Here is a 144179-nt window from a genome sequence, read left to right on the forward strand (position 1 = left end):
TCTGCCACTCATCTTTGAGTTTGTCCCTTATTATAAACGGAACATTTCTAACTTTGTGTACCTTAGGCATTGCATCCTCCTTCAAAATGATACGGTGTTTGAACTTCTTTAAGCATCCTAGTCTTTTGCTAAACAAACCAGGAAATTTGGTAACCCAATCAACATTGTCAGATGATGTCAACAAGACCTGTTGTGGATGATTTGGGTTCAACATAATATCAAGGGCCCTTTGCTCTTTCCAACCCAAAAGAGATCTACCCTTGTGCACAATATACAACTTGGCAGTAGTTTTTCTGTTCAGGAAATGCATTTCTGTTTCCACATACCCCAGAACTCGTAATTTCTCACCGCAATAACCTTCAGGAATGACATCAGTAGGTTGCAAATCATCTAACTTGCCTCCTAAGCTTTCCCAAATGTATTTGTCAATAATAGTGAATGGGGAACAAGAATCCGCCCAGACTTGAACGTCCTTGCCCTTGATTTTGATAACACATTTGAGAGGATGATAACTATCAGGTTTCCCCCCTTCACATTTGAGAACTTGATTAGACTCTATGACCATCACTTCCACGGCATCGTTGTCGTCATCACTGTCACATGAAATTTCTTCGTTTACATGCGGTTCGATCTGGTTTACCAAGTTTACAGACTTAGGAGAGATAGATGATTCAGAGCTTTTACACAATCTCGCAAAATGCCCAAATTTCCTATATTTATAACATCTACTTTTAACAGCAGGACAGTAATTTGTATCTGCAGTGTGTCTTAAACTACCACACCTAAAACAGGATTTGGGCTTGAATTGTTTACTTTCTGGTTTATTTTCAGATTATACTTTTTCATCAACTTTTTTAATACCCTTCTTGATATTGTGAACTGTTTCATCTTGATTCAATTTCTTAGTAACTGTGCTTAATTCTTTTACATATCTGGAGATATTCTCCATTCTTTTAGCCACTGAAAGGGTTTTTTCTAAAGAAGGATCTTTCCTGCCAAGTAACTTTTCCTGAATGTTGAGATTGGACATTCTGTTGATAAGTTGATCTCTAATTATCTCATCTCTCATGTCACCAAATGTACATGTGACAGCAAACATGCTTAAATTGGCCACATATTGCTCAATGGTTTCCCCTGGTGTCTGTGTGCGTGAAAATAATTGATGTCTTTCTACTACTACACTGAGTTTTTTCCCAAAATTTTCTTCCAAAGCCTTCAGAGCAATTTCATACACATCAATATTACAGTCACCTGCCACCTGCGTCTCTCCTTCAGTATTTTCCACAGCATTGATAGCTTCCACCATATGTAAAGTTTTTAAAACATTCCTGCCTTCTAAACCTAAGAACTGTTTAAGAATTGCTAGTTTCCCTTTTGATACATACACATCTCCACCTATGGCTTCTAAATATGTCTCAAATGTCTCCTTCCAGTGTTCCCACGCCATACAAGGTTGACCTGGATTTTGTAAAAAATAAGGTGGCGCTGGAATAACTTGATTTGTCATTGTAATGTGAAATAGAGATTTCTCCTTAAATGACCACAACTTCCCTGATAAATTATGACTTTGTCCAAAATACTGTAACTAGAATGTCTTAGAGAGAAAAAAAATTCAATATCAGGCGTTTTATATTTGAATATGTAGATATAGTACCCTTGAGAAAATGTAAAACATACTGTTTAACACGCTGAATAATATCTGGAGACTGTGCAAAATAACAAAAAGGTGTGCGTGTCACCGATGGCTTTAAAATATCGGATTCCTTTGTTGAATGTGTATTTCTGGAGTTCTGATGTTGAGAAATAAAAGCAAATTCAAAACTAAAATGCTGTTACTGTAAAAATAAATACTGTATGACCTCGACTATGGAAGTTTCTATCTGATTGCACTAAGTAAACCAATCAGGAAACGGTACCAAATGACACGATCCTTCCAAAGGACACGATCCAGTAGATTCTTCACTTACTGGTTGCTCAATGCTGAAAATCCTATGAAATGTCAAAAGGTGTGTGTGTCACCGTCGCAGAACGTTTAGACAAATTCTACAAACACGCTTTAAATGACGAAAATACCATCTATAGGTGTGCGTGTTGCCGGTGCAAAGCCTGTTGTAAATTCCTCAGATACGCTTTAAATACACGAAAAACAACTAGAACAATTGCTTGGCCGGAAAAGAATAGACACAATGCTTTTCCCCGGAAATGATACCCTCAATATGGCGGCACGCTGCAATTGAACATTTGTAAATTCTTGGTGTGCGTGTCACCAAAGATTTAGCCTTCAAGATGGCGGCACGCTTCCTACGTGCGTAACGTGCGTGCTGCGTGAGCGTCAAGACGTCCGCCTGGCAGAACGACTATGGTAGCACGTCAGCAACAGAACTCCCCGCAGCAATTTTCAAAAAGGCAGCAATTCGAGGAGCAAGCGAAGCGCGAGCCTTCCGACGGCTGCTTGTCACAGGTAAGCTTTCCTGTTTTTTAAATAGTCAGAAGATTTGGTACCTGTAATCACGGGCTGGTTGGACAATAGGCGATTCTTCAGTGTCAAGCAAAATCTTCTTGCACCGAGACAAAAGACTTTCCTGGGGTCGTGTATCATCCCACTATGGTTCTAGCAGTAATAAAATATCCTCCTCTGTAGGTCTCCTCTTCTTGTTGAAGGCATCCCCCGCTCGTCGCCAATTTTGAAGAAGCAGGACACTTATAAATGGATTAAAGTGGGTTTTTTCAGATACATGGAGCGACCCCAGAAACCCCGCCACTCTCCACAGCAACTACTGTCTCCTCTGCTGTCTACATTCCAGAACAGCATCAGAGAGGGAGCTAGGGAGCGGACAACATTCCGAAGCAATACATATAAATGCACGGAAAACATGTTAATGAAATACAAGAATACAACACGGTGCCGACACCTGAACCGGTGCTTGGAACTTCCCTGGCGGGAGATGAAACTTCCGGTTCCAACAGGTCTGGTCCCCTCTGTTCCGGCCTCTGGCCAGTCCGGAGTGCAGTGTACAGATGTCAATAGCCCCGCCCCCATGGCACGTCAGCGAGGCCTGGCTCCCCAGCCAAAGGATCTCTGCTAGCACCTCTGCCCCACTGACTGAACTGTGAGGACAGACCCCACGGTATGGCAAAGACGTGTGAGAGGGGAGCTCTGAAATACCGACGAGGACGCGCAACATTCCCAGAGAGAATTACACTGGCCACGAGTGTGTGTGTGTGTATTATAGTGCCTTACTATTCAAGCGCTGTAATTGCGTCTAGGGCTCCAAAAGTGGCTAGAACCCTTTGACTTTCTGCGTGCTTCCTTATTTTTAAAGACACATCTTTCAGAGCTTGGTTTGAAATATAAAATCGTTTTAGAAAGTCGCAGCTTTGATTGGGTGTTAAGTTGTCGTGTGTAAACAGGCGCCATCCTGCTGTTCTGAGTCTAAAACCCTTACACCCCTGGAGCAAGCTCTGCGTGCTACTCTCGGAGAGTCAGTGAGAGCACGTCACTCGTGCCGGTAGAACCCTGTGCCCCCTGGGGCACCAGCGGTAAATGACCGTGCTCACCACACGGACACTGCCAGTAACCACTGCCTGCCCCAGAACTCACAGATAGCATTTCATGGCTGAGGAACAGAAGAGAGACCACTGCCCTGCACAAGCAGCAGGAATGCGCGTATTCCTCCCCCTCTAGCGCCCCGATAGAGGTGGTGTGATGTGTGGGAGCTGCAGGGCTGGGGGTGTCAAGAGCTCTGCACACCCTGGTTTTCACTGGGTAACTCTGACCCACACTGATGCAGTATTCATGTCTTAGGGTGGCTCAGCGAGCTAAGCGCTGTGGGTTGACCACCACCCGCCGGCTAGCCCAGGGCCAGTGTCCCTCGGGAGTAGACATGGGCCCGCACCACCGCGGTGCAGGGCAGAGGGCCGGCCGCACGCAGGGCTGGACACTGGACATAAGCACGCTTCTCTGCAGGCCCTGGGGCAGTCAGGTGTTACTAGGCAGTACCCTTGGTGGGCATCACCGTTCACCCCTGGCGAGGCACAGTCTAGGGTGGTGCTGTACATGCAATGGACAGTCTGTACAGGGAATGGACAGTCTGCACAGGGAATGGACAGTCTGCACAGGGAATGGACAGCCCGTGCTTCTCTAGGACATAATGGACAGTCTGCACTGGGAATGGACAGGCTGCACAGGGAATGGAAAGTCCATGCTTCTCTAGGACATAATGGACAGTCTGCACTGGGAATGGACAGGCTGCACAGGGAATGGGCAGTCCATGCTTCTCTAGGACATAATGGACAGTCTGCACTGGGAATGGACAGGCTGCACAGGGAATGGGCAGTCCATGCTTCTCTAGGACATAATGGGCAGGCTGCACTGGGAATGGACATTCTACACAGGGAATGGACAGTCTGCACAGCCAATGGACAGTCCAGGATTGTCCAGGACATGCTGCAGGTTTGGCTCCAGATGCACGTGACCCAACAGTCAAACAGAAATGTCAGCGTCAGTTTGTGAGAAGGAAAGAGAGGGCAGTAGGAATGAGTGTAACAAGCATTTGCAATGCAAGAGGTCTCGTAGTTGCGAGAGTTTGATCTATTGGCATTGTAAATGACAATACTTTTTATTTATGTGTTTTGAAAACCTGAAAGCGGTGCGTAAATAAACACTTTGTACTTGTAGTCCTTGCTCACGTCAAGCAAGTCTCACAGTAAACGAGGCGCAGTTACTGCCAGCCTTTGTTCTCGTAAGCAACGACTATAAGTAGAAAAGTGCGTGTTTACGACCGCTTGCAAGTTTTTAAAACACTTACATAAAAGGCATTGTCATTTTCAATGCCAATAGCTCAAACTCTCACAAATGCGAGACCTATTGCATTGCAAATGCTTGTTTTTTTTTTTTTTTTTACAAATTAAGCACTGATATCATTCTACAATACCTTTACACATGACTTTTTCAGTGATATGACCCTGAAACGTCTACGTTACTCTCAGTGCACACCCTTTTATGCTGTATTTATTATTTAACTCCAAGTTTCAAGGACAAAGACGGCGCTTTAAATGAATCTTTTTATTGCCGCAGGAGCATGGGAACCGTCACAGGTTGTACATACAATTGTGTGGTTTGTAAACGTGATCCGTCAGAATTGTACCACACACACAAGTGCAGTGTTATACATACATTTAGGAAAAATGCTGCAAAATGCGCCTACGGAACACGTCATGGTAAATAGGTGTGTGCTCTGCGCGCCACGTGTGACCTTGGGCTGCATGCTGCTGCCCTCAGTGAGCGGGGGCATCGTTCTTAAAGAGCCACAGCGCCTAGACGGACAGGCGAGTTAACGGTGGCGCTTTAAGACCCAGGCCGGGTGAACCTATAAATACCAGGGGGGTCATGAACATCTCCTGGTTGCTATGACAGCGGTACGGGGGCCCGGAAGGCCATGTTTTCGCGCCTGGTGATACTCAGTACACATGTGCATCCGGCAGGTCTGGTGACAGCTGCCCCCAGGGAGGGCTCGACGGGCCCGAGCTGTCAGACGAGCCGGGAGAGGACGGTGATGAGAAGTGAGCCCTGGCTGCCCTTGGCAAGGGGGGTACCAGTCAACTAGCGGGCTGTGAGGGGCGGCAAGAGGCTGCAGAGACATCCCACAGCCCTGGGAGGAAAGAGACAGCGCCAGCCCACTCCCTGCCGAGGGAGAGCTATCTCTTCATTACACATTGAACCCGGGAGAGGGGGTCTCCTCACAGGCACCCACTGCTTAATTTGTAACAAAAGAAGTGCCGGGGCCCTGGTCAGGAGGCCACTGCAGCCTGTACCACCCCTTGCCCCTTGCCCCTGCCAGCGCTGCCAGTGACAGCCCCAGCACAGCTACCAACCATCACACCAACAACTGTCCTATATTAGAGTACACCAGGCCCCAGAGCTGTGGGAAAGGCGTGGGCGGCCGGTATTTGTCAGCAGTGTACCAAGGGTGCCAAGGCCTGGGTGCAAAAAAGGAAAATGGCCCTTAGGCAGCGGCTGGGGGAGTAATATACAGCAATTATAAGGGTTCAACGGGCGCCTCAGGGCAACGGGCCATGGTGCACTGCACCTGCTGCACAAGTGGTACCCTCTGGTATTGGTCATTTGTAAGGTATTCTGAATTAATAAATAACTAGCGGTTGTTGTGCTCATCTTTAAATTAGACAAAGAGCACCACCATGTGGCAGACATAAGTCCCAGTGTTGACAATAAAGTGCTGGTGCCGAGCACCGGAAACCACCAGCTCAAATTAAGCACTGCATTCAGCCCAGGGAAACAGGAGCCCTCCTCTCAACCACGCAGGAAGGTGAAACATCCTCATGCTGCACCACAAGGAAATAGCATCTCTCTTCTCTACCACCCCAGGGAGAACAGGGCCCCTCTGCCCCACCCTAGTGAGAGCAGGGCCCCTGTGGCCAACCCTAGGGAGAGCAGGACTCCTCTGCCTCATCCCAGGGAGAGCGGGCCCCTCTGCCTCACCACAGGGAGACCAGGGCCGCTCTGACCCCACCCCAGGGAGAGCAGGGCCCCTCTGCCTCATTCTAGGGAGAGCAGGGCGCCTCTGCTCCCTTTCCCAGGGAGAGAAGCTTCCTCATCACCGCCCTTGGGAGAGCAGGGCCCCTCTGACCCCACCCCTGGGAGAGCAGGGCCCCTCTGACCCCACCCCTGGGAGAGCAGGGCCCCTCTGCCCCATCCCAGGGAGAGCAGGGCCACTCTGCCCCATCCCAGAGAGAGCAGCCCCCCTCTGTCCCATCCCAGGGAGAGCAGGGCCCCTGTGGCCAACCATAGGGAGAGCAGGACCCCTCTGCCTCATCCCAGGGAGAGCGGGCCCCTCTGCCTCACCACAGGGAGACCAGGGCCCCTCTGACCCCATCCCAGGGAGAGCAGGGCCCCTCTGACCCCACCCTAGGGAGAGCAGGGCCCCTCTGACCCCATCCCAGGGAGAGCAGGGCCACTCTGCCCCATCCCAGAGAGAGCAGGTCCCCTCTGTCCCATCCCAGGGAGAACAGGGCCCCTGTGGCCAACCCTAGGGAGAGCAGGACCCCTCTGCCTCATCCCAGGGAGAGCGGGCCCCTCTGCCTCACCACAGGGAGACCAGGGCCCCTCTGACCCCATCCCAGGGAGAGCAGGGCCCCTCTGCCCCACCCCTGGGAGAGTAGGGCCTCTCTGCCCTACATTAGGGGGAGCAGGGCCCCTCGGTCCCACCCTAGGGAGCGCGAGCCCCTCTGCCTCATCCTAGGGAGAGCAGGGCCCCTCTGACCCACCCTAGGGAGAGCAGGGCCCCTCTGCCCACCCCAGGGCGAGCTAGCCCCTCTGCCCCACCCTAGGGAGAGAGAGAGACCCTCTGCCCCACCCTAGGGAGAGCAGGGACCCTCTGCCCCACCCTAGAGAGAGCAGGGCCCCTCTGCCCCACCCTAGAGAGAGCAGGGCCCCTCTGCCCCATCCTAGAGAGGGAAGGGCCCCTCTACCCCACTCTAGAGAGAGCAGGGACCCTCTACCCCACCCTAGGGAGAGCAGGGCCCCTCTGCCCAACCCTAGGGAGTGCGGGGCCACTCTGCCCCCCTTCCTAGGGAGAGAAGCTTCCTCATCACCACCGTAGGAAGAGAAAAAAAAACAGGATTAACAGGGTTCCTCTGTCCCATCCCTGAAAGCCCACGGCTCATCAGTCCCCACCATGGCCCAGTGAATGCAGCACCCCCAAACCCCCACCAGACAGCAAGCTTTTTCTTTAACACCGATGACTAGTAGTTATCCCTGCCCAGTAGAATCAGGCCCGCCCCAGGACAGATCGCCTCTTCTTCAAGAGGGCTGCAAAAAGGAAGCCCTGAACACAATCTATGCACAGACGAGTTCTTGAATAGGGGGTAGCTTCAGGTGTTGTGTTTGGGGTGTGACACCCCCAAAATGAATGCATTCTTGGTTTGGTCGTTGCATCTGGGGGCCCTGAGGTGGACAACTCTCTCTGTGTGGGTTTATCTCCTGCCCTGAGCCAAGAATGAAAGACAAAACAGTGCCTTTTGATGTAAACAAGGGTAGGGAGGGCTCAGGGAGAAGAGAGAGAGAGAGCGAGAGAAAGAGAGGCCGTGAGGTAGATACCCATCTGGTGACTGTCTTTCAGAAGGAGTAAACTGGAATCAATACTGGCTTCCCTGCTTCTCCAAATGGCGTGATCCTAGGCAAATATTTAATTTCACAGAGCCCCTTTTTTCTTTATCATCGCATATGGGTGAATTTCTAAATACTTGAGTTCAGAGATACGCACTTTGAAATACTTGAGTTTAGAATGTGTGTTGTACAGGCACCTACTATGTTAGATTTAATAGACTATCATGTTGCTCCTTATCCTAAAATTATACAAGGACTAAACATGGGTCCTAACGCTCGTACCAAAAACCAATAGAAACATTAAAAAATATATATATATATGTGTGCTGTGGTGCGTTGCATGAAAGGGAGAGGACAGAAAGGCAGCGCATCAACTCATTTGTGGTGCGCTTCTGCTCTATGCCAGCCAATTCTGCACGCCACCCACTGCTGCAGGATACCTTTGCCCGTGCCCTATGATCAGTGGGTGAGGGACGGCGTGAGGGACTGAGTGCGAGAAGGTGCCCCAGTTTGTTGCTTTTAGTGACGCAAAGCTGACTTGTACACAAACGTAAAAGGAAAATGATGAAGTGCTGAATGCAGCGCTTCCCCCGGAGATACGAGCTAATAAGGAGCCACTGTTTGTTGATCCAACGGTGCCTGGGGCTGCCAGGTACAATTTGCGACCCGACTTTGGAATAGTGCACAAAAGGAGAAGTCAGATTAGACAGGGATGGACTGTGCAAGTTAGGGTGTACTTTGCTGTAGTACCAACGGAGTTAGTTTAGGATGAAGTGAGATCTGTGCACGGTTCTTGACATTGGGCAGGATAAGTTGAACGTGCTCCCTTGGAGGTGGGTACCTTATCCTGATCGGCGTGGGATACATCGTGAGCTTAGGATGGAGCAAGCTCCACCGCTGGTGCTCAAGAGCGCCAACGCTTGATGAACAATAGGAGCCTGTACCAGTGAGGATCTGACGGACACAGGGAACACTTGCATTTACTATCATGAGGAGGAACAGCCATTTGCACCACCACGTTCAGTGAGGGGTTGGTCAACAGAGTAGCATAATTTGCATATTAATTGGTGTGATTGCATTAGCAACAATACTTAGAATATCTTGGTTTCTAGAGGAGAAATTTCCTGTACACTCTTTGGTGGGTACTACTACCACACCCCCTGAGCACATTTTTGTTACTCTAGCCCCCACAAAGAAGCACAAAGACGGTCTTATACTGACAATGTATTTATAGAAATGTTGCATCAGGCTCATATGTGTAGGCGAGTAGGATCTGCTTCACATGGGTACCCCCACTTTTTGCTGGTGTTTCACTGTTTTTCGACCTTAGTCTGGCTGTGGCCCTGCTAATCAGGACCACAGCCTAGCTGCTTCCTCTCTAAAATGGTTTCCATGTACATTAGGTACATATCTAGTTGGATTCTGGAGTGCCTTATAAGCCCCTAGTATATGGATTACTATGTACCTAGGGCATAGGTACCTCAGAGGCCTACCAGGGGTTGCAGCATATATTATGCCACCCCTGGGAAGCACTCCAAAATGACACCACAAGTCTGCTACTGCAGCCTGGGTAAGGGTGTGCTTGCACCCCTTACAGTGGTATAGGCTACCTATATCACTACCCTATACAGACACATATAAACCTATAAGCCACTCCTATGGCAGGCCTTGACAATCCTGAAGGCAGAGTGCTTGGTTTTATGTGAGAGGGTGCCCAAGCATGAGCTGAGCCCCTCTGCAGCATTCGGAAATACTTCCTTATGGCTGTTCTGTGATACACAAACACGAGGGAACCATTTTAGGATCCACCAGGCTGCACAGCCATACCATATACTCTTAAGTGCATTATAACCTCATGGTACATGATAACTTTGGGATGGCTGCATCAAAACATGTCGTGTTTGGTGTCTAACGCTTTGGAACACTACCCCCCGCCAATTCTGGCGACGGGGGTAGCATTCCACCCTTCTAGAGGGAGAGACATGGTCACACTGGCTAAACCCGGTACTACTTTCCTGAGCCCTGGCATCACCAAATGGATGCCTCTGCCACAGACACGGGTCTGGCCTCCTGCTGCTGACCGAAACTCCAGCAGGGGAGGCCTGGACAATAGGTTTCCTGTCGAGGGGAGGTGTCCCCACCTCCCCAGACAGGCAGATGTGTATTGGGGCTGGGCAGGAGCACTCTCTGGTGCTTTGAAGTCCTGCACTGGGGGCACATTTGGTGTCCCTGTGCACACTCCAGTTCGAAACCGGTTGCAGGGGCTACCTGCACCTGCTCTGGCGCGAAACTGGACAAAGGAAATGGGTGTAACCATCACTCTTTCCTGCCCACCCATAGGTGGGGCCTTAGAGTTAGTCCATCCCCTAAACTTAGTATAAGTAGAGGAATCCAGTCCTTAGGACTCTAGATTACCCTGGACGAAACTATGCAACGTACATCCTGGACCTTCGACGTTCTATCCTGACTAGAAGACTGAAGAGATCTCCCTTGGGGTCAAGGAGTGACTCCCCTGCTTGGCAGGCACCAAAGAAGAAACTGACCGGTCTGCAATTCTGAAGCTCCTGCCGGATGCCAAAGTCTCTGCATCCCCAGAGGTGGATTTCCCTGAGGCTACACTGAGTCCACAGCAAAGCTGAGGCCCGTGGCTATCGTGGGTGACGTGGAACCCTGACCCCTGGACACCGTGAACTTTTGCAGCAACACTATCTTCCTGGTCCTCCTCGAAGTTGTGCTTTGGGCTCCGAGTAGCCCCAACCTTGAGCACCTTCTGCACCGAAGTTGTTGGCCTCCACTCCACTAGTGACCCGTGGGTCAGCTTCAAGTGCGATCGCTTGAAGCTCCTTCGCGATCAGTAGCCCGTTGGCTAGCAGGTCCCCACGAAGGCGACTCCTTTTCTGATTGGGTGTTCCTGGTTGCTGCAGAAGTGCCCTGACTTACCCTCGCTGGGTGAATCCCTCAGACCTTGCTGGTCTGCACTGCAGTCCTTTCTCTGCATTCCTGTGACTTGCCGTTGCCAAGGCTTGTTTGGTCCATTCTGGTCGCCGACACCGCAGCACTCGACAGACTTTGTGGGACAGCTCGAATCTGGCTCGTGGACTTCATCGACACCTCCTGGACCTCGTGGCTAAAGAGTCAAGACACCCATCAACTCACCTGAAGCACCCGACATCTGTGGGCATTGGTGGATCCTGCCCTAGGTCACTGGCAAGTGACCCAGACTCTGTTCCCTCTGCTTTCAGGTTCCTTACATCCCAGATCCATGCTTGGATCTCTTCGGACACTTCTCCTCTTCACGGCAGCAGCAGTTCTTTGCAGGCTTCCATTGGAATCGACGACGCGACCCGACACCAAAAGTCACCTATGCACCCGGCTTCCCTGGGTGAGGTAACTCGAGTACTCCGGTGCTCTCATGGGTGCTAGCCCTAGAACTTCTTAAGTCCAAAAGGGTTTGGTCCTGACTCAATTAGAAGTGTCCCTAATCTTTAAAATTACAACCGCGACATTGACCATAGAAGATAACAGGGACCCGCAGTTGTGTTTTCACACTGCATACAGCTCCCGTGGCGGTCCCCTGTGTCACTACCTTGGGTGGTTCCTTGGGGTGCCAGCGATTCTAGAGGCAATAGGCCTAGTGCCTATTCCAGTCGTGGTTCTTATACCACTTTTTTGGTATATGGTTTGGTACGCCCCTAGCGCCCAAACGTGTATTTGTGCTTTTACTGATGCTTGCTGACTTGTAAACTAAGTACTTTGAACCCCAGTCTCATAAAGAGACTGGAGGGGTGTGTTTTATCTTAAATACATATATTTTGAATATATACCTGGTGTGGTTGTCTTTTCATTTGATCATTCCTTCAAGACTTAGCATGAAGGTTGCTCTCCATAGCTACCACTAGGATAGCTTTCATATAAGGTTGTCTTTAACCATTCACCATAAGGGGTTGTTTGGACTGATACAAGGTGCCCACTAGAACTAGTGGACAGCATATATCAGGCCACCTTCTCACGTGTGTCCAATACAACTAATTGTTGGGTTTGTGGATTGCTCCCCTCAGTTACTCATAAGAGCGACAATTCGTTGTCCATGCCACTGTCGTATATTGGTAGCTGTGAAGGTTAGTACGAATTGTTTCGACTGGTGTACTTCTAATTTCAACTTTCTACTTTGGGTATGACACCCTCTGATTCTCACACTGCGGTTGAGTATTTATGCTTTTACCAAGGGTTTACCCCCATAGGACCGGCAGGGGCAGGGACCCGAGGTACATTGTCCTCAAAGTCCTGTGTGATCACGTACCGTAAAGTGAAGAACAATGCCTGGTTTCAAATGGAAATGGCTGTTTTCCAAAGGTTTAACACCTCTCATTATTTTCAATCCTTCCAAGCTTGCAATACTACTGAAGATAAACCGATACCGGTGTCAGTGGTTAATACAACAGCTAGTTTTTGTGTTCAGGAGATTGGGAAGATAAAGGTGGGGGAGAGTACAAGTAATTTCACCTACAAGCTGAATATGACTAATAGTCCACCTTTGATCCTGCCCCATAATGTCTATTTTGTTTGTGGTTCTCAAGCACATGTCTGCCTCCCGAGGGGATGGTCAGGTACATGTTATCTCTCTTTCTTCTTCCCCCTGTATATGTTGCCCTATCTAATATCATAAAAATCATCAGCTGCAACGTAGAAGTACCTTCCAAACTCGAGTTAAAAGGGTTGTTGACACAAAGGATATAGATCAAACAGACACTACTGCACAGCAATTTGGGGACGCTATGAATGGCCTACTACCATTTTGGGGCCCCATGGCTAAATGCCTTCAACTTCATCAGTTAACAAGAGTTATTGAGGGACTTATCAATACAACTGCTGGGATAGTGACAAATATCACTGCTGAGCTCCAGGCTACAAGATTAGTCACTTTGCAGAACCGGATGGTGCTAGACGTCATACTTGCAGATAGGGGAGGAGCCTGTCGCATCATTGGCAGCAGCTGTTGGGTTTACATACCTGATAACGCTCCCAATGTGTATGCAGCTATACAAAAATTACATAGACTCTCATCTGACATACACCAGGAAACAGGTACTTGGACACTGTCGGGGTGGTTTTAGAGCACGCTAACATACTGGGGTTGGAAGATCCTCACTTTCTTGGCTGTAGTTACCGGTATCTTCTTTACATGTTGCCTCTGCATACAATGTCTCCCAGCTTGTTGCTCCTATTGTGTCAATATTCTCACTCCCAAACAGAAAATGTCAATTCATGATATTAATGCCACAATTATGATACAAAAGGATATTGATGATTTGATGGAAATTGATGAAGGTATTTTTGAGACTACATCTTTGCTTGCAGCCTCTATTCCTGACACTGAATGTATGGATTGTTCCGAATACTAATGTTCCTTTGTCCATGAACATGTTTTCTCTGATTGTTTCCTGAAAATAGCTAGCTCATGCTAAAAGGAGGGTCTGTTGTAATGAAAATGTTTCTGTTACCTTTGCTTGTGCAATATTCTATTTAAGTTAGCATTCGCGGCACCATTTTATGTTTGGTCGCCATTTTGAACCATGATTGAAACTAATGTCTGTCTCTCTGAAAAACTGTTTCTGGTGAGTTTCATTTCTCCAAAGACTTGTTTTGCTAATGAATACACTGTTCTTATTAGCGCATACCTTTATCACCAGATTGAAGCCTCCTCCCACCAGTCTAGTGGCGGGCACGGACAGAGTGACCTTGGGTAGAAGATAGTGTGTGTCTGGCCTCAGGGTCAAAACCTATCCTACTGTACTTCTTTGTTCAGTTGCATCTGCCTGGAAAATTCCATTACGGGTGTGCCTTTATTGGTTCCTCATTGTACATAATGTATCTCCATCTTTGCTGATGTCAGTCCCTCTGCAGCACTCTTAAGATACTGGGCCGACCGGGCTCCGCTCACGTGTATCTGAATAAACATACATTGTTTTGTATTCTCTACTGTCTGACCGACTCTTCATTTGGAATGGAAGGCTGAGAGGTGGTCGTGAGTGACCCAGGGTAACCCTAAGCAGGCCACTTCTTCAGCAACCTTTCACCAATGTACAAGGCATCCTTTCACCATGGTACAAGGCCCCCTTGCACCTTGGTACAAGGCACCCTTGCACCATGGTACAAGGCTCCCTTGCACCATGATAGAAGGCACCTTTGCACCCTTGCACCATGGTACAAGGCGTCCTTGCACCATGGTACAAGGCTCCCTTGTACCCTTGCACCATGGTACAAGGCACACTTACAGCCTTGCACAACAGTACATGGAACCATTGCACCATGGTACAAGGCACCCTTGCACCATGGTACAAGGCTCCGTTCCAACATGGTACAAGGCTCCCTTGCACCCTTACACCATGGTACAAGGCACCCTTGCACCATGGTACAAGGCACCCTTGCACCATGGTACATGGCACCCTTGCACCATGGTACAAGGCACCCTTTCACCATGGTACAAGGCTCCCTTGCACCATGGTAGAAGGCACCCTGGCACCATGGTACAATGCTCCCTTGCATCCTTGCACCATGGTACATGACTCCCTTCCACCCTTGCACCATGGTACAAGGCTCCCTTGCACCATGGTACAAGGCACATTTCTGCCATGGTACAAGGCTCCCTTGCACCATGGTACAAGGCATCCTTGCACCATGGTATAAGGCTCCCTTCCACCCTTGAACCATGGTGCAAGGCTCCTTTGCACCCTTCCACCATGGTACAAGGCTCACTTGCACTCTTGCACCATGGTACAAGGCCCACTTGCACCCTTGCACCATGGTACAAGGCTCCCGTGCACCATGGTACAAGGCTCCCTTGTACCATGGCACAAGGCACACTTGCACCATAGTACAAGGCACCATTTCACCATGGTACAAGTCTCCCTTGCACCATGGTACAAGGCACCCTTGCACCATGGTCCAAGGCTCCCTTGCACCCTTGCACCATGGTACAAGGCTCCCTTCCACCCTTGCACCATGGTACAAGGCTCCCTTGCACCATGGTACAAGGCACCCTTCTGCCATGGTACAAGGCTCCCTTGCACCATGGTACAAGGCATCCTTGCACCATGGTATAAGGCTCCCTTCCACCCTTGCACCATGGTACAAGGCTCCTGTGCACCCTTGCACCATGGTACAAGGCTCACTTGCACCATGGTACAAGGCACCCTTGCACCATGGTCCAAGGCTCCCTTGCACCCTTGCACCATGGTACAAGGCTCCCTTCCACCATTGCACCATGGTACAAGGCTCCCTTGCACCATGATACAAGGCACCCTTCTGCCATGGTACAAGGCTCCCTTGCACCATGGTACAAGGCTCCCTTGCACCATGGTACAAGGCACCCTTCTGCCATGGTAAAAGGTTCCCTTGCACCATGGTACAAGGCTCCCTTGCACCATGGTACAAGGCATCCTTGCACCATGGTATAAGGCTCCCTTCCACCCTTGCACCATGGTACAAGGCTCCTGTGCACCCTTGCACCATGGTACAAGGCTCACCTTCCACCCTTGCACCATGGTACAAGGCTCCTGTGCACCCTTGCACCATGGTACAAGGCTCACTTGCACCCTTGCACCATGGTACAAGGCCCACTTGCACCCTTGCACCATGGTACAAGGCCCACTTTCACCCTTGCACCATGGTACAAGGCCCACTTGCACCCTTGCACCATGGTACAAGGCTCCCGTGCACCATGGTACAAGGCTCCCTTGTACCATGGTACAAGCACCCTTGCACCATAGTACAAGGCACCCTTTCACCATGGAACAAGTCTCCCTTGCACCATGGTACAAGGCACCCTTGCACCATGGTCCAAGGCTCCCTTGCATCCTTGCACCATGGTACAAGGCTCACTTGCACCCTTGCACCATGGTACAAGGCACCCTTGCACCATGGCACAAGGCTCCCTTGCACCATGGCACAAGGCTCCCTTGCACCATTTGCAAGGATCCCTTGCACCATTGTGCAAGGCACCCTTTCACCATTGTACAAGGCACACTTCCACTGGTACAAGGGACCCTTTCATTATGGTACAAGGCACCCTTTCACCATGGTACAAGGCACCCTTGCACCATGATACAAGGCACCCTTGCACCATGGTACCTGGCTCCCTTGCACCATGGTACAAGGCGCCCTTGCACCATGATACAAGGCACCCTGGCACCATGATGCAAGGCACCCTTGCACCATGGTACAAGGCACCCTTGCACCATGATACAAGGCACCCTTGCACCATGGTACAAGGCACCCTTTCACCATTGTACAAGTGTCCCTTCCATCATCGTACAAGACACCCTTTCACCATGGTACAAGACACCATTGCACCATGGTACAAGGCACTGTTACAGGGTGGATTGTCTTGTGCAGGAATATATATCGACTTTTTGTGGCCCAATAAATGCCTAAATTGATTTTTGGCTTTTACACGCAACCCCAATGCAAAAACGTTGTAAATATGGGCCTCAGGGTTTACATGACTCCTGACTTGCCTCTTAGTTCGCTACTGGCTATCGTTAGCGGGGGGGGGACCGACCTTGCATGTTTCTAAAAACTTTCACTTTTAGCAAGTGTCTATCAATGCAGTGATATAATCTGATGTACTAAGGTGAAATTAAGGTTAAAGAAATACATGGGGCTGTCAGTCACTTGATAAAATGATTTGTAAAAGGCGAGGACTAGAAACACGGAGCCCCGCCCACATGCACCTATTTGACAATTCTACCATCAAGTCTTCTTGTAGCTCAGACACAGGAGGGTGCACTGAAAATACACCCACCTGGGTCGTGAATGCCCCGGACAGATTATTTCCAGGACCCATTGTGCCCCTACAACCTCCCAGATAGTGAATGAGATGGATGCAAGGTGATATACCTGCAGGATTACCTGCTGTGCCGAGGGTCACACTGCGCCCACACCCAACAGCAGGGAGGAAGGAGGTGATGATGATGAGGGAGCAGAAGTAGGAACCTGTGCCGTTCCAAATATGTGTTTTAAAAGTGATCCCTCCCCAGCACTGGTCAGGCTCTCATAGCTCCATCTCACCACCCACCGCTCCTCCGACATTCTGCTCCCAGTCTGGAATCATACACGCGCCACTCACAGACCCACCTAGCACGCACACCAGACCGGGATCATGCACGTGCCACTCACAGACCCAACTGGCACCTGTGAGAAAGTGCCATCTTTCTTGCATGGTATGCCCCCACTTTTTGCTGAATTGCTGAATGTACTTTGACTGAATGTGCCCTGGACTCCTGCCAATCAGGTGCTCTGGGCCTATGTTCCTTCCCTAAAACCTAAAACCCAAATTGGCAAACCCTGGCCACATGTCAGCCACTGGTAAATGGTACCCTAGGTACCCAGGGCCTTGTGACCAGGGAAGGCCTCTAAGGGCTGCAGCACTTATTGTGCCACCCTTAGAGGCCCTGTACCCTAACACAAACACACTGCCCTTGCAGGCTGAGTGTCTGGGTACAAGACAAAACAAAGAGTCGACGTGGCACACATCCCTGTGTGCAATGCCCACAACCTACACTGCCCTGGCATACATCAGCCACCCCTCTAGCTGGGTGCCCTATGCCAGTGGTGTGGGAACAGGAAGATGAGCCCTCTGCCCCTACAGTACCCAGGTCCATTCCTGGGCACTGTAAGTGCAGTGCTGCCATTTAAGAGTTTTTGGTGCTGGGAGCTCGTCAAACACAAACTCCAGAGCACCACAATGGCAACACTGAAGACTGAGAAGTTTGGTATCAAACTTTTCAGCACATTAAACCCACACTGATGCCAGTGTGGGATATAATGTACAAAGCACTACAGAGGGCATCTTAGAGATGCCCCCTGAAACCTAACCTACAATCCACGTCTTGTCTGAGAGGCTGCCTAGGCTGCCACACAGCAGACATGTTGCTGGACCCCTGGATGGAGAGACCCCGCTCTCCTGGGCATGCAACAATGCACATCCTGGGCGAGGTGCTAGGTCTCGTCCCCCAGGATGGGATGAGGGAAGCTTCAAAGGCATGCCGCCTTTGTGAGCTTCTCCAGTCCACTTGCTGTACTCAGCAACTGGCCCCCACCAGTTCTGACCCCCACTCTGGCAAGAAGGGGAGGCAAGGTGAGGCACATCTCCGGGCCCTCGCCATCTTGAAGATGGGAAGCCCTACCCAATCAGGACTAGGCCACTGCACCCCTCCCACAGGAGAGTGGCAGGATAGGAGGTGTACCCACCCCAGGACAGGGACCCAGTGGTCCCTGCCCTTTACCTACCTGTAACGCCCCTACATTTAGTATTTAGGGGCACCCTGAGCCTTCCTTCCTTAGATTCCAGATTCTAAAACAGAAAAGAAGATCAAGAAGAAAGAAGACCTGCTGTGCCGCTGCTAAGAAGAAGAAGACACCAACTGCTTTGGCCCCAGCCCTACCGGCCTGTCAACCCTCCAACCTGCTCCTGCTAAATCCCGGCACCTCCTGTGGCCAGCAACCTTACAAACCCCGGAGGACCAGGCTACCTTGTGACTCTGAGCACCTGGGACTCCCATGAGCAGTGGCTCTGCTCAAAGCAAGTATCTAAGCCCTCTGTGCCCGACTCCTGGGTACCTACCTATCCTCCAACTACCCAACTTACCTCTCGAAGTGGTGGTGGCACCCGAAGAATCTTCGTCCCCGAGCTTGCAGCCTTTGTTCGTCCTTGAGCTTTTCCATAGCAATCCATTGAGCGCCCGAAGGCTCAAAAGCACCCTGCACCCAGCCGCCCGAGTGGCCCTGGCAGTGCAACTTCTACTCCTATCTACTTCCCCATTTGCCCTGAGCAAGTGACCAGGAGCCCAGCTCCCACAGCCGTGTGACTTGCTAGTCAGCAGCCACCAACCAAGGGCCCCCTGCCTTCCATAGGATAACATTGGGCCTAACTCACTCTGCACCCGGCTGCCCCAGTGCCGCTGAGGGTGCAACAACTGTACTTTCACGACCCTGGGAGACCCCTGAGTCTATGCCCAGAACCTTAAATCTGCCAGTCGAGTACTTACACAAAAGCCGATAACTCACTTTTCTTCCATAGGGTAACATTGACTGGTTTCTCTTGAAATTTCTTCTGTGTGGAGTTTCTAAACTTTCAAATATTCACCTAAAATCAACCGAGTAACGAAAACGGAAATACTCACCTGCTATTAGGAGAGATCCCAGTGCTGGATCTTGGTGCCCAGCACTGACCCTGAAAAGTACTTACGACCATACTTACCACTAACTCAATTTTCTTCCATAGGAAACCAATGACTGTTTTTCTGTGAAATTTCTTCTAAGTGTCGATTTTTGCAAACTACAAATATTCTTTAAAAATCGTACCAACTGTGAAAACGTAATTACTTACCTGTTTTAGATGGAGGTTCCAGTACTGAGCCTAGGAGCCAAGCCCTGGATTACAAAAGTAACGAGAACATACTATGCCCGTAACTTGAATTTTCTTCCATAGGAAACCATTGACTGTTTTTCTGCGAAAGTTCTGTCGATTTTGCAAACTTATAAATATTCCTTAAAAATCGCCTGTGTAACTTAAACGCAGTTTCTCAACTGCTTACAGGTGTTACACTAGTGCTGGATCCAGGATCCAACACTGACCTAGAAAAAGTAACCATAACCCCACTTACCTGCTAAGTGAATTTCTTTCCATAGGATAACATTGGTAATTTGATTAGAAAAAGTTTCTGTCAACTTTTAAAATAGCAAAATATTGCTTAAAAATCACAACAGTAACTAAAACGAATGTATTCACTTGTTTCCAAGAACTGTCCCAGGACTGAATCTAGGATCCAGTCCTGGAGTTAGTAAAGTAATCCTGAACGTAATCCATTGCAAATAACTTAAAATTCCCATTGAGCTCAATGTATTATTGTGTTTGAAATTGTGCTGCCTATTGCAACAACCTGTAACTATTACCTCCAAAAGTCAATTGCATATTGCAAAGTATTTAACTAAAGCATCTCATTCTGAGAAAGTATATTTTGATAACTATTGTTGGTTCTAAAATAAAACAACCATATATTTTTTTATACAAACCATTGGCCTAGAGTTCAGTTCTTGAGTGTGTGAGACCATTTGCTGACTGAGTGTGTGCAACAAATGCTTTACACTGTCCTCCGATACTGCCTTACTGCTCGACCAAGCTACCACTTTAGAGAGTAAGGTTATATCTAACTTTAGCCTCTGCCAAACCTCTGGGGACTGTGGACTCTGTGCACACTGTACCTATTTGGGAACAGTATATACAGAGCCACTTTCTTATAGCACTCACCGCAGATCTGAATCACAGCAGACCTGGATCATACATGCTCCAACCACAGACCCATCTGGCACCCACAGTAGACTTGGACCATACACACGCCACTCACAGACCCACCGGGACACACTCCAGACCTGGATCATACATGTGCCACTCACAGACCAACCACGTGCCACTCACAGACCCACCTGGCACCCACAGCAGACTTGGATCATGCACACTCCACTCACAGACCCACCTAGCACCCACAATAGACCTGGACCATACATACGCCACTCACAGACCCACCTGGCACACACACCAGACCTGGATCATGCAAGCGCCACTTACAGACCCACCTGGCATCCACAGCAGACCTGGATTATACACGCACCACTCACAGGCGCACATGTGAATCACAGCAGACATGGTTCTTGCACGTGCCACTCACAGACCAACCACATTCCACTCACAGACCCATCTGGCACACACACCAGACCTGGATCATGTACACCCCACTCACAGACCCACCTGGCACCCACAGCAGACCTGGCTCATACACTCGCCACTCACAGACCCACCTGGCACACACACCAGACCTGGATTATACATGCGCCACTCACAGACCCACCTGGCACCCACAGCAGAAATGGATCATACACGTACCACTCACAGACCAACCACATGCCACTCACAGACCTACCTGGCACAAACACCAGACCTGGATCATACACACGCCACTCACAGACCCACCTGGCACCCACAGCAGAACTGGATCATACATGCGCCACTCACAGACCCACCTGGCACACACACCAGACCTGGATCATACACACGCCACTCACAGACCCACCTGGCACACACACCAGACCTGGATCATACATGCGCCACTCACAGACCCACCTGGCACCCACAGAAGAACTGGATCATACATACACCACTCACTGACCCACCTGCCACACACCCCAGAACTGGACCGTACACACGCCACTCACAGACCCACCTGGCACCCACAGCAGACCTGGATTATACACACGCCACTCACACACCTTCCAGACACCCACAGCCGAACTGGAACTTACATGCGCCGCTCACCGACCCTCCTGGCACCCACAGCAGACCTGGATCAGTTACGCTGGGGGGTGGGGGTCGGGGGTACCTACGCCATGGAGGCCACCCTAAGCTTGAAGGCGTCCCTTGTCCTGGGGAGTCGAGGGGGATCTCATGGGCCTGTGCAGGGTCTGTCTACTCTTCATCCTTCTCATCTGCTGGCAGGGTTGAGGTTGATAAACCTCAGGGTTTGTGTGGGGGCCCAGGGTGGCTTCCGGCTCCTGGCGCTGCTCCCGCTCTGGCCTTGTGTGCTCCTGGTCTCATCTGGCACATTCTGACTCGGCTTCTGTTCTTCGGGCCTGGAGTGACTTGTTTCCTTGCTGTTCATCCAAAGGCTTCTCTGTAGAAACACAAACAGGCGGCTCCTGCCTGCACCTGCGCCCCTCATCCCAACAGCGCCCCCTCCAAACCCTTCTCCCCTGCGGCCCTGAGAACAAGATGACTTTATTTCCGGTTTCATACATGTGAAACATTTGTTTAAATTCATAAACATGTGTATTTTTCATGTGTGTCATCGAACGGTTTTCTGTGGCACTGAGTGTGGCACGTGCAAGCTTGAGTAAAGGTACAGCGCTCAGAATCCTTCACTGCAGGGATGGTTGGACTGACCCCTACATCAATCCTGCTAATGCTGGCTCGGCCGGCTCCATTACTGGCTTCAGGGCCAGCGTCCTGCGGCGGAGGGTAGCCTAACCCCAGGGTTCCCGGTTCTCTTTTGTGCATCTCTAAAGGTGAGCATGTTTCCAACACCGCGCTTTACAGGACAGCTTCTGTGCCCCCGCTTGGGGTCTTGTCAACAAATGCGGGCTCCTCAGATGAACCCCTTCCAGACCCATGGTCACACTGTTGGGGTAGTGAGAGGGACATCTTATCTAAGAAGTTTGAGGCACATGACAGACAGACAGACGCATGCCAGGACACCCCGGTTTGTTACAAGTCTTGTGAGTGTTAACCGCGAAAAGCTGCTCCTAGTGTAGTGACCACTGTGAGGTTTGGGTTGTATTGTGAGTGGGGACATCTCACAAAATGTGACGGACCGGTCTCACACACCACCTGGTGTCATGCTTCATCATCGACCAGTCCTCGCCCTCTAACCCTTGGTTTGATAGAGGGTGGGCATGCACCTGACGACAGGGATGCACTTCTGAACTAAGTGGGGGCCCGTGAGAGAGTGAGTGTGATTAAACATCATTATAGTTATCTTAATTGTGTTTTTTAATATGATAGGTAACTATATGATATTAAAATCAGAAGATGGTATGTGGGGAAGTTATTGTCTCCTAACCGTAATGTGAGAGGTCGACATGTTTCTGCCGTGTTGGCCCAGGTGGGTCCGGGGCATTCATCAGGACCTAAATATAGAAAGGGGGCTCCGTTCTTACCAACTGGTGGCTGTGATCAATGTCACTCTCCACAATTGGATGGCTTCTGAGTTCAAGCCCTAAGTACCAAAGCTGCTTGCCCCATGGGAGGAAGGGAGGGGAACCCCTGTTGTCAAACCTGCCTCAAGGAAAATTTCCCGCGTTGCTCCTAGGTGACTGCTCCCGTTCCTCCCCGACGTCATATACAAGTCTTGTGAGGCCCGCTCCATGGGGTCTGTAGCAGTCAGTGGGCGCTCAGCGGCATCTGTGGCAGTGGAGGGTACTTCAGTGGTGTCTCTCACACGTAATGCAGGGGTGTCTGTGGCAGGTACTGCAGCAGTATCTGTGGAGGGTACAGCAGCAGCGTCTGTCACAGTTAATGCAGTGGTGTCTGTCACAGGTAATGCAGTGGTGTCTGTCACAGGTAATGCAGTGGTGTCTTTCACAGGTAATGCAGCAGTGTCTGTCACAGGTGTTGCAGCGGTGTCTGTGGTATGTACTGTAACAGTATCTGTGGATGGTACTTCAGCGGTGTCTGTCACAGGTACTGCAGCAGTATCTGTGGAGGGTACAGCAGTGGTATCTGTGGAGGGTACAGCAGCGGTGTCTGTTACAGGTAATGCAGCGGTATCTGTGGAAGGTACTGCAGCAGTATCTTTGGAGGAGGCATCAGTGGTGTCTGTGGCATGTACTGTAACAGTATCTGTGGAGGGTACTTCAGCGGTGTCTGTCACAGGTAATGCAGTAGTGTCTGTCACAGGTAATGCAGCCGCGTCTGTCACAGGTAATGCAACAGTGTCTGTGGCGGGTACTGCAGCAGTATCTGTGGAGGGTACAGCAGCGGTGTCTGTCACAGGTAATGCAGCAGTATCTCTGGAGGGAACTTCAGTGGTGTCTGTCACAGGTAACGCAGTAGTGTCTGTCACAGGAAATGCGGCGGTGTCTGTCACAGGTCTGTCACAGGTAATGCAGCGGTGTCTGTCACAGGTAATACCGCGGTGTCTGGGGAAGGTACTGCAGCAGTATCTGTGGAGGGCACTTCAGCGGTGTCTGTCACAGGTAATGCAGCGGTGTCTCTGAAGGGTACAGCAGTGGTGTCTGTAACAGGTAATGCATCGGTGTCTGTGCCAGGTACTGTAACAGTATCTGTGGAGGGTACTTCAGCGGTGTCTGTCACAGGTTATGCAGCGGTGTCTGCCACAGGTAATGCAGAGATATCTGTGGCAGGTACTGCAGCAGTATCTTTGGAGGGTACCGCAGCGGTGTCTGTCACATGTAATGCAGCAGTGTCTGTCACAGGTAATGCAGCGGTGTCTGTGGCAGGTACTGCAGCAGTATCTGTGGAGGGTACCGCAGCGGTGTCCGTCACAGGTAATGCAGCAGTGTCTGTCACAGGTAATGCAGCAGTGTCTATCACAGGGAATGCAGTTGTGTCAGTCACAGGTAATGCAGCTGTGTCTGTGGCAGGTACTGCAGCAGTATCTGTGTAAGGTACAGCAGTGGTGTCTGTGCCAGATACTGTAACAGTATTTGTGGAGTGTACTTCAGCGGTGTCTGTCACAGGTAATGCAGCAGTGTCTGTCACAGGTAATACAGCAGTGTCTGTCACAGGTAATACAGCGGTGTCTGTGGCAGGTACTGCAGCAGTATCTGTGGAGGGTACAGCAGTGGTGTCTGTCACAGGTAATGCAGCGGTGTCTGTTGCGGATAATCCAGCGGTGTCTGTCACAGATAATGCAGCGGTGTCTGTGGAGAGTACAGCAGCGGTGTCTGTGCCAGGTACTGTAACAGTATCTGTGGAGGGTACTTCAACGGTGTCTGTCACAGGTAATGCAGCAGTATCTGTGGAGGGTACTTCAGCGGTGTCTGTCACAGGTAATGCAGCAGTGTCTGTCACAGGTAATGCAGCGGTGTCAGTCACAGGCAATGCAGTGGTATCTGTGGCAGGTACTGCAGCAGTATCTGTGGAGGGTACTTCAACGGTGTCTGTCACAGGTAATGCAGCAGTATCTGTGGAGGGTACTTCAGCGGTGTCTGTCACAGGTAATGCAGCAGTGTCTGTCACAGGTAATGCAGCGGTGTCAGTCACAGGCAATGCAGTGGTATCTGTGGCAGGTACTGCAGCAGTATCTGTGTAGGGTACAGCAACGGTGTCTGTGCCAGGTAATGCAGCAGTGTCTGTCACAGGTAATGCAGCAGTGTCTGTCACAGGTAATGCAGCGGTGTCAGTCACAGGTAATGCAGTGGTATCTGTGGCAGGTACTGCAGCAGTATCTGTGTAGGGTAATGCAGCGGTGTCTGAGCCAGATACTGTAACAGTATCTGTGGAGGGTACTTCAGAGGTGTCTGTCACAGGTAATGCAGCAGTGTCTTTCACAGGTAATGCAGTGGTGTCTGTCACCGGTAATGCAGCGGTGTCTGCCACAAGTACTGCAGCAGTGTCTGTGATGGGTACTGCAGCAGTATCTGTTGCAGGTAGTGCAGCAATCCCTGTGGAGGCAACTGCAGCAGTATCTGTGGAGGGTACAGCAGTGGTGTTTGTCCCAGGTAATGCAGCGGTGTCTGTGATGGTTACTGCAGCAGTATCTCTGGCCAATACTACAGCATTAGCCATAGAGAGTACTGCAGCGGTGTATGTGGCAAGTACTGCAGTGGTGTCTGTTGCTGGTAATGCAGCAGTGTCTGTCGCCTATGCTACAGAACAGTGTGTGGTGGGTATTGAAGCAGTGTTTGTGGTGGGTACTGCAGCAGAGTTTGTGTTGGGTACTGCAGCAGTATCTGTGGAGGGTACTGCAGCAGTGTCTCTGCAGGGTACTACAGTGGTGTCTGTAGTGATTACTGCAGAGTAGTCTGTGGTAAGTACTGCAATGGAGTATGTGGTAAGTACTGCAGCAGTATCTGATGAGGGTACTGCAGCAGTATCTGTGGAGGGTACTACAGAGGTGTCTGTGGTGGGTACTACAGCGGTGTCTGTAGTGGGTACTGCAGAGGTGTCTGTACCGGGTACTGCAGCAGTTTTTGTGTCTGTGGTGGGTGCTGAAGCGGTATCTGTGATAGGTATTGCAGCAGTATCTGATGAGGGTACTGCAGCACTGGCTGTGGTGGGTACTGCAGCAGTCAGTGTCTGTGGTGGGTACTGCAGCGGTGTCTGGCACAGGCTCTGCAGCGGTGTCTGTGGTAGGTACTATAGAGGTTTTCTGTGCCTGACACTACGGTAGGGTCTGTGGTGGCTACTGCAGAAGTGTCTGTTGTGGGTACAGCAGTGGTGTCTGTGACAGGTACTGCAGCAGTGTCTGTGGAGGGTACAGCAGTGGTGTTTGTGGAAGTTTCTGCAGTGGTATCTGTGGTGGGTACTGCGACAGTGTCTGTGGCAGGAACTGGAACAATGTATGTGGCAGGTACTGTAGCACAGTCTATGGCTGGTACTGCAGTGGTGTCTGTGGTTGGCACTGCAGCAGTGCTTCTGGCGGGTATTGCAGCAGTGTCTGTGGTGGGACTGCAGCATTGTCTGTGGTGGGTATTGCAGAGGTTTCTGTGGTGAGGGCTGCAGTGGTGTCTGACGCAGGTACTGCAGAGGTATCTGTGGCAGGTACTGCAGCAGTGTCTGCAGTTGGTCCTGCACCATGTCTGTGGCGGGTGCTGCAGTGGAGCCTGTGGTGGGTGCTGCAGACGTGTCTGAGTTGAGTGCTGCCGATGTGTCTGCAGTGGATATTGTAGCAGTGTCTGTGACGGTACTGCTGCTGTGTCTATGGCGGGAGCTGCAGCAGTGTCTGGGATTGGCACTGCAGAGGTGTGTGTAGCTCGTGCTACTGCTGTGGTGTTGGTTAGTACTGCTGCAGCGTCTGTGGTTATTGCTGCAGCAGTGTCTGTGGTGGGTGCTGCAGCAGTGTCTGTGGTAGATTCTGCAGTGGTGTCTGTGCTGTGTACAATTGCAGAGGTGTATGTAGCTGGTGCTCCTGCAGCAGTGTCTGTGGTTAGTACTGCTGCAGCGTCTGTGGTTGTTGCTGCAGCAGTGTCTGTGGTGGGTGCTGCAGCAGTGTCTGTGGTGGATTCTGCAGTGGTGTCTGTGCTGTGTACAACTGCAGAGGTGTATGTAGCTGGTGCTGCTGCAGCAGTGTCTGTGGTTAGTACTGCTGCAGTGTCTGTGGTTAGTACTGCTGCAGCGTCTGTGGTTGTTGCTGCAGCAGTGTCTGTGGTGGATAATGCAGTGGTGTCATTTGTGTGGTGGGTACCACTGCAGAGGTGTATGTAGCCGGTGCTACTGCAGCAGGGTCTGTCGTGGGCCTCCTGTTAAATAAAAAACAAGTTAATATAGCTGCACATTTCACACTTCAGGGGCAGTGAGGGTCAGCAGTGAAGCTTTCTCCAGGAGGTAGTAAAGGGTTTGGAACTCAGGTAGACATAACACAGGATATTACCTTCAATAAACTCAGGGCCCGATTCACAGAGGTAAACTTGGACCAAACATCTAAGTTTATGACTTTCAGTATTTAGAAATATAAGCTACGAGTAGCATCTTTATATCCACACTCAGGGCGGGGTTTCTGCACTTGGGGTGGAATCATAGCACTCGAGGTAGAATCTCTACACTCTGAGTGGAATCTCTGCACTTGGAGTAGAATCTCCGCGCTTGGGGTGGAATCTCCACACTTGGAGTAGAATCTCCGCACTTAGGGCGCATCCCTGCACTCGGGGTATAATCTCCGCTCTTGGAGTAGAATCTCTGCACTTAGGGTGCATCTCTGCACTCAGGGTGTATTCTCCGCACTTGGAGTAGAATCTCCGCACTTGGGGTGCATCTCTGCGCTCAGGGTGTAATCTTCGCACTTGGAGTGGAATCTCCTCACTTGGAGTGGAATCTCTGCACTCGGGGTAGAATATACGCACTTGGAGTGGAATCTCCACACTTGGGGTGTATATCCGCACTCAGAGTGGAGACTCTGCACTTGGTGAGTAATCTTCCAATTTGGAGTAGAATCGCAACACTTGGGACACATCTCTGAACTGAGAGTGGAATCTCCGTACTTGGGGCGTATCTCCGCATTCGGGGTGGAATCTTCGCACTTGGGGCGGAACCTTCGCATTTGGAGTGGAATCTCCACACTTGGGATGCATCTCTGCACTCGGAGTGGAATCTCCGCACTCGAAGTCCTGGCGAAGAACTAAAGCTCCCACAGATAAAGAAGAATTTAAACTGCTGTTAAAGTGCCATCATAATGCTATCAAAAAGGCTCACAAAAAACTTCATTATAAATAAAATTGATCAAACAGGCAATTTCACAAAAATTCTCTTCAGAAATCTCAATGATTTTATTAAAACCTAGTGCCTGTACGCGTGTGATCCTGGCCTTATGGGAGATATGCAACTCGTTAGCTAATTTCTCTGAAGAAAAGATCAACATTATCTATGTCAATTTTCCCCAACCTGATGTCTTTTGATTTTAATCTGACTTCTCTTATGGCCACTTTCCATCTGGAAAGTTTTGCTCCTTGTTCTTAGGAGCAAATCGAGAGGCTGTTAGAGACTGCCAAATCGGGATTGCCACTGGACCCGTGCCATCCCGGGTCATGGCAAGCCTCTCATACTTGATTGCGCTGCCAACGCACCTCTTTTTAATCTCTCCATGGACTGAGCCTCAGTCCCGGTCATCTGGAAAACTGCATTAGTCCCCCATCTTGGAAAAGCCAAACGCTGACCCTATTATTCCATCTAACGTTCCACCTGTCTCACTGCTTCCTCTCAGCAAACGTTTGGAGAGTATTATAAATAAGCAGCTTCCCACATTTATGGAAGAGCCCAGGCTCCTCGATCCGTCATAGTCAGGTTTTAGAACGTGTTAAAGCACAGAGACGGAGTTCGTTTCCGTCACTGACACTATTAGATCCTCCCTGGATGCGGGGGCTCCAATGATGCTGGTGCTCTTGAATCTAACTGCGGCCTTCGATACGGTCTCTCACGAGATTCTTATTGGAAGGGCTGCATGACATTGGGGTCTATGGCAAAGCTCTTCAATGGTTTGCTGACTTTTTGAAACACTCTTCTCAAACCATTCCTTGAAGCCTTTTCAAGCACGTAGCCTACCAGCTAGGAAAGGGGTACCGCAGGGGTCTACATTAGGTCCCACATTGTTCAATGTCTATGTGGCACCTCTGGCACAAATTGTCAAGGCATTTGGTTTCGAGATAACATCTTATGCTGATGACACACAGCTGGTCATCTCCTTTGATCTCAATGTGGAAGGGGGGAAAGGTCGCTTCGCTGATTGCCTCCTGGATGTCCAGCAACTGTCTGCAATTGAACGGAGAGAAGACCGAGATACTCTTATTCGGGAAGGACCAACATCTATGGAAGTCAGATTGGTATCCATCCAAATTAGAACCTCCTCCGACCACTAAAGAAGTAGTTTAAAATCTTTGCATAAAGCTAGATACTTCTTTGTCTATGAAAGAACATGTTTCAACCCTTTGCAGAACTTGCTTTGCCACCATGCGACTATTGAAGAAAGCATTTCCATAGCTTCCTGGTACCTCTAGGAAAACCCTAATTCAAGCTTTAATTACAAGTCATCTCGATAGTGGAAATGCTGTACTTGCCGGTGCAAATGAGACTTTACTATCTGAATTGCACGTGGTGCAGACTACCGCAGCCAGACTTGTGTGTAATCTTCTGTCCGTCTCTCCCTCTGCCCCAATACTTCACAGTCTACACTGTCTACCTCTAAGGAAAAGACTCCTCTTTAAGATGTGCTGGCCCACCCATAAAACCCTGAACCGTAAGGCTCCAACTTACCTACAAATTAGAATCAGTTATTATCACCCGACTAGAGAGCTGAGATCTGCAGACAAAGCCCTTCTTCAAATTCCACGAATTCGTTTCTCCAGACTTGACAGGAGGTCTTTTTCCTACTTGGCCATTTTCTATTGGAATAAAGTTTCCCAAACAATTCACTTATGCAGAGAGTTGGGAAACTTAAAAAAAACTCCCAAAAACCTGTCTGTTTTAGTCCATTTTCGCTAGTCATATACTTCAGCAGAAGCGCCAAGATATTCCTTCGGGGATGGTTCGTTGCGCTATACCAAGAGAGCATAACCTAACATAATATAGTTCTGAATTATCAGTGAGATATGCACAAAATCCCTGTGGCAAAGTGAGCCAAAAGTAATGGCTGGAGATGTGTGTCTGAGTATGCACTTGCATTCCTTTTCATTCCACCAGAGTGTAGGACTGCTCCAGGGCCGGCGGGTGCTCAGAGTGTGGGCGGAAGCAGAGTGCCAGATGTTGGTGGGCTCGCAGTGACTTGAGTGTGCAGGGGGTGATGCAGGTACACATGCTGGCTGTGCCATGCACTACTGCATAATAACTGGAATGGTGGCGTGGGACAGTGCAGGAAGTTACCTTGCTGTGCGGCCCTGCGTCACAGGGAAAGGGCAGGACTGCACCGTATCTATGCAATACTGTGCATTCCTGCCCTTTACACTTGCGCCGTTTCGGCAGCCTAGTGCCAATGCAAGCACCCTTTCACCATGGTGGAAGGGTGCCCGTGTGACAGGCAGCGTTGTTTTAATGCAGGAAGGTGCACCTTCCTGCACAAAAACAATCCATAGAGGCGTTTTCCTCTTTCTACATAGAAAGAGGAGAAAACGAGAAGAAATGAAAATGTTTCTCCTCGTTACGTCTCTGATGGGGAAACGTAAGATTTTGACAGATTCCCAGGTTTACAATGTCTTGTCAATCTGGGAATGCCTCAAATAAGCATGGCCGCAAGGCTTTGAAGCTTCGGCCGCCGATGCTTTCTGACAGCGTTTAATGGCGTGATTGAGCACACCAACTCCTCCCAAAATACGTCCACACGCCCTCTGAAGTTGTGGAGCACGATTTCTGCGCTGGAGTTTGTGGGGAACGCCGCTGTGCCGGATGAGCGACGCGGCCTGAGCTGCACCAGGGGCCTACCCGGCATTATTGGGTGGGGGAATCTGCGGTCGTGACTGTCCATCAGAGCCCGCGACCTGGCCTCTATGAGGTGCCCCTGCTGAGCCTGCTGTTGCCGATCCTGGTGCCTGGGAGCCTCCTACATCGGCTGCCTGCACATGCCCGGTGAGTGGGGGGGGGAGGAAGCAGAGAGTTGGGCCTACATCGGTGCCCCTTTCTCTGCCTTAGCCCTTTATTTGCTACTGCTTGGAGGTGTTCTGGGTGCCCCCCCCTCCCCCCCTGCCTCCCTCCTGGGCTTTCTCCTTACCGGCTCCTGGCAGTTTTTTGCGCCCCTGCTCCCGGGTGGAGCACTCCTGTATCATCTGCGGTGTCCACGAATGGTGAGGGTGATGGGCCGCGGGGACCCCGGGCAGTGACGCCTCACATTCGACAAGCCGGCCGACTCGGGCCGCTCCTCCCATTCCTTGGACCGCGACATTGCCTCGAGCACAATGGAACGCCAGCTGCTGAGGGATTGGATGTCGGCCATTCTAGCGGAGTTCTGCGTGGGGTTCCGCGGCCACGATGATCGGCTGGACTCCCTTACCTACAGGCTGGATAGGATGGGGAGCGCATTGATGGCCACCACACTCGGCTCGGTGAGGCCGAGCAACGTCTTTCAGATCAGGAGGACCTGCACAAAGATATGGCATGCAGACTGGAGCGCACAGAACGCCTGCTGAAATCCATCGCCATAAAAAATGAAGATTTAGAGGCCCGCTCCCGCCGGAACAACGTTCGCATAGCGGGACTGGCGGAGACCACCAACATTGGTCGGCCGGAGCTCTTTGTAGAAGGCCTAATGAAAGAACTGTTTGGCGCCGAACACTTTTCTGCGACTTCATTGTGGAAAGGGCACATCGGTCCCTGGGCCCCCGTCCACCACCTGGCCACCCTCCTCGTCCCATTGTGACGCGCTTGCTTAACTACAGGGACAGGGACACAGTCCTTCGTCTGGCAGGAGAGGCCTCCCCGGTGAAGTATCAGGGGTCGATCCTCTCCTTCTACCCCGACCATACCCTGGTGGTCCAAGGGGCTCGCAAGAAGGTTATGGAGGCGAAGCGTCAGCTCCGTACCTTTGAGCTAAAATATGCAATGTTGTACCCGGCACGGCTTAGGGTGATGGTGGACTGTAAGCTACGTTTCTTTGACAACGCCCCTGATGTTCTGGCTTTCTGCAGACAGCGTGTGGGAGAGGCTCGTCGCAGTCCTACTTGCTCATCACAACACTCCTCCCCGGACAATCATTTGGCCCCCAGCGCTGAACTATTTACTTCAGACTGAACTCTCTTTCATGACTATAATGGTCGGTTGCTCACTTCTATGATGTCGCCTCTGGTGGTTCCTCCCTGTATTTGATGTTCCTTTAATGTTCTTATCCCCACAGTTCTCTGCACGCTGTGACATGGTTGCTGCATATTGTTATGTTATGCTGTTCCCTTTTTTTGATCAGAATATTTTACCATAGCTGTGGACAAATTGCTCCTAGGATTAGTTATCGGTGGACTCACTGTTCAGCTTATTCTTCAAGACCTTACTGCAAGAGTCGTTGCTGCGGCCTTTGTCGTAACTTATATTGCAGATTATGTTTTTTAATGGTACAGGCATTGACGGTCTGAGGCGTTGCCTCCCCCCTCGGATGACTCAGACTAAGTTTGCAATGGGGTTTGTGGTTGTTTTTGTGTTTTGGGTATTTGAAGGGTGGGATCCAATTCTCTGGGCCTGTGGGCTCAGGTGTGGGTGGGGGGTGGGACTTTGGGAATGGCGGGTTTTGCTCTCATTGTTGTGTGTTTTTTGTATTATTTTCTATTTTGTTGTAGTAGCAAGCGGGTTCCCTACTCTACTTGCCTGTGCGAGGTTGTTGGTATACTGGATATGCGCACATCATATTTATTACTCTAAGAAATGGTGATGGCCCCATCGGTGAAAGTTAATTTGCTAACATAGAACATTAGGGGGCTTAATAGCCCGAGGAAATGTAAATTGGTTTTAGCATATTTGAGATGACATGAGGTGAAAATAGCCTTTTTGCAGGAGACCCACCTCTCCCCGCAGGGTTCACCTCCTTTTGCTTCCTCTTGGGGGTCCAATAGGTTTTTCTCCAGTTTTAGTACTTACTCCCGAGGGGTATGCACGTTAATTCATAGCTCCCTCCGCTTCACCCTCCTAGACAAGGCAGAGGATCCCCGGGGGCGTTACTTGCTAATCAGAAGCACATTCATGGGTCAAACCGTTCTCCTCTCCAATGTCTATGCCCCTAACACGGATGACCCGTTTTGTTTCGGTAACTTGCACGCCCTCCTAAATTGGTCCGACTACGATGTACTCTTTCTGGCTGGGGACCTCAATCTCTGGCTAAACCCTGCTCTCGACTCTTCCAATCCACAAGCGGCAACTAAGGTCCGCTTCCTTGCGGTGTTTCATGACCTATTCAGCTCCTTGGCTCTACAGGACACAAGGCGGAGGATTCACCCATCGACCCCTGGCTACACCTTTCATTCGGCACCTCACTCCACACACACTCGTATTGATTATATCTTTGCCACAGCCGCGGGATGCCGCAAGGTGGCAGATGTGCCAACTCGCTCCCTCTCCGGTCACTCCCCACTCGTCTTACATTTAAACATCCCCCACTCGGCTGGCTGGGAACAGAGGTGGTCTTTTCCGGCCTCGGCTCTCCTAGACGAAGTGTTCCGAGCAGAGTTCAGGAGGCCATTACGGAATACTTAGTCTTAAACACCGGATCGGTGACACATTACTCCACTCTGTGGGATGCCTTTAAGGCGTTCATACGGGGAGTCGTCATCTCCAAACAAGCCGGGGTATTAAGGGCGATACGTGGCTGCCTCGCTAAAGTGGAGGCTGAGTTGGCCTTGCTGGACGAGTCATCTCCTGACCCACAAGTGCAAGCCGAGCATAATACACTTCTATTAGATTTTAATGAACATGCCAACAGGGAGGCCTCGCTGCTCTGCAAATATCAATTGATGCAGTGCTACGGCGAGGGTGAGCGCTCCGGCAGGACACTACTTCATCGGGTGAACCCACCGAAAGGGGCTGGACATATCACGTCTATTGAGCGAGCGCACGGGACCTCTGCCACATCTGACTCGGAAATTGTGGTGGAACTGGTGGCTTACTACCGTTCCCTTTACTCCACCACGCTACCTGAGGCTCACTAAAGGCCAGGCGGAGTTTCTGGCGGACCCTTTTACGGTCGAGGAAATCTCTTTAGCCATAGACGATCTGGGTCCGAGGCACCGGCCTTGATGGCCTCACGGGGGTGTTTTATAAGGCGTACAAGGACAGCCTGGCACCCCAGCTCCTAGAGGTGTTCGCTGAGGCACTGGAGTCGGGTGTTCTTCCCCATACTATGCGCGAAGCAGCCATTTCCCTGCTGCTCAAACCGGGAAAGGATCCTGCACAGTGTTCATCTTATCGTCCCATATCCCTCATTAACTTTGATAATAAAATCCTTGCTAAAACGCTTTCCTCGCGTCTCACTTTATTAATGGATCAAATCTTATCTACAGTGCAATCTGGTTTTATACCTCACCGTTCCACTGCCCTCAATCTCCGCACAGTATTCTCGGTCATCAACCGTATTGAACCTACCACACCAGCTGCGGTTGCGCTTCTAGATTCCGAGAAGGCCTTCGATTCTTTCAAATGGCCCTTCCTTATGGAATCGCTCCATAAGCTCGGCCTCCCCTCCAACTTTATAGCTTTGATTGCCCGGTTATATTCGTCTCCTATGGTCCGCCTTCGGGTCAATGGCTCCCTATCTCCTCCCATCCCTATTACTCGTGGCACATGCCAAGGGTGTCCCTTATCCCCACTCCTATTTATTATAGCGATGGACGCCCTGGTCCGTCATCTCCAGGAAAAACATCTGTTCCACGGCCTGTAATTCCCTGCCGGCCCGCTCTTAATGTCTTTGTACGCAGATGATGTCCTGCTTTTCGTTCACCACCCTCAAACCACTCACCAGCCATTAATCGAGGAAATTGAACGCTTTGGCACTATGTCTGGCCTCAAGATAAATTGGGGGAAGTCTGTGCTTTTCCCCATCACTGACGCGGCGGCGTTGGACGGGGCTGAGTACCCCCTACAGGTGGCTCATGAGACCACGAAGTATCTTGGGGTGCAGCTTCACAGGAAAAAAAAATAAGGTTATACAACTTAATTACGGGCCTGCGATTGACCAGCTTGCTTCACAAATCGAAAGATGGATACAACTGCCCCTCTCTATGGCCGGCTGTATTGCCCTTATAAAAATGAAGGTATTATCCAGATTTCGTTATTTTTTCCGCACCATTCCCATCCCAAATACCAGCGCGTTTTTTACTCAGTTATGGGGTCTGTGAGAAGTTGGCCTGGTATATGATGTTCACAAGTTAAAGTGACGACCTTGTACCATGCCAAGCAACCCTTATGGTGTGGTTGTAAGTCAACCTCTTCGGACTAGCTGCCCTAGTGGTAGCGTAGGCTAAGCAGTCTTTGAGGCTAAACTCTTTAAAGCGTGTTAAGCAGGCTGTTTTACCAAATGTAACCCCCTTTTATACCAATGAAAGGAATCCACACAGATATATATTCAAAATATATATGTATTTATTTCTCAAAGTAACCCCTAGACTCTTTATGAGCACAGGAGCACAAATCGTTAAACAAGACAACGTTATAATATACAGAAGTTGCACTTTATAAGGATGGGCCCTGGTGGCCACTCAAACCATATACTAAAATAGTGGTATAAGTACCACGAACAGGAAAGGGAAAAGTCCTAGGGCCTCTAGAATCACTGGGCCTACAAGGAGCTAACTTCAGTTAGTGACCAGGAGGTCCACGGGTCGCGTGTGCAGTGCGGAAAGTCACACGCGTTCTCCCATAGGTTTTCAATGGGTGCGTAAAAGTTAAAAAGTTACTGCAGAAAGGGTCTTCTGGGTGGACTACGATCTCAAGATTCGAAACACAGACACTAGAGATGATTCTCTACACTTGGGCACCGGAGTGCCAGCTTTACCTCACCCACAGGAAGCGGGTGCATAGGTCTCGAAGTGCGTCGAGTTTCTTCTATCGATTCAATGGAGCCTGATGACAAAGATGCTGCAGGCGGTCGGTCCAGAAGAGCTGCGTTGGATCCAAGGGTGGATCGGAGTTGTAGAAGACCTGAAAGCAGAGGGGACAGTGTTCACAGTCACTAGCCAGTGACCGGCGTGGCACCAGGTAGGTACCAGGCGATGTCGGGTGCAAACAGGTGGTTAGGTGTAGCTTGTCTCCGCAGCCACGTGGTCCCTGAAGGTTGACGACGTCCAGGAGTCGAGTCACGAGCTGTCCCACGCAGGCTCTTGCTGTCGGCGGTATCGGCGACTCGAAAGAAGCAAACAAGCCTTGGCAAAGGCAGGAGTCGTGGAAAGAGATGAAAGCTGATTGTTCTGACCAGCAAGGTCAGAGGGGCTGCTCTTTTGGAGAGCAGCTAGGGCCAGTCTGGAGCAACCAGACCAGCATCGTTGATTTTAAAATAGGTCGCCAAAATGGCCACTAGCCAACGGGCCAGGGACCGGGCAGGCGCGTCGAGATGCAAAGTGCAGAGGGGCCCCACGCAGATCGTGGAGATGCTGGAGGGCTCACCTTTGGTGCAGATGGTGCAGATGCTGCTCGGGTGTTGGGCTTCTCAGGACCCAAAGCACAACTTGGAGGGAGCCTCTGTCGTTGCGCTTGCAGCTTGTCGTCGGTCTTCCAAGATGGCTGGCTCCACGTGTCTCGGTGCCTCCACGGGTTCCTTCTCGGCAGGGACTGTGGATCGGGCGGTGAGAGGTCTGGAGGTCCAGGTCTTGTCGGGCTCTGGGCTCGGGCTCCGGCAGGAGGCGGCGGCAAAGCAGACGTTCAATAGCTGGTTGGTGCTTGCGTTAGCAAGATGGTCACTCCCTGACCATAGGGGAGATTTCCTTCAGTCCTCTGTGCAGCAGAGCGTCGAAGTTCCCGTCTTCTTCTTGTGGTTAAGTTGATTCCAGGATGTCTGAAGTCTTAGGACACAGCTCCTACCTTTAAGCGGATTCTAGGGGCCAGACTACCTGCTAGGTCCCTTCCTAATGGTGGGACCAGGAAGGGGGGTGGTTACACCCCCAATCCTGGTGTGCCCCAGGACCGGTTTGAACTGGCATATGCACCGAGGCTCCTTGTGAGCCTCAGGCATGTCTCATTCCATTCAAGCCCTACCTGACCAATACACAAAATCCTGTCTGGGGTGGTGCTCGCACCTCCCCTGGCAGGAAACCCTTTGTCCACGTCTCCCAAGCTGGAAGGACTCCCAGCAGCAGGAGGGCAGACTTGTGTCTGTGGTGGCAGCATCCATTTTGTGGAGCTGAGGCTATGTCTGATTTTACCCGGGTTTCAGGTACTGTACATGTCGTGTCCCTCTAGAAGGGTGGAATGCTAACCCCGTCGCCAGAATTGGCGAGGGGTTAGTATTCCAATTCGTATGACACCTTACTCGACATGTTTTGATAAAGCCAAACCAAAGATAGCATTTAACCGCGAGGTTCATAATGCACTTAAGAGTATATGGTATGACGATATCTGGAAACGGTAGAAGGAAGTTGTTCCGACCACTGCAGACAGGCTCAGCTCATGCCAGAGCACCATCTCACATGGAACCAAGCACTCTGCCTTCAGGATTGTTAAGGCCTGCCATAGGAGTGACTTATAGGTTAACATGTGTCCCATTTAAGGTTAGGTATAGGTATACTACATCTAAGTAAGAGGTGGTTACACCAACTTACCCCAGCTGAGTGATCAGCCAGTTGTGTCAAATTTGTTAGGCCAAGCCTGGGGTGGCATAATACATGCTTCAGCCCCTGGCAGGCCTTAGATACACCAATGCCCTGGTTACCTAGTGTACACTGGTACAGGAGCTCACAGGGTGATCCACTTCCAATTGGTTATGCACCTAGGGTGCATAGTGTCAATTTAGTTAGAGAGAACAGCAGGCTGGGGGTCTGATTAGCAGGCCCACAGCCTCAATATGTCAAAAACCAGTGAAGCAAAAAGCAAAAATTTGGGGTGACCATAGGATAGCAGACCCTACTCTCCTACACAACTCCCCCCAAACGCAGGGACATTAAACTAGCCTTGACCAGTCTCGTCTTCATGTCCTAAGTGGAAGTACCTGGAGAGACCATCTGCATTCCCATGGTCTGTACCTGGCCGGTGCTCCACTGTAAAGTCCATACCTTGTAGGGAAATGGACCACCTAAGCAGTTTGGGGTTTTCACCCTTCATCTGATTTAGCCACAAGAGGGGCTTATGGTCGGTCTGAATCTTGAAGTGAGTGCCAAACAAGTATGGCCTCAGCTTCTTCAGGGCCCACAGCACAGCAAAGGCCTCCCTCTCAATAGCTGACCAATTCTTACCTCTGGGGGTCAACCTTCTGCTAATAAAAGCAATGGGTTGGTCTTGATCATCTACATTAAGTTGTGACAGCACAGCTCCCACACCCAACTCAGAAGCATCTGTTTGGACAATAAACTCTTTGGAGTAGTCAGGACTTTTCAGGATAGGTGCAGAGCACATGGCCTTCTTCAGGTCATCAAATGCCTTTTGACAGCTTACTGTCCACTGAACCTTTTTGGGCATCTTCTTGGATGTCAGATCATTAAGAGGAGTCACAATGGACCCATAGTTCTTAACAAACTTCCTGTAGTACCCAGTCAAGCCCAAGAAAGCTCGAACTTGAGTCTGGGTGGTTGGAGGGGACCAGTCCTTGATGGATTGTATCTTACTCTCCAGTGGTTGAACTTGGCCTCCACCTACAAGGTGGCCCAAATACACAACCTTACTCTGCCCTATCTGGCACTTAGTAGCCTTGATAGTGAGGCCTGCCTTTTGCAGAGCCTCAAGTACCTTCTTCAGGTGAATCAGGTGATCCTCCCAGGTGGAGCTAAAGACAGCAATGTCATCAAGATATGCTGCACAAAAGTCATCCAACCCAGTAAGGACTTGATTCACCAACCTTTGGAAGGTGGCAGGTGCATTCTTCAGACCAAAGGGCATCACCACAAATTGATAATGCCCACCTGGGGTTAAGAATGCTGTTTTGGCCTTAGACTCCTCAGCTAATCTGATTTGCCAATAGCCAGCTGTCAAGTCAAATGTGCTCAAAAACTTAGCAGAAGCTAGTTTGTCTATGAGCTCATCTGCCCTTGGAATAGGATATGCATCTGTCCTAGTGACAGCATTGAGTCCTCTGTAATCCACACAGAACCTCATCTCTCTCTTGCCATCTTTGGTGTGAGGTTTGGGGACCAGAACCACTGGGCTAGCCCAGGGGCTCTCTGAGGGTTCAATGACACCCAGTTCCAGCATTTTGTGTACCTCAGCCTTTATACAGTCCCTGACGTGGTCAGCTTGTCTGTAAAGTTTGTTCTTTGCAGGCGGACAGTCACCAGTGTCCACCACATGGGTACACCAGTCAGTTTGACTAGGTATCAAGGAAAACATGTGTTGAAATGATTGTAGAACCTGTCTACATTCCATCTGCTGATGATCAGTGAGGTTGCCTCCAAGGGTCACCCCTTCAACTGAACCATCTTCAGGGTTCTGAGACAACAGGTCTGGGAGAGGGTAACTCTCTTCCTCCTGTCCCTCATCTGTAGCCATGAGCAAGCCCATGTCTGCCCTGTCAACATATGCTTTTAACCTGTTAACATGGAGTACCCTTTGGGGACTCCTGGGAGTTCCTAGGTCCACCAAGTAGGTGACCTCTCCCTTCTTTTCCAGGATTGTATGGGGTCCAGACCATTTGTCTTGGAGTGCTGCTGGGGCCACTGGCTCCAACACCCATACCTTCTGTCCTGGCTGAAACTCAACCAAGACAGCCTTTTGGTCATGCCAAGCTTTCTGTAAGGCCTGGCTTGCCTCAAGGTTTTTGGATGCCTTCTCCATATACTCAGCCATCCTGGAGCGGAGACCAAGTACATAGTCCACTATGTCTTGTTTAGGCTTTTTGAGAGGTAACTCCCATCCTTCCTTCACTAAACACAGTGGGCCTCTCACAGGGTGCCCAAACAACAATTCAAAGGGGCTGTAGCCAACTCCTTTTTGTGGGACCTCTCTGTAAGCAAACAGAAGGCAGGGTAGAAGGATGTCCCATCTTCGCCTGAGCTTTTCAGGTAATCCTTTGATCATACCCTTTAGGGTCTTGTTGAATCTCTCAACAAGCCCATTGCATTGCGGGTGATAAGGGGTGGTGAACTTGTAGTTGACACCACATTCCTTCCACATAGCTGTCAAGTATCCTGACATGAAGTTGGTACCTCTGTCAGAAACCACCTCCTTAGGAAACCCCACTCGGGAGAATACTCCCAGCAGGGTCCTGGCCACAACAGGAGCTGTAGTGGTCCTAAGGGGAATTGCCTCTGGATACCTGGTGGCATGATCCACTACCACCAGTATAAATCTGTGCCCAGATGCAGTGGGAGGATCCATGGGACCCATTATATCTATTCCCACTCTTTCAAAGGGGACCCCCACCACAGGTAGTGGTATTAGGGGGGCCTTTGTTGTGCCACCTGATTTGCCACTGGCTTGGCAGTTCACACAGGAGCGACAAAACTCCTTTGTATCTTCATTCAGGTGAGGCCAGTGAAAGTGAGGGACAAGCCTGTCCCAAGTCTTGTTCTGGCCCAAGTGTCCTGCTAGAGGAATATCATGGGCCAAGGTAAGAAGGAAGCCCCTAAATTGCAGAGGTATAACCAACCTCCTGGTTGCACCAGGTTTTGGGTCTCTAGCCTCTGAATAAAGGAGCCCATCGTCCCAATACACTTTATGGGTACCTTGAGCATTCCCAGCAGCCTCAGCAGCAGCCAGCTGTCTGAGGTGTTCAAGAGATGGACAGGTTAACTGAGCCTGCCCCAAGTCAGCCCTGGAAGGTCCCCCTGTCCCCAGAAACTCAACCTGATCAGGTTCAAGCTCTTCAGGGACAGTTCCTTCAGGGTTCTCTAGATCATCTTCCTGAGAAGGCTGATCATCACCTTGAGGCAGGGGGGAAGGCACAGCCTTAACCCTCCTGTTCTTCTTCTTGGTAGGTGCTTGGTCCATTGTTCCAGGATCCAAGACCTGTGGTTCAGTAAGGCACTTTTTGGCCTGTGACCTGGTCACAGCAAGGACATGTGGTGATATACCTAACATCTCTGCATGTGTCCTGTACTCCACTTCTGACCATAGAGAACTCTCTAGGTCATTGCCCAACAAACATTCTACTGGGAGGTCTGCACTAACCACAACCCTTTTGAGGCCAGTTACCCCTCCCCATGAGAAGTTAACAACTGACACACTATGTGAAGTAGTGGCATTGCTGGCATTGGTCACCAGGTAATTCTCACCTGGTATGTACTGTCCAGGATCCACAAAGCCTGGTGTCACCATAGTGACACTGGCACATGTGTCCCTGTAGGCTTGAGCCACTTTTTCATTAATTAAAGGAGTCTGTCTGTACTTGCCCAGGTTACTGGGGCTCACAGTCAGGGACAAATCCATGTCCCCATCACAGATCAAGACTGCCTGTGTCAGGGTTCTGTCTAAGTCAGAATCTCCTTCAGTTCCCATAGTGATTCCCACTACACCCTTTGTTTGGGGACCAACACTGCTAACAGTAGTACTGGGAGCAGGTGCCTTAGGGGCAACAGTGTTGGGGGCTCCACCCTTCTTACAATCACTAGTCCAGTGAGTTGTATTCTTGCAAAATTTGCACCAGGGTTTCTTTGGACCTTCTTTCTTCTTCCCTTTAGGCTGGGACCCACCCTCGTTAGTACTAGTTTAGGGCCCTGTTGAAGACTTCTGGTCTTTAGATTTCTGATCTCCACCCTTTTGGTCTGTTTTCTTCTGATCACTCCCTTGGCCCTGGTTCTGGTTCTTTTGCTTAACCCTGGTTCTGACCCATTTGTCTGCCTTCTTTCCCAATTCTTGGGGAGAGGTCAGATCTGAGTCAACCAAGTGTTGATGCAGTTGCTGGTTCTGACAGTTATTTAAAATCTGTTCTCTCATCATCAAATTGTACAACCCTGTATAATCAGATACCTTACTTCCCAGCAACCAACCCTCCAAAGCCTTAGTGGCACATTCAATGTATTCAGACCAGTCCTGAGTCTGTGTCTTCTGGGTGTCTCTGAACATTAAACTGTACTGTTCAGTGGTTAAGCCTAACCCATCAACTAGGACACTCTTCAGGACTCTGTAATTTCTGACATCCTCCTCTCTAACAGTGAGGAGTCTATCTCTGCCTCTTCCTTCAAAGGAGAGCCATAAGATTGCTGCCCACTGGTCTTCAGGAACCTGCTGCACTTTGCAGGCTCTCTCAAGATCAGTCATCCATTTGTGGATGTCATCCCCACTTTTGTAGGGGGGCACAACCTTGGACAGGTTCCTATTGTCAAAGACCCTATCTTTGTCCTTAGGGACAATGCTGCCAACAGTGGGTATAGACCCATTCTCTTTAGGTTGCCTAGCCTTGTTCAGTTTCTGTTCCATCAGGGCTACCTCTAGCTCCTGCTTCCTGATCCTCAGCTGGGCTTCCTGCATTCTGGCCTCATGCTCCCTCCTCTGAGGGGTGGTCATCCTTCTCCTGGAGTGACCTTGAGAGCCTCTAGAGGCATGAGAAGCATTAGATTCACCTGAGTGATTCCTTTGCCTCCCAAGCCCCTGGTTAAGTCCACTGGGGAGATCCAATGGGATGATCCCATTGTCAGTCCCCAATAGCCTTAGGTTAGCTGGGCCACGTATAACACTTGGCACTGGGCTAGTTCTCCCTTCATCCTCACTACCTTCTGTATCAGTACCCTTCTCACTTTCATCCTCTGTAGTATGATTCTCATCTAAGGGGTGACTATTGGAAAGGGTTACCTCAGTAGCATCTTCAGAAGGGGGGCCTCCTGTTCCAGTCCCTAGGGGGCCTAACTGGGAGGCTTTCTTGAGAGCTTTCTGATTTTCATCAGCCTGTAAAAGCTCTCTGAGTTCAGCAGAAGTAGGGTTCTTGGGCTGTTTAAGGCCCCTGATATTTGCCAACTGCCTGAGCTCATTCTGATTTAGGGTAGCAAAGAGAGTTGGTGCCCTCTGGGGGTCACTCTCGACAGAGATGGGTACCTTGGACCCCTCTGCCCCAGCCATTGCTCTTAAGTGTGGGTGGATGTGTTGCAATCTACCTACACTTGGGTTTACCTACTAAACCTATCTAGTAGTTGTAGTCAGGGTGTGCTACTCCCTTTGCTCTACAACTAAGTTCAGTAGAACTTAAGTATATCTATCTTGTTTTATATGTACCTACAGGTACCTATGTGATCTTTCAATTGGTAACCAAGAGATTACAATGGTAAAACACAGCAAGCTCAAATCCAACCGCTGCTCACCAATGTGAGAAGTTGGCCTGGTATATGATGTTCACTAGTTAAAGTGACCACCTTGTACCATGCCAAGCAACCCTTATGGTGTGGTTGTAAGTCAACCTCTTCGGACTAGCTGCCCTAGTGGTAGCGTAGGCTAAGCAGTCTTTGAGGCTAAACTCGTTAAAGCATGTTAAGCAGGCTGTTTTACCAAATGTAACCCCCTTTTATACCAATGAAAGGACACCACACAGATATATATTCAAAATATATATGTATTTATTTCTCAAAGTAACCCCTAGACTCTTTATGAGCACAGGAGCACAAATCGTTAAACAAGACAACGTTATAATATACAGAAGTTGCACTTTATATGGATGGGCCCTGGTGGCCACTCAAACCATATACTAAAATAGTGGTATAAGTACCACGAACAGGAAAGGGAAAAGGCCTAGGGCCTCTAGAATTGCTGGGCCTACAAGGAGCTAACTTCAGTTAGTGACCAGGAGGTCCACGGGTCGCGTGTGCAGTGCGGAAAGTCACACGCGTGCTCCCATAGGTTTTCAATGGGTGCGTAAAAGTTAAAAAGTTACTGCAGAAAGGGTCTTCTGGGTGGACTACGATCTCAAGATTCGAAACACAGACACTAGAGATGATTCTCTACACTTGGGCACCGGAGTGCCAGCTTTACCTCACCCACAGGAAGCGGGTGCATAGGTCTCGAAGTGCGTCGGGTTTCTTCTATCGATTCAATGGAGCCTGATGACAAAGATGCTGCAGGCAGTCGGTCCAGAAGAGCTGCGTTGGATCCAAGGGTGGATCGAAGTTGTAGAAGACCTGAAAGCAGAGGGGACAGTGTTTACAGTCACTAGCCAGTGACCGGCGTGGCACCAGGTAGGTACCAGGCGATGTCGGGTGCAAACAGGTGGTTAGGTGTAGCTTGTCTCCGCAGCCACGTGGTCCCTGAAGGTCGACGACATCCAGGAGTCAAGTCACGAGCTGTCCCACGCAGGCTCTCGCTGGCGGCGGTGTCGGCCACTCAAAAGAAGTAAACAAGCCTTGGCAAAGGCAGGAGTCGTGTAAAGAGATGAAAGCTGATTGTTCTGACCAGCAAGGTCAGAGGGGCTGCTCTTTTGGAGAGCAGCTAGGGCCAGTCTGGAGCAACCAGCCCAGCATCGTTGATTTTAAAATAGGTCGCCAAAATGGCCACTAGCCAACGGGCCAGGGACCGGGCAGGCGCGTCGAGATGCAAAGTGCAGAGGGGCCCCACGCAGATCGTGGAGATGCTGGAGGGCTCATCTTTGGTGCAGATGCTGCTCGGGTGTTGGGCTTCTCAGGACCCAAAGCACAACTTGGAGGGAGCCTCTGTCGTTGCGCTTGCAGCTTGTCGTTGGTCTTCCAAGATGGCTGGCTCCATGTGTCTCGGTGCCTCCACGGGTTCCTTCTTTGCAGGGACTGTGGATCGGGCGGTGAGAGGTCTAGAGGTCCAGGTCTTGTTGGGCCCTGGGCTCGGGCTCCGGCAGGAGGCGGCGGCAAAACAGACGTTCAATGGCTGGTTGGTGCTTGCGTTAGCAAGATGGTCACTCCCTGACCATAGGGGAGATTTCCTTCAGTCCTCTGTGCAGCAGAGCGTCGAAGTTCCCGTCTTCTTCTTGTGGTTAAGTTGATTCCAGGATGTCTGAAGTCTTAGGACACAGCTCCTACCTTTAAGCGGATTCTAGGGGCCGGACTACCTGCTAGGTCCCTCCCTAAGGGTGGGACCAGGAAGGGGGGTGGTTACACTCCCAATCCTTTGTCCAGCTCGCCCAGGTCCGGGGCTGGTGTGCCCCAGGACCGGTTTGAACTGGCATATGCACCGAGGCTCCTTGTGAGCCTCAGGCATGTCTCATTCCATTCATGCCCTACCTGACCAATACACAAAATCCTGTCTGGGGTGGTGCTCGCACCTCCCCTGGCAGGAAACCCTTTGTCCACGTCTCCCAAGCTGGAAGGACTCCCAGCAGCAGGATGGCAGACTTGTGTCTGTGGTGGCAGCATCCATTTTGTGGAGCTGAGGCTATGTCTGATTTTACCCGGGTTTCAGGTACTGTACATGTCGTGTCCCTCTAGAAGGGTGGAATGCTAACCCCGTCGCCAGAATTGGCGAGGGGTTAGTATTCCAATTCGTATGACACCTTACTCAACATGTTTTGATAAAGCCAAACTAAAGATAGCATTTAACCGTGAGGTTCATAATGCACTTAAGAGTATATGGTATGACGATATCTGGAAACGGTAGAAGGAAGTTGTTCCGACCACTGCAGACAGGCTCAGCTCATGCCAGAGCACCATCTCACATGGAACCAAGCACTCTGCCTTCAGGATTGTTAAGGCCTGCCATAGGAATGACTTATAGGTTAACATGTGTCCCATTTAAGGTTAGGTATAGGTATACTACACCTAAGTAAGAGGTGGTTACACCAACTTACCCCAGCTGAGTGATCAGCCAGTTGTGTCAAATTTGTTAGGCCAAGCCTGGGGTGGCATAATACATGCTTCAGCCCCTGGCAGGCCTTAGATACACCAATGCCCTGGGTACCTAGTGTACACTGGTACAGGGGCTCACAGGTTGATCCACTTCCAATTGGTTATGCACCTAGGGTGTATAGTGTCAATTTAGTTAGAGAGAACAGCAGGCTGGGGGTCTGATTAGCAGGCCCACAGCCTCAATATGTCAAAAACAAGTGAAGCAAAAAGCAAAAATTTGGGGTGACCATAGGATAGCAGACCCTACTCTCCTACAGGGTCTCCTTATTCGACTAATCTGTGCTGGTCGTAGATCTAGGGTCGCTTGGGATACTCTTATTCTCCCATATGCACATGGAGGGTTTGCGGTCCCTGACCCTCAGCTATATTTTCTGGTGGTGCAGGCCCAATTTGATCACCACTGGTTTCATCCCGATGCCCGAATACCCTACACTAAAATGGACAAGGAGTTGCCTGCCCCGACTCCTTTGGCGTCACTGCTTCCGTGGGGGGTCCCCCTTGATGCTTTGGATATCCAACCTTGGGCTACTACATGCTGGGCCTGGCGTAAATTAAATCGGCTATATGCATCCGGTCCCCTTTATTCACCCGCTCTCCCGCTTGCCCATAACCCTTTTTTACCACTCACCACTGACAAAGGGGTTTTGGCCACTCTCTTAAAACTCGGGTTGGGTACTTTCAGTTCCCTATTCCCGGACGGCCAAGCACATAATTATCTGAATTGACACAGCTTTCGGGGCTTACCGACGTAGATTCCCTTAACGTGGCCCGACTGCAGGGGACGCTCCGTGCCACTTTTTCCTCTTTCCCCGCCCCCTTTGCCGACTTCCCCCAACTCACTCTTCTCATTACCGATGACACCGGGTCTCACTTGGTTACCAGCTGAATAAGGCATGTTTGGCGCTCCTGGTGGGGCGGGACGGGGAGATCCGACGCCGCTGGGAGGGCGACATTGGACATCCCTTGACTGACAAGGACTGGGCCTTCTGTCTTGTGCAAACACACAGAGTATCACCTAACCATTGGCATATACTGCTCCATTTTAAATTTCTACATAGGATCTACATAACCCCTAGTCAATTAGCTAAGTTTGACCCCTCTAAACAACCAACTTGCCTCAAGTGTAACCAGGCCTGTTGGGACTGGTCCGGCGTATTAAACTATGTTACCGTCGCTTTGCAGCGATAGCGCTGCTGCTGGCTGAACGTGAAATTGCCGTTCTCTGGGGGGCAAAGGCTCGACCAACCAAATCTGCCTGGCTCCGGAGTCTGGCATACTGTAGCTTGCAATCTGAAATTTATGCTTCACTCCAACCCTCGACCTCCAGGCCCTGGGACATTTGGTGCATTTATTGCACACTCCTACAACACACACTCCTTACATCACAGACCGCTCCTTCACCCCCGGCCTTCACAACTGCCGAATAGATTATAATCAGGCTCCTCTGCCAACCCCTCAAACAGATGCCTCCCCTTTTACATCCCGCTGTTTGCGTTATTGTTATCATTTGTGCCTCTTATTCGCCGCCCATAACCGATGGGTACTTCACTCCACAGCCTCTATGCCAGAGCCCATGTTTCCTTTTTGTATTTTTGTTTTGATGACGTTTTATTCATTATTTATTGTGTAGTATTGATTTTGTGATTTGATGTCGAATTTGCTTTTTTCTCCCCTTTTCACGCCTACTGTTTTATTGAATCACATGATCCCCTGCATATTTTTGGGTGTGAACTCCTGTGGTTCGCCTTTATGTTTCTGATTTATTGTCATTGATGTCTTTTATTGTATTCTCTCTTACTTTCAATAAAAACCTTTAAAAAAAAAAAGAAATTCTACCTGAGCGGCACCTCGCGCTCGTGAAGTTACCGTTCGGGTTAAAAACTCTGATGCACTACACGAAGCGGAGTTTTCCTCCACTCCGCGAGCTCTATGGAGCGCGGAGTGCAGAAAACTCTGAAAACTCCGTGAACAGAGCGGAGTTTAACACCCAGGCCTAGCCTCAAAAACTATGGGAGTTGCGTTGGAACACAAAACCCATGGAACGCCTCCCTTGAGTAAGGCAACGCAGTGATTTGAGTTGTCTTGACTTACTCCATATTTTTTAAGCCATTCAAAGCCACTCAAAGTGGCTCTGCCTGCCTTCATAAATATGACTGAGAGGTTTGAGTCGTACATGTACCACGTTGTATGATGCAAGCATGATGCAAAGCTTTCATAAATATGCCCTTCAGGGTGTAAACAACTAGGTATTCCCAGAATGTGTGCTGTCCACAAGAGTACCTGAGTCTCGGTACCAGGGTGTGAAGCTCAGAGAAGGAAATCCTAAGAATTACCATTGCGTCTTGGGGTGCAAGGGATCCCTTAGGAACCCATGAATAACCCTTGAGGGAGAAACAGGCCTAGTTCCGAGTTGACGAGCCCCACTGCCCCTTATAGGCATGTAAAAATGGGTGCTGAGTACCAATTCTTATATGGTAGGATGTTGGCGAACTGAAGTCTGAAGCAGGATTATGGCCATCTGCTTGGTGTTTTTACCACCCATGCCGGGTGAGGCAGCTTGACTTCCCTCTACTGAGGCCTGGATCTAGACCTTCATTCTTTCCGCAGATCCACAACCGCTGCCGCCTCCTGGAGGAAGCCTTGTCTGCTTGTACACAGCTATCAGTGGAGGCTCCTCCGCTAAGGCGGAGGAGGGTCGCCCCACTGAGCAAGCCCACAAGGAAAAAATTAAATGAGAATAACTCATTGTTATTACAATTTTATTTTCTGTCCTTGCTCAGTTGCGTAGGGGCGGGGCGGGCCGGGGCGGGCGGGGCTGCTCTGCTCACAGAGCAGGGCAGGAGTGGCTTGCCCACTCCACGTGCGCAAGGCGCTTTGGCCGGCCGTCTTGGGTCGGCCAAACCGGCACGCGCACTTTGCATGTTCTGCACTAGGCTGCATTACAGCCTGGGTGCAGAACATGCCCAGCCTCCCATTCCCTAGCTGAGCGCCGAACCATGGTGCTCAGACCAAATAACAACGCTGCAGCATTGTGATTGCCCATGGGGAGCCTGGGAGCTTCCTGGTTCCTGCCCTGGAAGCGGGCAAAGAGGAACGAGAGGCAGTGGAAACAGGTAAGTGTTTTCTTTTTATACTCTCCCCCTCAAGACCCACCCCCCCATTGCCGTTAAATACCAGCCACCACTGACAGCTACCCCTGGACAGTAGCCGTCCCGGATTTGTCCAGACAGCCCCGGTTTCTAAAGGACTGTCCTGGCACCCTGAAACATTTTGTTAAAATAAATACATGTTCCAGTTTTTGAGAGAGGGTCGGGTGAGTGGGCACATTATACACAACGTTGTGCAGTCTCAAGTTTATACCAAACTTTGCATCAAACCAGGGATAGTTCACTTGCTTATAGTCATCTATTGTGCTGCCTCGCCACCTTCACACCGCACAGAAGGATTTGATGAGTGATTAAGTGTCTGGTAAACCTGTCAGCCAAGTCTGGGATCACCAGCAGCTTGCCCCTGGAACTCATCACAACATGTGGGTGGGTTTGTATCATTATTTACTTTTCATCCAGTCAATACATATATATATATTTATTACACATTGGCATTTACCATTGTATATTTATATGTGGGTCAGAGTTTCCATAGGAAGAATGTTTTTTGTTTCGGTAATAACTTTGGTTCTGTTTGATGAATCTTCACAAACCTTTTTAAAAATAAGTTCATACACATCAGCTTCTTCCTGGAAAGTACTGATAAAAAACCAATGAAATTCCCCCGTTATAGTTAGTGCAGGAAACTATAACTCACGCGACCGCAATCCTCTGCTGATGCTAATACTGTATTTAGACACTTATTTGCCCATGTCTTCTTCCATAAATTTTTAGCTATACATATATTACAAATATTTTTTTTTCATAAAGACACATATGTCATCAGCAGAAGATTGCGGTCGCGTGAGTTATAGTTTCCTGCACTAACTATAACAGGGGAATTTCATTGGTTTTTTATCAGTAAAATTTCCGCTAACTATAACATGTGTGAAACCTATGGTTTTTTCAGTGAATTTGCAAGGTTTTTTTAATGCTAATTCCTAACTATAACGTGTGTGAAACCTATGGTTTTTTCAGTGAATTTGTACGGTTTTTTAAATGCTAAGTTACTTTACGCCATTCGTGGCGTGCGAGCCCACTTAACGCAGTTCATTCCGTGCGCGCACAGTGAGAACGCGGTGCGCTTCACGCACCGCGCGCCCACTTTACGCAGTTAGTGCCGTGCACGCACGGTGGTCACGCGGTGCGCTGCGTGCACCGCGTGCCCACGTTAAGCGGGATGGGCCATGTACGCACGATGCGCTTCGCGCACCGTGCGCACATGGGGGACATATTATGCGCATCTTTGTGAAATGTATTCTTTGTAAAATTCATATATGTTAAATGCCATGCACAAATGGTCCACTTGGGCACCATTTGCACACGGGGTGGGGAGAGTGTGGATAAGTTTTTTTTAAAAAAAATTTTTACCGTACGCGTACGGTAAGCGTAAACGGCGATTTTCCGAAAAAAAATAATTTTTTTTTTTGGCCTTGGAGGTGGTTTGGGGACCCCTGTATCAATGCTGGGTGGTTAGGATCTCATGAAACTGCCTCTTTACACATTTTTGGGGTTTGTTTTTGCTGCCCAACTCAGGGAGCGAGAGAGAAAATGGCGGCCGCCGCTTCCTGGTTTCGGTCGATTCGAATGTTTACTAAGATCTATGAGCCAATCAGAATCGCGCTCGCGCACGCCACCGTACGCGTACGGTAAGCGCACCGTAAGCTGGCTCAGATATATATATTGATTTAAAGGCTATTTTCTCAGAATCTACTGAACAGATTTACACCAAACCTACAAAAGGCACTTCCTTGACATGGGGACTACCTCTCTGCCAAATTTCATTAAATTCTGTTCAGCCGTTCGGGCTGTAGCCCTGTCTAAAGGTCCTATGGAAAAATGCATGAGAAAAACGTGTTTTGGGACCCCCCTTTTATCTCAGCCCCCGCTTGACGAATCCCCCCGAGACTTTCAGGGTAGGAGCGGAGCGTAGCGCCCCACCTATTTTGAAAAATTCGCGAGGATTCGTCGACCGGCGCCAAAGTTATTCAAAATAGAATGTTGCGGATTTCCTATGGAAACGTGGTCCTAACTATAACTACCTACTGCCGACCGCCAGTAGGTAATATAAATGTATATATATATATATATTACCTACTGGCGGTCGCCAGTAGGTAGTTATAGTTAGGACCTATTATCTATAGGAAATTCGTAACATTCTTTTCCCAATAACTCTGGTGCCGGATGATGAATCTTCAGGAAATTTTCAAAACTGGTGAGGCGCTCTGGTCAGCTCCTATCCTGAAAGTTTGGGGGTGATTCGTCAAGTGAAGGCCGAGAAAAAAGGAACAAGCTACAGCCCGAACTGCGGAATGGAATTACAGCAAATTTTGCAAAAAGGTAGCCCTCGGCTCAGAAAGAGACCTTTTTTTAAAAAGGTGTAAATCCGTTCAGTAGTTCCTGAGAAAATCAAAAAATTGAGGTCAAAAAATCAATTTCCCATAGGAAAGTTTAGACACGGTTATGGCAAAAACTGCTGAACGGAATTACACCAAATTTGGCAAAAAGTTACTGCTTGGCTCAGAAAGCGACCTTTTTAAAAATGGTGTAAACCCGTTCAGTAGTTTTTGAGAAATTTAGAAATAAAGATAGTGATATCTATGGCCGCGGTGGATCCGCGCACCCTCCCGATCACGAGCTTCATGCTAATTGGCTGTCAACACTCCAAACCAGGAAGTGTTGGCATTCATCTTATGCCTGAGGCCTAAGGCACAAGAAAAAAGAAAAATAAATGCGCAAAACAGGAAAAGTGGGTGTCGTGTTCCCCAGACCCCACAGACCACGCGGGACTCGCCGGAGCTTTCAGGTATCTTTTATTATTTCTTTATCTTCACACTAGTGGGCCCTGACCTCTTGCCCCGAGGTCCTACCTTGCAATGCCCTTTGTTCCCCTTGCCCCCTCCCCTCACCGGAACTGGTGTCCAGTGTCCCCTGCCCTCTGCCCTTGCGTCCCAGGGTCCTAGTGCCCCTGGTCTGGGCATGACATCTCCCCCTTTGTTGCAAACAAACATTTTTTTTTTTTTTTTTAGAGAGAGAGAGAGAGAGAGAGATAGAGAGAGAGATAGAGAGAGATAGAGAGAGAGAGAGAGTCTCCACGGACCCTTGTCTCCTCACATTTCTTCAATTAGTCTTTTTGTTTTCTTGCATTCTCTTCTCGGTCGTTGCGTTCCGCTGTCCGCTTGATCTCTTTCCTCATGTGTCTCTTCCTTCAGTCGTTGCGTTCCGCTGTCCGCTTGATCTCTTTCCTCATGTGTCTCTTCCTTCAGTTCATGTATTGGCAGCTCCTCTCCTTTTGATTTCAATTCTCTGAAATGCGAGCTGAGCTATTGCGCGTGATGTGGTATGGCCCTGCTGAAGCCGTTATTATTGGCCCTTTGACTCCTGTCACTGTCAGTGGGTCCTTTGAGAAAACACTGTCTGACTTTCGCACTTGTCTCTGCCGCACTACCATGGGGTCTCCTTCTTCTATTTTTGTGCTTGCCGCGTGTCTTCTCCGATCAGCATATGCCTTCATCTTTTCCTTCGCTTGGGTGTCTCTCGTTGCTACGTCATGTCGCTCTATGCTTTCCTTTTCTTTCACCTGTGGCAACCTCGTCCTGCTCGACCGTCCCAACACCAGCTCTGCGGGGCATCTTCCTGTGGAGCTGTGCGGGGTGTTTCGATAATCCCTTAGGACCTGGCACAGAGCTTGTCCTATCGAGATCTGCGTCAACTTTGCTCTTTGTATGGCCTTTTTTATTGTTCCCATGAACTGTTCTGCCATTCCGTTTGCTTGTAGCCATAGGGGTGTTATTCGTCGATGATTGATCCCGAGGTATGCCATGAACCTTTTGAATCTTCGCCTGAAAATGGGGGCCCATTGTCCGTCTTCAGTGTCTGTGGTGAGCCCCATGCTGCGAAGATGTCGTCCAAGACGGGCAGTGTTGCGTTCACTGACGTCGAAGCTACCGGCCTCACTATTGGGAACCTGGAGAATTTGTCTATTATTACCAGCAGGTAATTTCCTGTCTCCAGAGGTCCATAGAAGTCAGCCGCCAGTTCCGTCCACACGGCCTTTGGTAGTTTGGACATTTGCAGTGGCTCCGGCTTTGGTGGGGGACCTGTTACCTGGCAGATGTGGCAGTGCATCACGGTCTCTTCCACCATGTTGTCCAGTCCCGGGAACCACACCTTCTCTCGTAGCATATTTTTCGTTGCCACAATCCCTCGATGTGACTCATGTGCTAGTTCTACTGTTCTTCTTCTTAGAGTTTGTGGAATTACAATTCGGGTGCCTCTCATCATTATTCCATTTTCGCTTTCGGAGAGTTCTCCGCTGATCTTTTTGAATGCAAGCAGTTCTTCTTTTCTCACTCCTTCTTCCCAGTTGTTGTTGTTGTTGACGTGCCTCCATCTTTGCTGTTTCGTCACTTTCATTATTGCTTGCATGGTGGGGGTCTTTCCTTGTCTCCTGTTCCAATTCTTCCATTGCTATTGTTGCCGGTGTGTTGAGTTTTAATGCAAAGTTTAGGTATTCCTCCGCCATCGTAGTTGCTTGAGATGCTTGTGGCAGGGGGTGTCTTGACACATAATCCGCCGGATTGTGTTCTTTCCCTGGTTTGTGTATTATTTTGAAATTGTAGTCCATTAGCCGTATCCCCCACCTCTCTATCCTGGGCGGTATTTTTGCATTTGGATTTCCGTATATTGTTATCAGCGCTTGGTGATCTGTTATTATTGTGAATGGTTTTCCGTAGATGAACATGTGGTAGTGTTCACATGCCCATACTACCGCCAGGCTCTCTTTTTCTGGCTGGGAGTATCCTTTTTCGACATCCGATAGGCTTTTGCTTCCATATGCTACTACATTTCTTGGGGAGTCTTTTCCCGGTTGGTGTTGCGCCAGTATTGCCCCTAGCCCCACTGGACTGGCATCTACTGTCAGCTCAGTGCATAGCCTCGGATCAAAGTATGCTAGGTGGTCTACTGCTGTTACAGCGCTTCTGATCTCCTCAAACGCTTTGCTGCACTTTTCAGTCCATGCGAAACTTTGGCCTTGTTTTGTTAGTTCCCTCAGTGGTGCACTTACTGTAGCGAAGTCTTGAATGTACCTTGCACAGTAGCTGGCCAGACCAAGAAATGACCTCACTTCTGCCACGTCACTTGGTTGTTGTGCTCTTTCCAGCGTTTTTACCTTGTTGCGATCTGGTTGCATTCCTTTCTTGGAGAAGATGTGGCCAAAGAATACTAGTTCGTCTCGCTCCAACTCACATTTCTCTTTGTTTAGTGTCAGACCCGCCTGTTCTAAGTGAGAGCACACCTCTCTTAGCGCTCTGTCGTGCTCCTCGTTTGATTTTCCAAATACCAGGATGTCGTCGCTGTAGTTTAGGCTGTTCTTTACCGGCCTTATTACTTGTCGTATTGTCTCTTGAAATATTTCTGCAGCCGACGATACACCGAAACTCAGACGTTTGTATCTGAACAGGCCTAGGTGTGTGGAAAACGTCGTGATGTATCGAGACTGAGGATCTAGTTCTAGCTGGTGGTATCCCTTGCACAGGTCTAGTTTAGAGAATCGCCTCATGCCTGTTAGACAGCTGATCATGTCATCAAGGTGTGGTCCGGGATGTCTCTCGCGTTCGATTGCTTTGTTTGGTATCCTCATGTCGACACAAATTCTTATTTTTGACGTATCTTTCTTTGGTACGGCCACAATCGGAGACACCCATGGTGTTGGTCCTTCTGCTCATTCTATGATGTCTTGCTTTAGTAATGCATCCAATTCCTCTTCTACCTGTGGCTGCAGGTGTATTGGTACCCTCCGATGATGTTGCGCTATCTGCCTTACTGTTTCATCAAAGTGTAGTGTTATTTGCCGCCCCTTTAGCTTCCCTAAACCTTGCAGTAGTTTGGGGTATTCATTCAGGATGCTTCCTTTGTCTAATATATTGTAAGTCATTTCAAGCATCATCTGAGCCGTGATGTTGCTCAAGAGGCATGGCGCTGGGATGTCGCCCTTTAGCACGTGAATTTCTTCTTTCGTCTTTTTGTCTTTGTATGTCAGTTCTTCTGTGAATTTCCCCATGTTTGTTACTGGTGTGCGGGACCCCCAGGTGAAGACTTCAATGCGGGACGGCCTCAAGTTGGGCTTTATTTTCATTTTTTCGTATTCTGACACACACATGATGTTACACGTTGCGCCACTGTCTAAAACGAACTTTGCTTTGTGTGACCCTACACCTATTGTCACCGATTCTGTCTTTTTCATCTTGCTTTTGTCTACCAGACATATGCTTTCTCTGCTTTCGCCCTCCTCATTTTGTTCGGTAGTGACATCCGACATGAGGTATAGTAGTCCCGTCGGTAACTCTTCTTTTTCTTCTTCTCCTTCTGATCCTATTGAGGGGCTCCTTGCTCCTGTCTCGACCTGTCGGACATGCCTGCTGGCTGGTACTCGTGGCCTTTCTGTTCTTCCTCTATAATTCCTGAATTGCATTCCTTGACACACACTGGCATAGTGATTTCTCCCATTGCATTTCCGACAAGTCTGACCAAACGCCGGACACGGCCCTCGATGTGGAAATTCAAGTCCGCACCTGTAGCACGTTCCTTCCGGTCGTTTCTTCACAGTCTGGTCATTTCCGTCTTTTTTCCATCCACTTGTGCGGTTGTTGTTTGTCATTCGGTGCACTTGGTCCACTGACCGTTCCTTTCCTCGTTCCATTTCCTTTGCTTGTGCTGTCGCTCTTGCTTCCGCTCTTGCTAGTGATAGGATGCTTTCTAAAGACGTTGGTTCTTTTAGAATTCTTGCGCGAAATTCCGTGTCACGGCAGCCCTCTATGATGCGCAGTCTGATTGCTTGTTCGTTATCGAATTTGTCAAATTCGCAGTGTGTTACTAGCTTTCGCAGTCTCGTTGCGAAGTCATCCAGCGTTTCGTCTTGTTGTTGGAAAGCGATCGTGAAAGTGTATCGCTCAAAATCAACATTTCTCTGCGGGTCAAATTTGTTTGTCAGGCACGCCTTTAGTTTGTCGTAGGTGGTAGTCTCCTCTTTTGGCAGTGTTACAAGTAGGTCTTCAACCTCATCTCCTGCCAAATTGAGGAATAGGCCTAGTTGTTTCGCTGCTGTCACATCAGTCGCTTCCATGTATCTTTCAAAACGCCTGATCCATTTCTCCCACCGTATTCCTGCTTGTGGCTCTGATGGGTTAAATGGTAGTGGTCTTCGATATTGCGCATTTTGTCTTTCTGCCATCCTTTTCTTTTGTTGCTGCCTCTTTATTTGCCTTTGCCAAGGCTTGTTTTCACTTCTGTTTCTTCTTTACTTGTCTTCACCAATGCTTCTTTAGTTACTTCTTGTCTTTTTTTTTTTGTCTTTGCCAATGCTTGTTTTCTATTTCTGGTGTTTCTGTTATTGTCCTTGCCAATGCTTGTTTCCCACTTATGGTGCCTGTTTATTTGCCTTTGCCAGTGCTTCTTTAATCCATTCTGGTGCTTGTTTGCCGTTGCCAATGCTTGTTTTCTCCTTTTTGCTGTTCTATTTGGCACTTCTTTATCACTGCCTGACCTCAAAATGGCCGCCGTGCTGTTCTATCTTCCTATTGGTCTGTTCGCCTGACCTCAAAATGGCCGCCGGTGGTCTCGCAATACTTTTTCCTCCAATCGGGGGCTCTGCCTGACTTTAAAATGGCCGCCCGCAGCTTCTTAACGCTTGCTGTCCTTATGTCTGCCTGACCTTGCCCTCTTCTCGCGATATTTCGTGCTTCAAACAGCGCGCGTCCACTCGGCTTTCAATCTCCTTACCGGGTGATGTACGACAGTCTTCCTGCGCTCGATTACGGTCGGGGTGGGCTCCCGCACCGTGTCTACTTCGATGGCTGCACACACGAACCAGGGTGGGCTCCTGGTCTCAATTCCAGTGCCTTTCGACGCTTCAGACCGCCGCTCTTCGAATCTTCTGCTGGGCACTTGTGATCACGCACCTTCGTCGCCAGTTGTCGTGTTCCCCAGACCCCACAGACCACGCGGGACTCGCCGGAGCTTTCAGGTATCTTTTATTATTTCTTTATCTTCACACTAGTGGGCCCTGACCTCTTGCCCCGAGGTCCTACCTTGCAATGCCCTTTGTTCCCCTTGCCCCCTCCCCTCACCGGAACTGGTGTCCAGTGTCCCCTGCCCTCTGCCCTTGCGTCCCAGGGTCCTAGTGCCCCTGGTCTGGGCATGACAGCGGGCAGGGTAGAAACACCCTGACCCCCTAGGCCTGCTCAGGGGGTCCCACAAGGACCCAAAGGGCCCAAAAAAAATAATATATATATATTTTTTTTAAATCACGGACTCCCGCGCTTCATTATTAATTAGCCCCTGGGTGGGCCAATTCCCGGGAGCACTGCAAAAAAAGAATTTCGGGGGCCCAGGGGGACCCCTGGAGGCCGGGGGGCACCACCACCCCCTGGGCTTTCTATAAATATTTGCGGGGGGCACACAGCCCCTTGCAGCCCCGGGGACCGCCACCCCCAGGGCTTCTATTTTTAATGTATGGGGGGGTCTCAAAGGCCGCCCCGGGGACAGGCCACCCACGAGGCTTTGATTAATTTGTTGCGGGGGATACACTGCCCCCCCCCCGCAGCCCCAGGGCCCGCCACCCCCGGGGCTTCTTTTTAAAAAACAAATACCTGTGTGGGGGGGCACGAGCCCCCCCACACGCCCCGGGGTCCGCCACCTCCCCGGGGCACTAATATGTAAATTAGGGGGTCCGTTAAGGACCCCCGAACCCAGGGGACCACCACCTACCCAGGGCTGTGTACAGATTGGGAGGGGACCGCACGGCCTCCCTCCTGGAGCCTGTGATGGCCCTGGGAACTGCCACCCCCCAGGGCCAGCTCCTGCAGTGTCCCGGGGTGCCCACCCCTGGGACACTGCTGTTTGCTATGACAGGGCGGGAGCGTCGAAGCTCCCGCCCTGTCATAGCAAACACTGGTTTGGATTTTGGAAGAAAAAGCAGGGAACCTGCTCTCTCTTCCAAAATCCAAACCAGATTGCTTTTCCACACGGGGAGCTGCATGTTAGCAGCTCCCCATGTGGAAAAGCAATGCCGGCTCCCGCAGGACGCGGGGAGCCGGCAGGGACCGTGGGGGCATTGGGGCTCCCCCCATGGTCCCCAACGAGTGGCCAGGCCTCGAGGGATGGGACCCCGGGGCCAGAAGTGGCCAGGGAGGGGGGTCATGGGGCCCCCCTCCCCAAAATAAAAATAAATAAATAAAAAAAATTTTAAAAGGCCGGCCCCGGGGATGGGGTTCCCGGGGCCAATGGAGGCCTCAAGAGAAAATAAACAAAATGTGGCTATGCCCCAGGGGATGGGGTCCCCGGGGCCAGAATTGGCCACGGGAGGGGGGCCCACGCGGCCCCCTTCCCGTTCATTTTCTTTTTTTAAAAGGGGCCAGGCACTGGGGGACGGGCCCACAAAAAGCACCGATACAGATAGTCAGGCAACCAATCAATAACTCATATAGACACTCATGTAGCTATTCACAAACCCATGCAGCCGCTTACACACCAACAGACAGATGGATACAGACATTCACACAGTTTAGTCACTAATCCATGCATTCAGTAAGATACGTTTAATCACTCACTCATAGAGTCAGTCACGCACCTACTAAATAAACCATTCAGACACTTATTCACCCACTCATTCTTCAATACGCCTTTCCCTATATATATTAAACATATTTAAACTTTACAGAAACACACGGTCACTGGATGATGTCATCAGTGATGTCATTTGAGATGTCATCAGTGATGTAATCAGTGATGTCACTGACTATGTCATGAGTGATGTAATATGTGACATCATCAGCAGTGCATTTAGGGGGCGCGAGTTATAGTTAGCTGAACTAACTATAGCGGGGGAATTTCTATGGTTTTGTACGAGTGACATGTCCAACTAACAATAACTTTCCCTAAAACCTATGGTTTTTTCAGTAAATATATATATATCCAAAGAGTTGCCTGCTATGAAGGAGCCCAACCAGGTACGGTTTATCTTGCCATCAATTTTATTGAAGAAAAGCACTTTAAACAGCTCGGTGCATCACCAAAAATCTAGTCCTTCCCGACGCATTTCGTGTCACCAGACACTTAATCATGGGTTCAGGGCTTCTGTGAGTTCTGAAACTGGCGAAGGCAATAATTTTAAACTTGTAAATCCCCTGCCCATGTGGGCGTGGCCACCACCATGGCCTGTTGGTCTTCGTAGTGCCAATATCTTTTCCAGTGAGCTGCCGTTCAGTTCACTTGTTAAAATATATCCCCAGGTGGGTTGGGAATACACTGTTGCTGTATAAAGTGCTGCTTAACTCCTCCAAAAGGCAGCCACCTTGCCCTCAGCCACCGCATCAGTTGGGGCAATAGCGGGACTGCACAAAAGTGCAGTGGGGCTTTCTTCGCGGCTCAGGCTGGGCCGCTCAAATCAATTCAAACAGTTGCCTGCTATGAAGGAGCCCAACCAGGTACGTTTTATCTTTGACTCAATTTTATTGAAGAAAAGCACATTAAACAGCTCGGTGCTTCACCAAAAATCTAGTCCTTCCCGACGCGTTTCGTGTCATCAGACACTTAATCATGGGTTCAGGGCTTCTGTGAGTTCTGAAACTGGCGAAGGTAGTACTTTTAAACTTGTAAATCCTCCGCCCATGTGGGGCAGTTTCTTTACACTGCGGGGCAGAGTCATGGCTGAAGAAAATGAGTGCACTACATCGACCATCAGGCCTCACGGAGGCCACGCCCCCAGGGGTGGTGGTTTGAGAATATAAGTGGTGCCTTGAAACCGCCGTGATTTTGCTCCGTGTCCAGTGTCTTTGAAGAAGTGTTAAAGAACACGAAACGCGTCGGACTTGCTGGACTTGATTTGTGGAACTAAGCGGAGGTTCCTTGATGTTCCCTGCAATAAAGATTGTGGCCATCACCTAACTGCTTGTGGGCTCTCTTCATAACAGGCGACTGTGGTTGAATTGTTTGGCGGCTTGCCTGAGCCGCGTTGAGAGCCCCCTTGCTGTAAGCACCCCAGCGACGACATCAATCGACGACGCCTTATTGGAAACAGGAGCCAGTTGTTGCAGGACATAGCAGCATCAGAAATTAAGCCCAGTTTCACCACCCACTTGGGCTGTATCTCTACAATGTGGGGCAGAGTCATGGCTCTCACTGAAGAAAAAGAGTGCACTACATTGACCATCGGGCCTCGCGGAGGCCACGCCCACAGGGGCGATGGTTTGAGAATATAAGTGGTGCCTTGAAACCGCCGTGATTTTGCTCTGTGTCCAGTGTCTTTGAAGAAGTGTTAAAGAACACGAAATGCGTCTTGCCTGACTGACACCTCCCCGGGGCTTTATAATATATACACGGGGGCATGCAGCCCCCCCTGCAGCCCCCCCTGCAGCCCCAGGCATCACCACCTCCCCGGGGCTGTATTGTAAACTGCGTACTGTCTCGGGGACCACCACCTCCCTGGGGCAATGTTTATTAATGTACGGGGGCATCATGGGCCCCCCGAGCCCCGGGGACCACCACCTCCCCGGGGCTTTAAACTGTGAGGGAGGAGGGCCACGCGGCCACCCTCCAGGAGCCCTTGAAGGACCTGGGACCGCCATCCCCCAGGGACAGGCCCTGCAATGTCCCGGGGTGCCCACCCCCAGGACATTGCCGTTTGCTCCCGCACTATCATATCAAACTCTGGTTTGCTTCATTGAAGCGGGAGCAGGAAACCCTGCTCTTGCTTCAATGAAGTAAAGCAGGATTGCTTTTGAGCAAGGGGAGCTGCATGTTAGCAGCTCCCCTTGCTCAAAAGCAATGCCAGCTCCCGCAGGAGGCGGGGAGCAAGCGGGAACGTGGGGGTATTGGGGCTCTCCCCAGGGTCCCCAACGGAGAGGCCAGACCCTGGGGGATGGGGTCCCTGGGGCCAGAAGTGGCCCAGGAGGGGGGCCACGTGGCCCCCCCACCCAATAATAAAAAAAAAATGTTTAAAAAAGAACACAAAAAGGCCAGCCCTGGGGGATGGGTCATAATTGGCCTGAGGGGGGGCATGCGGCCCTCCTCCATAAAATAAAAAATAAGAAGGCTGGCCATGCCCCGGGGAATGGGGTCTCCGGGGTCATAATTGGCCTCTGGAGGGGGGCCACGCAGCCCCCCTTCTCAAAATATGTTTTGTTTAAAACAAGGCAGCGAGGCCCTGGGGGATGGGGTCCCCGGGGCCAAAAGTGGCCCAGGCAAGGGAGGCCACGCAGCCCCCTCCCATAAAAGAAAAAAAAGAAGAAAAAAAAAGTAACCGCCAAATCGCAGGAGGATCTGCTCCCTCCCTGCACTACTCTGCAAACGCACCCCCTGGCACGTTGTAAGTTGGGGATTTAATTCCCCTTGAATACTTAGGGTCCCTGGGGGCCAACTAGCCCACCAGGTACCTCTAGTAAGTGCCACAGAGCTGGATTGCAGAGATGTCATCAGTGATGTCCCTGACAATGCTATGAGTGATGTAATATGTGACGTCATCAGTAGTGCATTGTGGGGGCGCGAGTTATAGTTAGCTCTTCTAACTATAACCTTCTAATTTCTCTAATTTTGTACGAGTGAAATGTCCAACTAACTATAACGTCCCTGAAACTTATGGTTTTTTCAGTGAGTTTCTAAGATTTTTTAAATGCAAATTTTTTATTATAATGTTCATTGAACCTATAGTTTTTTCATTAATTTTAAATTATCATTCCATTCTCAACCTGGTGGAAACAGCCGATATCGCCAGTTTTCCAGCAATAGCTTCCGCAAAAAAAAATCGCCACAAATGAGAGCAACAACTAACGCTTATAATATGCAGAGTAGGCGTTTCTGTGCAAAAATAACACAAAAACACCACTTCCCGATATTTTCAAATAGCAGCCAAATCTGTGGTGCGATCCAAAAACAGGCAATAAGCTGCGTTAGCAGTAGGAATGTAACATCTGCCTTTTACTGGTGTAAAGTAGGACGACTACCTAAAGTGTGAAAGGTAGCCCAGCCCAGAATCACATCTGGAGACCAACACATGTCTTAGAGCTACTTATCATGTACCTCCGACACCCAAGAAGGCCACAAAACCCACTGCCACCACCCTCAGGAACTTTCCCCAGACCACCGCCCCCCTACTACCTCCGAGGCAGCGCAAAACAGAACAGCGGACCTTCCAAAAACTGCATGGTCCCTCAGCCACACAATAGCTGAATGTTGCGAGATGTGGCAACCAAACATGTGTGAAGGACGCAAGTCATCCACCAATAATAATGCACACAATACCAAGTGTAGCAATGATGTGCTGGACACACCTCACTATGCAGAGCACAAACCTCTCCATGTGTACATATACTGCTGGTGCTTGTAGTGTTGTGGACAGTGGACGCAACCATGTTACCTCAGGCACTGGGGAAGATCTCGGTCATGTACCTGTGTCGTCGTCCCCTGTAAGCGGAAGCACAGTGGGCTGGTCCAACGTACGCCACTCCAGCGTAGAAGTGTGAATAAATAGGCCGGGCCCAGGGCGTGGTTCACTTCTGTGAAGGCCAACGTATCTGCCAGAGCGGGGGCCCTCACCCTGCCATGTGACTGCCGCCATGACCCGCGGGCCTCCTTGACACAGGCCCCCTGCGAACACAGCGGAACAGCACCGCAGAGTTATGTCTGTACATACTACTGCCTTCGATCTACACTGCGGACTTCAGGGCTCACAATTCAGATGGAGTCGCGATTTCAGATCACGCAGTCCAGTAGGCAAGACACATTGCTCCCATTGCGGCCCGCCCGGACCACGCATGATTGCAGGCTGTGTACACGCTGAGCGCCAGAAGTACCACTAACTCAGTGCACCACAAGTAAACGCCACGTGGCCTTATTAAGGCAGAATTCATTAGACAGAAGACATTGCTACCAGTGGGCCTGCCCGGACCACGCATCATCGCAAGGTGCGCACACGCTGAGTGCTTCAGGTGCCACTAACGCAGTGCACCATAAGTCATCGCCACGTACCCTTATTAAGGCAGAAGGCATTAGACAAAAGACATTGTTACCAGTGCGGCTCACCCGGACCACGCATCATCGCAGGCTCCGCACACGCTGAATGCTTCTGATGCCACTAACTGTGCAGCTCAACTCAACGCCACGTGGCTGTAGGCCCTTGCTGTCCGCTGCCTCTGGCCTACACTGCGGTCAGCACGGCTCACAATTAAAATTGAGTCTTGATTCATTAATTACAGAGTCCAGTAGGCAACTAACTACAATGTCCCTAAAACCTACATAATATCCTTTGAGTATCCTTGCTTCAAGACATTTTTTGATATCAATTATAGCTTTAGTACAATGACCAAATTCATCTTGCAAGTCCAAAGGAACACTGAATGGCAGTCTACACTGCGGCCAGCAAAGCTCACTGTTCGAATTCAGTTTTTAAATATTTATTGCAGAGTGAACTGTACTCTATGTCGTTGGATTTTGTCAAGAGGAAGTGGCAAAAAGCATTCTTTGATGTCTGTGCTGACTACTGCCTTCGATCTACACTGCGGCTAGCAGGGCTCACAATTCAGATCGAGATGCGATTGCAGATGACGCAGTCCAGTAGGCAAGACACATTGCTCCCATTGCGGCCCGCCCGGACCACGCATGATCGCAGGCTGTGTACACGCTGAGCGCCAGAAGTACCACTAACTCAGTGCACCACAAGTCAACGCCACGTGGCCTTATTAAGGCAGAATTCATTAGACAGAAGATATTGCTATAATACAATCTTTTGTGTATAATTTCAGATCTTCTGCCCCTACCTCAGAATACCACAAGTCATGGACCCTTTACGATAGAATCTTTTGTGTATTATTTCACATCTGGTACCCCTACCTTAGTGCAGCACAAATCATTGACCCTTTATGATTGAATCTCTGTGTGTGATCCGATGATTACTGTTGTACTTGTTGCCAGCACTAACCATTCCCCGAGGGCTGGCTTACACTCACCCAACACGCACCCAGCACAGACGTCACTGGACATATGACCCTGGTAATTAAAAGGGTCTGAGCGCACGTGCCCTTACCCAGTTCCACTATCTAACTGTGTCCGTGGGTTCATTATGTATGCATGATGCTGCCCCTGGACCCTACCACATTACATTGTGCTGTGGACAGCGTAGGCAACCATGTTACCTCTGGCAGTGTCGTAAACTTCGGTTATTTAACTTTGTCTCGGTCATTGTATAAGTACGTAGGTAGAGACTTGATCTTTAGAGTACTGCAAGGAGAGTGTATAGTGAATTTATAAGTGCTTGGGGATTGGCAGAGTGATTGTATAAGTACATATGTTGGTGCAGCCTAACCCCGAAACGAGATTGGCTCTAATTAGCTGCCCTCCATGTGCTAAAAACTGAAACTTGAACTTTGCATGGCCCTGTATTGCTACAGCTGCAACACTCCACTGAATGTGCAATAAGCATTCCTATCCTCACAGATGTGTCACGTCCACCATCTTTCATGTGTGGAACTATGGGTAAATGTAGGGTCAGTGATTCCCCGTACCTTTGGCCATGTTGTGGGACTTGGCTCACAGAGTGACACATTGGCGCTTGCGACCCGTTTGACGTCAGCACTACAACAGGGACACCTGCATCAGTTGATTCCTCATACAGCCCAGGACGGAACCACGCCCATAGCTCCGGAGTCATTCTTCACAGCCTCACGCAGGACTGGCATACGCCAGGCGAGCCCACTCCACTTACACTTACAGGGAAGGACAACAACGCTACATGGCCCAGATTTTCATTGCAGTGATCTGCTGGTCACAGCCTAGTTGTCAGTATGCCACAGCCACTCCCTCACGGCTGGTATACACCCACACCACACCCATCCAGCACAGGACACGTGACCCTGCCAATAAAAAAGAGTGGGTGCCCGGGCTCTACGCCATTTCAGAGTTGCTTGCACCGGATGCACTGCGGCCGGCACAGGCACATCGGCACATGACGGTGACTTTCGGTCCACTGAGGTACGGGTACCGTAACTGCTGAGCGGGTGTGCAGCCTGCGGTGATGGCCCGTCCCGGCATTCTGGACAACTTAGGTTTTGTGTGCCCTGCTGGACCTCAGTGTAGGCCTTAGCCATCACACAGCGCAGGCTTACAGCCACGTGGCGTCGCCTCGCTTGTCACAGAGATAGTGGCACCGCAAGGGCTGAGTGGGTGTGCAGCCTGCAATGAAAAGCCGGGTGCACTGGTATGTCCTCTGCCATGGCGAAATCAAGACCCAGCACCAAATATGAGAACTGGTGGCCTGCGGAGCGGGGCTTCATGATATGCAGGGTGCCCTGTCTGCGGGCCCCAGGCTTGGGGCTTGCAGCAGCACGTGGTAGGCCCTCTTTTCTACACGCAGGTTGCGAAAGGTGAGCAGAGAGGCTTGTTTCCGCAGCGGCGGGCAGTCACCTCCGGGCAGTGGGAGTGGATGTGGTGCAGCAGCCTGGGTGCACAGCGGCAGGCAGTCACCTCCGGGCATTGGGAGTGGATGTGGTGCAGCAGCCTGGGTGCGCAACGACGGGCAGTCACCTCTGGGCAGTGGGAGTGGATGTGGTGCAGCAGCCTGGGTGTGCAGCAGCGGGCAGTCACCTCCGGGCATTGGGAGTGGATGGGGTGCAGCAGCCTGGGTGCGCAGCAGCAAGCAGACACCTATGGGCAGTGGAAGTGGATGGGGTGCAGCAGCCTGGGTGCGCAGCGGCGGGCAGACACCTTTGGGCAGTGGAAGTGGATGGGGTGCAGCAGCCTGGATGCACAAAGGCGGGACAGCGATTTAGGCGTTGCCAGTTGTATGTACTCTGACATTACTGATTCTGTACTATGTTTCAGATGAGTGAGCTTGAGGGCTCCACTATGTCCCGGCACGTGGTTGGAGACACACCGGTGGTGGAAAGGTGAGCTGTGAGGGTTTTGTCCACAGTGTGGGCACTCACTCTCCCTCTCCATCTCTTCCTTTCTCTCCCTCACACTCTTTCTCTCGCTCCTCCTCTCTCTCACACTGTTTCTCTCTTTCTCTCTCTCTTCCTCTCTCTCTCACTCTTTCTCTCTCTCTTTCTCTCTCTCTCACTCTTCCTCTGTTTCTCTCTTCCTTTCTCACACTGTTTCTCTCTTCCTCTCTCTCACTGTTTCTCTCTCTCTTCCTCTCACTCTTTCTCTCTGTCTTCCTCTCACTATTTATTTATTTTTCTCTCTCTCTCTTCCTCTCTCTCACTCTTTCTCTCTCTCTCTCGCTCCTTTGATAGACGCATGACGCACAATCTTATCTTGCTTTTTGTCTAGCAGGCTGTGATTCACAGATTGACAACCCCCCCCACATGGACCTCCCGCCACGAGGCGATGACTTCAGTTCCACTGAGTTGGTGCCACCGGAGCTGAACACGTGTGCAGCCTGCGATGATGCGTGGCCACCCTGGCAATCAACATCCACTCTGAATTGTGAGCTCGGCTTGACCGCGTGCATGCAACGGCTGAGGAGGTTGCTTTGGCACGTGGTGGACCCTCTTACACACATACCGGTGGTGGAAGGTGAGCAGAGAGGCATGTTTCCGCAGCAGCGGGCAGTCACCTCTGGGCGGTGGGAGTGGATAGTGTGCAGCAGCCTGGGTGCACAAGAGCGGGAAGACCCCTCCGAGCAGTGGGAGTGGATGGGGTGCAGCAGCCTCGGTGCACAGGAGCGGGCAAATACCTCTAGGCAATGGGAGTGGATGGGGTGCAGCAGTCTGGGTGCGCAGGAACGGGCAGACACCCCTGGGCAGCGGGAGTGGATGGGGTGCAGCAGCCTGGGTGCACAGGAGCGGGCAAATACCTCTAGGCAGTGGGAGTGAATGAGGTGCAGCAGTCTGGGTACGAAACAACAGGCAGTCACCTCCGGGCACTGGGAGTGGATGGGGTGCAGCAGTCTGGGTACGAAACAACAGGCAGTCACCTCCGGGCACTGGGAGTGGATGGGGTGCAGCAGTCTGGGTACGAAACAACAGGCAGTCACCTCCGGGCACTGGGAGTGGATGGGGTGCAGCAGTCTGGGTACGAAACAACAGGCAGTCACCTCCGGGCACTGGGAGTGGATGGGGTGCAGCAGCCTGGGTGCACAGCAGCGGGCAGACACCTCTGGGCAGTGGGAGTGGATGGGGTACAGCAGCCTGGGTGCGCAGAGGCGGACAGACACCTCTGGGCGGCAGGAGTCGATGGTGTGCAACAGCCTGAGTGCGCAGGGCACACAGACACCCCTGGGTGGCGGGAGTCGATGGGGTGCAGCAGCCTAGGTGCGCAGAGGCGGAACAGAGAATTATGCGTGTGCAGTTGTATATAATCTGCCATTACTGGGTCTATACCATGTTTCAGATGACTAAACTTGAGGGCTGCACTATGTCACGGCTCGTGATTGGAGACACACCAGTGGCAGAAAGGTGAGCTGTGAGGATTTTCTCCACAGTGTCAACACTCACTCTTCCTCTCCATCTCTTCCTTTCTGTCATTCACGTTCTTTCTCTCTCTCTCACTCTCTATCTCTTCCTTTCTCTCTCTCACACTCTTTCTCTCTTTCTCTGTCTCTTCCTCTCTCTCTCATTCTTTCTCTATCTCTTCCTCACTGTCTCAGTCTTTCTCTCTCTCTCTTCGTCTCTCTCACAATGTTTCTCTCTTTCTCTCTCTCTTCCTTGCATCTCACTCTTTCTCTCTTTCTCTCTCTCTTCCTCTCTCTCTCACTCTTTCTCTCTTTCTCTGTCTTCCTCTCTCTCTCACCCTTTATTTCTTTCTCTCTCTCTTCCTCTCTCTCACTCTTTCTCTCTCTCTCCTTTGATGGACGAATGACGCACAATCTTATCTTTCTTTTTGTCTCGCAGGCTGTGATTCACAAATTGTCGAGGGATCACACGCCATGCATGTACCTACTTTTATTTTTTTTATTTTTTTAAATAAAATGTTTTATATGTAAATCCATAGATGACTGAGATCCTTATTTGTCCAACCTCATATGCATCTTCTTTATTATAATTGTGCGACATCAGTCAATTTGTTACGTTCCAGATTTCCTAAGGTTGCTGTCACATTTGTTTGTGGGGGTGGGGTTGAGGGGCGATGGCAGACAAGGGGCTGGTGGCTGGGGGTGGCGGAGCAGTGTTGGGCGTCCAAGCTGCATGATCGTTGGCTCCATTGCATCTGTTGTCATTCAGGTGTGGCTCTGGGCTGAGCTTCCTTTCATGTTGCAGGTTGTAGTCCGACTTTACACCAGCTCAGAGCAGGTGTAAACTTCCTGCTACTAACACACCTTTTTGCCTGTTTTGTACTCTCTTCGACAATCTTGCTGGTGGTTGAGAAACTTGGGAAGTGATGTGTTCACTGCTTTTTGTACAGGAACGCCTACTCTCCATTTTATTAGCAATATTTTCCGGGGTCACCCGTGACAATGCTTTTTGAGGCTGCTATCACTGGTAAACTGGTGATATGGGCTGTTTGATCCAGCTTCTGAATGGTGTGTTAAATTTATCACCATTTTGGTAGAGATAAAGTTGCGTTAATTCGGCAATGTGTCCTTCAGAATATACCCCTCGGTGTTTGAAAGACTTAAGAAGTACTCGAGTGCCGCGCTGAGAGCCGCGCACCCATCGCTTTCACACGGGGGGCCGCGCTAGAGTCGCAACTCCATTTAAAAAATAAAAATAAAATCCACTTTCACTTATTCACATTCGCCTCGGGGACCCATCCCCGAAGCATGCCAACATGTTCATTATTTAAAAAGAAAAAACAAACCAGAAGAGAGCCGGGTCGGCCCCACTCCCGTGGCCAATTCCGGCCCCGAGGACCCCATCACCCGGGGCCTAGCCTCACCGTTGGGGACCGTGGGGGGAGCCCCAATGCCCCCATGGTCCCACCGGCTCCCCACGTCCTGTGGGAGCCGGCATTGCTTTTACACACAAGGAGCTGCTGACAAAAGGTCGCTTTCTGAACCAAGCACTACCTTTTTGCCAAATTTGGGGTAATTCCGTTCAGCAGTTTCGGCTGTAGCCTTGCCCAATGTTTCCTATGGGAAATTGATTTTTTGACTCTTATTTTTTGAATTTCTCAAAAACTACTGAACGGATTTACACCATTTAAAACAAAAGGTCGCTTTCTGAACCAAGCTCTACCTTTTTGCTAGTAATTCCGTTCAGCAGTTCCTACAGAAATTAACATGGAGAAAACGTGTTTTGGTACCCCCCTTTTTTCTCAGCCCCCGTGTTAGAGTCGGGGATCTCTGGTTGGCGCAAGGTTGCCCTTGTGTCAAGCAGGAACCCTCTCCTCCACGTCAGGGCGCAGGATAACCCCTCGTGAATGACCCTTGCTCACCCTCTAGGTGCGTGGCGTGAGCAGCCAAGGCGATTCCTCAGGCGTTGTTGGTTAAGCACTTACAATCACACACACAGTAAATACATCAATCCCCCCAGAAACAGACACCAGACTTGGACATATATAAAAATACGCTTCTTTATGTAAAAATAGGTATATATATCTCAGCAGACTTATCACAAGACCAATAACGTTTTCGCTAGGCCACCAGGTTGTAAAGCAGGCAAATGTTCTTTGTTCGTAGTCTCAAATGGATATTTGGTAGTCCCTCGCAAATGTTACTTGTGGTTCCAGTACTCACAGAGATCGGCTCCTGCGAATGGGGAAATAAGGCGTTGCGGGCCCCGAGCCCGATACTGGAACTTCTTTCGTGATGTGGAGAGCCGGCACAGGTCGGTGCGACTCTCAGCTTGAGAAGTGGTCTTGGGTCCTCGATCAGCGGGTGTGGGCAGGCAGGCAGGTGCGGCCAGCGACCCTCAGCACGGCGGTGCAGGGGGGTCTCTACAGCGGGGGCGGCGCGGCCTGAGATGTCCGGGGATAGCGAAGCGGGGTCACAGGGCACAGTCAGTGCAGCTGGATGACCCGGCGTCGATCACAGTCGTCGGACGGCTTCCGGCGTGAGGGGTGATAGCGCGTTCAGCGCGCTCCAGTGGCAGGCGGTGACAGGGGTGCAGGCGGCCTAGCCCGGGGACAGAGAGCGGCTCCGGACGGAGCGGGGCTCTCACGGGGTTGCGGCAGGTGAGCTCCTGAGTGTCACGGCCCTAGGAGGGGCGATGAGGGGCGCAGTCTCTTTTCCAGCGGGATGCACACACGGCTCGAATCGGAGGACGAGCAAAAGCACAGAGAACCCACTGGTCCTGGGGTTCAGTTCAGGGGGCAAGCTCAGATCAAGCCCTTGGAGAATGTTTAAAGCACAAAGCAGCAAAGTCTTTTCAGTAGTCTCTTCCTCTCCTTTCTCAGCAAGGCAAGCAGCAGGCCAACTCCTCCAGCGTCTCCTTCTCCTTCTAGTCGGGCAGAGGTTCTTTGTGGTAAAACAGGATTCTGATCTCTCAGGAGCCAGGCTCCTACTTTTATACCGTGATTCTTTTGTTCTTTAGCGCCAGGGGGCTTGGGCCTGGCTCAGTCCAGTTCTGGAGCACTTTGTTATGGTGACTCTGCTCTTTCCTTTCAGCAGCAGGGCAGAGACATCAGCCGCTCCACAGGGGGCGGCGCCGGCTTTGTGGTGGCAGAGCACAGGTCTATTCAAGAGTCAAGGTGTACTCCTCCCACCCATCCTGGTGTCATCTCTCTACCCACCACCTGGCAGCCAACCTGTCTCTGGGGATTCCCCAACCCTGCTCCTTACTGTTACTAGGCAGAACACACACACACAGCAGAGGCGGACTGAAATGGCCAGGTCAGTAAATACTAACTTTCTAAAAGTAGTATTTACAAACCCAGGATATTAAAATAAACTTGACTACAAGAAGTATTTTATTATTCTGAGTTCAGGCATACTAAACTTGACATTCTACCATGCTCTCTGAGTCCACTGGGGTCACAGCGTGTAGTGACTCCAGCAGCCCATTCTGGCCTATGGAGAGCAGGTAGCCTTCAATAGTGAAAAACGAAAATGGCTGTAATTCACTACTAAGACATGCCACACACATCAGGGCATGTCCTACCTTATGCCTACAATGCCCCCTGCCCTTGGGCCTACCAGAGGGGTGGCTAATATGTAGGTAAGGGAAGGTTTAGGGACTGGCAAGTGGGGGCACTTGCGCAGTCAGCGCGACGGTCCCAGACCGCGCACAGGGTCTGCGGTGGCAGACCCTAGACACATTTTACAAGGCCGCTGTCTGTGGGTGGCGCAACCAACGCTGCAAGCCCACCAGCAGCATTGGCATTCACAAGCCCTGGCACCCCTGGTGCACTTTACTGGGGACTGACAGTGAATCCAATAAACCAATCGTGAACATCAATTACAGGCACACTTTACCTAGGGAGCACTTGCACTGCGGCACGGATTAACCAGCAAAACAATCGAGGCACACCATCAAAAAGTGGAAGGGAAACTCATGCCAAGGTGCCAGGTCTAACACGTGTCCCCTCCAGCTGAAATGTGGGGAGAACTACCCTTGCCCAGGGGGTTCCTCGTCACTAAGGCGGAAATACCTGGACAGACCGTCAGCGTTGGCGTGATCTGTACCAGGACGGTGTTCCACCGTAAAGTCCATACCCTGTAGGGAGATGGACCACCTCAACAGCTTCGGGTTCTCACCCCTCATTTGCATCAACCATCTGAGGGGCCTGTGGTCCGTCTGAACCCGGAAGTGAGACCCAAACAAGTAGGGTCTTAGCTTCTTCAGCGCCCAGACCACAGCAAATGCTTCTCGCTCAATTGCACTCCACCTACTTTCCCGTGGAAGTAACCTCCTACTGATGAAGGCTACGGGTTGGTCCCAGCCCTCCTCAGTCATCTGTGAGAGAACAGCCCCTACACCATGCTCTGAAGCGTCTGTCTGCACTAGGAATTCCTTGGAGAAGTCAGGGGCCAAGAGCACGGGCGCCGTGCACATAGCAGTCTTCAGGGTGTCGAAAGCTTTCTGACAGGTGTCAGTCCAAATCACGTTCCTGGGCTGCTTCTTGGAAGTCAGCTCTGTCAAGGGGGCAACAATCGTTCCATAGCCCTTGACAAACCTCCTGTAGTACCCAGTGAGCCCCAGGAAGGCCCTCACTGCGGTCTGCGTCTTGGGGGGTTCCCAAGCCAGGATGGTCTCAATTTTGGGTTGCAAGGGTGCCACCTTGCCACTCCCCACTTGGTGTCCCAAGTACACCACGGAACCCTGCCCGATCTGGCACTTGCTTGCCTTGATCGTGAGGCCTGCTCGGCGCAGAGCCATCAACACTTCCCAGAGGTGGCGCAGGTGTTCGGGCCAGGTGGCACTGAACACTGCGATGTCATCCAGGTAGGCGGCACTGAACGCATCCAGCCCAACCAGTACCTGGTTGACCAACCTCTGAAAGGTGGCAGGGGCATTCTTCATCCCAAATGGCATGACTCGGAACTGGAAGTGCCCATCTGGTGTAGAGAATGCTGACCTCTCTTTGGCCCCATCGGTCAAGGCGATCTGCCAGTACCCAGACGTTAAATCAAACGTGCTGAGGAACCGGGCAGCCCCCAGCCGATCAATGAGCTCATCAGCTCTGGGGATGGGGTGCGCGTCAGTCTTCGTTACTGAATTGAGTCCTCTGTAGTCCACACAGAACCGGAGTTCAGGTGTGGCTCCCGGCGCAGCAGCTTTGGGGACCAAGACCACGGGGCTGGACCAAGGACTGCTGGAGGACTCAACCACCCCTAGCGCAAGCATTTTGGAGACCTCCTCCTTGATGCAAGCTCTGACCCTGTCAGTTACCCTGTAAGCCTTGTGCTTCACGGGTAAGCTGTCTCCTGTGTCCACATCATGGACGCACCAATCTGTGACACCAGGAACCAGGGAGAATCTATCTGAAAACTGCCCCAGCAAGTGGCGGCAATCTTCCTGTTGTTCGGGCGTCAGGGTGGGTGAGAGGTTAACTCCATCCACTGACCCATCTTTCTCAGAGGCCACTAAGAGGTCAGGGAGAGGCTCGGTCTCCTCTTCCATTCCATCATCAGTGGCCAGCAGCATGCCCACTTCGGTCCTCTCTAAGTGGGGCTTAAGGCGGTTAACATGTAGGACCCTCAAAGGGTTCCTGGGAGACTGCATGTCCACCAAGTAGGTGATAGGACTTTTGCGCTCCACAACCTCAAATGGACCTGTCCACTTATCCTGAAGTGCACAAGGCTCCACTGGGGCCAAGACCCACACCTTTTGTCCAGGTTGAAGCTCTACCAGAGTGGCATTCCGGTCGTACCACCGCTTCATCTCCTCCTGGCTGGCTTCCAGATTTGCCTCAGCAAGTTGCCTGAAACGCCGAGTCTGGTTTCGGAAGGCCAGCATGTAACTGTATACATTCTGGGGAGGTTTCCTGGGAGATTGCTCCCAGCCTTCCTTCACCAAACTCAGAGGTCCTCTCACCGGGTGACCATACAGAAGCTCAAAGGGGCTGAATCCTAGAGACTTCTGTGGCACCTCTCGGTAAGCGAAGAGCAGGCATGGCAAGAGGACGTCCCACTTACGCCTCATTGGACCGTCCAGGCCCATGATCATGCCTTTGAGGGTTCGGTTGAATCTCTCAACCAACCCATTTCCTTGGGGGTGGTAAGGAGTGGTGAACTTGTAAGTTACCCCACACTCCTTCCACAGGGATTTCATATATGTGGATATGAAATTGGTCCCCCTGTCGCTCACCACCTCTAGAGGGAATCCCACTCTGGAGAAAATTCCCATCAGTGCTCGTCCCACCACGGGGGCCGTCACTGTCCTCAGAGGGATGGCTTCAGGGTACCGGGTGGCATGGTCCACCAAGACCAGGATGAACCTGTTGCCCAGGGCTGTCTTGGGGTCCAGAGGCCCCACAATATCAATACCCACTCGCTGGAATGGCGTACCGACCACGGGGAAGGGCTGCAGAGGAGCCTTGTGCTTCCCTCCGCTCTTACCACTTGCCTGGCAAGTCTGACAGGTTCTGCAGTAGGAATCTGAATTCTTGTGCATTTGGGGCCAGTAAAAGTGGGTGACAAGCCTGTCATAGGTCTTGTCCATCCCCAAATGTCCTGCTAAAGGCACATCATGAGCCAGCCCCAGTAGGAAGGTTCTGAACTTCTGGGGTACCACCAGCACACGGGCTGACCCAGGTTCAGCAGCCTTAGGCTCGGAATACAGGAGGTCACTCTCCCAGTACACGTAGTGTGTTTTGGCCTGAACACCATTGGCCTGGTCTGCAGCCTGCTGCCGCATACCCACGAGAGAAGGGCATTCTTTCTGCTCCCGGCAGAATTCCTCCCTGGAGGGACCTCCTTCTTGCTGCCAATGGGTCAGCTCAGGCAGGTCTCCCAGTTCGGCAATCTGTTCCCCGGTAGGCTCCAGAGCATCCCCCTCAGGGTCTACTTCCTCCTGGGCCGTGGGAACTTCGGGGGCTGGTTTCCCACGCCTCCTGCGCCTTCTCCCTAAGGCCGGTTCCTGGACCTCTCCCTCAGGCTCCAGGACCCTCTCAACACCCCTACTGGCTGCCATGGACAGGGTGGTCACGCACGCCCAGTCGGGTAGACCCACCATCCTCAGATGCGTGGTCTTCTCCACCTTTTCCCAAGTGGAGCTCTCCAGGTCGTTCCCTAGCAGACAGTCTACAGGCATTTCAGTTCTCACAGCGACTTGTAGAGTACCAGAGACCTCCCCCCACTCAAAGGGAACTTGAGCCATTGGACAACGACTCTCTATGTTGCCAGCATTGACAACCCTACAGTAGGCATTGGGTACAATCTGCTCTTGAGACACCAGGTGTTGCCTCACCGAGGTCACGCTGGCTCCTGTATCTCTAAGAGCCTCAACCTTCTTTCCATTGATGGTCACTACTTGCCCATATTTCTTAGTGTTAGAGGGTAAGTAAGTTTCAGGGACCATCTCACTGTCTCCTAGCGAGACTAGGGTCATCTGCCCGGGACCCCCACCCTCCTGGACTGCTACCTCCTCCCCAAAGTTAACACTAGCTACTTGCCGGGGGCGAGCACCAGTGGGTGCGGTCTTACCAAACAGGCGACACTTAGGATCAGAGGCAATGTGACCCGGGTCACCACACCTATAACAATTGAAGGGCCCCTTTGGAACAGGTCTACCTGTCGGGGCCCCGTTCTGCTGCGGGGGTGGGGGAGGCTGAGAACCCTTCTGCTGGTTCCCTTGGGAATTACTTTGGGGGCCTTTTTGGAACCCCTTCTGTTTACCCCTGTCCCCCCCACTCTTCGGCTGGGGACCCTGCCCACCTTTGGCGGAGTCTCCCACTTGACCCTTGTGGACCCTGGTGCTGAGCCAGCGGTCCGCCTCCTCAGCAAGCTTCCTCGGGTTGGACAGCTTGCTATCAATCAGGTGCTGACGTAGCTCAGGAAAACATTGACTGGACAAGTGCTCCCATGCAATTAAATCAAGCAGCCCTTGATAATCATTCACTTTGCTACCCTTCACCCAACCATCCAGTGCTCTGCAGAAAAAGGTTACATACTCCACATACGTACTCTCAGGGATCTTCTTAGTCTCCCTGAACCGCTGTCTATATAGCTCCGGAGTTAACCCATACCTGTTCATTAAAGCTTCCTTCATATGGGGGTATGAGGCTTGGAGATCTAAGGGTGAATCTAACAGTGTGTCACGCCCTTCAGCAAGGAACCTTCCCCACAACCCCGCTCCCCAGTCTTTCTCAGGGACCCGGTGTGAAGACATGGCCACCTCGTAGGCTCTAAACCACTGCCCTATGTCATCCTTTCTAAAATACTCCTTTACTACATCTTTGGGGATGTACACCTTGGACTCTACCTGCACCGGTGGAGTGCTGCCACCAGAAGGAGCGGTGTCCAAACTTTTCGCCTTCAGCTCCAACTCCTTCAATCTTATATCATGATCCATTTGGCGTTGTTGTGCCTCCAGGGCCAACTTCTGCTTTTCCATTTCCATTTGTCCTGCCAACTTTGCCATCTCCATTGCATGCGCCCTGTCGGCTGCCCTGTCTGCCAGCTCCTCTGGCGACCGGACTCTGCTGGGCTCCTCAAGGTTGTCGGGTGGAACGATGTCCCCCGCATTCCGTGGGTCTCGTGACTCCTTCCAGGCTCTCAACGCCTTGGTGTACTGGTTCCTCCTCTTGAATCCAGCATGGGGGACTCTGAATTTTACACTGTAGCCTTTCAATTGCTCCATCGTGTAGCCTTCCAGTCTCTCCCAATCCACCTCATCTATTCCAGAAATCACAGAGAGTGCTCTCCCAGCGGAGAGTGAGCTAGGCATGATTGCAGTAACGGCAGATGTCTCAACAAAGTTCAACAAATGAAAACCTGTGGCTGCGTTATTTGGTCTGCTCTCACTATCTGGTGATTAATAATTCACTGTATGTAAATTACAAGTGCAAATCCGAAATCCCACCCGCTGCCAACAATGTTAGAGTCGGGGATCTCTGGTTGGCGCAAGGTTGCCCTTGTGTCAAGCAGGAACCCTCTCCTCCACGTCAGGGCGCAGGATAACCCCTCGTGAATGACCCTTGCTCACCCTCTAGGTGCGTGGCGTGAGCAGCCAAGGCGATTCCTCAGGCGTTGTTGGTTAATACATCAATCCCCCCAGAAACGGACACCAGACTTGGATATATATAAAAATACGCTTCTTTATGTAAAAATAGGTATATATATCTCAGCAGACTTATCACAAGACCAATAACGTTTTCGCTAGGCCACCAGGTTGTAAAGCAGGCAAATGTTCTTTGTTCGTAGTCTCAAATGGATATTTGGTAGTCCCTCGCAAATGTTACTTGTGGTTCCAGTACTCACAGAGATCGGCTCCTGCGAACGGGGAAATAAGGCGTTGCGGGCCCCGAGCCCGATACTGGAACTTCTTTCGTGATGTGGAGAGCCGGCACAGGTCGGTGCGACTCTCAGCTTGAGAAGTGGTCTTGGGTCCTCGATCAGCGGGTGTGGGCAGGCAGGCAGGCGCGGCCAGCGACCCTCAGCACGGTGGTGCAGGGGGGTCTCCACAGCGGGGGCGGCGCGGCCTGAGATGTCCGGGGATAACGAAGCGGGGTCACAGGGCACAGTCAGTGCAGCTGGATGACCCGGCGTAGATCACAGTCGTCGGACGGCTTCCGGCGGGAGGGGTGATAGCGCGTTCAGCGCGCTCCAGTGGCAGGCGGTGACAGGGGTGCAGGCAGCCTAGCCCGGGGACAGAGAGCGGCTCCGGACGGAGCGGGGCTCTCACGGGGTTGCGGCAGGCGAGCTCCTGAGTGTCACGGCCCTAGGAGGGGCGATGAGGGGCGCAGTCTCTTTTCCAGCGGGATGCACACACGGCTCGAATTGGAGGACGAGCAAAAGCACAGAGAACCCACTGGTCCTGGGGTTCAGTTCAGGGGGCAAGCTCAGATCAAGCCCTTGGAGAATGTTTAAAGCACAAAGCAGCAAAGTCTTTTCAGTAGTCTCTTCCTCTCCTTTCTCAGCAAGGCAAGCAGCAGGCCAACTCCTCCAGCGTCTCCTTCTCCTTCTAGTCGGGCAGAGGTTCTTTGTGGTAAAACAGGATTCTGATCTCTCAGGAGCCAGGCTCCTACTTTTATACCGTGATTCTTTTGTTCTTTAGCGCCAGGGGGCCTGGGCCTGGCTCAGTCCAGTTCTGGAGCACTTTGTTATGGTGACTCTGCTCTTTCCTTTCAGCAGCAGGGCAGAGACATCAGCCGCTCCACAGGGGGCGGCGCCGGCTTTGTGGTGGCAGAGCACAGGTCTATTCAAGAGTCAAGGTGTACTCCTCCCACCCATCCTGGTGTCATCTCTCTACCCACCACCTGGCAGCCAACCTGTCTCTGGGGATTCCCCAACCCTGCTCCTTACTGTTACTAGGCAGGACACACACACACAGCAGAGGCGGACTGAAATGGCCAGGTCAGTAAATACTAACTTTCTAAAAGTAGTATTTACAAACCCAGGATATTAAAATAAACTTGACTACAAGAAGTATTTTATTATTCTGAGTTCAGGCATACTAAACTTGACATTCTACCATGCTCTCTGAGTCCACTGGGGTCACAGCGTGTAGTGACTCCAGCAGCCCATTCTGGCCTATGGAGAGCAGGTAGCCTTCAATAGTGAAAAACGAAAATGGCTGTAATTCACTACTAAGACATGCCACACACATCAGGGCATGTCCTACCTTATGCCTACAATGCCCCCTGCCCTTGGGCCTACCAGAGGGGTGGCTAATATGTAGGTAAGGGAAGGTTTAGGGACTGGCAAGTGGGGGCACTTGCGCAGTCAGCGCGACGGTCCCAGACCGCGCACAGGGTCTGCGGTGGCAGACCCTAGACACATTTTACAAGGCCGCTGTCTGTGGGGGGCGCAACCAGCGCTGCAAGCCCACCAGCAGCATTGGCATTCACAAGCCCTGGCACCCCTGGTGCACTTTACTGGGGACTGACAGTGAATCCAATAAACCAATCGTGAACATCAATTACAGGCACACTTTACCTAGGGAGCACTTGCACTGCGGCACGGATTAGCCGTGGCGCAGTGCCCTGAGCGGACAACACCAGCAAAACAATCGAGGCACACCATCAAAAAGTGGAAGGGAAACTCACGCCAAGGTGCCAGGTCTAACACCCCGCTTGACGAATCAACCCCTAAACTTTCAGGATAGGAGCTGACCAGGATAGACTTTTTTTTGGCAGAATTTTGTAAAGATTCGTCAAATCAAAAAATGCTTTCTCTTTGGAAACTAGGTTCTAACTATAACTACCTACTGGCAACCGCCAGTAGGTAATATATGTATATATCAGGATCGGTACACTACCAGAAGTTTATTTACCAGTAATGCGTTTCAGCTGTCAAGCAGCCTTTCTCACACACTGGCATGTAGAGACAGACAGCATCAGTTTTGACTACAGAATCATGGAAACAAACATAGGACATCAAGTGTACAAACTCGAAGTGAAAACAAAGCACAAGTCATAATGGCATCTATTTTGAAGTGGTCACAAACGTTGTAACAGTTTATACATATTAGTTGCATATGTTTTTTGGCATTGTTCTGCATCAAACCTCAACCTCTAGTGTGTGTCGAATCTAAGGGAGGGAATTAACCTCATTCCTCCCTATTTTTTTCTTCATATCATGCCTTTGAATTTTAGCATGTATTTTCCGACCCCGTATAGACTACAATTTCCTGTCTATGTGGCTTCGCAGGTTTTGATCCTATTCGCTGTCTGGTTACCCAGTGTCATGTTTCCGATGTTACACCAAATGAAGGTGACTGCATCGGAACGTCTCCCATGTTAATGTGCCGATATACTCTCAATAAAGTTTTACTCTTTGATTGCGCTCAGTGGCTGCATCGGAACGTCTCCAATGTTAATGTGCCGATATACTCTCAATAAAGTTTTACTCTTTGATTGCGCTCAGTGGCTGCATCGGCACGTCTCCCATGTTAATGTGCCGATATACTCTCAATAAAGTTTTACTCTTTGATTGCGCTCAGTGGCTGCATCGGAACGCCTCCCATGTTAATGTGCCGATATACTCTCAATAAAGTTTTACTCTTTGATTGCGCTCAGTGGCTGCATCGGAACGCCTCCCATGTTAATGTGCCGATATACTCTCAATAAAGTTTTACTCTTTGATTGTGCTCAGTGGCTGCATCGGAACGTCTCCCATGTTAATGTGCCGATATAGTCTCAATTAAGTTTTACTCTTTGATTGCGCTCAGTGGCTGCATCGGAACGTCTCCCATGTTAATGTGCCGAGATACTCTCAATAAAGTTTTACTCTTTGATTGCGCTCAGTGGCTGCATCGGAACGTCTCCCATGTTAATGTGCCGATATACTCTCAATAAAGTTTTACTCTTTGATTGCGCTCAGTGGCTGCATCGGAACGTCTCCCATGTTAATGTGCCGATATACTCTCAATAAAGTTTTACTCTTTGATTGCGCTCAGTGGCTGCATCAGAACGTCTCCCATGTTAATGTGCCGATATACTCTCATTAAAGTTTTACTCTTTGATTGCGCTCTAGTGGCTACTGATGTATTAGTCCAATTGCCCTATTTTCTACAACATGGACATTATCCCAATATGGTTGTTCTAAAGTATGGTTAGTTGCCATATCGCCGTGAGAAGCGGGAGATACTGGGCTCATCCTGTGTTATGTAAACAGTTCTAGTGCCAGGATTGAATGGTATTTCACTATTAGTGCTCTAGCGGCTACAAACCACATTTTTATAGGGGAAGGGCAGTGAGAGAGAAACTCTCAATTCAAGCGCCAAAGTGGCGATAGTGTTATTATTTTTCAACGTTGTGAACAATAGTTTCACATCTGTTCCTGTGTCTCTAGCTGTGCTGCCTCTCCCTGAGATTCGACACACACTAGGGATCGAGGCTTGATGCTGAACATTGCCAAAATACATATGCAAATAATATGTATAAACTGTTACAACGTTTGTGACCACTCCAAAATGGATGCCATTATGACTTGTGCTTTGTTTTCACTTTGAGTTTGTACACTTGATTTCCTATGTTGGTTTCCATGATTCTGTATTCAAAACTGACACTGTCTCTACATGCTAGTGTGTGAGCAAGGCTGCTTGACAGCTGAAACGCGTTACTGGTAAATAAACCTCCGGTAGTGTACAGATCCTGAGAGTGCGATTACTTCCTTTATTGAATTTAATTAATCGTCCAGTGGGCTTCTCTGTCATCTCGCATCACCTATTGAAGGGTTGAAGGGGCAGGAAGAAGCAATTTGAGAAATCGAGCCGTTGAATAGATATATACATATATATCTATATATTTATTCAATGTAAATACCCAAGGTTAAGTAATGTTATAGTTAGGTAAATATACAAAAATATAACCAAGGTTTTCATTACTATAGCTAAGTTTAACCTTTGTATTTTTTATTGAAAAAAAAAATATATATATATATATATGTGTGTGTGTGTCTATATTACCTACTGGCGGTCGCCAGTAGGTAGTTATAGTTAGGACCACGATTCCATAGGAAAACCTCAACATTCTATTTTGAATAACTTTGGCGCCGGTCGACAAATCCTCGCAAATTTTTCAAAATAGGTGGGGCGCTACGCTCCGCTCCTACCCTGAAAGTCTCGGGGGGATTCGTCAAGCGGGGGCTGAGATAAAAGGGGGGTCCCAAAACGCGTTTTTCCCATGCATTTTTCCATAGGACCTTTAGACAGGGCTACAGCCCGAACGGCTGAACAGAATTACTAGAAATTTGGCAGAGAGGTAGTCCTCAGGTCAAGGAAGTGCCTTTTGTAGGTTTGGTGTAAATCTGTTCAGTAGATTCTGAGAAAATAGCCTTTATATCAATATATATATCTGAGCCAGCTTACGGTGCGCTTACGGTACGCTTACCGTACGCGTACGGCGGCGTGCGCGAGCGCTATTCTGATTGGCCCTTAGATCTTAGTAAACATTCGAATCGGTCGAAACCAGGAAGCGGCGGCCGCCATTTTCTCTCTCGCACTCTGAGGGGGGAGCTGATAAACAAATGCCAAAAACATATAAAGGGGCTGTTTAGACAGCGCCCATGCACATAACCATGTTAGTTGAGTCTTCAAAGATCCCCCAAGGCAAAAAACGGTAATTTTTAATTTTTCGAAAATTTCGCCGATTACGCTTACCATACGCTTACCGTACGTGTACGGTAAAAAATTATAAAAAAAAAAATTCCACACTCTCTCCACCCCGTGTGCAAATGGTTGTCGAAGGCCACCATTTGTGCATGGCTTATTTGATTACAACATTTCCCAAAAAATTTTCAACAGATTACCTATCACAAGGAAGCGCATAATATGTCCTCCATGTGCGCATGGTGCGCGAAGCGCATCGTGCGTACATGGCCCATCTAGCGTAACGTGGGCACGTGGTGCGCGTAGCGCACCGCGTGCCCACCGTGCGTGCACGGCACTAACTGCGTAAAGAGGGCGCGCGGTGCGCGAAGCGCACCGCGTGCTCACTGTGCGCGCACGGTGCGCGAAGCGCACCGTGCGTGCACGGAACGAACTGCGTTAAGTGGGCGCGCACGCCACGAATGGCGTAAAGTAACTTAGCATTTAAAAAACCGTACAAATTCACTGAAAAAACCATAGGTTTCACACACGTTATAGTTAGGAATTAGCATTTAAAAAACCTTGCAAATTCACTGAAAAAACCATAGGTTTCACACATGTTATAGTTAGCGGAAATTTTACTGATAAAAAACCAATGAAATTCCCCCGTTATAGTTAGTGCAGGCAACTATAACTCACGCGACCGCAATCTTCTGCTGATGACATATGTGTCTTTATGAAAAAAAAATATTTGTAATATATGTATAGCTAAAAATGTATGGAAGAAGACATGGGCAAATAAGTGTCTAAATACAGTATTAGCATCAGCAGAGGATTGCGGTCGCGTGAGTTATAGTTGCCTGCACTAACTATAACGGGGGAATTTCATTGGTTTTTTATCAGGAAAATTTCCGCTAACTATAACATGTGTGAAACCTATGGTTTTTTCAGTGAATATATATATATATATATATATTCACTGAAAAAACCATAGGTTTCAGGGGCGTTATAGTTAGCTGGACATTTCTCTCATACAAAACCCTAGAAATTCCCCTGTTATAGTTAGTTCAGCTAAATATAACTCGCGCCCCCGCAATGCACTGCTGATGACGTCACATATTACATCACTCATGACATGGTCAGTGACATCACTGATGACATCACTGATGACATCTCAAATGACATCACTGATGACATCACTGATGACGTCATCCATGTGATAAATTAGTGCACCATCTCACACCCTAATATAACCTTTGATACACCGACTCAAAATTTCAGACGGCCATTTTGACAACCATAGATACTCCAATACCAATAACTACACACCCACTCATTGACTTTTAGGTCTACATACATGTCCACTCACTCACCTGTACAGTCACTCATACTTACAGTCACTCTGTGCATTTATACACATATATAGAAACTCACACACCGCCAATCATCCATTGAGGTACTGACACATCTAGTCAGTCATGCAAATAATTAATCACAGTCTAATTTACTCACCTATACAGTTAAACACACTCACGTTCACTTACTCATAAAAATACTAACAAATTCTGTGTCTTCCTGCAGAAAAACAAACAGCACATGACACAGATATCCTTGCACTATGACGCATACAGCCACTCCCACAATCACACACTCTCACATATAGATAGTTATATACTCTTACACACATATACACTGCGTTTCACATATGTAGTTCCTGACACATGTACAACTGAGATATACATTCAATCACTAACACTCCCTTACATACAGTCACCCAACCATACAGTCCATCACAGATGCACTCTTAAAACCATGCACCCACTGAATCACCCACTTCACACACCTAGTCACAGAGTCACACACACCCTACCCACACAAACACTCAGGCACCCATACAGATACTCAAACAACCAATCAATAACCCATATAGATACTCATATCGCTATTCACAAAACCATGCAGCCACTTATACACCAACACACAGACACATACAGACATTCACACAGTTTAGTCACTAGTCTGCAGTAAGATACATTTAATGACTCACTTATAGAGTCAGTTATGCACCTAGAAAATCATCCACTCACACACTTGTACACCCACTTATCCTTCAACAGGCCTTTCCCTATATATATTAAACATATTAAAACTGTTCACAAACAAATACTCAATGGATGATGTCATCAGTGATGTCATCAGTGATGTCATTTGAGATGTCATCAGTGATGTCATCAGTTATGTCACTGACCATGTCATGAGTGAGTGATGTAATATGTGACGTCATCAGCAGTGCATTGCGGGGGCGCGAGTTATAGTTAGCTGAACTAACTATAACAGGGGAATTTCTAGGGTTCTGTACGAGTGAAAAGTCCAGCTAACTATAACGCCCCTGAAACCTATGGTTTTTTCAGTGAATTTCTAAGGTTTTATAAATGCTAATTCCTAACTATAACGTGCCTGAAACCTATGGTTTTTTCAGTGAATTTCTAAGGTTTTATAAATGCTAATTCCTAACTATAACGTGCCTGAAACCTACGGTTTTTTCAGTGAATTTAAAAGGTTTTTTAAATGCTAATTTCTAACTATGGCTACAGAGATAGGACATGTGAAGAAAGAAGAAAAAACGCACAGAAAGAAAAAAAAGAAATGCAGAAAGAAGCAACAGAAGTCCTCAAAGACGAAGAAAAGTGCAGGAAGAAGGCTAACGTGCAGAAAGAACAAACAGAAGAACAGAAAGAAGCCTTGTTGCAAAATCATCCTGTACCCTCAACTTTTTCAGACGGATACTGAGTCTGACTAACCAGTCCTAGAGCCAGTGCTATGTTAAAAGACACTCAGAATACAGTGAAAACACCTACATACACTAGGTAACACTAGGTAACACTATGCGTTGGGGTCCCCCTGTGATCAGCATGACCTCCTCTGTAAGCCCCTAGTATATAATAGGGCAGGTGATTAAAACTACCTCTTAAAACGTGCCACAGGGCGTGTTTGCACATGTCACCTCAGGCCCCGTTCCCTCACTTCCCCACTGTGTAAACAAGCCCTTTGGCCGTTTTAAGTTGGGAGATTAAGTCCCCTTGAATCCTGAGGGTCCCTAGGGTCCAACTAGACCACTAGGTATCTCCAGTAAGCGCCACAGAGCTGCGTTGCAGAGAGATGTAAAAAGGGGCACGGCCTAGACCACCTCTCTGTAACGCAGCGCAGTGGCGCTTACTGGAAGCACCTGGTGGGCTAGTTGGCCCCCAGGGGCACTCAGGATTGAAGGGGAATTATTTCCCCAACTTAAAACGCGCCACAGGGCGTGTTTGCACACGTTAACTCAGGCCCTGTCCCCTCCCTTCACCACTGTGTAAACACGCCCTGTGGCCGTTTTTAGTTGGGAGATTAAGTTCATTTGAATCCTGAGTGTCCCTAGGGTCCAACTAGCCCACTAGGTACCTCCAGTAAGCGCCACAGAGCTGCATTGCAGAGAGGTGTAAAAAGGGGCATGGCCTGCACCACCTCTCTGCAACGCAGAGCAGTGGCACTTACTGGAAGCCCCTGGTGGGCTAGTTGGCCCCCAGGGTCCCTCAGGATTGAAAGGGAATTATTTCCCCAACTTAAAACGTGCCACAGGGCGTGTTTGCACATGTCACCTCAGGCCCCGTCCCCTCCCTTCACCCCTGTGTAAACGCGCCCTGTGGCCGTTCTGAGTTGAGAGATTAAGTCCCCTTGAATCCTAAGGGTCCCTAGGGTCAAACTAGCCCACTAAGTAACTCCAGTAAGCGCCACAGAGCTGCGTTGCATAGAGGTGTAAAAAGGGGCGTGGTCTCAGAACACCTGTCTGCCACGCAGCTCCCTGGCGCATACTGGAGATACCTGTTGGGCTAGTTGGCCCTCAGGGACCCTCATTATTGAAGGGGAATTTATTCCCCAACTTACAACTGGCCAGGGGGTGCATTTGCAGAGTGCTGCTAGGAGGGGGCGTGGCCTCCGGCGCGATGCTGGTCTTTTATTTATTTTTTTAAGAAGGAGGGTTGTGTGGCCCCCCTTCTTTTTCTAATTTACTGGCCCTGGGGACCCCATCCCCCAGGGCCTGCACCCTAATTTTTTTGTTTAAAAAAAAGAAAATGTGGCCCTCCCAAGGCCTTAATCGGCCCCGGGGACCCCAACCCCCGGGTCAAGGCCTTTTTTTTTTTATTCTTTAGGAGGGGGCTGCGTTGCCCCCCTCCTCAGGCCACTTATGGCCCCGGGGTCCCCATCCCCCGGGGCCGGCCTTTGTTTTTTATTATTTAAAAAATATATATATTTTTAGAAACACTTAGGACATGCTGGACAAACCGTATGTACCTATCACCATGACGATTTGCGTGATAATCATTAAAAGGCAACTATGCAAAGAATGAATCCACATGGAATGTATTTACACCGCTAGTGAAGCTCTGACGTGTCTGACGCCCTACCGTGCCTAATCCCGGCGCCCCCGCCGGTGGTAGACACCCTTGTTGTTTATTTCTACAAACATGGGTAGCTATTGACGGGCACATTTAATATACACGCACACCAAGCCATTCAAAGGGGATTCCACAAAAATTCGACCAAACTATGCAAGAAACCCCCCTCACGGTTAATAAAACACACATCCACCGCCGGATGTGTAATACTTTTTATTTTACTCTCTAGAAAGGAGACAAACCTCACTTGAGAGTCACAGTGTGCTCCTGGCTGAGCCCAATGCTGTGTTACACAGTGCCTCACACCTCTGTGTTGTATTCCACCAGCTAGTGCATATGCTATGACACTCTCTAGCCCATGTGCACTGTAACACCACCCTGTGAATATGTCTTGCCACACTTGCCTTCGCACGGGTTATATTGCCCCATCTAACGTGCCTTCCTCGATGCCTATGTTATAACGCACAGCGCTATGCCATACATATTACAATCTGGGATCCATATCGTTGTCACAGTGCATATGCAACGTTACACTCCCCAGCACATATTTTATATTACAATTTTAGAGACTAGTTAGGTTACACAACACTGCCCTGTGCATATTACACTCCAAGGCGCATATCGCATAGCACGCGCTAGTGCCTGTGCTATCTCGCGCTCTCCAATGAATCTGTCATTGCGCACAATGTATTGCATATTATATTTCACGCCGCGGTTCATCTTATATCACACTTTTTGGAGCATAGTTTATACCATATACTATATCTAGTTTTCATTTTCAATCGTGCTCTCAGGACTATGTTCTATATAACACTGCGTCCACCTACCCTTTTCACGGGCATTACATTTTGCGATAGGGGGTGGAGGGTCAGGGGGTGTTTCTGCCAAGTGAGCCCCGAGTCACAGTCACAAACGTCCTCTTCTTCCTGAATAAAAGTGAGATTATGCTGCATACTTGTTCATATTTTAAGTAGTTCGCACAGACACACATTTTAAAAACAATAAAGTTCCTAAAACCCACCTTCTCCGAACAGTTAGCTTGCTGCCCCATCCACCTCCTCCCTATCCTCTGCTGTCTGAATCCATGGACTAGCCTCCTCCCTCCTGCCATGCATGGTCTGATGTGCTGCCACTGCCCTCAATTTAGCACGATGTACCAGTCCACTCCTCCTGCCCTCCATTGCCCAATTCTATGGCCCATCATTGACCTCCTGCTTAGCCTCTGTGCTTAGCTTGCTGCCCCTATTCTCCTTCCCCCTGCCATCCGATGTCTTTGTGCATGCCCCTGCTCCATCCCATGGACCTGCCACTCCTATCTACTCTGAGTGTTCTGTTGAGCTGCCACTTCCCTCCCACCTGCCTAGCATTGTCAGATGACTGTAACCTGTCCCTGCCACCTCCACCCTGCCTGTCCACATGCCATGCCCCTATCCCCTTCCTCCTGTCCTCCATGGTCCATTTTACTGCCACACCCTTCTGCCCTCCCTGGTCTGTTGTGCTGCAACTGCTCTTCCTGCCTGCCCCGTGCGATCTGTTGTGAGGCCCCTTCCCCTGAACTCTCTTGTCTGTGCCCAGGTCCTGACCCTCCCTTCTATCATCCATGGTCCTTTGTGCATGCCCCTGCACCCTCCTTCTTGCCCATCATAGCCATTGTGCTGCCACTAACCCTCCTGCTTGCCATGCATGGTCTTCTGTGCTGCCACGGCCCCTCCCACGTTCCCTGTGTGGTCAGCTAGCTGCCCCTGACCCCCTCCCACCTTCCTTCCATGGTCTCTGTGTATGCCATCATAGTCTCACTGTTGCTCTCCATGGTGTGGCTTGTTTCTAATGCCCATCCTGCCTGACCTCCATGGTCATCTTGCTGCTCCTGCCCTGCCCCCTTGCCCCCAGCCCTCTGTTTCCATGTGCAGACCCCTATTCCCTCCCTCCTGGCTTGCCTGTTCCATTGTAATGCCCCTGATCCGTCCCTCCTGCCCTTTATGGTCTGTTATGCTGCAGCTTTCTCTCCTGTCTGTCCATTATGGTCAGCTAGCTACCATTGCCTCTTTCCCCTCTGTTCTCTGTTGTCCATGTGCATGGTCCTCCTGTCCCCTCCCTATTGCTTTCAATGGAGTGTTGTGCTGCACTCCCTGATGACTGCCCTGTAGGGTCAGTTTGGTGCACCTCTCCATGTCCCTCCTGTCCTCTGTTATCCGAGTTCATGTCCCTACCCCAATTTCTCCTGCCTACCATGATCCAATGTACCATACTTGCAAACATTTTGAACTTAGTAAGAGGGAGATTTTGAAAAAAAACTGGGGTATTGACTTTCCCTTTTGAGTTACATTAAAAAAGAGGAGATTGTAGACAGGAGACAGATCAAGTAAAGCCCATTTGAGCTTAAAAACATTGGACGTTTCATGGCTGAAACGGGTCTGTTAGCATGTATGGTTGTACTACCACTGCCTCTTCCTTCTGCCCACAATGGTCTATTACATTGCCACATTGCAAGTCCTGTATTGTTGGTTTGTTGCCCCTGACCCCCTTTCCACTGCCCTCCATAGTCTGTTGTGCTGCCACTGCCCTTCCTGCCTGCCCAGTGTGGTCAATTTGTTGCCTCTGCACTCTCCTACCTGCCTTCAATTTTCAGAGTCCGTGCCCCTGGCCTCTGCCTCTCAACAGTATCCCAATGAACAACGTCATCTTGATGTAATCAAAACTGTAATACCTAGAGTATTTCCTTTAGAAATTACATATATGAGAGGGTCATATTTGCATTAAAATTATGGTTAGTGCTCTAAAATGAGGACATATTTTCTGAGTTTGCAAATAGCTACAAAGAACTTTTAAATTATTTGTAATCTTTATGTTTTTTTATCCAGTTGACCACTTGATTAAATGTTGCACCTAGGGGAGAGGATGTGGTGTTACTTCCAGAGCTGCAGACTTTGCAACTGGGGAACCAGGTTGGAGTTTCTGCTTCAGCTCAACATTCTGTGATTCTGGTCAAATCACTTAATCTCCCCATGTCGACAACTAGAATGAATTTGATCTTGTGTGATGTAACCAATGCTCATGTAAAGCACTCCAATACCTGACAAGTTTGCACTATATAATACTGCAAATACACAAAAAATAAGTGTTTGGCACACTTCTGTCATTGGGCTACATGTGGGCTACATCTGGGTGATGTTTGTGCTGCATTTAGGCTCTTTTGTGTCTGGTGGCCATCTTGGGAGATTTATTTGTTATGAAGTTTCCTAATTTCCTCATTTACTGCAGTCTCCTCAGTAGGAAATGCTTTCAGTTCTTTACTTTGATTCCACCAAGAAGGTATTCAGATATGTCACACATTTGCCATAAACTCTGAATGTTAGCACTCTAGTTGCTCATTAGATCACTGTAGTAAAGCTACTGCTCACCACGGAAGTCTGCTGCTGGTATTAAAAGTGTATGTTTCAGTCTGCATGTCAGAATATTTTTATGAAATAGAAGAGAATTTGAGAAGTCAAAATGTGCCCTAATTTTTCTTTCTGCAGAACTATTCATAATTTCTATGGGAAAATGAACCCCCTCATTTTGTTCCATTGTAAATTAAATGATTTAAGTGTTACCACTTTATTCCAATCAAGATGGCTTCAGGTGTGCCATACTTTTGTCATAAGTAAGACTGTTAGCGCTCTAGTTGTTCGTTAGAACACTCTGGGACATTCTGTCATTGGGCTATACTTGGGCTACATCTCGGTGATATTTGGGCTCTTTTGTCTCTGGTGGCTGTGAGAAGTTGGCCTGGTATATGCTGTTCACTAGTTAAAGTGACCACCTTGTACCATGCCAAGCAACCCTTATGGTGTGGTTGTAAGTCAAAACTTTGCGGACTAGCTGCCCTAGTGGTAGCGTAGGCTAAGCAGTCTTTGAGGCTAAACTCGTTAAAGCGTGTTAAGCAGGCTGTTTTACCAAAAGTAACCCCCCTCTATACCAGTGAAAGGACACCACACAGATATATATTCAAAATATATATGTATTTATTTCTCAAAGTATCCCCTAGACTCTTTATGAGCACAGAAGCACAAATCGTTAAACAAGACAACGTTATAATATACAGAAGTTGCACTTTATATGGATAGGCCCTGGTGGCCACTCAAACCATATACTAAAAAGGGAAAAGGCCTAGGGCCTCTAGAATCGCTGGGCCTACAAGGAGCTAACTTCAGTTAGTGACCAGGAGGTCCACGGGTCGCGTGTGCAGTGAGGAAAGTTACACGCGTGCTCCCATAGGTTTTCAATGGGTGCGTAAAAGTTTAAAAGTTACTGCAGAAAGGGTCTTCTGGGTGGACTACGATCTTAAGATTCAAAACACAGACACTAGAGATGTTTCTCTACACTTGGGCACCGGAGTGCCAGCTTTACCTCACACACAGGAAGCGGGTGCATAGGTCTCGAAGTGCGTCGGGTTTCTTCTATCGATTCAATGGCGCCTGTCGACAAAGATGCTGCAGGCGGTTGGTCCAGAAGAGATGCGGTGGATCCAAGAGTGGATCGGAGTTGTAGAAGACCTGAAAGCAGAGGGGACAGTGTTCACAGTCACTAGCCAGTGACCGGCGTGGCACCAAGTAGGTACCAGGCGATGTCGGGTGCAAACAGGTGATGAGGTGTAGCTTGTCTCCGCAGCCACGTGGTCCCTGAAGGTCGACGACGTCCAGGAGTCGGTTCACGAGCTGTCCCTTGCAGGCTCTCGCTGTCGGCGGTGTCGGTGACTCGAAAGAAGCAAACAAGCCTTGGCAAAGGCAGGAGTCGTGGAAAGAGAGGAAAGCTGATTGTTCTGACCAGTAAGGTCAGAGGGACTGCTCTTTTGGAGAGCAGCTAGGGCCAGTCTGGAGCAACTAGACCAGCATCGTTGATTTCAAAATAGGTCGCCAAAATGGCCACTAGCCAACGGGCCAGGGACCGGGCAGGCGCGTCGAGATGCAAAGTGCAGAGGGGCCCCACGCAGATCGTGGAGATGCTGGAGGGCTCACCTTTGGTGCAGATGCTGCTCGGTGGTTGGGCTTTTCAGGACCCAAAGCACAACTTGGAGCGAGCCTCTGTCGTTGCGCTTGCAGCTTGTCGTCGGTCTTTCAAGATGGCTGGCTCCACGTGTCTCGGTGCCTCCACGGGTTCCTTCCTTGCAGGGACAGTGGATCGGGCTGTGAGAGGTCTGGAGGTCCAGGTCTTGGCAGGCTCTGGGCTCGGGCTCCGGCAGGAGGCGGCGGCAAAGCAGACGTTCGATAGCTGGTTGGTGCTTGCGTTAGGAAGATGGTCACTCCCTGACCATAGGGGAGATTTCCTTCAGTCCTCTGTGCAGCAGAGCGTCGAAGTTCCCGTCTTCTTCTTGTGGTTAAGTTGATTCCAGGATGTCTGAAGTCTTAGGACACAGCTCCTACCTTTAAGCGGATTCTAGGGGCCGGACTACCTGCTAGGTCCCTCCCTAAGGGTGGGACCAGGAAGGGGGGTGGTTACACCCCCAATCCTTTGTCCAGCTCGCCCCAGGTCCGGGGCTGGTGTGCCCCAGGACCGGATTGAACTGGCATATGCACCGAGGCTCCTTGTGAGCCTCAGGCATGTCTGGTTTCTTTCAAGCCCTACCTGACCAATACACAAAATCCTGCCTGGGGTGGTGCTCGCACCTACCCTGGCAGGAAACCCTTTGTCCACGTCTCCCAAGCTGGAAGGACTCCCAGCAGCAGGAGGGCAGACTTGTGTCTGTGGTGGCAGCATCCATTTTGTGGAGCTGAGGCTATGTCTGATTTTACCCGGGTTTCAGGTACTGTACATGTCGTGTCCCTCTAGAAGGGTGGAATGCTAACCCCGTCACCAGAATTGGCGAGGGGTTAGTATTCCAATTCGTATGACACCTTACTCGACATGTTTTGATAAAGCCAAACCAAAGATAGCATTTAACCGCGAGGTTCATAATGCACTTAAGAGTATATGGTATGACAATATCTGGAAACGGTAGAAGGAAGTTGTTCCGACCACTGCAGACAGGCTCAGCTCATGCCAGAGCACCATCTCACATGGAACCAAGCACTCTGCCTTCAGGATTGTTAAGGCCTGCCATAGGAGTGACTTATAGGTTAACATGTGTCCCATTTAAGGTTAGGTATAGGTATACTACACCTAAGTAAGAGGTGGTTACACCAACTTACCCCAGCTGAGTGATCAGCCAGTTGTGTCAAATTTGTTAGGCCAGGCCACGGGTGGCATAATACATGCTTCAGCCCCTGGTAGGCCTTAGATACACCAATGCCCTGGGCACCTAGTGTACACTGGTACAGGGGCTCACAGGGTGATCCACTTCCAATTGGTTATGCACCTAGGGCGCATAGTGTCAATTTAGTTAGAGAGAACAGCAGGCTGGGGGTCTGATTAGCAGGCCCACAGCCTCAATATGTCAAAAACCAGTGAAGCAAAAAGCAAAAAAATTTGGGGTGACCATAGGATAGCAGACCCTACTCTCCTACAGTGGCCATCTTGGGAGATATATTTGTTATGAAGTTTACAAATTTCCTCATTTACTGCAGTCTCCTCAGTAGGAAATACTTTCAGTTTTTTAGTTTGGTTCCATCAAGAAGGCATTCAGATGTGTCACACATTTGCCATAAATTCTGAATGTTAGCACTCTAGTTGCTCATTAGATCACTGTAGTAAAGCTACTGCTCACCAGGGAAGTCTGCTGCTGGTATTCAAAGTGCATGTTTCAATCTGCATGTCAGAATTTTTTTATGAAATAGAAGAGGATTTGAGAAGTCAAAATGTGCCCTAATTTTTCTTTCTGCACCACTAATCATAATTGCTGTGGCAAAATGAACCCCCTCAGTTTGTTCCTTTGTAAATTAAATGTTTTAACTGTTACCACTTTATTCTAATCAAGATGGCTTCAGGTGTGCCATACTTTTGTCATAAGTAAGACTGTTAGCGCTCTAGTTGTTCGTTAGAACACTCTGGGACATTCTGTCATTGGGCGATACTTGGGCTACATCTCGGTGATATTTGGGCTACATTTGGGCTCTTTTGTCTCTGGTGGCCATCTTGGGAGATTTATTTGTTATGAAGTTTACAAATTTCCTCATTTACTGCAGTCTCCTCAGTAGGAAATACTTTCAGTTTTTTAGTTTGGTTCCATCAAGAAGGCATTCAGATGTGTCACACATTTGCCATAAATTCAGAATGTTATCACTCTAGTTGCTTATTAGATCACTGTAGTAAAGCTACTGCTCACCAGGGAAGTCTGCTGCTGGTATTGAAAGTGCATGTTTCAGTCTGCATGTCAGAATGTTTTAATGAAATAGAAGAGGATTTGAGAAGTCACTCAAAATGTGCCCTAACTTTTCTTTCTGCAGCACTAATCATACTTTCTATGGCAAAACGAACCCCCTCATTTTGTTTCTTTTTAAATTAAATGTTTTAAGAGTTACCACTTTATTCCAACCAAGATGGCTTCAGGTGTGCCATACTTTTGTCATAAGTAGGACTGTTAGCGCTCTAGTTGTTCTTTAGAACACTCTGGGAAGCTGCAGTAGAACACAAAGGAATCAACTGACAGTCTCTGCCCTTGTTGGATGTACATGTTTTACTGAGAATGTCAGACTTCATTCTCTCATGACTGAGAAAGATAATGTGAATTTACAGAAAATATGCTCTCAGTTTAGCTTATTGATCACCTTCCAAACCTCTGTGGGAAAAGCATGAGAAAATAGTTTTCTCTCAAACATGATTCATGATATCACAGCAGAAGGCTTTTCACATGGTAAAATCACCTTAGAACACACCACAATTCCTAAAATGAGTATGGTACCATCAACAAATGATTTATAATGTAACTAAAGTCTTAACATCTTCTATTAACTGCAAGGCTTTTTAATGAGGTGCTATCATGTATATTGGTCCCAAGATGGCTGCCAACACTTCTTGGATGAAGTGCTGACAGCCAATCAGATCTCACGATGAGATGTGTGGTTAGGCTCCGCCCAGATATATATATAATTTTACTTTTGATTTTCTCAGGAACTACTGAACGGATTGACACCAGATATGCAAAAGGCACATCCCTGACCTGAGGACTACCTCTTTGCCAAATTTAAAGTAATTCTGTTCAGCCGTTTGGGCTGTACCTTGGACTAAAGGTCCCTATGGAAAATTGCATGGGAAAAACGCGTTTTGGGACCCCCCTTTTTTCTCAGCCCCAGCTTGACGAATCCCCCCGAGACTTTCAGGGTACAAGCGGAGCGGAGCGCCCCACCTATTTTGAAAATTTCGCGAGGATTCGTCAATCGGCGCCAAAGTTATTCCAAATAGAATGTTGCGGATTTCCTATGGAAACACGGTCCTAACTATAACTATTTACTGGCGACCGCCAGTAGATAATATATATATATATATATATATGTATATATATATATATATATATATATATATATTCACAGAAAAAAACATAGGTTTCAGGCACGTTATAGTTAGGAATTAGCATTTAAAATACCTTAGAAATTCACTGAAAAAACCATAGGTTTCAGGGGCGTTATAGTTAGCTGGACATTTCCCTCATACAAAACCCTAGAAATTCCCCCGTTATAGTTTCTTCAGCTAACTATAACTCGCGCCCCCGCAATGCACTGCTGATGACGTCACATATTACATCACTCATAACATGGCCAGTGACATCACTGATGACATCACTGATGACATCTAAAATGACATCACTGATGACATCACTGATGACATCATCCAGTGTCTGTGTGTTTCTATAAACTTTAAATATGTTTATTATATATAGGGAAAGGCATATTGAAGAATGGCTGCCGTACGGTAAAATAATTAAAATAAATGTTTTACCATTTACTTAGTTAGCAGCACCAAAATTATTCCGGCGCCGCCGGGCAGCACCCGACTGAATCGGGAGTGCGCAGGGGGGGCGGGCTGGCTGGTGATTGAATGATTGACACACACTGAGGTCTTAGTTTTTTTCCCCGCATGTATGCTTCTGGCAGCAACTTGCCCGAGCATGCGCACCCAGGCCGGCACCATTAGCTAGTAGGGGGGGGGGGGTGCAGGTTTATGCTGGCGGCAGCCCTGGCAGCAAAAGGGCGACAGGGCGAGCAGTTAGTGTGCCCTCCAAGCCAATTCTGGCGCTGCATGCAGCGCCAGGATTGGCCGGTCACCGCGCAGCACAGCAGGGGCAATCCATATTGGATGCCGAGCGTGGGTGGCTCAGCCGCCCTGCACAATGGCCAATCCCTGTCTCTGACTTAATGTAGTCATGCAGTGATTGGCCATTTGCAGCGCGCGGCGCTGCAGTGTCGTTGCGTGCGTTGGATCCGGTAACGGTTCACTCGCGTCGCCTCGTGGACGGTGTGTGGACACGCATCGGGCCTGCTGCTCCGTCTCCATCACTTCACGCCTGGTGGGACACACAGGTATTATGCCGGATGCGTCTTCGTTTTCCAAGGCGCCAATCTCAGCGGGAGCACCCGCTCTCAACAGATTTCATTCCTTAGAAGCCTGTAGCGCCACCCAGCCAGGTCCGAGCGCACTCCGGCCTCAGCGTGATCCTAGGCCTCAGCTCCGATCTGAGCCTCAGTCGTATGCCGGGTGCACCAGCAGCGCCCCAGCTGTGGCTCCAGGGCTCTCCTGTATTTGCAACTACTTGGTACACGATATCATGGGAGCTTGCCCCGGGCTGCGATGTCGTCAGAGCAGGCCTCAATGGCGACGTGGCCCACTACACAAAGCGCGCGGGGTCAGTTAGCACCTCACCACATGCCAGCCTATTGCTTCTGTTTGGAAGCCACCCAATCCCGATCCTAGGCTTACTCGGGCAGTAGATAGCTAACACTTTGCTTCTGGGCCCCTAGCATCTGCCCCGAGCTGGACATCACCGAGTTTCCTGGTTGAAAGGAGGTGGAAAGCAAAGTGGAGTAGGGATGAGCGCGCAGGGGTTTGTCTATGTTTGTATTTATTTGTGTATTTGCCGCCAGAGGGCCTTAGTCATATTTCAAAACCAATAAAAAAAATGTTTAAACAAATGTTGAACATTTGCTTGAAAAGTCTTATTGAAGGCGACGGCCCTAGGAGACAGTGACATTCATCAGTTCCTTAGAAAGCATCCGCCTCCCAGAGTTTCAATAAGACTTTGCTTCTGGGCCCCTAGCATCAGCCCCGAGCTGGACATCACCGAGTTTCCTGGTTGAAAGGAGGTGGACATTCATCAGTTCCTTAGAAAGCATCCGCCTCCCAGAGTTTCTGGGATTTAAAAGTTGTCTTGTGTAACTTAATTTGCTTGCTGCTAAAAATAAGGAATGAAGGCTTTGTGTTTTGCCATACAATTGCGGTTCATGTTGTAGGTTACTATGCTGCACATAGGGTTTACATACCGTGACTGAGAGCCTCATTTCACTCTTCATTAGTCTATCAGATGATTGGACTCATGCTCCAGGTCATGCTACACGCATGTGCGGGCTGCTCCGCTACTGTTCCCATAGTGGATTTATCGGTACGGTCAATATTAACACTTGTGCAATATTTTCTCTGAGAACCGAGTAGACAAATGACCCCAGGGGTGTGGTGCAGTTTGAGTCCATCATGTGTAACAGCAAAAGCCACACAGCTGACAACACCACCACCCCCCAAACACGTAGGATGAGTTAATGCTTCACTCCACGCGGACCTCTGGTGATCACACTTGATTCATTTCATTCCATTCCAGAGATTGATGGAGTTGGAAGAGAGTGACAGAGCAGAGAGGGGGGCGAGAGACGGAAGAAAGAGTGACAGAGCTGAGAGTGAGGGGCAAGAGCTGGCAGTGAGAAACAGAAGCCGAGAATGAGGGGCAAGAGTTGGAGAGAGTGACAACGATGAGAGTGAGGCTTGAGTGAGTGATAAGAGTTAGAAGAGAGTGACAGAGCTGAGTGTGAGGGGCAAGAGACGGAAGAGAGTGACAGAGCAGAGAATGAGGGGCACGAGTAGGAGTGACAACCGTGAGAGTGAGGGATAAGTGGGAGATAAGAGTTGGAGAGAGTGACAGAGCTGAGAGTGAGGGGCAAGAGATGAAAGTGAAGGGTAGCTGCCGATAGAGGCAAGGACTGAAAGTGGGGAGGCGGGGAGCAAGAGTGGCATCTGGGTAAGACGACAAGTTACTGAGGGTGAGAGACAGGGGCCAAAAGGAAAGGTACTTGCGAGCTGCATGTAAAAGACAAGAACTGGAAATGACGGGTAACACCTACGGGGAAGGCAAACAAAAATAAGAATGCCAAGATCTGAGTGATGGAAAGGATAAAAGAGTGAGCGAGAGGAACTGAGAGTGACCTACAGGGGCCCAGCGAGATGAAAGGGAACTGAAGGAGACCGAAAAGAGGAGCGAGCGAGGGAAAGGGACTGAAGGTGTCCTAAAAGAGGAGCTAGAGGGGTGAAAGGAACTGAATGTGATGTTAAAGAGCAGCGAGTGAGGGAAATAACTGTGGGTGGTGTAAAAGAGAAGGCAGAGAGGGAGAGGTTACAAATGCTTAATGTATGTACAAACGCCTTTCCTGACCATTTGTTATGTATAATGACCATTTGTTATGTATTAATTGGTGATCTGTTTAACACCACATGCTGATATGTGACATTCTTTTTAACTTTATTGTTTATATGGAGCTACCAGGGAGGGAGGGCCAAGCACTTTGCCAGGGCCGGTTTTGGTTTCCAGTTCGGCCCTGCACCTAACACATATAAGCTTTAATTCAAACATCTCTCCTCCGGAATAGCTCAAATAATCTCCTGCACTTTTAAGATGTGTACCTCGGGTATATGGAAGGACTCCCCTATTCTCCTGTTCGTAACTATTTTCTCGGGGGTTCCCAAATATCTTTTGGTCTGGCCTGACGTGGCAGGAGTAGCGAATAAGACTCTGATGCTTCATTGCAGAGTATTGAATCCTTCTTCTAGGGCTCCATGGTTGGGCTGTGGCCTCTATAGCAACACATTTCTACGGTATTTTAGCCAACTTCGTTGCAAGTGCTATAAGTTGCCAACTCCATTGCAAGAGTTGTAAAGCCCCTTTCCGTTGATGAGATCTACTTACCATGCCCCAGTGATGCTATCAATGGGGTGGGGAGATGCTTGATTTCTGTCATACTGCAGATCTTAACGAAAATCATTTCTCGTCTGAGTGTTCCCAGGCCAAAAGTATGAAATCTGCCTGTGGTTAGGAACATCTTGCAGACTTAGCATCTAGTCACAGCTGGAATTCATATAGCCTGACCAGTGAGTAGTAGAACCACTCTAGGAATTTGAAATGTATCATTTTGTGTTCTATTGAAAGATATCGGCTTAATTTGTGAACTGAAGTATCCCCATTGTTGGTCTGTGTACCCCCAGGTTATCTACCCATTGCCTCGTAACAATTTCGATTGCCACGGCCTCATTGTACATTTTTGAAATTGTCTTCATTTTCTTTTATATGGGTAAGAGCCGCCAGCTCCAATGGGAAATCCTCTAATTGTCCCTGCAGTGCATGGCGGATTCTGAAACATAAGAGGATTCGGTGACATTTCCTTCCTGACACATAAATACAGAATCAGTGAGGGAGAATGGATGCATTGATCCTAATCTACCAGGGACAGGACTAGGAGAAGCAGGCTTCAGTTAGGAAGTGGTCCCAGAAGGGAGGGCACCGGAGGTGAGGGGGTACGGCCTCTTATTGGTGCACTGCGGGTGGGTGGGATAAAGAACTCTGGGTGCTTCCAGTTATAGAGAGAGAGCATTTCATGTGAGTGAAAGAAAGCTGTGGGCCAGCAACGCTGTAAACGTCTGTATTCTCTCTGATCCTTTGTAGGAGATTGGCGAAATCCTGAGCCAAAAACCAAGAAACATTTACCATTCCATACAAAGTATTCCTGCTTTTATATCATAGAAATACCATTCAAAGCCACCTTGAAAAAGAGCATTTACCCATTAGAGCTTGCTAGGGAAGCATAGCTTGGTCCAAATGTAGGTAAGGGAGTCAATTCTGGCTTTGTCACATGGCTCAGATTCTTAGAGCGATGAATACATTATAAAAAGCTGAAAGAAGAACTCCAGGCGGTGGGAGTTTTAAGTGGTTAGCATTTTATGTGAAGCGCAATCAATCCACCAACATCTTTTTAGCCCTCTTAAATGCCTGTTTTCTGGCACTCAGAGTAGGAATCCGAATTTACAGAAATAATGGACGTGAAGTGAATGTGACTAGAGGCAAAGGAATGCATATTCGGGGAACAGGAGTGTAAAAGTCTTTCTTCCCTTCCCACAGAGGTGATTCAGGGCAGCCTATTTATCTTTGCTGAGGATTAGGCCGCTATAAAAACAAGCAATTGCAATGCAATAGGTCTCGCATTTGCAAGAGTTTGAGCTATTGACAATGCCTTTTTATGTGTTTTATGTGTTTTGAAAACCTGAAAGCGGTGAGTAAATAAGCACTTTGTACTTGTATTGCTTGCTTACGACAAGCAAGTCTGGCAGTAAACGAGGCGCAGTTACTGCCAGCCTTGGTTCTCGTAAGCAACGACGAAAAGTAGAAAAGTGCGTGTTTACAACCACTTGCAAGTTTTTACAACACATACATAAAATACATGCCCGATCCGATGTCTCGGGTCTACTTCGCTAAATAAAACAAAAAATAGAAACATCAGTTGTTGGCCTATATATGTAGGAGGAGCGTTGGCAGTCTGCCAGACTATGTTTGTGGTCCCACCGTCCCAGTAGTGAACTAGCAGCAGGCGGCAGCGCAGAAGCTTAATGTGCCTGCTGCAAAGAACATATATACCTGATGCAGATCACAAAATGCATATGATGTAAATAGGTCAGTGAGGCACTGCTTTTGTCAGAGAGATCCTTTTAGTACTTGCAGTTTCTAAGTTAAAATCCTAACATACAACAGACTCTCAGAGAGCTATTAACTGTCATCTAAGAGCTGGATGCAAACTGCAAGGAAAAAATTGGAGCGTTATGTTTTTTCCCCACAGTCTTTGTTTCATTACCCTACTGTTTCAAAAATAAATTGTTATCTTTTCATTTTCAGCACCTGACAACCTGAAACATTACTGCATTTTGGGGCAATTTTCCAGCAAACAACAAGAGGACCCCAACCTCCTTTGCTGCTGTCTCACCCGACCCCGGCTACAACCCAGCAAACACCAGTGTTAAAGGTAAGGAAACTGATGCTATATATTTTTTTACATGGGAGTTAGGGCTATGTATGTATGTGGTCACTCTCAAGGCCCTCAAGCAGTGTCTTTCAGTGCCTCCAGCAACCACTATGGCACAGAGAGGCAGGAGGCAGTACGGCTCTATTTTTAGCAGTCATTTGAGATGTATTAGGATAATGCACAAGATATATGTCTAATGTATTTATACTGAAATTTGATATTATTGCACTGCACCTTATACGTTGTACTTTGATTATTGACAGGTTTCTTTGATATATATATTGGTAAGGCCAGCAACACACCATCATGAATACAGTACAAGAGCTGATTACAAAGTCATTCCAGTCACGGCCACTTGAACAAAAACTACAGATAAAACAATTAGGACCTCATCAGCCTGAAATAAACCTACAGCAAACTACCCAGGACAGAGGAAAAATGTCAAAACATACATTCTCAAATGCCTGGTACACAAAAGCTGATTGGCTTACAGGGTGTCCTATAAGAAATTCTCTGTTCTGCTTCCCCTGCTTGCTGTTTGGCGGTAACTTTTCTTGGATACGGCAAGGAATGGTCGACCTGAAGCACATCGCTGAAAAAATAAAGAAGCATGCGCTCACAAGAAATCATCTGGAAAACCTGACAAGACTGGGAATGTTGGGGGAAGACGCACCAATTGAGCAGCAGATAAATGATGCGTATCGCAAATCCATTCAAAAACACAATGAAGCTGTTGATAAGAACAGACAAAATCTATCCAAGATCATTGATTGCATTTGTTTCTGTGGTGCTTTCGAACTGGCATTGCGAGGCCATGACGAATCAGAAACTTCCTCAAAACCTGGGATCTTCCGAGGCCTAGTGGATTTAATGTCAACCATAGACCAGGATTTGGAAAGACATTTAGCACATGCTACAGTCTTTAAGGGCACCTCTAATAAAATACAAAATTAACTCCTTGACTGTATGCTCGAAATTATAAGAAGCCATATTGTGCAAGAGTTGCGAAACACGGACTTTGTGGCAATTCAGGCTGATGACACCACTGATGTGTCCACTCAAACACAGTCCGTGTTAGTGTTTCGGTACCTTGACAGTGACAGAAACGTTGTGGAAAGATTTTATGGTTTCACGCATTTAAGTGACTCTAGTGCAGCAACCATCACTGAAGCAATACTGTGTCAACTGGACTTAATTTTCCCGGACCTGCCTCAAAAACAAAAACTTATCGCACAAAGCTATGATGGTGCATCCGTAATGAGTGGAAGCCTTAGTGGAGTACAGAAACAAATTCGAGATGTGTACCCTAATGCTCATTTTGTGCACTGTTACGCCCACCAATTCAATCTTATTATGCAACAGGCGGTATCAAAGATCAGAGAGACACGAGTTTTCTTTCAGGATATCGGAGGCATAGCAGCATTCTTCACACGTTCCCCCAAAAGAACAGAAGCCCTTCATGAGATTGTGTACAAAAGCGTACCAAGGGGATCCTCAACTCGTTGGAACTTTCACATTTGTACAGTCAACTTAATCTTTGAACAGAGGGAGGGCCTTGAGAAATGTTTTGTCGCCATAGCATCCAGAGCAGACTTTGATCACACAAGTCAGAGTGAAGCCCATGGCTTTATTAGAACACTACAAGACAAAGAGTTTCAGTTCTTACTGTTTTTATTTCATGACATAATGATTCCTGTTGATGTGTTATACGATCAGTTGCAAAGAAAAGACCTAGATACTGTCTCTGTGAAAGCCAATACATCTGCATTTGTACAACAGATTATGAAAGTGAGAGATGGGGTTGAAGATTTAGAGAGCAAACTGCCGGAGCATTCTATTTTTGCAAACCGCAGACAAAACATCACCTCTTTGGTTCGAATTGGAAAGGAGATATGTGACATTGTAATTGTGCAGGCAAAAGAACGTTTTTCATTCACAAAACATTTGGTGAGTGCAAATTTATTGCAAAGTAAAGAGTTTGCACAATATGATGAATCCTTCCCTGGGCGTGCTCTGAATCAGGCTGTGGAAGCATATCCTATGCTCAAAAAAGAGCAGCTGAGAACTGAGTTAACTGTACTCTACGGAATGCCTGTGTACCGGAAGGCCACAAGCGCCTTGACTTTGCTGAGTTTAATTCATAAACTGCATATGGAAAACTCACTTACAGAGATAGTGACTTTACTAAAAATTGTGATTACGACTCCAATGACAACAGTAGAAGCTGAACGATGTTTTTCAGCCTTAAAGCGCATAAAGACATTCCTCAGGAACACCATGCTAGAGGAAAGACTAAATGCTTTGGCGATGCTATCTGTAGAGAGCAAGCTAGTCCAAAAGGTACCGGACTTCAACATGAAAGTAATTGACAAGTTTGCTACACTGAAAGACAGACATGCGGATTTCATTTACAAAAAGTGAATGCTGCTACTTGTTTGTTGAATACAAAAAATTCTGATTGAGGTAAGAAATGCATTGTTATCTCTGTTTTTAAAAGTTTTGTAGTGTTTGTTCTATTTGGAGACTACACAGATTTGCTCACCTTTGTTCACTGGCCGGACCTGTCTCCCGCAGGATGAACGATTCGTTGCTTGTGTTGCCTATCAAACCTTTCCCCTTGGCAAATTGCGAAAACCTTTATACCATTTATATTTGGGGTACTTGCGTGGACCTATGTGAAGTGTGTGTACAAAGCTCAGCTCAACCAGAATCACGGTAACAGCGCATTGCGCTGCCTCTTTTATATTCAGTATATTGTAAGACTGTTTTTCTTCCCCCGCCTTTCCTTGTTTTGTTTCCCTGTTTTCCCCTTGCTTGCCATTCGTTACTCTAGAGTCTAATATTCAGTATGTTGTAAGACTGTTTTTCTTCCCCCGCCTTTCCTTGTTTTGTTTCCCTGTTTTCCCCTTGTGTGCCATTCGTTACTCTAGAGTCTAATAGAGTCGGAAGGCCGTAGGGGAAGACTGTGGACTTTTCTTCAAGTTCCTGACGCTCCTGCGGAACGAGCCTGGCAACCATTACACTGCTGTGCAACTTCTTCTACTCTTAGAGCTGAGATTTCCATGAGTCTTATAGTCTGAATTCAGCACCTGAGCATACAAGACAGAATGTATGAAGCTCTGTGGTAATACTGAATAAGCAGCTACCTATGTTATGCCATCTATTAAAGTAATAACTGCACTTTCACAATTGCTTTATTAACCTTCCTGCTTTCTCAAATTTGCTTGAAAATGCACAATTTTCTTCTTTTTTTTCAAAATTTTCTTGGGGAGGGGTAACCACCCCAAACCCCCCTTTTGGGGTTCGGGCTCGCTCGCTGCGCTCGCTCGCTACGGTGCTGTATGCTAATTCGTTTGCGCCCCACCACTTTAAAATCTCACCCACCGCCCCAGAGAATGAGTGAGTTTATAAGTGTGTGAATGGATGATTTTGTAGGTGCGTGACTGACTCTATAAGTGAGTCATTAAATGTATCTTACTGAATGAATGAGTTAATGACTAAACTGTATGAATGACTGTATGCATCTGTCTGTTGGTGTGTAACCAGATGCCTGGTTTTGTAAATAGGTACATGAATGTCTATATAAGTTATTGATTGGTTGTCTGAGTGTCTGAGTATCTGTATGGGTACCTGAGTGTTTGTGTGGGTGGGATGTGTGTGACTCTGTGCATAGATGTGTCAGTGGGTGGTTCACTGGGTGCATGGTTTCAACACTAGGTCTGTAATTGACTGTATGGGTGGGTGAATATCTGTATGGTTGTGTTAGTGTGTGAATATATATTTCATTAGTACATGTATAATTTACTACATATGTGAACGGCAGTATATATGTATGTTGGAGTACAGAAATGACTATAACTGAGAGTGTATGATAGTGTGAGTGGCTGTATGGATGAGTGTGTGCTTGTATCATTGATTGTATAAGACCATAAGAATGTGCTAGTATTTGTATGAGTAATTGACCTTGTGTGTGTATAACTGTAATATGGGTGAGTAAATGGCAGTGTGATTAATTACTTGCATGACTGAGTATGTGTGTGAGTAACTCTATGGATGAGTAGCGGTGTGGGAGTGTTTATATAGGTGTATGAGTGCATATGATAGCCCTGTACTGAGTGACCATAAGTATGAGTGACTGTACGGGTGAGTGAGTGGATGAGTGTTTAGACCTAAGAGTCAGTGATGGGGTACGCACTTATTGGTGTTGGATTGTCTATGGTTTTGAGAGTGGCAGTTTGTAATTTAGAGTGGGTGTCTCAAAGGTTATATTAGGTGTGACAAGAAGCATCAAATGATCACATGAATGACGTCATCAGTGATGTCATCAGTGATGTCATTTGAGATGTCATCAGTGATGTCATCAGTGATGTCACTGACCATGTCACGAGTGATGTAATATGTGACGTCATCAGCAGTGCATTGCGGGGGCGCGAGTTATAGTTAGCTGAACTAACTATAACGGGGGAATTTATAGGGTTTTGTACGAGGGAAATGTCCAGCTAACTATAACGCCTCTGAAACCTATGGTTTTTTCAGTGAATTTCTAAGGTTTTTTAAATGCTAATTCCTAACTATAACGTGCCTGAAACCTATGGTTTTTTCAGTACATTTCAAAGGTTTTTTAAATGCTATTTCCTAACTATAACATACCTGAAACCTATGTTTTTTTAAGTGAATATCAAAGGTACCAGGATTCACTCTAAGTGTCAATGTTCTATTTCCCCCTCTGTGACCCGGTTTCACTTGTTCTAGTATGTAATATAAGTGAACTATTTGAGAGATGGAATTCCTCAAAATGTCTAGCCACAGGGTAATGTTTGTCTTTATTGTTACAACTCGAAGATGTTCCAATACTCTTTTCTTGGCTACAAAGGTAGTGCTGCCTATATATTGAATAATAAACGGGCATTCCAAAGCGTAGATCACATAGTTAGAGCTAGAGGTGAGGAATTTTTTAATATTTCTCTCACCATTCGAGGTCAGATATTTCTTTCTCAAGTGACTATTATTGCAGGCCTTGCAATGTCCGCACAGGTAGAAACCTTGTAAGGTGTGGTGCGGAGTTCCTAGTTTTTTGGTTATGTCTCCTATCATCAGTAAGTGTCTGAGATAAATATAAATATCGGAAAGCGCACTTAGCGTAAATTTTTTTACTACCGGCTACCGCTGGTTTTTATCGCGGAGATAGCGTGTTATTAGCAACGCGTATCTCCAAGGCGATAAAAAATCCAGCGATAGCGGCGAAATGACTGATCATCTCTGGAAATCCAGCGTTGAAATTCCTGCGATAGTGAAATCCTTGGTAATAAGCCAAGGTGATCTCAGCCTGATAATCCACCTCTCATTGAAAAGATGGGTAAGTCAGGTTTCAATCAGACATTAGGAACCAGCGATTATCTCAGTTAGCGTGACTTTTTTATCGCAACGCGAGCATTGATAATAGGGGGAAATTGTGTTTGTGACTGTTTCCATTTACTTTTAGTGATGAACGCCTACTTTGCATGTCATTAGCGATAAATATCGCTGACATGCAAAGCGGCAAAAAAACTGGCGCTATTGCCAGTAAACTGTCGCTAGCAGCTGTCAGCGACAGCTTGCTAATAGGGCGATAGCAATATCGCCGCTTTATCGGTAAAAAGTGCAGCTAAAGCGGCGATATTGCCCTTGATAATATGCCCCAAAGTCTTTTGCCATTTCTAAAGCAAAGTCTTTACTCATAGGATTAGCACAGTGCTATCCATGCCGAGCTGTCAAATGGCCAAAGCCATTAACCAATCCAGGCACAGTATTACAGCTTTGGATTGGTAAAATACCATTCAAGCCCACCTGAAATGAATAATAAAAAACGCTGACAGGCGTTTCACTCTCATTAGAGCTCTTCATAGAAGTATAGCTTTGTCCAGACACACGGGAGCACCCAGTATAAGTCAAAACGAAACCCTTTCAGGCATCGCGTGACGCATAAATTATGCACAAAAAGAAGCAGAGAACTCTGGGTAGTTCTCAAGTTTAGGTGGAAAGCAGCTCCAGTATAGAGCACTTTCAACACCAGCGACAAATTTGCTCGCCTCAAATGTCTGCTTTTCTATCAAAGTCTTTAAGCATAGGATTAGCACAGTACTGCAGCTTTGAATTGGTAAAATACCATTCAATCCCACCTGAAATGTCCCTTTCTCCACGCCGAGAGAGAAAGGGACAAAGCCTTCTACAGCAAAGGCTTTAAGCATAGGATTAGCACAGAGCCATCCACGCCAACCTGTAAAATGGCCAAAGCCTTTTACCACTCCAGGCACAGGATTGGTAAAATACCATTCAAGCCCACCTGAAATGAATAAAAGCAACCCCTGGCACGTGTGTCACTCTCATTAGAACTAATTCGAAGCTCTAATACTGGAAATAGGAGGAAGAATTGAGAATCGCGGTAGGTGAGACCTCATGTTTGCATGTATGGGCGAGAACCATGTCCTCTTCCATTTGTTCAACCTACAAAGAAAATAGCTACAAATGACTCCTGCGATGGTCCCTTGCTTCTTGCCTCACAAATGATGATCGCCCAGCAATTTCACTCGTCGCCTCTCTACTTCACTCGACACCACTCTACTCCACTCTAAACCCCTGTACACCACTTTACTCTATGCTACTCTGCTCCATGCCACTCTACTCTACGCTACTCAACAACACTCCACTGATCTCCACACCACTCTACTCCTCTTTACCGCATTCTATGCCACTCTTTATCACTTTACTCTGTGCCACTCCAGTCTACTCCACTCCACTCACATCCAAGCCACTCTACTCTACATCACTCTACTCTACACCACTCCACTCTAGGCCACTCTATTCTGCGCCACTCCATACCACTCTTCTTTACTCTTTGCCGCTCTACTCCACACAATGCCACTATACAGCACTCTACGCCACCCTATGCCACTCAACTCTACACCCACTCCACTCCATTACTCTATGCCACTCTACTATATGCCACTCCACTCTATGCCGCCCCACTCAACTCCACTCTACTCTGCACCACTCCACTGTACTGTACTTTTTGCCACTCTATGCCGTTCCACTCTGTTACTCTACGCCACTCTCCTCTATGCCTCTCTAATCTATGCCACTTTTAGTTGTGCTGAACTCCGCCTCTCACGGTCGCTGTCACCCCCTTTTCTCTTCATCCCACGGTCGCTGTCACCCCCTTCTCTCCTCCTCGCATGGTCGCTGTCACCCCCTTCTCTCCTCCTCTCATGGTCGCTGTCACCCTCTTCTCTTCTCCTTTAACGGTCGCTGTCACCCCCTTCTCTCCTCCTCTCATGGTCGCTATCACCCCCTTCTCTCTTCCTCTCATGGTCTCTGTCACCCCCTTCTCTCCTCTCACAGTTGCTGTCACCCCCTTCTCTCCTCCTCTCACAGTCGCTGTCACCCCCTTCTCTTCTCCTCTCATGGTCGCTGTCACCCCCTTCTCTCCTCCTCTCACAGTCGCTGTCACCCCCTTCTCTTCTCCTCTCACAGTCGCTGTCACCCCCTTCTCTCCTCTATTCTCATGGTCTCTGTCACCCCCTTCTCTCCTCCTCTCACAGTCGCTGTCACCCCCTTCTTTTCTCCTCTCACAGTCGCTGTCACCCCCTTCTCTCCTCTCCTCTCATGGTCTCTGTCACCCCCTTTTCTCCTCTCCTCTCACGGTCGCTGTCACCCCCTTCTCACCTTCTCGCATGGTCACTGTCACCCCCTTCGCTCCTCCTCTCATGGTCGCTGTCACCCCCTTCTCTTCTCCTCTCACGGTCGCTGTCACCCCCTTCTCTCCTCCTCCCATGGTCGCTGTCACCCCCTTCTCTCCTCCTCTCACGGTCTCTGTCACTCCTTCTCTCCTCCTCTCACGGTCGCTCTCACCCCCTTCTCTCCTCCTCTCACTGTCGCTGTTACCCCCTTCTCTCCTCCTCCCACGGTCGCTGTCACCCCCTTCTCTCCTCCTCCCACGGTCGCTATCCCCCCCCCCTCTCCTCCTCCCACGGTCGCTGTCACCCCCTTCTCTCCTCCTCACACGGTCGCCCTAACCCCCTCTTCTCTTCCTCCTCCTCTCACTGTCACCCCGTTTCCTTCCCTCCTCTCACGGTCGCCCTGGCCCCTCTCCTCTCCCTCTCACGGTCGCTCTCACCCCCTTCTCTCCTCCTCTCACGGTCGCTGTCACCCCCTTCTCCCCTCCTCTCACGGTCGCTGTCATCCCCTTCTCTGCCTCCTCTCACTGTCACCCCTTCTCTCCTCCTCACACGGTCGCCCTCGCCCCCTCTTCTCTTCCTCCTCCTCTCACTGTCACCCCTTTCCTCCTCTCACGGTCGCCCTCGCCCCTCTCCTCTCCCTCTCCTCCTGCCCTCCTTGCCATCTGCTGCTTGCATCGTGCCACGAGGCTGGGATCAGATGGCATCTAATCGATTCTGATGGTTGCCATGGCGACAAGGGGGACAGGAGGCGGATGAGAGGCACAGCCTGCGCCCCTGGGCTGCCAGGGCACCTCTCACTCGCCCCCATCACGAACTGCGCAACTTGCACCACTGCACGACGACATGCGATGCTGCACTGACTGCAACGACCAGGCCTGTTACACATCATCACACACAGTTACACAACAAAACGCCCTGCTGCACATCAACATACTGTGCAGTAAGGTGCATGCTGGACAACAGTATGCATGCCACCCAAGAACATGCAGTCTTACAGACCAGCATGCACTGCTCCACAACACGCATACTACACGTGCTGCTACTGCTGCACAACATGCACTGCTACACAACACGCATACTGCACGTGCTGCTAGTGCTGCACAACATGCACTGCTACACCACACGCATACTGCACATGTGCTGGTAGCTCTACACAACACGCACTGCTACACAATACACACACCAGTGCTACTACACAACACGCATACTACACGTGTTGCTAGTGCTGCACAACATGCACTGCTCCACAACACGCATACTGCGCATGTGCTGCTAGCTCTACACAACACGCACTGCTACACAACACACACACCACGCATGTGGTACTACACAACACACATACTACACATGTGCCGCTAGTGCTACACAACATGAACTGCTAACACAACACACATACTACACATGTGCTGCTAGTGCTACACAACATGCACTGCTACACGACACAAACATTACACATGCTGCTATACAACACATACTATACATGCTGCTACACAGTATGCAGTGCTAGCAACATACATACTACATATTTGCTGTTACACAACACACATTCTACACATTTGCTGCTGGTGCCACACAACATGCACTGCTACTCAACATGCATCCTACACATGTTCTGCTAGTGTTACACAACACAAACTGGTACACAACACATATTCTACACATGTGCTGCTACACAAAATGCACTGCTACACAACAACACACATGCTAATTAGACCTGTGCTGCCGCACAACATGTGCTGTTACACATAAAAACACACAAGCAAAAAAGCACAGTAATACATAGTGTGAGAATGTCAGGGTAGGCAGACATGTAAATAGTTTAGAACTGAGACTTCCATCATATCTGCAGCACAGACAGCAACATATTAAACTCTGTACCCTAGGAAAAGGGAGCACACCTCCCCAGCCTATATCTCTCCCTATACCTCTCTCAATATATCCTCTACCTCCGCTCTCTGACGCATCCCAACCCCCATTCTACTACTGTAATCCACAAAAGACCCCTTTCTGGACTCTTCCCTCCTTGCATCATCTTTTACCTCTTTTAATAATCAAATTTCCCAAACAAGCCTTTAGAAACCCCCCCTCTGACTCTTCCCCCTCCACCTCCCATTTACTCACCCCAAACCTCCTCCTACTGCTATGAGCTCCAACGTCCATCGCTCAAATCCATTTCATATTTCACTCTACTTATTCCCACTAATCCTGTTTAGGTTCCGGAGTCGCATACTACCTGCCGAAAAGCGCTTCAACACCTTATCAGAGATACCAAGCGCTATATAAATGAAACCCTTCCCTCTTCTATCCCTCCACTATCCTTTTTCAATCAAAATACCAAACGCACTTGTCCATCGCTCAAATCAATTTCATAACTCTCAATACTAATTCACCACTAATCATTTTTGCGTTCCGGAGTAGCGTGCTATTAACCAAAAAAGCGCTTTGATGCCTCGTCAGAGGTAGTAAGCGCTATATAAATGCATTTACAAGTGCAATGCGCTCTCCACTGGCCACTGACCACAGGCATGTGGTCATGTGCTTCTCTGCTCATCAACATTTTCAACTGGTGCTTATGTCTTTTGGGCGCTATGCCACACCCAGGACGAGTCCCTTTTCAACCCCCCCCCCCCCCCAACCACAATCCCTGCATGATGTTTTATATCCTGACTTTGGGTTTCTCCCGACCATTCACTCTTAACATACAATATCTACAAGTATGGACGATATGTGACTCCTCCACCTTTTAACCCTCATTGTCTTATGTAACATTCCCTGTACATTGATTTACACACTTGTATGATATATTGCTCCTCTGTGTGCGGTGCAAAGCGCTCTGACACCCAACGCTGGGATGAGTAACGCTATAAAAGAATTAAATAAAAATTAGTAGGCACCATTTAAATCAACATTGGTGTAATTACTCATACAGACAGATACGTCTTTCATTCTTACAGTGTAAGCACCTCTCTTACATAGAGAGTTTCACAAAATTACAAACCTGCCTCCGAGAGTTTCTTCTGTGTAAGTGATAAGCTGTGCACCTTGTTTCCGTCCATTGCATTGGGGTCCAGGTCTTAGGCTCCAGAGAGCTGTCCGCCTGGAAGATGCGTGAACAAAAGAAGGAGGAGTGGCACTTAAAGAAAGGAAATAACCAGGGGGTGCTGCACCCCTGAGCTTTAGGAACACCTGCATTTTTAAAGACAGCAAACCTGTAAACATATGAAAGTCTCTTCAAAATTCAAAAAGTGTATTTCATTAACCTGCAGAACTGTCTCACCTTATTAAATCTGATGATAGCAGCGCATTCAGAAGGGTTTCTATTTTGAGTGATAGTTTTTAAACATGAATTTAGAAAGGTTCATACTCCTCCCCCCCCCCCCCACTGACTTGACAACAATGCCCCAGTGATTGAATCAAACACAGGAGAAGGTTTTGCGCAGCGCACATCCTGAAGTCATGTATTCGCGGTCCTCTTACATGTGAGAATGAAGAAAAAGGAGGGACGTTGATATAAAACAATGGCCCAGGATCGCACAATTTTGTCAAGTGGGGAAGTTGGGATTCACCCCAGGTTTTCTGGTTCTACAATGTACAATTCAGTTCAGCCGCTACACGGATGTGCTTCACTTCTCCTACACCCACTTTTCGCCCCGAACACCACCCTGCTGGCATCAGGGCAGCCCTCGGACACACCAAAGACGACACTTTTCGAACCCCGGGAAAATGTTTGCGAGTACCCATGGTATATAGGGGCATGTCAGCAACAACCGGCGATAATTATCGCTAAGCGCACTTAGCGCTAGGATAATTATCGCCGGGTAACGTGGATTTTTATCGCTGAGATAGCGTGCTATTAGCAACGCTTATCTCATTAGCGATAAAAATCCTAGCACTAACTGCCTAACGTGAGATTATCGCTGGAAAGCCAGCGATAATCTCACGAAATGTGGCGTTAGCTTGAAGATAGGGCCCCACAAACTTAGCCATGATATCCACCCTCCATAGGATATCATGGCTAAGTCAGTCCCGAAGCAGGCGTAAGGAAAGTAGCGATAACAGGGGTTATCGCTACTTTTCCTGCCTCTATGCTTCATAGCGTGGGGCTTGATGATAGGAGAAATGTCGCTTAGCGACATTTCTCTTGTCATGTTGGGTCATGAACGGCCACTTTGCATCTCATTAGAGATGCAAAGCTGGGCGTTAAGAATCTGGGCGCTAATGCAAGGCTTCCCGCGTTAGCGTGACCATGCTAATTAGGCGATAAAATTATCGCCGCTTTTCGGACGAAAACGGCCGCAAAAGCGGCAATAATTTTCTATCGCCGCCTTGTAGATATGCCCCATAGACTTTTCAATGAGCAGAATAGTGAACCCCTTCCAGACTGGAAGTAGCTCAAATCTTATAATCTGTCTAAGTTAGAGTTGCCTTTCATTGTAGAGGTGTCTAGTCAGAAATCTTCGATTGCCTAGCGCCGAGACACTCTTTGAGTAGCCGAGCACTATATAAGAACCATTCATTCATTCATTAATCAATCTCTCGCCTTCCATCTCCCCGTATGTGATGAATTACTGTCTATTCTCTCGTCCTCTGTCTGCGTCCTGCTCTCCAAATAGTGAGGCAGTGGAAAGGTTTCAGCATGTGTTTCTGTCTTTTCATTGCAGTATACAGGTTACTCATCCTGTAGTTTAACCGAGGTGCTATCCTCTCCTCCATCGGTGACAGGAGAAGGCTACAAATGTCGTCACCCTTCAACACGACCTTAACATATCCTATCAGGGCTATCAATGGTGAGGGGGTAATCCTCACTCCTCTTGGAGAGTGTGTGGGGTGTCTGAGGCCAGACGCTCTCCATCAGTGGCACCTCCAGGCCATGTTCAGCTGCTGGTGCCGGCAGCTAAGGGAGGTCGGTTCCGCATCGACTCTCGCGGTGTGTAGATCTACTGCTGTAGAGTACATCCGGTGCAACAATGTAAAGTGTATCAATCGGTGTCTGTTGGTGAAACATATGTTACACGTCTGAACACAGCAGTAGGACCACACCTCTTCTGTCATTTTTTCCCCGGATCTATCCCCCACCTTCCCCTGATCCCACTCTGCGGTGCCTGCCTTATCTCTCAGATAGACTAGTTATCAAGTCCTTGTGAGAACTAAATAATACAGGTGTATCCAAGGCCAGGGTGGCACCACAAGGAAAGGAGAGGGGTGAGCCCTCATCGGCTGTTTGAGTCTCCAGCAAACTATTCAGCAGTGAGGGGAAACGGTCAAGCGGGCTGTTCCACGCGTGCCATTTCAACACAAGTGGAACAAACTCCTACCTGAACCACGAATCTGCCTGAACCACACATATGCTCCGTTAAGGCAGTCAGCGGTCTGGATGTGCGGAACAAACTCCTGCCTGAACCACGTATCTGCCTGAACCACACATTGCTCCGTTAAGGCAGTCAGCGGTCTAGATGTGCGGAACAAACTCCTGCCTGAACCACGTATATCTGTCTGAACCACACATATGCTTCGTTAAGGCAGTCAGCGGTCTGGATGTGCGGAACAAACTCCTGCCTGAACCACGTATATCTGTCTGAACCACACATATGCTTCGTTAAGGCAGTCAGCGGTCTGGATGTGCGGAACAAACTCCTGCCTGAACCACGTATCTGCCTGAACCACACATATGCTTCGTTAAGGCAGTCAGCGGTCTGGATGTGTGGAACAAACTCCTGCCTAAACCACGTATCTGCCTGAACCACACATTTGCTTAGTTAAGGCAGTCAGCGGTCTGGATGTGCGGAACAAACTCCTGCCTGAACCACGCATATCTGTCTGAACCACACATATGCTTCGTTAAGGCAGTCAGTGGTCTAGATGTGTGGAACAAACTCCTGCCTGAACCACGTATCTGCCTGAACCACACATTTGCTTAGTTAAGGCAGTCAGCGGTCTGGATGTGTGGAACAAACTCCTGCCTGTACCACGTATCTGCCTGAACCACACATATGCTTCGTTAAGGTAGTCAGCGGTCTGGATGTGTGGAACAAACTCCTGCCTGAACCACGTATCTGCCTGAACCACACATATGCTTCGTTAAGGAAGTCAGCGGTCTGGATGTGTGGAACAAACTCCTGCCTAAACCACGTATCTGCCTGAACCACACATTGCTCCGTTAAGGCAGTCAGCGGTCTAGATGTGCGGAACAAACTCCTGCCTGAACCACGTATATCTGTCTGAACCACACATATGCTTCGTTAAGGCAGTCAGTGGTCTAGATGTGTGGAACAAACTCCTGCCTGAACCACACATATGCTTCGTTAAGGTAGTCAGCGGTCTGGATGTGTGGAACAAACTCCTGCCTAAACCACGTGTCTGCCTGAACCACACATTTGCTTAGTTAAGGCAGTCAGCGGTCTGGATGTGTGGAACAAACTCCTGCCTGAACCACGAATCTGCCTGAACCACACATATGCTTCGTTAAGGTAGTCAGCGGTCTGGATGTGTGGAACAAACTCCTGCCTGAACCACGAATCTGCCTGAACCACACATATGCTTCGTTAAGGCAGTCAGCGGTCTGGATGTGCGGAACAGGACCAGGCAGGATCGGGAGAGGATGCTCCTGGACACGTTCTGGTAAGGGGGGCTAGAGCTGGGTTTGGGGGGGGAGTAGTTTTTAGGGCTGAAGCCAGTTTTAGGGCTCAGTGCAGGGTGTATGGGGCAGTTTTCAGGGGTGGGAGTCAGTTTTAGGGCTCAGGGTGGGGGGAACGAAGTTCATTGTAAAAGTATGCATGGTAAAGGCATGTGTGGTAATGACGCGGTTGTCGTTCAGACCAAGTTGTTTAGGCATGCGTAGTTGTATCATACAACCAGCAGCGAGGAGTCTGTCTCTCCCTAAACCTTTCCATTGACATGTATATCTTCTCCTCATCCCTAAAGCCGTGGAAGGATAGCTTTACTCAAATAATCGTGCAGATGATACTCAGGTTTGCTACCCTTATCCGCGCACAGTCCAGCCTATGATTAGGTGAACCATGCCAGGATTCGGGCATGGTCCTACATCTCGTGCAACCATGATCATCCACCTCTACTACAGGGCCAGCTGCTCATGTGGGCGTCAGTAGTCTAGCCACGGTCCTGCTAGTTCTACCACCTGCCCCAGATTTCGTGGGTGTTTTACTAGCCCTCACTATTGCACCAGCGTTTTCTGTAGCATTTTTCCCATTTCGACATTGGGCGTGGTAGTGAACTGTGTCACGAGTCTTTAGAGATCACTTTCTAACTGTGCGCGTGTACAGCGTATCCGTCTCAGTTTGCCACATTGCTTACACATACATAGTCCTCTGATACGTGCCTAAAGCACCTGTCACTCTATGGAGCACCATGAAACTGAGCCCAGATTCTTTTCAAAATACTGTTCTATGCATTGCATGACCACATCCGTGACTACTGTGTCCGCTAGCCTCTAGACCCTCATGGGTGACTTGCCGCGTGACTGATTGATGGATTGCTTGACTAGGACCGTACATGGAAATATCCAGGGCCCTATTCACAGAACTAACTTAAGACAAATTCCTAAACTTACTACTATTTTGGTATTCACAGAAGGCATTTACTCATTTTGGTATTCACAGAAGGCACTTACTCATTTCGGTATTCACAGAAGTTAGGAGTCCTAACTTTAAGACTCCTAAATGCCTTCTGTGAATACCGAAAGTCTTAAAATTAGGATTTTTCTCATTTTAGTAGTGGTAAAGTTAGGACTCCTAACTTTAGGACTCCTAAATGCCTTCTGTGAATACCAAAAGTCTTAAAATTAGGATTTTTCTCATTTTAGTAGTAGTAAAGTTAGGACTCCTAACTTTAGGACTCCTAAATGCCTTCTGTGAATACCAAAAGTCTTAAAATTAGGATTTTTCTCAATTTAGTAGTAGTAAAGTTAGGACTCCTAACTTTAGGACTCCTAAATGCCTTCTGTGAATACCGAAAGCCTTACAATTAGGATTTTTCTCAGTTTAGTAGTAGTAAAGTTAGGAGTCCTAACTTTAGGACTCCTAAACTGAGAAAAATCCTAATTTTAAGACTTTCGGTATTCACAGAAGGCATTTAGGAGTCCTAAAGTTAGGACTCCTAACTTCTGTGAATACTGAAGTGAGTAAGTGTCTTATGTGAATACCAAAATGAGTAAGTGCCTTCTGTGAATACGAAAATGGTAGTAAGTTTAGAATTTTGTCTTAAGTTAGTTCTGTGAATCGGGCCCCCATTGTCTATCAGTGTGCGTGGGCAATGGGATAAATGGGCCTATGGGGAAGGGTCTGATAAAGCGCATGGGTAAATAGTAATTTCTGAAATTCGTGTACACACACTCCTTGTCATTATCCAATACTCTACCCATGGTAGTGCATGGTCCACCGAGGAGTAATTTGTGTACACACACTCCTAGTTATTGTTGTATTCTGGTCTTCTCCTTCTCCCTGCTGCTCAGCCTGTGTGTGTGATGTCATCGGAATGTTCGTGGATGCATGGTTTGAGGTGTGGAGTTTGAGTGAGATGGGCTGAGCAGCTGGATGCTGCTCCCGGTAGGGCCTTCTTTACCATCCTACTTACTATGAATAAATCTACTTAACTACACCTATGGCTCCTGGATTACATCACTTGCCAGAGTACCTTCTTCAATGTAACAGTGGCGACGATTGGAAGTAAAGAACCACGCGAAAACCTAAGAAACTTATGAAACTGAAGGAACAGATGAAACTAAAGGATCTGATGAAACTGCGCCTAAATGAAGCAAGCTGAGCCTGATGACAAAGCTAATCCACGCCTTGGATGCCCCACCGGTGTCTTTTATAACAGACAGCCTACTAAGGTATGTTTAGGCGTTAGACACTGTTTGGCTCGAAAGGTTTGAAGCCTGAACCTAGTTCCAAATATGCCCTTCCATCCGTTTTGCAACTTGATTCTGCCTGCCAATTGATTACTCTTATAATTGGAATTTGTCTTGAGGCTGCCTACAGATTTTTTTTTCTGAATGTTTTGGACATCGTGCCTTAAACCTGCCTATTTGTACTGCATTGATGGTGTCAGCAAAATAAAAAAAAAAAAAATGAAGACCTGGACATTTTAATGGGAATGTGTATGACTCACTGGGACTGAACTTTCATTTCACGTGAACTGTGACTAAACTTAAAATGTGCCTACAGGTGGTAGCAGCGAGCGATTTCAAGTTTATGCTTCAGGCAATTTCGAGTGGTGTCTGGTGTTACACTGGTGTCCGGTGAGTTATTGAATTGCCTATATGCATTGAAGCTGCTGGTGAGCCTGTTATTTTAAACCTGCCTTCGTGGGTGAGACTCGTCTTGAGACTGTTGAACCCAGTGTTAGAAGTGGGGGGGAACGGAGGGGCACGGCGTGCCCCTACTTTTAAAAATTATGCTAGTCCGTTCCCCTACTTCTTGATTTAAAAAAAGCGTCCCGGGACTGCCCTAATTCAGGCCCGGTTCTAGTAAGGGCTTGAAGGCAGGCGCGAAACGCCATGGGGCTCAAAGTGCTTCAAAGCCGCCCCCACCCCACACCTCCCCCGTCGCGCACACAGACAGTTCTTGAGATTATCGCAGCCTTACCCGACCAAGTACTTCACAGGTCTTTAAAAGACCATTTACATGTTAGCGAGGCTTTGTTTATTTTTTCACCCCTTCATCTCCAACAGGGGCATGGCGAAAGGCGACACATCCTTTCTTTGGCCTCGGTAACCTTTGCCTACTGTCCCGCTGCGTGGATATTCTTTTTCTATGCAGCGCAGGAGAAAAGAAGTTTGTTTATTTTGATTCACCTTTCCCAACCCCTGCAGCTGCTTATCACTTCAGGCTACGACACTAAAATTGACTAATGGAGTAGGTAGGAGAATGTGTCACTATTTGTTTTTCTTTTTAAATTCTGCACAGGCGCAGCAGGACATGTACTTTGTGTGTGCTTCATTTAATCCGTTTTTATCATTATCATGGCCGATGCAGGACAATAAAAAATGCCCAGATAACGCTGGGGATTAATGATCCTGCTGGAGAGCAATCATTTCTCTGTTAGTAGTTACCTGCAGATGAACTGTATTTTATGTGGATAGCTCAGTGGGTTACTGTCTTTGTCACAGAGATCCTTGTGTTGCTTGCAGTTCAGAAGTTACAATCCTAACATAGGACAGTGACCAATGAACTGTCATCAAAGAGCTGTATGCAAACCTGAATGATATAGTTAGAACTTCGCGTTTTTTGTTTTGTGATATAGTTAGAACTTCCCCAGTCTTTCATTATTCTAATGTTGCTAAAATGAGTATCTTTGGGCAGATATACATTTTTATCAGTAAAGCCAACCCCTAACCACTGGAGTACTCTTTAAATCCTGAGTTTGTGCTTCTCCAGACCAAACCCTCTTAAAATAACTGCCCACCAGTATGGATGACATGTGATTCATACACCTTGTAATCCTCATTGGCTTATGTGACATTCCCTGTAGACTGATTTACATACTTGTGTGACTCATTGTCTCTGTATAATGTGTGCGTGGTGTAAAGTACTGACACACACTACACTGATATGAGTAGCGCTACACAACAAATTAAATGCATATGAGAGAGGGGCTACATAAAGATGAGGGGCACTGTTGGAGGGTGGCAGTGAGGGAATCCGAGGAGGAGGTAGTGGGAGTGGCTATGGAGCGATGAGGGGCACTGTTGGAGGGTGGCAGTGAGGGAATCTGAGGAAGAGGTCATGGGGGGAGGGGGGAGCTAGGGAGAGATGAGGGGCACTGCTGGAGGATGGTAGTGAGGGATTCTGAGGAGAAGGTCATGAGGGGGAGGGGCTACAGCGAAATGAGGGGCACTGGTGGAGGGTGGCAGTGAGGGAATCCGAGGAGGAGGTGATGAGGGGGAGGGGCTATGGGGAGATGAGGAGCACTTGTGGCGTATGGCAGTGATTATTGGTGTGGCGCCAAAAAAGACTTTCGCATCAGCGCTAAAGCCAGCCTTGTCATGGCCTTTCTGTTTTTGTTTATTTAATTAGCAGTCGGGTCATAAGGGCTACTGTGGAACATACTTTAAAGTGTGTGCTAATTATATTTACTGCTATATTCAATGTTTTAAGTTTGAAGGTGATTTTACTAATGTTTTTACCTGGAAAAATGAAAGTGGAGCCCGATGGTGCCTGATATGGGGCAGGGGCCCAAGGTCAGCTGTGAGATAAGGTGCACTGGAGAGGAGTAGTGGATAATCAAGCCTATAAGGAAGTGCGTTGCGGAGTCTGGGGTCAGGTGGAGGTAGCAATGAAGAGGGATCCTCCATGAAGGCTCGAACAGAGGGAGCCCAAGTAGTGTCACTTGCCTGATACTACCACCTCAGAAACCTCCTCTTCCCATCAAAGGAAAATTACATAGAAAAAACAGTTTTTGAGAGTGATAATATTTAGAAAGAGATTTGGAAAAGAGTGCGATTTACTGGGCCTTGTAAGACTAAGAAGAGATAAAGGAGGGCCCGGAGGATTTGCAGTCTGGGTGTTGCTACTCCCAAGATAATTTTGAAAAAAAAACTATAGGGTCAAATACTGCATTTTATTTTCAACACCCCATTTTTACACAAATTCTCTCAAAAGCCATTACTGTGCCAAAACAACATCCCCAGGAGTTGACCACATTTTTTTTCAAGATGCACAATATGTTCCTCCCATAAGTAAATATTTACCTCCACTTTGCCAAGGCCTGTGTTTTGTCCTGCTTGCTCACATGTTATCTCACTCAGGCTCACTACCCCCATTATTCATTCTCATTCACTTTCCCTTTTACTCAAAATTGCTCACTTGCACTCACTCTTCAACATTCGGTATCACATTCTCACTCACTCAGTCTCACCACTTTTTCCTACTCTGATTACCTCATTCTAACTTACAGTTTCACTTACTCTACGTGACTCCTTCTCACTCACTTTCTCTCACTTTCATCGACATACACTCTTTCACTCATGCTCAGTTACATTCAGGCACTCAATCATTCACACCCACATTTACTTACTCGCACTCATTCTTCTTTGCAGGACACTTGAATACATATGTGCTATACTATGTTTGAGCATCCAGCTGGCTGACATGAATAAGATTTATTTATTTATTTATCTCACTTGTAACATCCTGGTGCTGACAATCAAGAGTGCATAATTTGTGGATAAGAAGGAGCCCTTGTGGGTTTCCGTGAGTCAGATCAGATTCTCTTGAAGAGTTCCTTTATCTCTAAACCCTGCTTAACACGTGTGTACAGGAGGAGCCCTATATTCATGTCCTCAATGTTTGAGACAAAAAATACTCATTGATTTCTGAACGAGAGTAAAAGCGTTAAGGTAACATGTCGTTCCTGCTTATATTTTGCATGCTTTACATAATCCTGCATTCCCTATGAGTATTTGCTTTTCCCAGAATGTTGTTACTTTTTTTCAGGCACTGCATAATTTGAAATGAGTCACATCCAGGTGCTTATAATGGGGCAGAATTGGGTTGTAGCTGAAGACAGTGCGAGTTTCACTCAGTGGGGCAGAAGGGTGTTCGGTGGGGATAGGATGTGGCATTATGGCCAGAGCTACCAAATTTGGAGCTGGGGAACCTGGTTCAGCCCTCATGCCTTGTCCATCAGACCACTCCTGAGGGAGCACCCATGATAGACTTTAGAAGGCCCCACTAGACCTTAGAAGCCCTGGTCTCTTAGCACCAGCAGGTGAACCCTACCGGTGGCCAGTTGGGTAAACTTGAAGCCCTGTCCACCACAATTCATACCCAGGTTCACCACCAGTCTTGCGGGCAGGTCTACAAAGCAGCACACCCTAGAGCAGCAGTGGCTTTGTCACGCAGTAGTTTTCTTGCAATAATAAAAGTCTCCCACACAACCCCCACGGTTTTTGACGCATTCATAGATTTACAAGGACTTGTAATCCTGGGAATGCGGCAAAATCTTGCGCTGCCCCAGAGGAGGCATAACTAGGAGAAATATCTTTATTTCTCCTTGCTTTTTCCTCTTTCAAACTGTGCTTTATTCTGCAGCCCACATAGAAAGATGAAAAAGCCTCTCAAGATTGTTTTTGTACAGGAAGGTGCCCCTTCCTGCACAAAAACAATCCTGCATGCAAAGGAGGCACCCTGGCACCATGGGGCAAGTGTGCCTGCGTTGAAGCTAGGCTGTCGAAATGGCGCCAGTGCAGGGGGAAAAGACCGGAATGCACCATATTGGATAAATACGGCACATTCCCGCCCTTTCCCTGTGACGCAGGGCAGCGCAGCAAAGTAACTTGCTGTGCTGCCCTGCGCCACCATTCCCATAAATATGTCCCTAAGCTCACAAATAGTCAATTGACCACACTAATTATCTGTGTAAGAGCATGTATTGATAAACACAATGAGCCACTGACCTTTTTCTTGGACCTTGTTGAGTTGCCAAGCACAGCAGCAGATCTAATCTTAGATACCTTACTTGCATGCTTAGAGAGACACGGTTTTACTGATGAGTATTTAAAAAGTCATTTGGTTCAGCTTGTAACAGATGGTGCTTCCAATATGATAGGTAGGAAATCCGGTGTGGCAACTCTTCTGAAACTGAAATATCCACAGTTGAGTGTATGGCACTGTGCTAACCACAAGCTGGAGCTTGCTGTGGGTGATATTTGTAAAGAAGTCGCAGGCATTAATCAGCTCAAATTTTTTTTGATAAACTATATACCACCTACCATGCCTCTCCGAAAAATCAGAGAGAGCTTGGGGAATGTGCTCTGGAGGTAGAAGTAAGACTTCTGGCAATTGGAAAGGTGCTAGATATACGTTGGGTGTCCTCAAGTGAAAGATCTGTGAGAGCTGTTTGGAATAACTACAAAGGACTTATTAAACATTTCATGGAATCTTCCGAAGACTCAACGAGGAGTGACCTTGAGCAGAGGAAATATGCTGGTTTAAACCGTTTATTAACCTCCCTGGTGTTTGTTGAAAATATGGGCATTTTATATGATGCTCTCACAGAATTGGGTGACCTATCCAGAAGGCTGCAGCGGCGTGATATGACCATATATGAGGCCGATCATTCAATACAGATGCAGATTTTAGTGTTTGAATCAATGGCTGATGCACCTGGGCCCTTTGTTTGCTACAACTGCGTTAGATGCTGCTGAACGGATGCAGTTTGCTGGTGTAGGACAACAACAGAACAAAGGCTGTGTTAGCATCAATAGGGCACAGTTCTTTAGGAGCTTAGCAAATAACCTGTGAAAAAGGATGACAATGTCTAATGCATCAAATGTTTCTAGATGCACAACCACAAACAATGATGAAATAGAATACAAAGAGTTAGTACATAGAATGAAACTCCTACAACCAGTTTATTGGCCAGATCCAGTAGACATCTTATACGGTGAGGGAGAATTACAAAACCTTTGTAGCAGGTTGCATGTATTTGATACCAGGCAGTACATCCTTGGTTTCAGAGAGTACAAACAAAATAAAAATTGCATCTCTGAAAGCCTGAAACCATTAATGCACATTATAAACACCTTGTGTACCTCAACTGCTGAATGTGAACGGGGCTTTAGTGTAATGAATGATGTGCTCACACCACTGCGGAACAGAATATCAATCAATCGTCTGTCCTCTACAATGTTCATAAATATCGTGGGGCCACCTGTCATAGAATTTAAACCTGAATTTTATGTTCAGAAATGGTTAGAAAAAGGGAGGAGAAGTGCAGATGAAAGAAACTGCATGGCTCGGAGACAAATGGCTTATGATTCCACTTATAAGCGTATTTGGAATATTCTGTGATTGGAAACATGTCCCACATTGTAAATGAATTAAATATAAACAACTTATATATTAAACCTCAAATAAACATGTTTATTGATTCTTTGAATTAAATAACGTTATAAGCTGTAACTGGTCAGTGAAATGCCAAACGTTCAAAAATTGGTATGTTTTGCTATTTCTAGCCACACCTCCGACTCCGCCCACTAATCCAATCCTTGGGTTATTCCCGCCCCCTGAGTCTCCGCCCACAGTTCCCCTACTTTTTTTCCCCCACTTCGACCACTGGTTGAACCTCTGTCAGAGAGCAAAGATCATACGACATATTGCTATATCGAACCCGGGCGTGAAGAAGCAATTTCCTGTAAAGAGTGTTGGCGATTTGTTTTCACTAAAGGAAAGAGTGAATGAAGGCGCTGCAACTAAAAATTGGGCTGATATATGTGTGCCTCTCCGAGCGTGGAAATAGTGCGATTGAGGTTTTGCACTAGCAATAACAACACAAAGGTACTTTATTTGGCATTGTCGTGCTTGAACCATAACTGTTCGAATGTTCTTAAACCTCAAGTGGCAGTTACCTTACGAGCGCGCACAGTCGCGTGATGGTCCTAGCGTTTTGTTAATCGGGTTACTTGAAGTGGAGCTGGCGTAATCTTTGTCGTGAAAGACTGCAGCGTGTCTGACGCAGGGACGTCCTAAACGTGATGACGCTCCTAGCAGTCACCGTAGAGTGTGCAATTCCATCAAAATAAAAGTGGGTTTATGCAACCTGATTTAAGCGAAACGCTTATTTGTCATCTTCATCTCTAAGTGCCAGCATCGTCTTTCCCATTCATTTCATTGCTTCCATCGGAATCTTCCTGTGCTGCGCTTATTATTTTTCTCTCGTCGGACATTCCCGTGGATAGTGAGAACAAATCAAGGGTGATGATTCATCGCTCCGTCATCGTTGAAGAAGAAAAAAATGCCCAGAAGTGCACACAATGTGATTATGTTTCCCTAACATGTCCGATAGCCACCGTGCCTTAACTTCTAAACAACGCTTTTGAAGAGGAGCCATGCGTAATTGATGGGGACTTCTTTAATTATTCCAAATATTGGTATGTTGCCGAGTGTAAATTCTGCTGTGTCAACGGTGGCCACATTTATTATTTTAATTTATTATGTTGCCATGCTCAAGTCTTACTGTATTATCGTCACAACTGTATCCATTCTATTTATTTCAATCCTTTGGAATTGTGCTTTGATGTAGTTTATTGTACGATTACTATGATCGAGCTAGTATGTCTGCCTATTCATACAATTTTTATGGTCTTATGTTTTGCCATACCTTATGAACTGTTGTAAGATGTCATCTCATTTACTTATTCTCCCTGGGGAATTTAAATGTTATTATCTTTTCACATCTACTAAGTGCCATGAACTCATAGGTTTTATTCATTTTGCTTTCATGCATTTTGAATCTTTAAAGTGTTTTGTCTAGGCGTGCGCCAGGGAGTCATGTAACCCGTGAGCGTTGGGGAGTCATGTACCCCTTAAAGTGGTTTGCCTAGGTGTGTGTATCGGGGGTTATATACCCTTTTTAAAGTGTTTCAAGTGTTGTCAAGGCGTGCGTTTCTGGGTGTCAGAGCGCTGGGGAGTCATGTACCCCTTAAAGTGTGTGTTGCCTAGTCATTGGTTTCAGGGGTTAAATACCCTTTTAAAGTGTTTAAGTGTAGTCTAGGCATGCGTTTCTAGGAGTCGGGTATCCTGAGAGCGCTGGGGAGTCATGTACCCCTTAAAGTGTGTGTTGCCTAGGCATTGGTTTTTAAGGTTAAATACCTGTTAAAGTGTGTTATGTGTTGTCTAGGTGTGCGTTTCTGGGAGTTAGGTATCCTGTGAGCGCTGGGGAGTCGTGTACCCCTTAAAATGTGTGTTGCCTAGGCGTGCGTTTCAGGGAGTCGCGAACCCTGTGCGCAGGGGGTCATGTACCCTTTAAAGTTGTGTTGTGCTTTGGCATATGTTTGAATGGTAACTTTAACTTACGTGTTAACCCCATGCTGTGTGTGTTTGGTTTAGAAATTCTGCGTTCCTGTCCTGGTTATTCTGAGGGGCGCCATTCTTTTAGTTTGGGTTTCCCTTTTATCACTTTTTGTGCTGGTCTGGCCAACTGGCATGATTTGTGATATTTAGGGTATTTTTGGTTTGGATGAGGGATGGTGGTTAGGTGATGTTTAGTGAGTCAGTTGAATGGTTGAATCGTAAGGTCATATGTGATTTTACATTGGTTATTGTCGGATGTGTGGTCGTGTGAGGTTTTACATTAAAGTGTTGGATTGTATTGTCATGTATTGTTTTTGCATTGGTTTGTGTTAGGTGAAATTGTGCCGCTCTTCATGTTTTGTGTGAGAGGTGTCATCCTATCTTTCTTTTGAATTTAGTGTGAGTGGTGTTTTGTTATGTGGTGTGATACAATTAATCATACCATTTTAAAATATTCACAGTGGTTTGAGTTCTTATAATGTGCTGTAATGTTATTTCAAAATGTTATGTAAATTTATTCATACATTCTCGTCATTGCTTATTTGTAATCCTGACCTTGTCATCGTCAGGACTTACTGTGTTATTTTCTCTTGTATCTTTTGTTCCGTTGTTTAAAGGAGGGAGATGTGTTGTATTCTGGTCTTCTCCTTCTCCCTGCTGCTCAGCCTGTGTGTGTGATGTCATCGGAATGTTCGTGGATGCATGGTTTGAGGTGTGGAGTTTGAGTGAGATGGGCTGAGCAGCTGGATGCTGCTCCTGGTAGGGCCTTCTTTACCATCCTACTTACTATGAATAAATCTACTTAACTACACCTATGGCTCCTGGATTACATCACTTGCCAGAGTACTTTCATCAATGTAACAGTTATTATCAGTGATCTATCGCAGAAGCGCATGGTCCACCGAGGAGTAATTTGTGTACACACACTCCTAGTCATTATCCAACACTCTATCTGCCGTAGCGCATGGTCCACTGAGGGGTAATTTGTGCACACATACTCCCAGTCATTATCCAACACTATATCCGCAGTAGCGCCTGGTCCACAGAGGAGTTATTTGTGTACACACATTCCTAGTCGTTATGCAAAACACTATCAGCGGTAGCGCATGGTCCACTGAGGGGTAATTTGTGCACATACACTCCCAGTCGTTGTCCAACACTCTCCCCGTGGTAGCGCATGGTCCACTGAGGGGTAATTTGTGCACACATACTGCCAGTCATTATCCAACACTATATCCGCAGTAGCGCCTGGTCCACAGAGGAGTTATTTGTGTACACACACTCCTAGTCATTAGCCAACACTCTATCTGTGTTAGTGCCTGGTCCACCGAGGAGTTATTCATGTACACACACTCCTAGTCATTAGCCAACACTCTATCTGTGTTAGTGCCTGGTCCACCGAGGAGTTATTCATGTACACACACTCCTAGTCATTAGCCAACACTCTATCTGTGTTAGTGCCTGGTCCACCGAGGAGTTATTCATGTACACACACTCCTAGTCATTAGCCAACACTCTATCTGTGTTAGTGCCTGGTCCACCGAGGAGTTATTCATGTACACACACTCCTAGTCATTAGCCAACACTCTATCTGTGTTAGTGCCTGGTCCACCGAGGAGTTATTCATGTACACACACTCCTAGTCATTAGCCAACACTCTATCTGTGTTAGCGCCTGGTCCACCGAGGAGTTATTCATGTACACACACTCCTAGTCATTAGCCAACACTCTATCTGTGTTAGTGCCTGGTCCACTGAGGAGTTATTCATGTACACACACTCCTAGTCATTAGCCAACACTCTATCTGTGTTAGTGCCTGGTCCACCGAGGAGTTATTCATGTACACACACTCCTAGTCATTAGCCAACACTATATCCGCAGTAGCGCCTGGTCCACCGAGGAGTTATTCATGTACACACACTCCTAGTCATTAGCCAACACTCTATCTGTGTTAGTGCCTGGTCCACCGAGGAGTTATTCATGTACACACACTCCTAGTCATTAGCCAACACTCTATCTGTGTTAGTGCCTGGTCCACCGAGGAGTTATTCATGTACACACACTCCTAGTCTTTAGCCAACACTCTATCTGTGTTAGTGCCTGGTCCACCGAGGAGTTATTTGTGTACACACACTCCTAGTCATTAGCCAACACTCTATCTGTGTTAGTGCCTGGTCCACCGAGGAGTTATTCATGTACCCACACTCCTAGTCATTCGCCAACACTCTATCTGCAGTAGCTCAACAGGATTGTCTGGGCAAGATTGGTTTCATTTGTTTTTTCTGGAAAAAATTCCAATACAGTACTGCTTTCTAGGTCTCGCCTGACCCAGCGCATGCGCTGATCTGGCGAGACTTATTGAGAGGGCCACAAAAAGTGCTACCAGACCAGACTAGAGCTACAGTGCATGTGCGCAGGCGCGCGCACCGCGTTTGACCACGATTACTTCACTTTCGTGGCCGCACGGCCGCTTTGAACTTTGATCGCGAACACGATCACTTTCGCGGCCTCAGGGCTGCTTGTCTTCTACTTGCTAATAGTCACCAGTGGCGTCACTAGTGGGGTGCGGGGGGTGCGGACCGCACCGGGTGACACCCTCACATGGGGTGACACCAAAGGGCCGGTGTGTGTGCACTGCAGAGCAAGGCAACCGCGGCGCAACGCAACCTAACCTAACGAGACCTATTACATTGCAGATGCTTCTTTAAATAGTTGGGATGGCTGTTTTGGGGTAATGTTAGACAACGTTGTAGTAGATTCTATTTTCTTTACTTTCCCTCTAATGATTTACAGAATGTTCTCCCGTGACGTCACGCTCAAGAGTTCTGGGAAGCCACGTGAACATATTTGCTGGACGGAATGACAGCGCTTGCCAGGGCACGCTGTGGGCGTGGCCTGGCGCTGCCCGCGGGGGAGGAGCTGGGAGCGTGGGACGGGCAGAGTTAGAGATTAACTTTGGGTTTCACCACGTTACACAGAGTTAAGGAGCGGAGGCAGGTCTTAAATCCTTCGGCTCCAAGGTGTGGGTCAAAGACTTCATTTGCTGTTGGAAGAGGAACTTGATGAACTCAGACCTGGACAAGCTGGTGTCTGATGCAGGTAGGACGGGGACCTGTCCTACGAGGGGTCACTTTGCTGTTATTCGTATGTCTGGGAATTGCGGAGAGGAACCTACTGATTTAGTTCCCAGATGAGCTTCTTTTGGACGTAAGTGACGTGTTCTAGATTTTGTGACCTGTTTACATTTGTGATTAATCGTTTTAGTGGAGTTTAAGGAAAGAGTTACCTGCTTTCAGGAGGAGGTGCCTGTGCACAGTGCGCACTGTCTCCTCCTCCACCGCGTCTGCGTGCCTTGGCATCGTCACTAGAGGGGTTCAGTGATCGTAATTTTGAATCCGGCCCGGGCCGGGAATCCCGCATGCGCATTGGGCCCTAAGTGCGCCGCATGACTCGGCATCACGAGGGTCGAGGAGGATGTCTCAGCAGGTTTGACCACCCGCCATAATTTAATTTTATTCTAAGGAGCCAGGCTTAAGGCTAGCCACTGACCGACCGACGTAGTCCCCCCCCTCGTCTGCCACCATTGCCAACTCAGCAGGTGAGTGTATTTCAGTTTCTCCGGTCGGGCGGCACCAATTGATTAAGCCATGTGGGTCAGGTGGCGGTGGGTGGTGGTCAAGCCGAGGTTATGCGGATCTCCGCTCGTGTCTGTACCTCGAAGGGTGTTATACTATTGTGTGTATCTCTTCTTGTAAATAACTTCAGGCCTCAGTCTCGCCTGCTAGCACGGCAGTTCTTCTCTAGTCTGACTCTTACTGAAAACAGTGGCTGCCTGCAAGACGGGGTTCTCACTCTCTTTCCTCTCCTTTCTTTTATTTGCACCCCTGTGAAATGGATCCAAAAAAGAAAATCACTTTTGCTGGAAATCAATGTCGTATTTTTCTGACATTTAATTCCAAAGGGCAGCATCGTGAATAAAAGTTTAAAAATATGAAAAATGAATAACTAAATAATGTAAGACAGAGTGGTAGCAAACTGGCCAGATTTATTGTATTCACACCCAAACACATTAGCGCCACTTTTACAGAGTTTGCCAGTGAAGCGCTATTTTAGTTGTCTTGGCTTTGTTTTCCCTGGGCTTGGAACTAGTGCACCAATCCCGGAGGTACTGCGATGTGAGGATTGAAAAACAAAATTTGTACTGCTGCTCTGTATCTAGGGATGTTGTCTTTTTTTACCATACTGCTTACGTTTTGTAAGGATATAAGCAATGGCCATTGAAATAGGTCCATTCAGGGCCCTGTAGTCATGTCCTTAACTTTTCAGACAAAAGCGCTCACTGATTTCTTAACATGAGTGTAAAAGCGTTAAGGTAACCATGTTGTTCCTGCTTACATTTCACATGGTTTGTGAAATTTTGCATTCCCTATGAGTGTTTGCTTTTTCCAGGATGCTGTCACTTTTTTGTTGTTGTAAATGTAGGCCATATATTGCTCTTGCCCAGTGTTTAATTTCAATTGAGCCGCATCCAGGTGTTTATAGCTGGCAACAATTGGGTTGTAGTTGAAGGCAGTGTGAGTTTTTCTCAGTGGGGCAGAATGGTGTTCAGTGTGGGGGAGAGGATGTGGCACTATGGCCAGAGCTGCTGAATTTGGAACTGGGGAACCAGGTTCAGCCTTCATGACCAGTCCATCAGACCACTCTACTGAGAGAGTACTATCTCATGCTAGACCTTATATTAGAAGCCCCGGTGTCGTAGCACCAGCAGGGAGACCGTAGCATGACAAGTATAGGTTAACTTTCAAGGCTTGTCCACCACTATTCATACTGAAGTTCACCTCCAGTCTTGCGGGCAGGCCTATGAAGCAGCACACCCTAGAACAACAGTGACCCTGTCACTGAGATCACAGGACCCTTGAGAAGGGCCAGCTCTAGGGCGGCGCAACCACTGTGACCGCAGCAGGTGCTGACTTTAGGTGGAGGCATCATTTTTGCAAGTCTATTATGGTTTTAAAAGTGCTTGCGGCCTCCTTCCTGGCCTCCAGTAATTTTCGGTAACAATAAAAATGTCATGATGACTCTGGTGATTAATGTTCTACGTAGAGAGAGATCGGAATTTTGTCTAATGGAAAATTTGACTCATGGAAAGGTAGCTCAGAGGGTTAATGTATCTGCTGCAAAGAACATGTACCATGCAGATCACAAGGTGCACATAATGTAAATAGGCCAGTGGGCTACTGCTTTTGTCAGAGAGATCCTTTTGTTACTTGCAGTTTATAAGTTAAAATCCTAACATAGAACAGTGAGCTATTAACTGTCATCTACTCCGCAGCAATACAAGTCACATTTTTTATTAACTTTTGATACGGTTGAGCTACAAACAATTTATTCGTTTAAATGGTCAGATCATGCTGCAGATCTTGCATTATGAGGCAAATATGGCAGAGCCATTATTATTTAGAAAACATTTGCAAACTAGGATTTTTAGCCATTCATGTTTGAACTGCTGTTGTGGAAAAGGGAGAAGTGCTGATGACAGAAACTCCATGGCTCGGAGACAAATGGCTTGTGCTTTTTATTGTATTTGGGGACATTCTGTGATTAGAAGTATATCCCACTTTGTGAATACATTTTACTGTCAATAACTCATTATAACCTTAAATAATCATGTGTATCCATTGGTTGATTAAACTGGGCAGTGAAACCAAATACAAAAAATAGGGATGTTTGCGCATTCTGGCCACACCTCTGGCTCCGCCCACTGATCCAATCCTTGGGTTATTCCCGCCCTCTGATTCTCCACCCACAGTTCCCCTACTTTTTTCCCCCACTTCGACCACTGATATATCATGTTGCCGGATAGTGGGAACACCACACCAGTATAAAGTACCATACCTATGATATTATAAATTCCAATAAACTGTTGACTACAGGTAGCCCACTGTACAACCTGATTAATGAGTCATTATCACACTGTTGTTAACAGGCATAGGGGTCTCTGTCTGCTGAGGCACGGCTGGGCGCTCACTGTCTACACAGATTTGGGTGGTAGAAGAATAAATTGGTTATATTTAAATTCATGTTTCATGCTCGACATTTCATTTTTTAGTGTTCTCTGTAGGAATGTCTGTGATTTATGACTGGGTATCCTGGTGCTCTATAAGGTAATCATTTACTATGCTTTAAAGTTAATACAATCTAATATGCAATGATCAATGTGTTGAAAATTGCTGTGTTTTGCCCTTTCTGTCTCCCAAATTTTCTTGGGGTGGAGAAGTTCAACCCTCCAAACTCCCCCTAGTAGTGGTTGCTCACTGCGCTTGCTCGCTACACACCATGTGGGGGCTGGTCTCACTTTTACTTTGTTCCCTCTGATTCACTACTTGTGTCTATTTTTGGTGCTCTCTGATAGAATGTCTATGGGTACATATGACTGGGTGGGTAACCTGATGTTCTTTAAGGTCATCATCTACTATTAACTGTGCTTTGAAAGTTGATACAATTTGAATATGTAATGAAAAATGTGCTTTAAAATTCACTATCATGTGACCTGGTGTCCTGGCAGCCATCTGTAATTTGAAATGTGAAGACGAAACAAGGGGTGAATCTGTGGCGCTATCATTTTTCAGACCGACCATTTACTTCTGTCACTCCCATAAGAGTACAGGAAGGGGGGCGGGGGCTATATTTGGCCGCCCTTTATTGGGCATTTATGTGCTATTGAACTGAGACCTTTATTTGGAATAGCTTGTAGGAGCACCTCCCCCCGATGTCCATGCCTGGGTGGGAGGCTCAACTACGTTGTCATTGTCACACGACTCCACCATGGTGGAGAGCTGCCTGGCAGAAACGCATCCACCTGTTAAATCTGGTTAAACCGCCAGGCACGCCCTGAAATGAGGGGGAAGCCGGACTCGGAGCGGAGGAGGTCCATGCGGTAAGTCGTGAGGGGGTGACACCATGAGTTACCCGCACCGGGTGACACCAACCCTAGTGACGCCACTGATAGTCACTCTCCTTTTCTTTCATCCATCCTCAATTCCCCCTTATACCCGGCTCCCGTTTCTTACTCCCTCTTTCTATCTCACCTTCATAGCTCATGTTGTTTTCTTCTTTCTGCCTCCCATTCTCTGTCTACACCAAATTTACGTCTTTCACCTCCATATCTCCTCCCTGCCTCTTTTCTCCCATCGCTTGTTAATACTGGCCTGGGAAGGGAGGGGCATTTTCTTTCCTCCTTACATAGGGCCCAGAGCACGCTTGTGACGTCACTGAGAGCACAGGCCCTGGTAGCAACACCTGAGCGAATACACCCTACACTGCTGCTTCTCCCTTGTCATAGACGTCACCCTGATCAAAGATCCTACGTTCAGCCGAGGTTAGAGACAGTGTGAAACCCCGCCCTCCCATCTGCTCAGCGGGTAGGCTCCCCCCAGATGCCTTCACGTGCACTCTACCTAAGCACCCCCTCAGAGCAGCCCCTTCCCAGGCACAGTCTTCTGAGCTGGCTGCTCTTGACCAGCAGAAATGATCTGAATTATTACAGCTAATCTCGCGGTCCACCGGTAATCTGTTAGGATTAACTGCAGGGAGAATGCCGGGATTAGTAGGCCCACCTCGGCTTTCGATGTTTTACTCCTCTTCTTTCTTTTCACACCCTATTCATTCAATCCCCGCCCGATCCATTACTCCCCTCGTTTCGGTTCTATTCCTAACTACCCCTCTAGCGGGCAGCTCATTTTAACGCTCTTATTCATCACCCTTATCTTCTGATTCTCTTACGTCACCTACCTGTCACTTGAGGGGCCGGTTCACAGAAACATGTAGGAGTGCGTGACGTAACGCTGCAGGAGTACTACTTTACTTACTCCAACATGGCTTCGCGACAAGGCCGCTTAATCGTGTGTTCCATTAGGACATTAAACTTTTTTTTTTTTTTTTAAACTCCCAAAGTGGAAGTTTGTTTTTGAAAAACAAACAACTAATGGCCCCCAAACCCTTGGAGTTTCCTCCCAGGGTGTGGGGGTCATTTTGTGTCTTTTTCCTGTTCATCACCATCAGGTTTTTCTTGCAGTGATGGACAGAAAAAATAATCAGGGTGGACAGGCGGGGTACGGTCCTTCCTCCCTGGACCCCGACTCCATCGGGCTTCAGAGAAAATATTCTTTCCACAGAGCCAACGAGGGCTCCGTCAACAGAATACTCAAGGTCCACCCAGCTCTAAATGAGGTAGGCAGATCGAGGGTTTAGCGGGCAGTGTACTCCATTGCGTTTGTGGCAGAGAACCCCGTTCACCAAACTCTAAATCAGTCCCTTAGCCTGAGGCATGTTTGTGCATGAGTGGTGACACTTCTTGGAAGGTCTGGATCAGACAAAACTTTGGTTTTATACCAATAGACAAGATGGTATGACTGCGGTAACCGGCATCTTGAGTCAAGAATCGGCACTTGTCTCTCCTTCTTGTCAAGCCTGCGCCCCAGAGGATGCCCAGCACACGGTCACGTGAGTCAAGCCTGCGCCCGAGAGGATGCCCAGCACACGGTCACGTGAGTCAAGCCTGCGCCCGAGAGGATGCCCAGCACACGGTCATGTGAGTCAAGCCTGCGCCCCAGAGGATGCCCAGCACATGGTCACGTGAGTCAAGCCTGCGCCCGAGAGGATGCCCAGCACACGGTCACGTGAGTCAAGCCTGCGCCCGAGAGGATGCCCAGCACACGGTCACGTGAGTCAAGCCTGCGCCCGAGAGGATGCCCAGCACACGGTCACGTGAGTCAAGCCTGCGCCCCAGAGGATGCCCAGCACACGGTCACGTGAGTCAAGCCTGCGCCCGAGAGGATGCCCAGCACACGGTCACGTGAGTCAAGCCTGCGCCCGAGAGGATGCCCAGCACACGGTCACGTGAGTCAAGCCTGCGCCCCAGAGGATGCCCAGCACAGGGTCACGTGAGTCAAGCCTGCGCCCCAGAGGATGCCCAGCACACGGTCACGTGAGTCAAGCCTGCGCCCCAGAGGATGCCCAGCACACGGTCACGTGAGTCAAGCCTGCGCCCCAGAGGATGCCCAGCACACGATCACGAAGGGCATCAAGTGCGTCAGGATGTTGTGCAAAAATCAGTATGTCACCTTGAAAAGCCTGAACCCCAATCATGTCACCAAACATAATGTCCATCATGTTTATGTCTGCTGTTAGTCAGCCCTTTTGATTGTACTAAAATATAATAATATACTTACATATAGCAGCGACTTCTCCACTTGGGCGAAAGAACATCCCCCCCCTTTTAATGGTGCAGACAATGTGGTCAATAAAATGGTAGTAAATGTATCTTATTACCATTTTTGTCTTTCATCTGCCAGCCTGAGCTGATTGTGAGAGTGGGGCGGGGCCGTTGCTGCTGATTGGCAGCAGTGAGGAGTGGGGACTGACTACAGAGGTTTAAAGTGCGCATGTCACTTTGGCCGGCGACTGCCAGCCTCACATATGCCCTTTAAACCTCTCCAAACTGAGCTGTCTTGGACACCTGGGTGAAGAAAAGGCACAGGCCCCCAGTGTCTGATGAGCAATGAGCCAGTCCACTTCAACCAATCCTGGCACTTCTCTCATGTTGACTCTCAGCATGAGAGCAGCGTCTGGATTGGTTAGGGGAGTTGGCTGGGGTCCATGCTGAATGACTGGAAAACACCAGGATTGGAGAACGTGACTCCAGTGGGAAAGTGAATATTTATTTTTTATTTTTAAATATTTAATCAATGTAAACATTAACTAAATCACTGGCATGCATTACATTAATGTTTTAAAGTTAAACATTTTAAAATTATAATGTTCATGTAATGAATGTCAGCTACTTAGCTTCTATTTATTGCATGAAAGCTGTTTATTTAATTCCCCTCGATGGGGACCTGTTTGACCCACTGATAGGCATAGTGGGAAACTCACACTTCTTTCAGCCTCAACTCTAGAGCTCTCAGTCATGGCTCGTTACAAACACTCTTTGGAACTGAACCTAAAGAGATTGCTGGTTTCTGTCAGTGCCAGTTTACCTGTAAATTTGCTCGCTCACCACTTTCAATTGTTGCCAGCCGCCACTGCTTACATATTTAGGCTTTCAGCCACCTCTCTTCCTCCATTGGTCTGTTGTTGTGTCATTCATATTTTGCTTCCGTCCACTACAGCATGTACCATGGGGCAGTCGGCCCGCTTACTGCAGCTACTGGCTCACTTCATTTTGAGTGACTGCATTGTGCTCTCTCACAAGGAGCACATCCGCACACAAGCTAGTTCCCTTCAGTGCCGATGTTTCTGTTTTTACTTTATAAGTACTTTGGTTTTTCCTTTGTGTTTAGGCCCTGATTTGATACCAGGACATTTCTGATGCACAAAAGACCTGATTAGATTAAATTATTTAACACATGATTCCAGGTCGAAACGTAGACATGATACTTACGCGCCTGACTAGTGGATGTGTACGGTTTTATCAGTGTTTATATGTTTACACTGATGGGGGCTGTTTCCTTTTCGGTGGGGTGTTACATATATTTGAGTCATAATTTCTCTTCCTAGACTCCCAAAAAGACACATGAATAACCCGACTTGGATCTGTCATGTTCTCAGAATACTTTTAAATTGACATCCGAGAACATCAAACTAAAATGTTTCCCTCACTTGCAATAAAAGGAGACCTTGAAAAAATAGTAATGGGTGATCCCGAATCAGCCATCATGATAATCCAACCATCACCCACACACACGTCACATAACCTTTTGGCCATCTCCTGCACTACCTCCCCAATGCAGCCGGCAGCCAGGAGCCGACACTTGGGCGGGAGGGGCGCTTGTAAAGGAACCTCCAGTGCACACGCTGACAGATTCCTTTTTTTAAATGTAAGTTTGAGGACGAAGTGAAATCACTTCAGCTTCTGCCCTGACCCCTGCATCTCTGCATCTGTGAGTCACAGATAGAAAGAGAAACCAGTGGGCGCCATTAGTGCCCACTGGTGTCACTTCCCAATCAGTGCTAGGGGGCATAACTCCACCTCCCCTGCATCAGGAAAGGCAGCGTTGGAAAGGGGACAAAGACCCTCAGAGGGACCCACTTGACTAGATACTAGAGATGACCTTGGGTGGGGAGAGCGGCTCTGGGGCACGGTCCTTTGCTTTCCCGGCACTCGTTCTGCCACCATGGAAGGTTGGGTGGGGGTACATACTCCCAATCTGCACCCTCCCCGCATCAGGGGGGTTAGAAAGTACTCTAAACACCTGGCAAATTATTTGCATGGGGTAGCGGTGGCCCACCCTGGCATAGGGCTATACTCCATGTGAAAGGGGGGGAACTACTGTCTTTCTGCCTCACTTGGGATGCAGATTGGGGTGTTTGGCCCAATCTGTCCCCAGGCAGCAAGCCCACTAGACACCTTGGATTTTGAGGCCAATTATTTTGGCAGTGGTGGGGTGGTCCACCCTGGCATGCTCCCACATTCCCACCCCCAAAAGGGGCAACACAGTCTTTCTGCCCCACCCCTCTAGATGGGAATTTACCCCAAATGTTCCCCCCATGGGGGCAGATGACCCACTAAACACCAGGAATTTCGATATGGTTCCAAAAAATAGGGGTGTCCCAGCCTGCCATTGGGCCATTCCCCCTACCCCAGAAGGGAAGGGGCAATAGAGTCTTTCTGCTCCCTGGGGGCAAATAGGAAGTTTACCCTAATTGAGGGTTCACCTGTAATCTGCCCCTTGCAGTGGGTTAGAAAGCCTGCTAGCTATCAGGGATTTTACAATGGGGAACGTACGGGGTGGGAGAGTCCCAGCCTGGCATTGGGCCATGCCCAAAAGGGGCAACCATCTTTCTGCCCCCCACCAGGGAAAGACAGGTGGTTTGTGACAATTTGCACATGTGGGAGGGGGGTTCTAAGAGCCCCCAGTAAACCAGGGTTTCAAAATGGCATTTAAAAAAAAAGAGATGGTGTGTCATAATCTCACCCCTGAAGGGACAATAGAGACTTTCTGCCTCCCCTCCCCCCCCCCCCCCCTCCGGGGGGTAAGTAAAAAATCAATTGAGGGATCACCTGTAATCTGACCCCCAGGAGGGTAGAAAGCCCACCAGGCAGCAAGGATTTCACAGTGGGGCAGGAAAAGTATGCCACTCAAGCATGGGGCCATACCTCTAACCCAAAAGGAGCACTCATTTTTCTGGGCCCAGAAGGGGCAAATAGAGGGTTTGCTCTGATCCTGCCCTCAGGTAGGAGGGGTCAAAAAGCCCACTAGACACCAGGAATAATGCTTTTGTTTCAGGAAAAAAATGTATGGGGTGTGGGCATGCCACCCTTGCATTGGACCCCTAAAGCCCCACCAGTCTTTCTGCCCACCTGGTGTGCAAGCCATTCCATCCCCATGGCAAGCAAGAAGAAATTTGGATTCTTATGGGCATTGTTTTGACATTTGGATCAGCAGAGTGGGAGTAAACCCAAGTTTCCACCTACTTTTAATGCTGCCCACCACCCAGGTAAATCTACTAAACCCGTGTGTTTCTGAAAACTAGACACGCAAGGCAGTCCAGGGTGGTGTGCCTTAGGTGAGCCCAACAGTGCCTGGCAAACCTCAACCCTTGTCTAAATCCACTCTTTTTCCTCACATTTCTGTGGTCTGAACTTCCAGAATCTGTGTGGATCCATAAAAATCCTACCACCCAGCATTCCCACACTTCTCCAGATAAAAACAATGCCCCACTTGTGAGGCTCAGCCTAGCGGCCACAACACATTGGAGCTCAAAACGCAACATGAATAAATCTGCAATACAGATAGCTGTGGTATTTGGGCACAGGCTGGCCGCCACTCAGGAGCACCTACCAAATCCAGACATTTTTGAAAACTAGACACCCGGCGGAGTCCAGGGCCATGTATCTTACATGGATCCCAAAACATTTTTCTACCCACAAAGCCCTTCAAACCTCAAACTTTACCTCAAATCATACATTTTCCTCACATTTTCATGAAAAAACCATCTGAAATCCGCAAATGTCCTAGTACCCAGTGTTTCCACACTTATCCTAAAAAGGAGTAAACGCTACCCCACCTGTGTGGCTGGGACCAGTGCCCACAACAGGCATGGACCAAGGCAGTGGGAGTTTTCACACATGGAAAAATGTAATCAGTCCATGTTGTGTTTTGGGACCTTTCCTATTGCCAACCCACAGGGCCAGATTAAGACCTTTAGAGGCCCTAAGCACTTTAAAAATGTTGGTGCCCCCATATATTTTTAATTCAAAATATAAACAAAACTAAAACATAAAAGAAAATTTTCTTTTTCGAGCTGTATCATTTGCAATTTTGCACCATATGGTCCATGGTAAATCTGGCAATGGAACATTTCTGTGATGTCCCCTTTCCCTTGATGCCCTATGCACGTGCCTATTTTGCTTAATGGTTAATCCAGCCCTGTCCACCCACATACGTTGTGTGCCGTTTTGTATTGGGAAAAGTGTGGGAATGTTGGATGGTAGGAATTTAATGGATCAAATCTTATGGATCTCTGTAGGTTTTAGAAAATTCTCTCACAAAAATGTGAGGAAAATGCATGATTTTTACCAAATTATGATGTGCGAAGTGCATTGTAAGCCTGAAAAGGCATGGCGGTCTAGGTAAATCAGACAAGCCCTGGACTTCCCTGGGTATCTAGCTTTGAGAAATGTCTCAGATTGGTAGGTTTCCCTGGGTGGCGGCCTAACCCAGGCCTAAAATCCACTGTTACCCATTTTGCAAAAAATGGTCAGTTTTGAGTGGAACAATTTGAACCGTCCACGTTGCATTCTGAAGCCTTTCCTGGCACGTTTTATCGGCACAAGTGTAAGAACGCTGGTTGGTAGGAAATCTGTTTGTCTCATAACTTTCTCTCACATAAATATGAAGAATATAATGTTATATGCCAAAGTTTGAGGTTTGCAAGACCTTGAGGGTAGGAAACTGTCATGGGATTCATGCAAGTCTCTCCTGGATGTCTAGTCTTCAGAAATGTTTGGGTTTGGTAGGTTTCCATGAGTGGTGGCCAGAACTCCACAGCAACCCTAATCAGCAAACTCAGCCATGTTTATTTTAATTTTTTTGATGTCTCCACGCTGTGTTCTTGCTGCATTTTGTGTTGTGCGCACTCGACCCTGCCAGACGAGTAGAGTGTTTTTTATCAGAAGTGTGTGACTGTTGGGGATCACCATGGCTTCTGGACCTTTCTCTCACAGAAATGTGAGGAAAATGTGTGTTTTTAGGCAAAGTTAGCAAGGACCTATGGGTAAGAAAACTTGGGATCTAAGCAAGTCACATCACCCTCGGTGTCTAGTTTTCAGAAATGTCTACGTTTGATAGGTTTCTCTGGGTGGCGGCTAAGCTAGGGCCCAAAAAACAAACAACTGCAAACAACAGAGGATCGTGTTCCATCGTTCTGCTGTGTACGCTGTACATTTTAAATACGAATGGCACATTTTCTATTCATTTTTGCACAATGGTGCATAATCACACAAAGTGGTGTAATGAGAATTTTTTAGGAATTTCACGAAACAAGCCTAAAGTGAAATTCCCAAAATTACACAAATTACGCTGGTGTAATTTAAATCAATCAATCAGGGTTTGACCTGCGAGGGTCTCAAGGTGCTAGGCGGGAGGGGAGGCCCAGCTCCGTTGAGTGCTAGGGTCATCCGAAGAGCCAGGTAATGAAGTTCTTCCTGAACTGGAGCAGTGTAGGGACTTGCCGGAGGCGGAGCTGGAGGGGGAGGTCGTTCCAGGCCTTGGCTTCGAGGTAAGAGAAGGACTTTCCGCCCGTTCTGGTCTTGTAGATGCGTGGGATGGTCGCCAGAGAGAGGTCAGCTGATCGGAGGTGTCTCTTCGGTGTGTGGAAGGAGAGGCGTTTGTTTAGGTATGCTGGTCCGATGTTGTGGAGAGCCTTGCAAGCGTGAGTGAGGAGCTTGAAGGTTATTTTTATTTCAGTGGGGAGCCAGTGGAGGTCACGGAGGTGTTGGGTGATGTGATTGTGACGGGGGACGTCTAGGATTGAAATTTTGCCCAGGCCTCCTACTGCTCCCGTCTCCTCCCTATTTATCCCCCAGATCACAGAACCACAAGATAAAGAGGCGACGAAGAAGGGCCCAAAGGAGGAGGGTTCGGTGGAAGTTTTCCCCATGCTGTTCCCCTCCCACCTGTCGGTGACCCTGGGAGTAAGGCAGTGCCAACGGGACAGCGGACGATGGAGCACAGGATGTAATGCACAAGTGAGGCTGCGATGCAACTGACTGACCAACGGGGCACAGACTCTACTACTGTGCATTACCCATCCAACGGAGATGGCTCAGGAAGATATAGGTATAATCTTTGTGCAGCGATTGTCACCCAGTTTGTCAAAATCCTGAATACTGGGACATCCTGAAATGTTCTGAGAGTGCCGTGAACACCCTGCTTCCCCTAGACCAGCAAGCACTTGTATGTTAAATGATAAACCCACCTTGGAAATGTCTGAATTCCCTTAACTCCCTGTCTTGGGCTTCTACATGGAAGCGGTCTGTATTTCAAACCACCGTCTTCCACACCACATTTCTGACCCTGTGTCAATCACCCTTGTTCCCGTTACAGATCACCATGTTTTTCTAATAACTCCTACCACACCAGCCAATCAATTGGGTCGGGATATTCTATGCATACTGAATTGCACTTTGGTCTGTGCACTCGATCGAGTCCACCTCAGTATGGGGCTTCAAGACCCCTCTGCTCAAATGGAAGCGTGAGAATCTCCCATGCCACAGGAGATTGGCACCCACCCAAATGAGGGATTTTAGATTCGAGCAGAGCCTCCTCTTGAATTCTCCCGTGAGAGGAAGTGGGAGATTGACAAAGACAAACAGGAACTTGGGTAGTTTCACCATTTTGGCGACGGCGATCCGGCCCGCCATAGACAGCGGAAGCATAATCCAGCGGGTCAGTCAGCTCTCCAGCCATTCCATGAGCCTGCCTTAATTGGAACACCACTGCTCTTCAGGGTCCCGATTGAGCAAGATACCCAGATTAACCAGCTATTTCACTGGGGGTTCTGTCCATTTGAGTGGAAATTCGGATTTGAACGTGTCCGTGGGGCCGTGAGTGGGAAGATCGTGGACTTGTCCCAGTTTATGTCGATGCCCGAGAGGCCACCAAACCTGATGATTTCACGGATGAGGGGTCTAAATTAGTCGCTGGGTGCTTAACGTATAAAGTCACATCGTCTGCATACATAGACACCAAAATTACCCCTGGGGTGAAGACCAGGCCGCACTCTGCGTGGTGCTGTCGCAACCTGTCCGGCCAACGGCTCCACAGCAAAGAGGAGTAGTGACAGCAAGCATCCCTGCCTAGTGCCTCGGGCCACACCATTAATCCGTAGCCTTGCCGTTGGAGTAGAGTACAAGAGTGTGAGAAGGTGGCCTGACATATGCTGTCCACTAGTTCTAGTGGGCACCTTGTATCGGTCCTAACAACCCCTTATGGTGAATGGTTAAAGACAACCTTTATTGAAAGCTATCCTAGTGGTAGCTCTGGAGAGCAGCCTTCAGGCTAAGTCTCGAAGGAATGTAAAGCAGCTTGTTTTGCCAGTCTATAATCTCTTGAATGATCCAATGAAAGGACAACCACACCAGGTATATATTTAAAATATATGTATTTAAGATCAAACACACCCCTCTAGTCTCTTTATGAGGCTGGAGTTCGAAGTACTTAGTCTACAAGTGAGCAATCATAAGTAATAGCAAAAATACACGTTTGGGCCCTAGGGGCGTACCAAACCATATACCAAAAAAATGGTATAAGAACCACGACTGAACTATACACAAGGCCTAGAGCCTGTAGAATCGCTGGGACCCCAAGGAACCACCCAAGGTAGTGACACAGGGGACCCACGGGGACTGTATGCAGTGTGAGAACACAACTGCGGGTTTCCGTTATCTTCTATGGGCAATGTCGCGGTTGGACCGAGGGCAGGATGGACCAATGCCCACAGATGTTGGGTGCTTCAGGTGAGTTGATGGGTGTCTTGACTCTTCAGGCACGAGGTCCAGGAGGCGTCGACGAAGTCCATGAGCCGGATTCGAGCTGTCCCACGGAGTCTGTCAAGTGCTGCAGTGTCGGCGACCAGAATGGACCAAACAAGCCTTGGCAACGGCAAGTCACTGGAATTCAGGGAAAGGACTGAGGTGCAGACCAGCAAGGTCTGAGGGACTCACCCAGCAAGCCCAAGTAGAAGAGGAGTTGCCTTCGTGGGGACCTGCTAGCCAACAGGCTAGTGATCGCGAAGGAGTGTCAAGCGGTCGCACTTGAAACTGGCCCACGGGTCACTCGTGGAGTGGAGGCCAGCAATCTTCGGTGCAGGAGGTGCTCAAGGCTGGGGCTACTCGGAGCCCAAAGCACAACTTCGAGGAGCACCAGGAAGATGCTGTTGCTGCAAAAGATCACGGTGTCCAGGGGTCACGGTTCCACATCACCCACGATAGCCACGGGCCTCAGCTTTGCTCTGGGCTCAGGGTGGCCTCGGGGAAGTCTGAAAATCCACCTCTGGTGATGCAAAGACTTCGGCGTCCGGCGGGAGCTTCAGCGATGCAGACTGGTCAGTTGCTTCTTTGGTGCCTGCCAAGCACATGCAACCGGTTTGAACCTGTAACCGGTTTGAGCTGGACTATGCACAGGGACACCAAATGTGTCCCCAGTGCAGGACTTCAAAGCACCAGAGACTGCTCTCGCCCAGCCCAATACACATCTGCCTGTCTGGGGAGGTGGTCGCACCTCCCTCGGACGGGAAACCTTTTGTCCAGGCCTCCCCTGCCGGAGTATCGGTCAGCAGCAGGAGGCCAGACCCGTGTCTGTGGCAGAGGCATTCATTTTGTGATGCCAGGGCTCAGGAAAGTCCTACTGGGTTTGACCAGTGTGAACATGTCTCTCCCTCTAGAAGGGTGGAATGCTACCCCCGCCACCAGAACTGGCAGTGGTGGTAGCATTCCAAAGCGTTTGACACCAAACACGATATGTTTTGATGCAGCCATTCCAAAGTTGGCATTTACCGTGAGGTTATAATGCACTTAAGAGTATATGGTATGGCTGTATCACAGAACAGCCATAAGGAAGTATTTGCGAAAGCTGCAGAGGGGCTCAGCTCATGCTTGGGCACCCTCTCACACAAAACCAAGCATTCTGCCTTCAGGATTGTCAAGGTCTGCCATAGGAGTGACTTATAGGTCTATATGTGTCTGTGTATATATATGTGAATATAGGTAGCCTATACCACTGTAAGGGGTGCAAGCAAACCCTTACCCAGGCTGCAGTAGCAGACCTGCGGTGCCATTTTGGAGTGCTTCCCAGGGATGGCATAATACATTCTTCAGCCCCTGGTAGGCCTCTGAGGTACCTATGCCCTAGGTACATAGTATACCATATACTAGGGGCTTATAAGACACTCCAGAATCCAATTAGATATGAATCTAATGTACATGGAAACCATTTTAGAGAGGAAGCAGCTAGGCTGGGGTCCTGATTAGCAGGGCCACAGCCAGACTAAGGTCGAAAAACAGTGAAACACCAGCAACAAGTGGGGGTACCCATGTGAAGCAGATCCTACTCTCCTACAAAGAGAGCAATCTTTTTAAAAAAGGCTGGACTCAGGCCAATACGGGCGAGAAGTGTGAAAAGATAGAGCCATTCCAAGGTGTCAAACGCCTTGGTGGCATCCAGAAAAACAGCGGCTGCCGGGAGGGAGGAGTCGAACTCCTGAATGGCCACGAAAAAAGTACAAAGATTGTGAGAAGTGCCCCTACCGGGGACAAAACCCGCATTGATCGGGCCTGAGTACCGTGGGGAGTAGAGGGAGCAATCGAGTGGCCAGTAGTTTTGCAAGGATTTTATTATCAAGATAAATCATAGATAAAGGCCGATACGAATCACATACCTCTGGATCCTTGTCCGGTTTGATTATGGTCACTATAAGCGCCTCTCAGAGAGAGGGAGCCAGCATCCCCTGTTCCAGTGAGTCCTCGTACATGTTCTGGAGGTGGGGGACAAGGAGTGTTGCATACTTCTTATCAAAAGTGTCCTTGAGCCCATCAAGTCCCGGTGCCCTGTCCCCCCGGCAAGGCCCGGATCATGCCTAAGCACCTCCTCTTCTGAGAACAGCTCGTCTAAATGTTTACGGTGGCCCTCGCTCAGCCATACCAATTCATTTGAATCGAGGAAGAGGAGCAGGTCAGGATGCACGTCCGACTGGCTCGCAGCATATAGTGAGGAGTAAAATGCAAGCACTTTTGCCTGTACAGCCTCCTGGCCCACGGCAGACCTATTATCACCGATGCGTAGCTCACTGATGTATTCATTTGCCCTTTCTGCGAAGGCCTGTCAGGGTTTTCCCTGCTCGATCTTCCTCACCGTATGGTGGGGCATGCCTACCTCCCCAGATAATGCCTCTCTTTGAATGCCCCCTCCTCAAATTCTGCCAGCTTTTCCCTGATTTGTCCTAAGGGTCGCCAGTTGATCAGTCGCGAAATACTCCGCTTTCAGCACCTGAAGCTCCCTCTCAAGGCATCAGAGATGCTCTCTGAGCG

The 144179-nt window shown here is 48.6% G+C and overlaps 1 pseudogene; it reads right to left on the reverse strand.

Moving 5' to 3' along the window:
- Positions 1 to 27363: 27363 nt before the first annotated feature.
- LOC146799847 (uncharacterized) lies at positions 27364 to 107875 on the reverse strand (annotated as a pseudogene).
- Positions 107876 to 144179: the final 36304 nt, after the last annotated feature.

This window comes from Triturus cristatus, chromosome 8, assembly GCF_964204655.1.
Source record: "Triturus cristatus chromosome 8, aTriCri1.1, whole genome shotgun sequence".
Lineage (NCBI taxonomy): Eukaryota > Metazoa > Chordata > Amphibia > Caudata > Salamandridae > Triturus > Triturus cristatus.